A 138,990-nucleotide genomic window follows, 5' to 3' on the forward strand; every position below is an offset into this window, starting at 1 on the left:
CAACTCGAGGGGTATCTTAGAAGGTTTTAGAATGGGTAGTGACATGGTCCACATTTCTCACCTCCAATTTGCTGATGATACTTTGATTTTCTTGGAGCAGAGGTAGGTCAGGTTAGGTGGTTGAGGGGCATTCTTTGTTATTTTGAGGCAGTTTCTAGGCTTCGTGTGAATATTGCCAAGAGTAAGATGTATGGTGTGGGGAGTGTTCCCTTTTTGAGTCGTCTTGCGTTGGTGTTAGATTGTCAAGCGGATTCGTTTCCTTGTACATATTTAGGTCTTCCTCTTGGGGCCGACGTGCGTTCTAAATATATTTGGGATCCTGTTATTGAGAGATTCCAACATAAGATGGCAGGGTGGAAGTGTAGGTATCTCTCGATAGGGGGCCGTTTTGTCTTGATTAAGAGTATTTTGTCCTCTCTTCCAGTATACTTTATGTCTCTTTTTGTCATTCCCAAGAGAGTTACTAATAGGATTGAGAGCATCATTAGAAATTTTTTATGGGATGACTCCGAGGAGCAACATAGGTATCATTTGGTGAGGTGGGAGATTCTTTATTTGGCTAAAAACATTGGTGGTTTGGGTTTGCGTATAATAGTAGCATTCAACCAAGCGCTTTTAGGTAAGTGGTTATGGCGTTTTGGGGAAGAGAGAAATAGTCTTTGGAAGAAGGTTGTTGTGTCTCGATTTGGGGAGAGACATTTTGGGTGGGAGAGTGGTCCGGTTTCCATACCTTATAGGTGTGGAGTGTGGAGGGCAATTCTTAAGGTGCTCCCTTTGTTCTTAAGAGGTATTCAATACAGTTTTGTAACAGGAGATGAGATTCTTTTTTTGGAGGATTATTGGACAGGTGGTGGGGCTTTAGCCTCTGCTTTTCCTTTGTTGTTTGGTCTATCCAGGTTCAAAGGGAAACCCATTTTTGATTGTATGGTTAGATCTGAGGGAGGCATATCTTGGAATCTTGGGCTGCGCAGGGCTTTGAATTATTGGGAAATTGGAGGCCTAGCTTCACTGATGGCAAGGCTTGATGTGACTATCCCGAATGCACAAAATAGTGATAAAAGAGTGTGGTGTCCCAGCAATAAAGGTATCTTCTCGATTAAGTCTTTTTATTTTTCTATCATTTCTTGGTTGTCTAATGCTAATAGTCTTAGCCCCATTCCTGAATTCCCTGGGACTATAATTTGGAAATCCAAAATTCCCTTCAAGATTGCTTTTTTTACATGGTGTGCTTCCTTATAACGCATCCTTACCATTGATAATCTTATGCGTCGGAAAATGTGTTTGGTCAATTATTGTCAGTTGTGTAGAAAAGATGGTGAGTCTGTGAATCATGTACTTCTTTGGTGTCCTTTTTCTTGGAAAATATGGTTTGCTTTTCTTTTAGAGTTTGGAATGACTTGGGTATGCCCGGGCCGGGTATTGGATTTGCTTAAAGGTTGGAGTCATGGTCCTTTCTTTTCTTTTGGAAATCGCATGTGGAGTTTATTACCTTTTGCAATCATATGGGGCATTTGGCTAGAGCGAAACCGTCGTCACTTTGATGACATCTCTATTTCGCGTAAGAAGACAATTCTCTCGATAAAAGCTTTGTTATTTCGGTGGCCTAAAGTCTTCAAAGAGTTTAGAGAATACTTCTTTGAGTATTTTGTTGCTAGATGAGATCGTCTTATGTTTTTAGACATGTAAGGGTTTTTTGTTTTTTTCTTTTTATGTTTTGTTTCATCGCTTGTAAATATTTATTTTTCGGTTGTTCTCTTATAATGTAGGCTTTCTCACCCTATTTTTCTTTTATTAATAGAATATCACTTTTACCGAGAAAAAAATAAAATAAAATCTGTCACACCTAATATCAGTTTTGCATTTTCACGGCAGCATGAATGAACTCTACTCTATTAAGATTTTGTTAAAGAACGCCTTAGCCTGGGAAAAAATGACTATCATTTCTTGTTCGACATTATCTCGACATTATCCGCTGATCCAAACAAGCAATTGGAGGTTACTAAGCAATTACTAATTCTTCACAGAAGCTCACCATGTAGTGAAATTGACTTCTTGTAAGTCCTAAAGCAATCACAATATCGTTGAGCTCATTGATTGCAAGTGCCAGTTGAAACTCTAACCAATGTATTAACTCCAATATCTTTCAATATGTGTCATGTTCTGATCACATTTTTGAGGAAATTTTTATGATGTGATTGGTGACATTTTAATTGGCGTTCATTTCATCCCAAGGTTATATTATATATATGTACATTACTACTTATGCCCCTCACACTTCATAGACTACTACATAAAAGTTCCGAATTCGGAATAGAAGCATAGTCCCATATCACTAACTACCAAACATATTTTCCACTATAAATATGTCCCGTGGAATAAGTAGCTTACTAGCATGTGTCCTGTGCTACGCATCAGTTCGCCAAGTTGTAAATAACTAAAATGAAAATTGTTAAAAAAACTAAAGAGAAACAATTTTTTGTGAATCTCTCACTAAGAAAAGATAAACAATTTTCTAAAAATGGGGAAGATATACAATTCCTATATATAAATTTTAGCTTTTAAATTAAGAAGACTATTCTAAAATTATTGAAGAAGGAGGTGGTTCAATTTTAATAGAGATTAGGGAGCCAATTGTAATTAATAAATAGGAGAGATGTAATTGAAATAAACATAGGGAGGTGGTTCTAAAATCTTAAAATTGAGAGATTAGAAATACACTGTTCGGTTGAGAAGTGTGGTTCCTACAAACCTGGCTATTATAGTGTAGAGAAGCCATGAAGAATTGAGCTAAAGCGAGAGTGGGGTCTCTTTGCACTATCATCCTACACTTCACTGTTTGATCATTATTCTTACTCGTCATATTTTAAAACTCCCATCTAAAACTCTTGCATCCTCTGGAAAAACCCTCTTAAAACCTAGAAGTATCTTTATGCGGAAGTACCTAGCTAGTCTTAATTTTTGCAATCCCATTTTAGAGATCTAACAACAATGCATCAAATAACTGGACTTATACCGGCATCATGTTTGTTCCTGCAGTTCCTAGCTACAATGCTACACTACCAAAGGTTATAGTGACCTCAAGCAAGAGTTGATCCTAATTAGGAGCATAGTCGAGAGTCAAGTCCATGGGGCACTCGATTCCCAACGAACATCTCTTACTCCAATCAGAACATCATCTCACTACACTCTACTTATTGCATCCACTCCGAATACAACATAGTTACAAAATTTGATATCATTGATTGACACCCTCTCGTAACTTATACCCCTCACATGCTCATACTCCATATACATAAAAAGGTGGAATACAAACATAGTCCCATATTGCTAACTACTACATATTTTTTCAACTATAAGTTTGTCCCGTAGAAGGAATAGTTCAAGCAGTGAAGAATTGCGCTAAAGTGAGAGTTGGGTCTCTTCGCACTTGCGTCTTACAAGACGACAGTTTGCGCTTCTGAGCGTTTTTAATGTTTTGACCGACCAATTGTACACGTGGCAAAACAACTTTCTGTCGTTCATTGGAGCAGTAGACAATCCAAGCCCATTTTCGTATCCATGAAGCCCATTTAGGGGTGATAAACCCGGCCTGGCTCTCAAACCATAAAAACAGGTTGGGTCAACCCGCCCCTATTTTGTATTGAGGGCCGGGTCGAGTGGGATCAAATATGAAAACTCAAGCACTCAAGCCCTTAACCCGCCCCTCGACTCTCATTTTTTAGGGCCAAATGAGGGTCAGGTCGGGCCCGGTCTAATTATATTTTACTAATTTATTTTATTTCTGTAATTTTTTATTTATTTTTATCATACTTTAATTATGTATATCAATTTTAACTAAGTATACAAAACTAATTTTTATGTCTTTAGAAAAACAAAAAAAAAGATAGAGATGGTGGAAGAGATGATACTCTTAAAACATTTATATTTTTCATACTTAACTATGTTGTTAGGTTGGATTTGCTTTTATGTATGATTGATATACTTATCATTCAATCAATTACAAAAAACGCATATGTTATGTTATGTTCTAATTTATCCTTTATTGAAAACTAATTTAGCGATTTTTTTTTATACAATTTAGATAATCATAGTATAATACATAAATATTTACTTGAAATTCACACGATGTTCATCAGCAATTCAACATACTAACAAAATGAATAGTTTATTTTTGTCGGGTTTGTTTTCCACTATGTTAGTATTATTTTTTTTTTTTCTTCAATAAATTACAAATTCTATTTACTTTGTTCTTGTTTGATAAGTTAACAATTGTAATTCTTCGAAAAGTTGGAGGAATAAGAATGGATACAATGTTTATGGGGCTAACGAATATTACCCCCCACTAAATGAGCCAATTAGGATTCCCCTCCCCCTCCACTAGATGGGAAATTAGGGTCTCCCCCCAAATACACACAAAAAAAGCATGGTCAACTTAAGTTGACTTTCTTTTTGTGTACTTAGGGGTCTTTAATTTCCCCATCTAGTAAGGGCAAAAAAATCTAATTGGCTCATCTAGGGGGGGATCCTAGTTGGCTAATTGGCTCATCCAAGAATTACTCTCGAAAGTTTGTATCCTAGAGCCCCAGACGCATGCTTAGCTGCTTTATCAGCTACCATATATATTTACTTCCCTCATTGTGTGAGATAAGTGGAGAATAGCTATCTTCTCCTTTGCATATTTCGAATATGCATTTTAGCTTCCAGTGCATAGGCCCTTCTTTTCCCGTTGTGCTTGGGTCAGGTTTGCCTATGGTTGCCCCATCAGTGTTAATCTTAAATTGATCTGGAGCTGGAGGCAGCTAAATACAATTATGAGGAGCTCTGCCAAGTCATATGGAAAGTGTATGTTTTCCCAACACAAAACTATTATGAACAAATAAATATTCTCTAGTATCTTTTCGTGGTAAATTATTTTCTAGTCATCTTTTTTTTTGGTAACTGCAATTTATTTATTCTTATATTTCTAAATGTACATACAACAATTATATCATTAAACAGTAAACTAGAAACAATGAGAGGTGCTCTATTGCACCATAACGATGTATGTCCCAGCAAAAGTTGAGACAAAGCTTCAGGTAATTTGCCCCAAATAAGAATAGGATTTGTCCACCAATTAGCATCAGCCGCCTTATCTGAACCAATTTTCGCAAACTTGTTAGCCACAAAATTGCTCTTTCTATAGCTCCAGTTAAGTTTAAAATTTGTGTTTGATGCTAGTAGCTCATTGATATCTGTGATTACTGATCGAACATCCCAAGAAATGAGTTGAGAATTCATAACAATGCAATTGTACATATATTGTGAGTCCGTTTCAAAGATCACATTCGACATATTTAACTTGTGAGCTGAGTATAAATTGGTTCTCAATACGGTTGTTTCAGCTAGTAGGGTTGATCCCCTACAAATTTGTGTAGCAAAACCAAGTAGAAAAGCACCATCAATATTCCTTAGGACATTGCCTGCACCCGAAGGGCCTGGGTTACCATAAGACAATCCACCCACATTAAATTTTAGGAGCGGAGGAGGGGGTGATTGCCACGATATATCAATAGTTGATATGGCAGGTGCATATGTGGTGGTTGTTGAATGCAACCAAATGAACTCATTTGTAAACTTCTTTGCTCTTTGAATCAGTTCAAGTGGGTTGGGCGGTCAAGACGTGGGTTGGAAACGATATTTGTTTCTCTCTAACCAGATGAACCACAAAGTCGAAGTGAAAAGAGTTTGCAGGTACTCCACCTCATTTGTGTGGCTTACACTTTGGCATATATCAAACAACCAAGACTTAAACTGATCTCTTTGAGCTGAATTGATGGCTTGTGATAAATTTGATCCATACCAAATCACTCGAGTAAAAGGACAATCCGCAAATAAATGGAAAAGTAATTCACCCACCCACCCCCTACTATATTCAGAGAACAAGGAAAAAGACTTTATCCTCCTCAACAAAATCATTAAATCAACAAAATCAACTAAGTATCACATTAGGTAGTAGAAAGCATAGTACAAAATATCCCGATATATCGCGATATTTGGGGATATCTATCCAGATTTCAGAGAAAGATATATAAATATCACGATATGTTTAGAGATATATACGACTGCAAATATCGGTGATATTTTGACGATATTTATGATATTTGTGATATTTGGCGATATTTAGAGATAGTTGGCGATATTTTGTGTATATAACAATTTTATTTAATATTTATCATTATATTTCAAATAAATATAAATAATGTATCATGGTATATCAAGATATATCCACAATATCCACAATATTTATCGATATTTTGGATATATCTACGATATTTGCATGTAAAACAATGTCAAATATCCCCAAAGAGGGGGATATATCCACGATACATATCCAGAAATTGAATATCGATAAATACCCATATCCTGATATTTTGTACTATGGTAGAAAGCATTACAAACACGCAAAATGAGTACATAACCAACCGAATTCATTATTAACTTCCAATGCAAAATTACTAGCGTGCAAACTAAATTTAAAGTAATATGAACTATAGTTCAGGATTTCGGAATTGTTGAAGTACTAATAGTGTCCAAAAACTGGAATTTCAAATCCTATATTCCTATATGTTCCGATTCAATTTCAAAATTTACATTTTTCAGCCTATCCCGTTTCGTTATTTTTTTCAAAGACCAAAATATTTGACGAAATTCTGAGATTCAGTTCGAAATCACAAACAATGTATAAAGGATAAACAAACTAAGTTTTTTGAGGATATTAAAGAAAAACCCACGAGTCTTAAATTTAATCCAGGCCCAAAGTTTTCTTTTAGCAAGGCCTACCTCGAGTCTACTGTGCCTCATCTTCTTTATTGGCAGGTTTAGACGGGCTTTCAACTGTCGGGTAGGACTCATCTTCTTTATTAGCCTTCTATTGTGCCTTATGCCTTCTAATAACTTTTATAGCAGAGCCTAATTATCAATTATCATCTCTACTACTTATAAACGGCTACTACTTATAAACGGCATGGGCAAGTTAGCCGAATAAGCTGTCTATTAGTTATGCGGTTCTGTCTTTGCATAATTTCGTGACATGTGTTCATTTGAGCCGGTTTTGTTGTTGTTGTTTTTTTCTTTTGTTGTTGGCCCACTAGAAAATAAAGTATGAGAGAGAGAGAGCTGTCTATTGGTTCTGCAGTTCTGTCTTTGCATAATTTCGTGACACGTGTTCATTTGAGCTGGTTTTGTTGTTGTTGTTTTTTTGTCTTCTGTTGTTGGCCCACTAGAAAATAAAGTATGAGAGAGAGAGAGAGAGAGAGTTATCTATTGGTTGTTCTACAGTTCTATCTTTGCATAATTTAGTGACACGTGTTCATTTGAGCCGGTTTTTTTTTTTTTTTTTTTTTGTTGGCCCACTAGAAAATAAAGTATGAGAGAGAGAGAGGCGACGTGGTAGGAACCACATGCCCAAGACTTATGTTTAAAGATGATTAAAGTGTAAGTGTGTGTGTGGGGTGTGGGTGTGGGGTGTGAGAGGCGACGTGTTCATTTATAAATTGGCATGCATGTCTAAAAAACCCAAACCTGTTTAACACTTCAATTTAGTCTCCAAGATAGGTAGATGCAACCATAGTACAAAATATCCCGATATATCACGATATTTGGGGATATCTATTTAGATTTCAGAAAAAGATATATAAATATCACGATATGTTTAGAGATATATACGACTGCAAATATCATTGATATTTCAACGATATTTGTGATATTTGGCGATATTTTGTGTATATAATAATTTTATTTAATATTTACCATTATATTTCAAATAAATATAAATAATGTATCATGATATATCAAGAAATATCCATAATATCTACGATATTTATCGATATTTTGAATATATCCACGATATTTGCATGTAAAACAATGTCAAATATCCCCAAAGAGGGGGATATATCCACGATATATATCCATAAATTGGATATCGATAAATACCCATATCCTGATATTTTATACTATGGATGCAACCATAGTTTGTGATTTCGATAAAATTATTGGAATTCCGCCCAATATTTCGGTTTTTCAGAAATTTAGAATTCCGGATCAAGAGTTGAAAAAATATGAATTTCAGAATGTACTCGAAATATAGTAGAATATGGGCTAGAATTCCGATTTTTGAATTTGTCGAAATTCTAGAGATTCCAAAATCTTGAACTATGGATGCAACACAGTTTTTCACATCCTCTTTGACTCTTTGTAGATTGAGATTATGTTCCTTTCAAGTTTCCACATGCTCAAAACATGTTTGCCTAGATGCATTATGTTATAGTGCTATACAAAGTTTCTCTGACTAGTACATATAAAGTTGGCAATACTGTAACAAATTCACAAGTACCCAGCAATTCTTGTTCATGTTGAAATTTTCTGTTCAGTATTCAATTTCCTCATAAAAAAATTTAGTCAAACTCCATATAATGACTCTTTAAGGCTGAGTCCAATGGCTCTTTATCTTCATAAAAGTGGAGTAAAAAATGGAGGTTTTCACTCTTTTTGCAATTTATATTAAGATACATAGTATATTTGGTGCCAATTTAAGTGGAATAATATGACTTATTTTTCCATTTGGTTCCAATTCAAATGGAGTAATATGATTTTTATTTATTTGCATTCTGTGCTAGATGAAGTGGAGTAGTTTGTTGAGGTTTTCATTCTGTATCTATAAAACCATTGGACCATTTTCCTCATCAATATCTATAAAACACTATTAAGAGTGTGTTTGCTATGATGGAAACACTATGAAAAGGAAAGGAAAATAAGAGTGGTCCACCTTTTCCATAGTTTTTAAGGTGTTTGTTTACCCATGGAAAGGAAATGGGTCTTTCCATAGGGAAACAAAATCATGGAAATGGAAAAGGTTTTGTGTCCTTAGCTAACCCCAAAAAATTTTGTGGAAAAGAAAGGAAATAGATAGTTAGAGACTTACTACTAGCACACCCAACAATACAATTATTCCTTTACATAGTTTTTGCAAACAAACATGATTATTCTTTTCCCTAGTTTTTAGTTTCCTTTCCCTAGTTTACCAAACATATACCATTTAGAATTATTTCCTTTCCATTCCATTCCATAGTGGACCTTTCCAGGAGCTAAAATTTAACAAACACACCCTAAATTGGGGAATAGGGATAAAGAGTCTAAAACCATTGGACTCAGCTCAGCCTAAGGGATTTCGTAAGGGGACTCCTTCAAGGGATTTGCACACCAATTATTTGTATCAAGATTAATGCTCGTATGTATTCCAGCACAATGTTATCCACTTAGGGGTCAACTTAAAGAGTCGGAGTGGAATCTTTCTTTCCTCATTAATAGATTGCCATCGATCTTTGAATATGGTTCAGACTCGAAAATTGTCATGTCTTACCTTGTTGTGAATATAACATTGCAGAAACAAAGTTACCCACTACAATAGATCAATCCTTCTTACTAGACAAGACTTCAACACCCTCCAAGCAATATCCCAACACTTCTCAATATCAAATAACAAGCATATAAAGTAAAACAATTAATGTAAAAGAAGAACAAACCACAAGATATAGATATATTGTGGTTCGGGTAATTTGCCTACTTCCACATCAAGCGAAGTTCTAAGCTTTACTAGATGTCCGAGTAACAAATTACAAATTACAATCCACTCACAAAAAATGAACACTCAACTCACAAAGAATTGCTCTCTTATAATCTTTCTCTTTCTTGGTTTTGGAAAAGTTAGGTTTCTACAGAAAAAACTTATATTTATCCTATTTCAGAAAACTTCCGAAAAAGGGCAAATTCGTGCTGAAATAACTCATGAGCGCGGGTCGCGCCCTCTACTAGGCAAAGTGGAGCGTGGGTCGCGCTTAAATCACTAGATGTCAAAACCTCATGAGCGGGGTCGCGCCTTGCCCAAGTGGAAACTGAGCGCGGGTCGCGCCCTTCACACCAGATAGAAAAAAACATTGTTTTCTCTACAATTCTCCACCTCGGTGAGGTTTTAACACATAAAACCAAGCCGAACACATCCATCCAAAAACTCGCAGTCCATCCGCCCCTAAGGGCCATGCCCACAAAGGGCTCTATCAAGCATGTAGGATTTGGAGCAAGTCCAAACAGTGTTGGAACTTAACTCCGGTGACAACCTTAGTCAGCATATCAGCAGGATTGTCATGGGTGTCCACTTTCTCAAGTGCAACATCACCATCCTCAACGACATCCCGTATAAAGTGATAACGGACATCAATATGCTTGGTCCGAGCATGATGAACCTGGTTTTTCACCAAATGAATAGCACTCTGACGATCACAATGCAAAGCAACATTGTTCTGCTCAATACTCACATCATCCAGAAGACCTCGAAGCCATAATACCTCTTTCACTACCTCTACCACTGTCATATACTCTGCCTCAATAGTAGATAGAGCAACTGTAGCCTGTAGCATAAACCTCCAACTAACCGGTGCACCATGCATCAGAAATACATAACCAGTAGTCGATCGTTGTCTATCTAGATCACCTACATAATCTGAATCCACATATCCACTGACATAACAAGTGCCTCTACCATAAACTAATCCCACATCTAAGGTACCCTTCAAGTACCTTAGTACCCATTTCACTGCCTCCCAATGCTGCTTCCTAGGATTAACCATATACCTGCTTACAACACTAACGGCTTGTGAAATGTCTGGGCGTGTGCACACCATAGCATACATCAAACTACCCACTGCATTAGCATAAGGAACATGTGTCATATGTTTTTGTTCCTCCACCGAACTAGGAGAGAACTTAGCTGAAAGCCTAAAATGCCCAACCAAAGGCGTAGAAACCGACTTTGCATTCTCCATACCAAAACGCGAAAGGACTTTCTAAAGGTATTTCTTCTGAGATACAACTATCCGTCGATTCTGCCTGTCTTTGTCAATCTACATGCCCAGTATCTTCTTGGCTCCACCTAAGTCTTTCATCTCAAACTCAGAGCTAAGTTGAGATTTCAACTTGTCTATCTCCACCATGTTTTTGGAAGCAATAAGCATGTCATACACATAAAATAGGAGATAGATGAAGTCATTACTACGAAGCCTACGAAAGTAAACACAACAATCATACTTACTTCGGGTGTACTCATGTTGCATCATGAATGTGTCAAAGCGCTTGTACCATTACCTAGGCGATTGCTTTAACCCGTACAGTGACCGATTCAATTTGCATACATGATCTTCTTTCTCAGCAACGACAAACCCTTCAGGTTGTCTCATATAGATCTCTTCCTCTAAGTTCCCATGCAAGAAAGCAGTTTTCACATCAAGTTGCTCTAACTCCAAGTCGAAGTGAGCAACTAAACTCAATAACACACGAATGGACATATGTTTGACCACCAGGGAAAATACATCATTGTAGTTGACTCCTTCCTTCTGTGAAAAATCCTTTGCAACAACTCTTGCCTTGTACCTAGTACTGTCGGACTCAGGAAGGACCTCTTTCTTTCTGAACACCCATTTACTGCTGATAGTCATTTTGCCCTTTGGCAATAAAACTAGGTATTATGTGTGATTTTTATCAAGAGATTCCATCTCTGCTTGCATAGCTACCAACCAATCTCTGTAATGAGCATCTCTGACAACTTCCTTGAAGCTATCTGGCTTATCATCTTCGATATTCAGGGCATATGCCACTAAATCTACCTGACTATAGTGTTTCACCGGCTTCTCGTGCCCATACTTGTACACTTCTTTAACTTGTCTCTTTGCCCTAGGGTCGGCCACTACAAGTTCGCGGATGCTCTTGCTCTACTTCTGTTCTTTGTGGTGGTTTACATGATTTGGTACCTCATCATGATCTAACCGGTCATCTGGCTGTCGGATCGACGACTCAAGCTCGGTTTGAACTTCTATGGACTCATCATTCTTACGCCCACTTCCCAAACTTCTTCAACGATAACACGGAAGTCTCATCAAAGGTAACATCTCTGGCGACTAGGAACTTGTGGTCTTCTAGACACCACAATCAGTATCCTTTTACCCCATTTGCGGCTAAGAATATGGCCTTCTTAGCTCACAGGATCTAGCTTGCTTTCTCTCACATGGTAGTAAGTCATCGATCCAAACACTTCGCAAAATACTATAATTAGTTGGGTTACGACCACACCTCATAAGGTGTCCCGCAATCTATAAATGTAATGCGGTGACCTATTGTGCGTAACAACACGTCATGGACACGTGATCGCGCCAATACTCTTTGCCTGGGACCGCATTAGACAACAAAAATCTCGCTCTTTCAAGCAAGGTTCTATTCATCCTCTCTGCCATTCCATTCTGCTGTGGCGTGCCCCGACGATCCGATTAATCCGGCAATTCCCTCATTACAGATAAAACTCTTGGAAAGGTCCATAGGTATACTCAGTACCATTGTCAGACCGTAATGTCTTTACCTTCCTATCTGTGCGATTCTCAACCCTTGCCTTCCACTTCTTAAATGTCTCAAACACTTCATCTTTCAATTTCATCATATACACCCACACATAGCAAGTATGATCATCAATGAATGAGACATAATAGCGGTTACCTCCTTTTGAAGCCACCCTAGAAGGTCCCCAAACATCAGTATGCACATAGTCAAGGATGTCAGTTGTCGTGTGCTTGCTTGACTTGAGCTTGACTCTGCACTGCTTCCCATAGACGCAATGCTCACAGAACCCCATACTTGGCTTCTTCAAATTCTTCAAGAACCCTCGCTTGCACAACTCAGACAAACCCTTTTCACTCATATGCCCTAAACGCATATGTCATATCTTAGTGCACTCATAATCATTACTACATGCACCCAGTGCTACATCGCCTATCACCGTACTACCTATAAGAGTATACAAGGTTCCATGTTTTTTACCCTTCATAACAACTAAAGAGCCATTAACAATATTTAGGACTCCACCTTCGCCCACAAACTTGTGTCCTTTGGAATCCAAGGTACCAAGAGAAATAAGACTTTTCTTTAGCTCAGGAACATGTCTCACATCGGTTAAAGTCCTCACTACACCATCATACATCTTGACCCATATAGTTCCAATTCCTACCGTCTTACAAGCAACGTCATTACCCATCAAAACGGAGCCACCATCAATGCTCTCATAAGAAATAAACCACTTTCTATTCGGGCACATATGATAGGAACATCCGGAATCAAGAATCCACCTTTCGGTCATATAGTCTTGTGTGGACACACAGAGACTGAACTCATCCTCTTCAGAGCCTAAAGCATAACTTGCCTCAATTTTTGCCTTACCTTTCTTCTGACCATCTCTCTTATTCTCTTTCTTCGGGTGAGGACAATTACTTGCGTAATGTCCCTTTTCATTGCAATTGTAGCACTGTATATGTTTTAAAGGCTTCTTTGACTTGGACCTAGAATTCTCATTACTTGTAGAATTCTGTTCATACGAATTTCCTCTTGCCACTAGCCCCTGACCTGCATCAATGCTATTATCTACACGTGTCTTCTTCATTAACTCATAAGAAAGAAGTGCACTCTGAACTTCATCAAGATCGATGACTTCTGTGTTCATAAATGTAGTCATTAGATGGTCATAGCTTTCTGGCAAGGAGAATATCAAACATGTCACTTGATCCTCATCATCCATCTTCATACTAACATTCAAATAATCCACAAGACGTCGACGGAACTCACTAACGTGCTTTTGCATCGTTGAACCATCGACCATTATGTACCGATAAAGACGCTTCTTAAGGTACATCTTGTTTGTCATGCTCTTGGTCATATACATAAACTCTAGTTTGAGCCAAATACCGGCAGTGGTATTTTCTCCCATCACACTATACATGACCTCATTAGCAAGACATAACCGGATTGATGAACAAGCCTAAAGATCGAACTCTTCCCAATTATCATTACTCATATTTGCTGCCTTAGATTTAATCCACTTTAAAGCATTGTGCAAACCTTGTTGGATGAGGATGTCCTTTACTTGGACTTGCCAAATCCCAAAGTTATTCTTCCCATTAAACTTCTCTACTTCAAACCTTGCGTTTGACATCTTGGGAGCCATCTTTCAAGTTACACACAATAACCCAAAAATAATTTCACTTCAAAATTTAATCGAACACCTTGTCTACACAAATTTCGAGCACTAAACTCAAAATCCTAGGTTGTAAACCTACGCTCCGATACCAATTGTTGCGAATATAATACTGCGGAAACAACGTTATCCACTACAATAGATCAATCCTACACAAGGATCAATCCTTCTTACTAGACAAGACTTCAACACCCTCCAAGCAATATCCCAACACTTCTCAATATCAAATAACAAGCATATAAAGTAAAACAATTAATGTAAAAGAAGAACAAACCACAAGACGAGATATATCGTGGTTCGGCAATTTGCCTACTTCCACACTGCGAGTTCCAAGCTTTACTAGATGTCTGGAGTAATAGATTACAAGTCTCTCAATCCACTCACAAAGAATGAACACTCAACTCACAAAGAATTGCTCTCTTATAATCTTTCTCTTTCTTGGTTTTGGAAAAGTTAGGTTTCTACAGAAAAAACCTATATTTATACTATTTCAGAAAACTTTCGAAAAATGGCAAATTCGTGCTGAAATAACTCATGAGTGCGAGTCGCACCCTCGACTAGGCAAAATGGAGCGGGTCACGCTTAAATCACTGGAGGTGAAAACCTCATGAGCGCGAGTCGCGCCTTGCCCAAGTGGAAATTGAGTCGCGGGTCACGCCCTTCACACCAGATAGAAAAAAACATCGTTTTCTCACATACCTTCCACTGAAGTGGTTGTAGATCTCAGTGTAATACAAGACAGCAACCAACAAAATACTTGGTTTTGATTTGAGAAACTTATATGTCTTTGCCATCATATACTTTACCTGGTGGCATAGGAATGATTGCAAATTGGGAAGGAAAATTCCCTGTATGCAATGGATCTTGGATAGAGCCGCAGAAAGCTGGACTAATTGCCTCTCCAGCTTGAATTTTGTTGAAGACACTCTGTTTTTGGATCACTTAACTCCTTATGAGGAATGGATCCTTCCACCACCAGGGTGGATTAAAATTAACTTTGGTATTTTATATAACAAGGTTATGACCGATATTATTTGTGTTGTGGTTGCTAGGAATGATAATGGAGCAGTTTTGGGAGCAACTACCCATGCTAAACGTGTTACTTTAAAGGATCAGGCAAAGTTGATGGCAGCTGTCACACCCCGAATTTCGACAGAATTCGGAAAAACAGTTTGTCCCCGACTCTTCGATCTCCGAAGTGTGACGCACTCTCCACTCCTAAAAACCCATAAACAGTTTTAAAATATGCGGATAATTAAAACCAATAAAAATTTTAACTTAAACAACAGTCATCTTCATTACCAAAAACAATTTACAAATGAAAATGCAAATAACCTTATCTCAACTGAAAATCTATATCACCTCAAGGGAAAACAAAACTTATCCCGAGATGCAATGCTAACGCAAAACCACAAGCGGCAACCAATCTTCTTCATCACTAAACCCACATCAAGACTTATCAACTATGTTCATTTATCGAACACACCCGATAAGCAAACATGCAAATCGGTCAACATTATAAACAATGCCGGTGTGAGTAGCCCTAAAAACAACATATAATATACATATATATATACAAAAATCCATACGGCAGCTTAGTTCCTCCACCGAGGCTTTAACTTTCAACGACTAAAACAACATCCTTAAGTACAATAATTTAGGCAAGTAGTTCCTCCACCGATCGCCTTTAACTTCCCACTAACCACACAACAAACTATAATGCATCATAAATAAGGCATGTAGTTCCTCCATCGAGGCTTTAGGTTTTAACTAAACAAATAACCAACTAAACATATTACCATAATTAGATTATTTCAGGGGCTTTCTTTTGGTGTCCCTAAAATTCACGCTCGCACCTATGTCTTACCTAGTTTCCCCTAGCTACCACAATCGCTACCCAACGCTGAACATGTACATCCACATGCCTCCCCCCTTACATAATGAACCACTCCGTGCGTAACCACCTCGAAATGGATGCCGCGACACCGTAAATCCTCACACGGAAGCAATTATGTAAGTAATGCCACTATTCGCATAAAATATCGCTACGTCATCGTTCTATATTTTGCGAACGGAATAATCAAGCCACTATTCGGGTTACGCCGGGAGGGCCATTCAAATTTTAACCGAACGCCGTAGGGCGCCTCGGCCATTCAGATTAACTGAAACGCCAGAAGGGCCAATCACATGAGTTGTGGTAGTCAGGTTCTAGGATTTTCGTTACGTAATTTATTCAAGTGTCATACATTAATGACTCATAATAAAATTCCACTATATCACGTGCAGGTCAATTACCTTATTGCACTCAACCACAATATTTAGAAACATCTCAATTATATCTCATAACCACTTTCATATTTTCACGTGCCAATATATTATTGCACTACACCACACTCCCGTGGGCAAATATTCACCAATACTATACTACTTCATAGTAGCATCTCACATATATAATAATGGAGCGTTTATATAAAACTATGTCTCCCAAACTATTGCATTCAATATATATATATCCCAACCTATTATATAATGTTACCATGCTTCAACGTATCGCATACATTTTTATTATAACGTATTAGGAATATAATGTCTCCTAACATCTCAATATCGTCACGTGTCAAAAATACACAACATCAATGTCAAATCTTAATTAGATAATGACCACCAAATTTATACAAGCTTCCACATCATTTTAGCATTTGATTGTTCATACAATATACACATAAAACGTAGCACAAATAAACAGTCCACAGTCCACAATCAAAGCCCAATATATATATGATTTACACACTACTCACGTCAAATCTAAATTAGATAATGACAAACCAAGTTATACAATCTCAACAATATTTTATTACTATATTTATCCATATAATCAAATATGTGAAAAACTAGAAAAGTCAACATTCCCAGTCAACGGTCAAAGTCAAAGGTCAAAGGTCAACACATCATGGTCAAGGTCAAACTCAACATGTCATAGTCAAAGTCAAAGTCAACATGTCCTGGTCAAAGTCAAAATGTCCTGGTCAAAGTCAACAGGTCCTGGTCAAAGTCAATTCATCATTGTCAAAGTCAAACCGGCTGCTTCCGTGTTCGACGGGTTCAGTCATCATAGCCATGGTTCATGGCTAAGGTCAAAGGTGCATGGCTCATGGGCTCATGACCAAGGTCATAGTCCGGACCCAACTGGCCAAGCCCAAACCTTAGAACCCGAAAGTTTAAACATTTAGAGATCCACTTAGATCTATTTTAAGTCCCATGGGTGACCCAAGCAATATTAGAAACGAGCCCAAAACTTATAATTTGATGCAGCCCAAAACACAACTAAGTTCAAATTCAAACTAAACTTAATTAAACCGGTCCAAAGATAACTTAAAATCGGGCCCAACCAAATAAATAGAACTGACCCATAAAATTAGAGCTTTTGGCCCAACCAAAACAAATAAGGCCCAAGCCCAAGAGAAAGTATTGTTCATCATCTCCCTCCACCCACAGCAGCCCAAATCCGGCCACCACAAATCCGATCGCCACCCCTCCAAACATACCCGAAAATGCTCAGGGGAAAAACCCCCACAACATTAACAAAGCCGAAAATCCCAACTCTTAAATCCACCATCTTCTCCAAATCTAGATCTAAAATTTTCGGCTGCCATTAAAGGTTCTTCCACCTCCACTCGACAGCCCCAACCATCCCCACTACCACCAAACATTATCAAACAACCCACAATCATATCAAATAATCAACAAAACCATCAAAAACATAAAAAAAAACGATTTACTGGAGGACGTCTGGGCGTGCCGCCATTAATGGCTTCCACCACCATTCAACAGCCCCCCACGCACTCAAACACTCTACACTAGCTACCCATCACCTACAACCTCATCCAACCACAAATTTCATCTGTCTCCAGCCAACCAAGCAATCAACACAATAAAAACGGTACTAGAGTTTGAGCTGCCATTAACGAAGCTTCGACAGAGCTTCGACAGCTCCCATTACAACCCACACACACACACTACGATCACTATGAACCCATCGATTTTTTTATCTAGATGAAAGCACTACAGTTTTAATTAAACTAAAACAACCCAACTGAGTTTTCCCAAAACTCAAAAATGGACGCCTTCTTCCACCTGCAACAGCACCCACCTACACACCCCTTCAGCATACCCAACACTCAATCGACCAAACATTAACCCTTTATCAACCAACACAACAATATAAATAACAAACGTTGGTTTGGCTCATGGCATTGATTGACTTCTCCGAAGCTTCGGCGGTTTAAGGCCGCGTTTCAACAAGTTTTTCTAAAGACGGTTTAAACACATTTTTTAACAACTACGAGAACTACCGGACGATTAACACTAACCTAATAAATTAACGGTAAAATCTAGTGAAAACATTGACAAGAAAAAAACGGTTTTACGTATTCGGTGAAATAGCAAAATAGCTAGTCACCAGTATGAACGAATTCCTACTTAATTTCTCCGAGTCCGAGCCGTCGGCTCCACCCTCCGTAAATCCAAAAATTCTCTACCTCCCATTTTCATTATTTTATTTTTCTCTGAACCCTATTTTCCAGAACAATGTGTTTATATACTTGGGTCCGAAACCCAAGCCCAACACAGACTCGGGCCCAAAACCAGGCCCACGTATCCCGAGTCCAATCCAACGAATTTTGAAAATAAATAAATAATTAATTAATAAATATAAAAATACGTATTTAAAAATACAGGTGTTACAGCAGCTGAACTTAGGTTACTTTCGGGAGACAGAAAGGCTTCACCAATGTTATTTTGGAGGGAGACTCAAAAATGGTTAGTGATATCTTATGTTTTGTTGTTACTATTGTTAGGAATATACAACTTAATTGTACTTACTCTTTACCAATTATCAAACTATATAAACCTTTTGTCTTGTAAGTGTCTTGTACTTCTTAATTAAATCCGAGCCTAGTGTAGATACACTATGTCCTTAAGCAGATTTTTCCCCTCACGGTGCTTGAAGGTTGATGGGAAACTATCTCCCAAGATAGAACGGATTTTCTTCTATAAAAAGCTAGCACTTCAATTCTATAGACTCAGCGAACACAACATAGTATTTGACTAAGAACAGAGGGAGAAGAGAAAGATCAGAACTCATGTGATCCGGTGTATCTTTTTTTCTCTCCAAATTCATCCACTATTTATAGGTGAGTGGTGCCTTTTCAAACAACACAAATGACTCTTGGGGAAAAGTAAGCAACTCTTTGAAAAGTCACATGTTTGAAAGGACACACCATTTCGATATAGCATCAAGCTTTGAACCGGTGCCTATTTCAAAGGTTGCACCTTTTCGGCATGATGCACCGTTTCAAACCAAAGGCACATTTCGAAGGTCGCACCTTTTCGCATAATGCAATCGTTTCAAACAAATGCATCATTTTGAAAAGGTTTTTCTCACATTACGCATTATTTCAAGAAAAACCCATTTCATCTTAAGTGGGGTAACTTGGGAGACAAACTACTCATTCATATTTAAATGGATTTGAGCAAATCATTTTTCTAACAATCCCCCATGAATGAAAATTTGGCTTCTTCTATCATAAACATCGGATTTCGTTCTTTTACAAATGAAAAGATACCGCGACGTCAAGTAGCATGGGAGGCCTTGAACTTGCCTTAGTGAAAGACGATCGGATTTAATTGGACAATCAGTAGACTTCAATTAATGTCCTTGAACTGTCAGCCGTTTGAATAAACCTAGACAATCATCTTCACGCCAGCATCGCCTCGAATCTTCGTTGGTTCTCACGCGTTTGTGTTCATTTTGGCCTTGAACAATTCTTGGTTTCAGATAGTGCTTTTGAGACATTTTTGTCTTTAAAATTCTCATAGAAGCGGCCCCACTTCGCACTAACATAGGTGATTTCTATAAAGAGTATCCTGCAATACTCCACTTGGATAACATAACTTTCCAAGATATAGTAAATCATTAAAAGCTTGACTTATCCTAGTTCTCGCGGGCGGATATGCACTGCCTTATATAGGAATGGGTTAGAGTATAATATTACTCCCTGTGCTAATCGAGTCACAAACATAATTCAGTTGGCCCATTGAACCTAGATCTTGGGATCTCCAAATAACTAGGTTGGTTTTTCCATTATGATGACTCTTGGTTGATTATCTCAAAAGCTTTAAGCCCATTCCCTTGATAATCTTTCTACTTGCTCTCTTGTTAAACCTTTTGTAAGCGATCCAATGTTATCTTTTGACCTTACATAGTCGATTGAGATAACTCCATTTGAGAGCAATTGTCTAATCGGTATTATGTCTACGGCGTATATGTTGAGACTTCCGTTATACATGCTACTCATGGCTCTACCAATAGCAAATTGGTCGTCACGGTGTATACACACCGCTTGGGCACGTTTTAGCCCATTTGGAATATCCTCTAAGAAATTTCAAGTCAAGTCACTTCACCGTCTACAGCCCTCGTCAACGCTATGAATTCTGATTCCATATATAGTGGACCTTGCTATGCACGTTTGCTTTGAGGATTTCCAAGAAATTTATGCATCTCTCTTAGAGTAAAACACCACATTTGATGTCTTTTGAGTAATGCTTCAACAAATTTTCAATTTTGAATTGATTAATTCAAGAAGATACATAATCCCCCACATTTTTCCAATTTCTCATGACAAAGTCAATAAATTCGAAAACCATGTAGATATATGTTTTTCAAGTGAGGCTTCTTCTTAAAGAATGTCACATATCATTCATATAGTGTCGAAAACACTTCTAAGACCTCAATTTTGCTTACAATTATGTTTATAAAACAATATCTTAAGCAATCTTCTTTATTGACACTCTTTGGCGCAATAGTAAAACACATATATCTTACAAATAATACAATATTTTTAGAACCCTTTTAGCACCAGCCATTCCTAACATCTGGAATGAAGCAAGGATTCTCGGAATCTTGGATCATAATTCCCTCCAAGTGTGGCATTACCACCACCTTGTTTGCTTTCAAGAAGTCCATTCCAAGAATGACTTGAAAATGGTCTAAGCGAGCTACCATCAGGTCTACCTTTCCTCGCCACAGGCATCTTAATGTCAACTTCCAAAGCGAAGTCCTTTCACCTGGTTCGGCTTCTTGGTTCAAGCCTCTCATAGAGCCTGTACATTCTCGCTAGTTTCAATCCAATAGTCTCAGATACATACTTTCGAGAGATTAGCGTTATGAGTTGAACCAAGTATCTACCATTGCTAGTATACACCCGTAGTTATTGAGTTCCACTTCTACTTAACATAAGGTCGCCATCGGGGACCAAAATGTTCATACCATTCAACGAACTAGTAGGTCTAACAAATGAAATAGGAACGGATGAATAGGAGAACCTGGTGGTGTTGTCATTTCTATTCTAAAATAGAAACACACCTTCGTTATTTCCTTAAACCAAAGAAAAAAAACGTAAAACAAATTACAAATTGCGGTAAAAGAAGAAGAAAAAAAAAAAATCTGTCTTAAGTTGTTAGGAATATACAACTTAATTGTACTTACTCTTTACCAATTACCAAACTATACAAACCTTTTGTCTTGTAAGTGTCTTGTACTTCTTAATTAAATCCGAGCCTAGTGTAGATACACTATATCCTTAAGACAGATTTTACCCCTCACGGTGCTTGAAGGTTGATGGGAAACTATCTCCCAAGATAGAACGAATTTTCTTCTATAGAAAGCTAGCACTTCAATTCTATAGACTCAAATAAACACAACATAGTATTTGACTAAGAACGGAGGAGAAGAGAAAGATCGAACTCGTGTGATCCGGTGTATCTTTTTCTCTCCAAATTCATCCACTATTTATAGGTGAGTGGTGCCTTTTCAAACAACACAAATGACTCTTGGGAAAAAGTAAGCAACTCTTTGAAAAATCACATATTTCGAAAAGGACACACCATTTCGCATATAGCAGATCGTTTTCAACCGGTGCCTATTTTCGAAAAGTTGCACCTTTTCGGCATGATGCATTGTTTCAAACCCGAAGCACATTTCGAAAAGGTCGCACATTTTCGACATAATGCAATCGCTTTTCAAACAAATGCATCATTTTGAAAAGGTTTTCTCACATTACGTCTTGTTTTGAAAAAAACCCATTTCATCTTAAGTGGGGTAACTTGGGAGACAAACTACTCATTCATATTTAAATGGATTTGAGCAAATCATTTTTCTAACAACTATAACTGAGCTATAGTGGAGATCTTTGGTGGAGAACATCAACATGATGACTTTGGGTTTTGTTTCATGCTTATTTAGATGTACTTATGCTATTTGTAATAGTAATGGTAATGGGCTCGCCATATGGTGGTCAAAATAACAAGGTCTGAGTAAATTATGTATATTTGATGGGTACCCAACACTGGGTGTTAAAAGGGTCGTGCCGGGCCAGGCTATCCCGACCCTCAAACTTTAGAAAGTAGTGTTCTAAAAACACTAGGCGGGCTTTCTAAGCAGTGCCTAGACGAGCTAGGCGCTAGGCGGTTTTTTTTTCCTAATATATCTTATAATATATATAGTAATACACACATATACTACAATAAATGAAGAAAATCATTTACCATAATTCAAAAAATAAACACAAACAAAGATACTTATTACAAAAATACATAACAATTGAAGAATATTGACTTCATATAAAAACATATCATTTTTTATAGTGGCATATAATTTACATTAGACTTTAGTCTTTTAAACTCATTCAAATCTTAAGCTTATACAGGTTTTTAATTTTTGATATTTAATTATTCAAAAAAAACCCTTGACTGGACCACCTAGCATCCGCCTACGGTCAACCGAATTTTTAGGCCTAGGCGAGTCAGTTAGGCAACGCTTAGGTGGCCATTTAGACCGATTTTTAGAACAGTATTAGGTCTTATGACTGAGGGTTGGGCTAGCCTGTCTCTAATGTGTGTTGAGATCCAGGTTGAGTAGGGTCATGACATAAATACGCACCCCCTCAATTTTGAAGGTCGGGCCGGGCCCGATCAAATTATACACTACTATTTTACTTTTTTTTTTTTTTTTTCTTGGTGGTTTAAATTTTTTTTATTATACTTTTAATTATGTATATCAATTTCAACTAAGAATATAAAACTTATTCTTATACTTTTTAGAAAATGAGATGGCCAGCCCCATTTGTTTTAGATTAATGAACTGAAGAAATTATCAAAAAACAAATATAAGACAGCAACCAACTCTACGAAAGTCGATGCCCATTTTGGTTAAGTACGACTTGGGGTTTTGGTCGAGCTGTAGACATTAGCTATGAGAATCATAGAAACCAAAAGTGAGTTTCCATAGCTAATTGCCAGAAATTATTTTACACAAACGTAGTTTTTAACCACAGAATCAAGCCTTTATAGAGCAAACATCGGTTGAGCAAAAGGAATCACCGAGGCAAGATTTTGGCATCAGCACATCACACCGCACAAAAAAGAGAGCTACTATGATTGTGGAAGAAACAATTTGAAGCACAAGCAGACCCCTATTCATCACCAATATAGAATGTCTTCACAGGACCTACTAGAGATTTGATTAGGTTGTTTGTAGTCAGCTTAACCTGACATGTAAATATGTAATGCTCTCTCTTGTTGTTACATTCTTTAATTATTATTAATAATATCCGTACTCGTGTGTAAAAAAAAAAAAGAGAAAACATTACTATTTGGCAGTGTTAACAAATCCCAGCGGAATGTCAAAATTTCACCGGATATTTCAGTTTTCCAAAAAAAAATTCAAAATTAGTCAGAATCAAAATATGACATGGGTTAAAATATTGTGAATTTCAGTTTTCCAAATTTCTAAAATTCCTATGCTATTTGGCAGAAACAGTAATAACTAAGAACCCATGCACATACACTGATACACATACAAACAGAACATGAGTATTATAGGCTTATAGCACCATCAGTCATATGGCAACATACAAACATGCAAGGTGGTCTTTCTTTCCACTTTCACGCAATTATATAACGAAACAAAAAGCTAAAGACAAACATTGACTACACTCGTGAACACAGCTTGGATTCGAAAAGAAAGAGGACATTAACTATACATCCTCCATCCTCTCACGTGAATACAGTCAAGTGTCAATCACTGCTTTCTTCAGTGCCCCCTTTTGTGGCCCCTTTATTCACCCACAATGAACCTTCTCACTCCTATCTCTTTCAATCCGCGTGTTAATCATACCCACTTCTCTGATTCTCTCCTTTCATCACCCTGGATTTTCTCTTGGTGTGCACAAAGTCTTAAAGAAAAAGACACCAGGCAAGTTTTTTTCTTATGAAAAAATAATGAAAAGTGGCGAGATTTGTTTACTTTGGGGCCCGAATTCACCAAACGCGCATGCACTCTTTGGTTCTGGGTCGCTCCACCATCCAACCAACCAATAGACGGAGACCATCTAAAAGCTCAACTTCAACACAAGCTTAGGTTACTTTCATGAACACAATTAACATGAAAAGATAATAACTTTCCAGTCAACAAACAACACCATTTCAAGACTGTTCAAACCATTGGACCCCCTTTAGCTGAAAGTAACGGATTTCAAACTCAAAATCATGAACCTTAAAAGACTTCTTCAGATCAGCCTGTAAGGCTGTAACATACTTCTCTTTGTTGTAAAATACTCACAGGTTCAAAGCCTCCTTATCCTTCAATACCACACCAGTCCCCACATAACCACCATGATGGTCCAACTTTTATTCGAGTAATAACACAAACAGAAGCATACCCTAACTGGCTAATGTACATACTGTAACATATAACCACAAACCACGTACATAATACTAATAGTACTACACCTTGGGCTGCTGCGCCTATTACTACAGACTTTCCCCCAACGATTTGGCTTTGAGCTTTAGGGACCTCAGGTATTGGATGGCTTCATCCAACACAAGGATAGCATCCATGTCTTTTCCACCTGGAATTATGTTCTGCAGAATGTTCACGGTCTCGCGAATTTTCTCCCTTTTCAATCGCTTATTGGTTGGTAATGAACTGAATTCTTCTCCATGAATCTTGCTTTCTCCACAGCAGGACTCTGCATCGTCCTCATACTCTGAGGATCCATTTGGTTTACCGGAACTTGCTGTGTCCATCAGTGAGGATGCACTGTACACATCATCAAGTAATCTCTTTCTCTTACAATTGCCACCACCTGAGCTTGCAACTTCTTCTGCACTTGCAACTTCTTGCTTCATGTGGCCGGTCATTTTGCTTGGGGAATGACCAGTACTTATTTCTTCTTCACAAGAACATTCATGATCATCGGATGAGTCTTCATCCGAGTATAACAATGCATTAAGTTCCTCTGTGTCTTCATGCATTTCACTCTCCTCCCCAGTTTCTTGATCCTCCGGCTTCTCAACAAGTCCATCAAAAAAAATTTGACAGTCTTTATAGAAATGCCTTGTCTTGGTTTTCCACTCTATCCCTAATCCTCCATTGTCAACTTCACTTGGGTTTCCAAATCTAGGACATTGAATTGGATAACCAGTAGCAGGACTAAAAATCAATCTAGTCTGATTGCCAGAATGATCAAATACAATATATTTCTTTTCAACAGGCCTTGATACTGCATTAAGAGTGGCATTCCTCTTATATCCATCCGCATTAGTGTCGGGATCTTTGGGAGAATGTACATGAATGGGCGTTAAGGCCTGTCGATAACAAGGTAAACCATAGAACCATCCCCGAGGTACATTAGCTAGCCCTGCCTTGAAATGAGGTGGGTTGGAACTGACACACCCCGGTATAGTTTCATTTGCAGAAACCAAACCAGTGCAAGGGCGGGCACAAGCAGGGAAAGCATTTGGCCATCCTGAGTCTGGCGCAAAGCTTTTGCATTTCAAGTTGGGTGCTTGATGAGGTGGGCATTGCTGGTGGTGCCAAGAACCAGTGTCCTTTCCCATCCAACCACAATAATAACCTAAAAAACAAACACACAATGTTCATCATTGATTTGATCAATCAGCTATAGGGCAATAATCTGAAGTACACAAACACTAGAGTGTGCAGTGAAATGTACCAGAAGATCTTTAAGCTGGGTTTGTATGTAGTTGCTGCCTTCTTCAAAGTAACAAGGAAAATCGAAAGAAACAACGGACTTCAACTTGGTTTGTACAAACAAACAAACAACAACTAGCAATCTACGTTACAGGTTTTAGCAAATGGCGAAAGTATTCTGCCTGATAAACAAGATAACAAAAATATGAATCAACAATCAACGCAATCATCCGAAAAATTAAGGGATCAAAGATTCACAGTATCATACATTCAATTTCACATAAATAGCACACTAATCAGACATATTAGAGCAGCAAAACATTCTATTATATTTCAAGCATTCCCAAACATAAACAAGTTAGCAAATATATACACAATCTACATGAAACAAATTTGAACCAAGTAGTAACAGTTACCTGGCAATCCTGTAATGGCTGAAAGCATGCTATGACTCTAACTACAATGGTTGCACTTCCCGCGACTCCACTTTCATGTTTCAATGCCCGGAATTTCGTCTGGCTTGCTGCTTGGCTTACCATAACTTCTTTTTACCCTTTCACAAACCCAAAATCTACCCGAGAAACAAACAAAAAAACTAGAAAGGCAAAAAAGGATTCGACTCTTTTTTAATAATAAGTAGATTAATTCAGCTAATCCTACGTACACAGAATGGTGAGAAAACAAAGATGTTGGATCCCATGGAGTTAATGAAGAGAAGATTTTGAGGAAGGTGAATACACGACGAAGAGAATGTCGATGAGAATGAATTACAAGATAACTCTACAATACAAGTTCAAAGATATAACTTTTCGGTATACATCAACTGATAGACTCAACCACCGCATGCTGTTCTTTCTCAAAAATTAAACAACACTCCACTTTTACTCTTTCTTTCTTTCTTTCTTCTGCTTTAAAATCAAAGTCCTGCAAAACGATATATTCAATCGATCAGGCAGATTAAAAAAAAAAAAAAAAAATCAAAACTCAATAAAACATATTTTCAAATAAAAGTGACAATTGTTTGTTAATGTTAAATAAGAAATTTTTAATACATTTCACATATTTTAAAACTTATACAAACAAAAAGCCGGAAGTAATGATATTGAAGTCATTAAACTAGATCTCCCTCAATATTTCAAGAAAGTCAACACAACATTAAACCAGATCTCAGTAATAACTTTTAATATACGACACCCATAAACTGGCTTAACACAGTACATATGTTTTAGATAATCAATACAGACTCAATATTATGAAGATCTGTCAACTTACAGCGAATATGTATGGACTAGAAATATGTCTGGTTTCTTCTTACTTCCAAGTAATGAATCAAGAAATGGAGAGATGGAAAAGAGGATAGAGCTTGAGTTTATTGAGTGAGAGAAATAATAGGAGTGAAAATAAAGGGGAGGGAGATGATTATATAGAAACTCAAAAGACAATAATGCCCCTCATTGTTGTGAGGATTATTATTATTATATATATATATATATTATAGTGCTCGTGTACATTATAATAATAATAATATTCTACATGGAAATAATGTTAACTTAACCTGGGTGGAGTGAGTGAGGGGGGGGGGTTTGGTTAAATAATGATGACACCTCTCGTGTTTGACCATTTGATTTAAGAGTACTGTACTACTGAAGTGTTTTGATGACACCCGAATCTTCTCTCCTGCAAATTTAATCATGCTCTCAATGTTATTTTCCAGTTATACCCTCCTCACTCGTTTTCCAGGTGTTCAACTATGAAATTTCGGTATATATCGAAATGTTGACACTATGAAACTTGACTCGATTACAAGCCTGCAATGCAAGTCTACCGACTACCATCATAGCCTCTCGTTTTTGTAATTGAAATGAAAGCGGGGGGAGGGAGGAGAGTCACAGTCTATGAATTTGAAAAGATGTTTGCAACCTGAAGTCCCGAATACCTGATAATGTGCAATGTCCAAAATCATTTACACACTCAAACACCAATATGATTCGATCACTCACGTCCTTCAAACCGTAAATCAATTGATACATGGGGCACGGGACCTTGCAAAGTTGCAAGAATGATGTTAGTCTGATTTTTTTTTTTCCTTGTATGAGATCTGGTGAATGACGTTACAATGTTGCATAATAATTGCCACCACTCCCTATTGAAATTATAATATGAAGCGAATCATATTTTCGTATCATAAAAAGAAAAATAACTGATGGATCATGGATGAGATTGTTTTTTCATGAGATGCCAATTGATAATGCACGCAATTTAGGCAGACCTACCTTAAGAATAAATTCGATCGAGAGATTAAAAGGCATGATTTCTGGGATGCTTTACACTTCATGGTGCATCTTTACATACACTACGAACTATTTGCATTTAGATTTAGGGCAGGGAATGGGTTGGGTTCGGGTTGGATATGGCTATATTCGAATCCAAATCCAAATAGTTTGACAATATTCAAAATCGAAATTTATCCACCCGCCCGGTCGGATAACAATAAAAATTTAAAAAAAAACTAACAAATTATATCTGAATCCGAATCCAAACCCGACCCGAATAAATAAACAGATATAAAAATTATATCTGAATCCGAATCCAAACCCGACCCGAATAAATAAACAGATATAAAAATGCACCTGAAGTCCCGACAGAACCTGATGTATTTGGTAATCGGGTCAGATCGAATTTGGGTCTACCCAACCTGATTCCCTGCCCTATTTGCACTTGATATTCATCCTCATGCTTAATAATGATTATTACCTCTACCATATCAAAGTTTATAATCTTTCAAATGTTCCTTATGCTATAACAAATTCATTCAATAGTAAACTCCATTAGCTTTGTATGTTTCTTAAATGACCACGCATATACATGCATAACCGAAAAAGTAATTAATTAAACTAACAAATACCCAGGATTCCATAACCACCGGGATCTCATACACAGTATGAAGATCTACCACCAATAATTTATGTATTTTATAATAAATAAGGGAAATAAATATGTTAAATGTCATCCACTCTTGTTTAGAGTGGAGGGAACAAGGACCACGCCCAATCAAGTTCTTTCTTTGGCAAAGTCGAAACTTTTGAAGAAAAACACTAGCTAAAAATTTGGCTCGGGAGTAAACTAATGTGTTTATCCTTAACTTATGGAACACGTATATGAAAGTGTTGGAAATAGAGTTAAATTAGAGTGCTGAATTATGGCAAACCATATTTTATGGGACATGTTTTTAGCATAATTGGAAGTTTGGAACTATTGGTTGTGCATTGCTACCTTAACCAGGCCAAACTTTTTATTTAGCACCTATTATATCAGGTATTCGTATATACTGTGGAACAGCAAACAAAAATAAGCAGGATTATTTAACTTGCTCATATACCAAAAAAACACCTGAATGATTATAGCCGAGGTTTTAAGAATCCAGCGCTTATTGTAGCTATCACCACCAAATGGGCGTACGTATAACTCGTATTCAATTCGATGTACTGCCGCAGAAATTGAATTGGTGCTTGTGTTTATGTGTGTGTGTTTTGTTTTTTTGGTAAAGGTGTTTGTCTATGTGTTGACACTAAATGCCTAACATATTTTTTTTTTATCACACTGGCGCACGCAGGGGCGGATGCAGGATTCTCTACCGGAGGGGCTTGTATGCACAGTTTCTGTAAGGGTCTAAGGGACATCCTATTTCATACACATTTCCATATTGTTCTTCTAATAAGCTGGAAATAGGGAAGTTTGATGCAATCCTTCAACTGTCGTGACCTTGTTCTTACACGTGAAGTTTCATTGTCGAATAATGTAGTATCATTACTTATTTCTCATAGTGTAAGTGATCCAATCTGTTGAAATTTTAAAAGCATACACATGTCGAATGATTCGTGAAACATTCAAATTAAAACATGGTTTATTTTAGGTCATCAGCGCGTAGAACCTGAGACCATGGAGCCATTTGGTTGTGGATTCTCCAACAAAAACACGCACGCTTGGAAAGCCAAACAATACTCTCTCACCACCAACAGCACTATGGGATTAGACGTTGTGCTCTTAAAATACCCAAAAGAAAAAGAAGTAAAAGGAGGGTATCCATGCTCCAAATATTATATGTTACACATTTCACGAATACCCACTTTCTTAGTCTTTAATCCCCATTTTTTCAACTTTAGACTATACACACATCCATAAAATAAACAAAGATATATAAAGCTCAATGGAAAGTGTCAACCCCCACTCACTTTTTTCTTTTTCTTTCTGTCTGGAAGTTGTTCAAGTGGCCGGCTTTAGTTGAACAGAGTCTACCATTACAGCACACGAGTGATGTGCACGCTTAAAATGATGCACTAGTATTACCATTAAATCCATTAATGGAAGCAGTGTACATGGAAAGATGAATTTGAATAGTGATTAGGGAAAATCAAATGTTTATGTAATAAATTTCAAGTGTTTTGAGGACGAGGATATCAACTCAGGCCAGAGACACTTAATTAGTTTGGACGAAAATCATTTAGGACTTCTTGTTGTACCTTAAATTTCCTTAGAGTGTAAGAAACCAAACTATTATGTGTAACAACTGTGATTTCAAAGTCAGTTTCATGCTTTATTTCGTAAGTGATGTGGCATAATTAACTCGTGCAAACACTACTCATTGTGGTTTTTCAGCTTTGAGCGTCAAATAAATTGTATAATATAAAGTCTGTTTTGCAAATTCCGTATTGTGAATAATGTTTGAAAAAAAAAACCAAAAAAATGACTTGTTGATAAGGGTGGAATTTGAGCCGAGGGTTTGGAACTCGCTCGTTTAACTATATGAACCGAGCTAAAGCTAAAATTAAAACTCGTGTAACAAATGAGCTTGATAAAGCTCGGCTCGTTTAACTCAAATAGCATATTTATAATATAAAATAACCGAGTGGCTTGGACTTGGCTTGTTTAAGTTTGACTCGAGCTCACTCGTTTAACTATATGAGCCGAGCTCGAACTCAATTTAAAACTCGTGTAATTAGCGAGCCGAGCTTGAACATAATAAAACTCGGCTTGTTTAGTTCGAATTCCATCTTTACTTGTTGAATTCATAATTTCAGCAGAACTGATATTTTGGGACTTGGAACTGTCTGAAAGTTTACCTGTAAGTAAGAATAATAAGGTCAATTTAGTCCATTTGAAATACGAAGGCAAGGCTGCACGAAGAAAATCTTGTGATTCCCGACAAGAAAATCTCCTAAAAACAGTAATAAAACTGCAGACTTTGAAGAAAGTAAACTCACCGGTTCATACGGCTCACGCTCACGCTCACACGCCTACACCCTCCTCAATACCCACGCCGTTAAGTACAACACCCCATGTCCCCATTGTAATCTTTGTAAGGCTAAAAGTTCAAAAAAATGTCAGACTACTCGTGAGTCTATAATCAGATACGTCCACATCTCAAACAGTTATTACTTTCCATTGGCAATCACTCAACGGCAGTATTATACTATAGCATGTACGGGTGCATTGGAAGAGTTAATAATAGTGAACCATGCGTTGAAGTGGACTTATCGTAGATATCTGATGGTGAGAGAGAGATGAGTGAAACAATGATGAGCGCGAAAAGAGGATTATAAACACACACCCCCAAAAATCGCCAGTTAAAAAAGTAATTCTCAAAGGGCTTCTTCGGGATCTCTTAACGTGGCGCATGCGTTGGCTCGTTTAACGATGTAAAAGAAGAGAGAGAATGTGGTGATTTGAGTCAAAGTATAGTTAAATTGTTTCAGCAAGCACGCGAAGTGTGAGTTTTTGTCAGGCGTACGATTTGGTAAGGATTTTCAATGAACGCGGGCTTTGATCGGTAGCAGGATGACACGTGTTTTGTTAGGACAGTGTCTTTTTTTGGGGGTGGCTCCGAGTCTTTGGTATAATCAACAGAAAGCCGCCAAGTGAGTTGGGATTATTAGGGCTGCCAATTGGTTGATGTTCCGGATTACCGGATAAATGAAAATTCAAAACCGTTCCGTTTTTCAACCATATCGATCCAAAATCGGACCGGATCTAATTGGACGTTTGAGTTAGATAATCAAAACTGAACCGAAATTTTTTTCTTGATTCTAAATCTGTTCTGAACTAATAATATTAATTTGGACTGGATTTTTTGTAATTGGATCCTAATTTTTATTATATAAATATAATTTTTTTTTAATATATAAATTAGGTACATAAATAAAAAAAGCATGACAGATTAATTACACATAAGTTAAAGAAGAAAAGTTTCATACTTTAATCAAAACTCATTACAGAAGTTTACAACCTTGTGTTCTATAAGCACTTGTGTAGTATTTTTTGTGAAAAACAAATGTTAATGGGAACGGCAAACATTCTTTATTTATTTGTTGAATTTTTATATGGTGGAAGGAAAATTAGGATTTTAGAATAATAAAATTCAAAATTTCAACCAAATCAGACCCATAACAGTTCCATACATATTTAATCCAAAACCAATTCAATAAAAATCCAGTTCTAATTTTCAAGAACCAGAACTAGTTCAAAATGCTAACTACCTATTACATACCCGTTTTTACTGGTTTGGAACCCATCGGATTATAGTTAAAAATTGGACATATCGTAAACTGTTTTTTTTTATTGGATTTCATATTTTACGAGATGTTTCAGTGTGTTTTTTTTTTTTTTTGGGAAGATGTTTCGGTGTTAATTGCTGTGAAACTCTTTAATTCCGAGTTTTGAGTGCATGTAATTTAGCCCAATCCAACGCAAATGGGTTTTTAGTTAGAGAAACCACGACCAGACTCAATCACTCAACAACAGTCAACACAATCCGGGATCATATAATTGGACGAATCAAGAAATGTTAGAGCCTGCCCTGAAGCGGAACTGTTTGGCTCCTTGCAGACTTGCTGTTTTAACTTACACCAGCTGAACAAGGGATGATTTACTACAGCGGGATCCAGTAAACGATGGGATTACGTCCATGGGCTGTTTACTACAAAACCACGAAAGACCTAGTACGAGAGAGAGAGGGGTACAAAGTTGTATACCACAGAATACACAGGCCTATCCAGGTTTTAGCTACCGTTTACTTGTGATTTAAGTGACTTCTTCTATCGGTAGCTTTGTAAATCCATAAATTAGGAATTAGGAATTAGGAAGTACACTAGTTTAGGGTGCAATGATTTATATAGGTACTATAAAGAGTAAAACCATCTAATCCACCTAAGACCTATAAAGGTTGGAAACACTATGGATGCTCTTCATAGTAAAACCATAAAACACGTTTTGCACAACTGAGGTTACTGTGGGACAAACTCATTCATCCATAGTTGGCCGATTGAAACAGAATATATATGCATAAAATCAGCTTACTGTGCTCACTCTACTCAACACAGTCTAACATGGTCGTACTATATGTGCCGAACCATTGATGCTGTGCCCGCAAATTTTCAATCCCCTTTGATGAATATTATATTCTTAGAAATACTTGTCAAAACCCTGGCCCTTGCCTTCACTCTTCAAACCCTTCCTCATTATTGAACTACACAAGAAACTTGTCATCTTCTTCAACTCTCTCACACATTCATAGGAAGCAAAGCAATGGCAAGAACCCCTTTTTGGAGGTAAAATCTGGAATGTGTTTATTTAGGTTTCTATTATTAGCCAAAAAGTGATTATTCAAGTAAATGTTTTAGGTTCTGTAAATCTGTAATGTACCAAATACACGTACATGTGGTGAGAAGTTTGTGTCAAATGTTTGAAATGACGGGTAACCCCCTTCCCCTTTTCTTTAATATAAGCGTGAATTATCAGTTTAATACGTGGCCTAGTCAGAGTTCAAATCACTCCCGGTACTTCTTCTCCCAATGAATACCGTGCCCTCTCTAATGACTGACAACATCTCAATACAAGAACCTCACAAATTCACATACAAGCCTTAGTCCTACTTTTAGTACTAAGATGCTTAGAACAAGACGAGCATCCAGCAGTCTTCAACAGCCTCCTCCTCCCCCCTTGCTCACCTAACTACCCCCTTTCCTCTTCAGAATAATACAAGGTTCCCACTGACCCACACAAACAGCTTGCAATTTCAACATATAGAGACATTATGCAGTAGCATCTCAAACTTACCAAACAGCAAAACACGGCTCGTTACCCAATCTAGGGTGAATGGAGAGTTAAAACAATTGAGTTATGGTTGCTGCAGACCTCTGCAATACACTTCATAACTCCCCCCAACTGATATGTCATCATCTCACATATGAGTTGCAGTAGACTTCAGAACTCTCTTCAAGCGATATGTCATCATCTTTAAAATGAGTTGATTTTATAAGTGGAACTAGTAACAAGTAAATGCAGCACATACAGATTCTGAGTAAAGATGTTTTCAAAGAGGGGCGCCAGGGTAACTAAGAAAAATTTATGATATTAAAAACTAACAAAGAAAAACCTAGATATCCGTTGGTCCACCAAATTCTTTCATTTTCCTAACACCATTTAAGTGATTAAACTTTAGTTATCATTTTCCTTCTTTAAAAACAAAAACGGAGAAATAGATGACAAATGAATGTCCTCCAAAATGTATACCTCTTTCCCAGCCCCTTCACCCACCCACCCACCCCCATATAAAATACAACAAATAATATTCCCAAACCAATACGTAGTTTCAGTTCCCCCCCTCCCTCTCCTCACCATGCTGTGGACACATTAGCATCAGCCTGGTAGGTTTCCTATTCATGCTAGAAAAGCAGTAGAATATACTAGTTCATTTCCCAACTCCACTAACTCTCTCAAGTATTTTCTTATTACCCTTTAGCTTACCACATCCCCTCATTCAGCTAGTTTTGCAAGAGGTCATCTCAATTCAAAGCAGTAAAACTTACATTCCCCCAGCAAAAGTTTATTTGACAGAGAATGCAAGGTGCAAACTAAGCTTCACATTACTTCAAGTCCAATTCAGATGTATCGTTAAGCTTCCTCCGTTTAGCATCTGGACATGCACAAGAAGATATTGGACCTGACCCAGCAGTTAACTCCTCACTTTTATAGCTCAAACAAGAAGCATCTAGCACTCCAATTGGGCTCTGAGGGGTAGATGGATGGAAAGCACATGCAACATAAACAGACCCACTTATCGGTGAAAAACCTTGGACTAATTTGAGGCACTTTAGCACCCTCTCCTGCAGACGATAACAGTAAACATAATTCACAAGTTGATCCATGTATTTCATGAACAGAAAACTGTACGGAGACAAAATAGTCACATTTTCCGTTGCCAAACTTACCTTTTGCACAAGTTGGATGAAACAAGACACAGCCTTGTCAAAGTTCACAATTTGAGATTCTCCTAATACAGAAAGTGTCACTGCTGCAGCAACCTCAGAAGGCTTATACTCCAAGAACTCAATCCCTGGAGTCAAAATCCACCTAATAAGATTAAACCAGACCCTCCCTCAATTTGCCTTCTTGATCTTAAGTGAATAATGAGAACAAAAGGCATACCATTAGCTAAACATAAAGTTAATTCTGCAGATTGAGAGATGAACAGTTTCAAAGGAGGACGATCATCATTAATCTTGTGAAGGAAGTAGTCTATGAAGGAGAAAGGTGTCACCGCTTGCATTCTCCACTTCAAAGTGCTCAGCACCACAAGCTCCATTCTTTGTATGGTCCTGGCTTCAAAGACGAATCTGGGTTCACCAACCTGGAAAAGATCCTCAAACGGAAAATTATATCAAGAATAAAACGCTTCAGCACATTGAAGCTGGTTCTCCCATCAATACCATATGACCAATGTACATTTGTATCACCTGTAAATCTAGAGATAGAGGCATTACAGCCTCCTCCATTTTGGCTGCTAACGATAAACAAGCTACAGCCAGCAACTGTACTACCCAAGCTCTACCACTCTATTAACAACAAAAACAATCACATGGCATTATGAGAAAAATCAATAAACAAGAAAATGCAACAAAAAGAATTGTATTAAGGAAAACACCGTTACTCACGGGGAGTTCATAGTTTGAGAGAAATCGATCGAAGTAACTAATTGATAAGTAGGCAGTCAAAGGTCCAAAGCTGTAATAGGAATGAACCTGTTAAACCCAAGTGAACAACATTAACCACACATAGTTGCCTACATTTATGAGACTTGCCTACAGGGCTACATTACTACTTACATATCAACAAAGACTACATCTACAAGACTACAACTTACAAGAAGAACAAACCTTTGAACAAACAAACAGAACATAACATTATCACATTAATGATATTAGAAAAGTAGCACTTTTAAATAGAAATCAATTCATATAAGATACCCAAGCTCAAAATTTACTAGAGAACACAATAACATTCAACAACAATTTACAAATGAAGATTAACATGAAAACATCCCAATATAAAAAACTGACCTTTTTCATCCAATCAAGAGCATCCTTTCTAACCATCAAGTCCAAGTCCCCATTTTGCAACCTTTTCAAGTAATCACTTCTAGGCAAGAAATCACATTCTTTCTCAACTATTAAACTCATACACTCCTCACTTTGCAGTGGTAAGTTCCCAAGTTGAAAAAAATCCCCACTATGAAAAAAGTTGATTTTTTTATCAAGCTTATGAGGATTCCATTGTTCCTCCAGAAACCCATTCCCAATCTCATCATCAAAACATACATTGCTATTTTCTGGACAGAGAAGGCTTGGAGACATTAAAGGATCTTATTATTAGAGTGTCTCTCTTTCTCTCTCTGCCCTGTATGGGAAACTCTCATAAATGATAGAGAAGAAGACTGAGATTGTACAGATTGTAAATTAAATAAAGAATGAATTTTAAATTTTTAGACCAAAAATCTTAAATACTGTACGTAGTGAATAGTTTCATCTGTTCATTTCTCAGTGGCAATATCCCTATTAAGACTTGCCACGTGGGGTGGTCACATTGGAATTCTCTCCCAAACAGAAAAATTATTCTATATCATTCTCGTGATAATAAGAAGTGTGAGGTTTCTAGTTCTAGCTTGAGGGTTTAGTGATAAAAGGTCTTCGTGCAATCGTACCTAAATAGAACCGTTAAATATTCGTATCCCACGTGAAAATATTATCTTCTTTTAAGCGTTATGTTCAGTATCCAATCAGTCGTGATATGCTCTCTCACAAAAACGCAATTTGACCATAAAAGTTTTTACCTTCGATAACTTTTGACCCAACGTTTCACAAACAACAAATTCAGTCTCAAATTCCAGCGCAAAATGTACTCAATCCACTTATATAGGTTAAAATTGCAACCAAGTATCCCAAGTCCAAAACTTGCGTTCCTACCAGAGTCCCATGGCTGTTATTAAACTCACAGACACTGAGTTTGCATTGTTTGGCTTTAAATTTCTATACAGCACCACTGACTATCTTGTGTTTGGCTGTTTGCGGAGGGCTTTTTGGAGGCAAGCCTTGTATTTGATGTTGTTACTATATTATGCAGAGACTACTCTTATGCAAAACAGAGTATTCAAAAAACAAAAGAAGACAGCAAAATTACATCAATCTATCTCTTCACGGCAATGTCACCACATAATTCATTTTACAGCTAGATAAAACCAGGAGGTGTTTATCTTTTAATCAAACAAGGGCATATCTATCAACTAATAGTATATAAGTTGCCAACCTTACATTTCAGTTCAACAGTAATATGATAATCTATTCCATTCGGAGTAATTGTAAAAAACACCAAGGGCATTTTATCCTAGAAAGTGAACAGTTCGGATTCACGCAGATGAGGCAACCAGCGTCACCAAGCGTCACCAGTGGAACGTATTGTTCACTGAAGATCTGGGTTCCGGGCCAGACAAAAAATCATCAGATTTCACATTAATGTGCCACTGCTTCCAAAAGTTATGTACATGATCATGATTTCATTCATCGGCAAAACTGATTCACCAAAAAAATACAAAAACAAAAAAGGGCAGCTAGAAGTCTAGGACAAAGGTCTAAGTAGATCCGAAGTTCTTAAACTCAATTTAAGAGGTGTTTGAACTGGGAAGAACAATATCCGGAAAATTAATGCACCTAAGGAGACTGCATTTTCAAATGTCATTCCAGCAATATTTATCCATCAATCAAACACACCAGTAATTTCAATCTGGAAGATATTTCTAGCCAAGCAACATACAAATTCAGAAAGGAAAATAAAGAAACACCTACGAAACTGAGATGTTCTTGAAAATATGAAACAAGGTACAGTTTCAATACTGCAGCAGCAGTGATTTACTATATGCGAAGAGAAATTGCATTCATTCGAAACCCAGCAACGTCTACGCCTCATCCAATGAATCCTGCACAAACAAAATGCACTCTATGAGATCTCAAATCTATTGCACTAACTTAGGTATAAACTATAGAATAACGGTGGGCATATACACTCAAAGAAAACAAATCCAATGGTGGCAGATATCGAAGATGTGCAAAGAGCACCATACATTATGGCAATGAGCTACAATGTTCGGAAACTAATCCAGGAAAAAATGAAAACCGGTTATATCTCAAACAACTGAGATATAATAGTACGAACCTGCATATCAGACGTCCAAAGAGTAAGGTTATCCCTGAGGAGTTGCATGATGAGAGTGCTGTCCTTGTAAGACTCTTCACCTAATGTGTCAAGCTCAGCAATGGCTTCCTCAAATGCCTGTATGGTTATGATAATGTGAGTATGAAGAATAAGATCGAATATATATGAAAATAATACTAAAATTATAATCTGCAAACCAGACACCAGCGTAAGGAATAGTTGATGTCTGACCAAACCAACAAATTCTTTTTCATATTTATTGTCCTTCTCCTTCGATTTAATATGGTTTGACTTTGCCGACCAACTAAAAATGAAAATGTGTCAACTCTCCGAACACACAACAGAAAAAACAACAAAGACAGAAAGCAGTAGCACTCTTTCTCTCTGCTTCTATAGTGGTCTCCAACTAAACCCTAAACCTACTCATGTTATCAATCTAAACCCCATCCAACATTTTACTTCCTTAGCATTACCCTCCCCAATATTCCTACAACTTCTCTATTTCTACATCTATCCTGCAAGAACTTGATACGGGAACAGCTACTTTTTCCAGGTATAGGAAACAGGGGTACATCGAGGAATTACTATTAGGTGGCCGGTAATGTCATACTAAGCTAGTACATAATTTCATAGACAACAATATATCTACTCTGGCAACTTTAGTATTTACAATTCACAAAATGGTTGTCCATGTTTGCAAGTTGTGACATCATATGATATATTGCAACCTTTATTAATTAAAAATACAAACAGTATCTCTAATTATCATGATATGTAATCTAATAACTCGTAATTGGGTTTGATCTTCGTGATTTTCTATGATTTTGGAGAATATTTAGACAATTTGAGATATTTGTGCCAATTTTAAAATTTTGAAAATTTGTAAGATTCCATCTATATATCCTCCCTTGAAAGAAGCTGTGGGATGGTATTCTTGTACAACCACATTGGGCAAACACGGGATGCAGCCCATCTTAAATTCTGCACCAAATTCTGACATTGAAAACTCTACACCTTACACTCTATTTACTAGCCTACTCTTCATCAGTCACGTTAAGGTTCTCCTTCACGAAAGAAACAATATCATCTAAGGAAGAATTGACAAAATTAACAGAAATTCATTTTTATTTTTCTTTTATACGTTCAATTTAATTGACTAAAGAAATGGCACAATTACATACTTTTACAAACAGAAATATCAATTTTCTTGTAAAACATAAACCTTGATCCTTAACACCCGTTCACCTGAGTACTACTACTAGCTTCCCAACTTCCAACACCGCATAGCCAACTATCTCCAGACATAATTCTTGAGCAAGTTCATCAAGAAGACATACATAATGAAAATCATTTCCCAACTGATTCAATACCAAGTCGTTATAATAGCTGGCAATTCTGTTTTTCTTTTCCTTCTACTTTTTGGCAAGTCTTTTTATAAGGACACAGTGCTACAACACTTCCCCTTTCCCTGGTGAAAGGCGGAATTTGGTCTCAACACCTTAGTTTTAACCACAATAATGAATTTACACAATAAATCCTTCGTGGAAGGAAATGTATAAATCTAGACGTCAAACAAGTAAGGAATTAATTTCATTCATTACCGAGCAAAGAAAAAAAGTAAAGAATTAAATGTTGTGTTAGTTGGCTGACTAAGCATGTTTTCATTACAATCCAATTACTTCATTTAATTATATTACCTACAAATTATGTTACCACAAATGACATATGACATACCAAATCCATAAAAATGCTAAAAACCCTAGTATATTAGAACCAATCAATATCCTGAATCCAAAAAAGTAAGCAAACCTGTTTTGCCATGCTACAAGCTTTCTCAGAAGAATTGAGTATCTCATAGTAAAACACAGAGTAATTCAGTGCTAGCCCCAATCGAATAGGATGCGTTGGAGGCAGGTCAGCAACCGCAATATCCTAAACCCCAAAAACAAAACAAATAAACCGTCAATCATACTATCTTCAACAAAATTCCAATTCAACTTGACTCCAAACAATAACCAGTTCGAATCTCAAATTTTCTTCCTTGAATGAATTGGCAATAAAAACACTTCAATCCAAACATTGATAAACAAATCAAAAAATCAAAAAAATACCTGAGCAGCTTTGTAAGCGAGCATAGTATCTTCGGCAGCTTCTTTTCTCTCATTCCCAATCAAAAACTCGGCAAGATACCTATGATAATCCCCCTTCATCTTATAATAAAACACTTTACTCTCACTACTCGAAGCCGACGGTATCAAAAACCCGTCCAACAATTTCAAAACACCGTTACAAACACCAGTCAGTTCCGATTCAACTTTAGATCTGTAATCTTTAACCAGAACCACATGCTCCTCGTTCTTCCTCCCTTCCTCCTTCTGCTCGATCGACGATACTATGCGCCACGCGGCGCGTAGAGATCCGATCACGTTTTTATACGCGACGGATAAAAGGTTACGCTCTTCGACGGATAGTTCGGCTACGGATGTCGACCCGGTCACGAGTTTTTCCATAAAGGATACCATTTCTTCATAACGTTCGGCTTGTTCCGCTAGTTTTGCTAGGTACACGTATTGTTCACGGTTTAGATTTTCGGAAGTCATTTTTTTTTTTTTTTTTTTTTTGAGAGATTTGGGATTATGAGGTGAGAGCTTGGTGGACTGATTTTTTTTGTGTGAGGGAGGAGAGAGAAAAAAATGGGGTATTTATATAGTGGTGGGGTTAAGGGGGAAGGTGTAATTGGGATTTGAGCGGTTGGATGAGAAAGTATTAGAGGGTGGAGATTTATGGGAGGAGGGTGAGTCAGTGGATTGAATTATTTGAGGTTTTGACTTTTGATCCATGGATTAATATTGGACTGGGTTTAGACTTTAAATTGCGGGATTTTTGACAAAAGTCACTCCTCAACTTGTCCTCATCACCAATTATATCCCTAAATTTTTTTATAAGCGAAAAAAACTTTGGAGTTGCTAATGCTAAACGCAACTGTTTGTTTGTTTAATGCCGCTAGCAACATATGACGTATTTCGTTTTTTAGATGACGTTATATATAATTTTTTGGATTTTTAACAAAACTCACTCCTAAACTTGCCCCTGATAATCAGTTACACCCCTAAATTTTGTTCTAAGCGAAAAAAAACCCTTAAGTTACTAATGCCAAACGCAACTGTTAGTTTTTAAGTTGCTAATGCCAAACCCATGCCCGTACACCCGAAATTAACAACCAAAAATTCAATAAAGTTTAAGTTCATTTCTTACATTTTGCATGGTGTACGTGATCTCAAAATGACCAAAACCAAACAACCCAATAAGAACAAAAAGTGGATTAGATGTCAATTTTAAAATCTTTCAATAATACAAATGATATTTATGGGTAACCCCGATTCATTACCACTGAAACAACTTAATAGAGTATAAAACGATACACATCCATAATCCATTTATTGCAAGTTTCAACCAAAAAACAACAACGTTGAAAAGTAATACATAACTATTTATTGGTAAACAACAAACTAAACAATGAATAATTATAAAATGATTCATATATAAACGTTCATTTTAGTTGGAGCGGCATAGGTAACCTATCTGGGAGGCTCTTTTGGTAGAAGTTGAGAATTTGTCTGATGGTGGCGGTGTAATCATTAGAGAAAATCGCATTGTTAACGAATCCTATGAAAAAGGCAGAGCATAGGCACGATGCTGCATAAAAATCACTCAAATTACTTAAAAACAACAAACTAAACAAAAAATAATTATAAAATGAACTTAAAAACTAACAGTTGTGTTTGGCATTAGCAACTTTAGGGCTTTTTTCGCTAAAAAAAAATTTAGGAGTGTAACTGGTTATCGGGGGCAAGTTCCGAGGTGACTTTTGTTAAAAATCCTTATAGCAATTATATATGATGTCATCTACAAATTGAAATACGTCATATGTTGCTAACGACGTCAAACAATCTAACAATTGCGTTTGGCATTAGCAACTTCAAAGGTTTTTTCGCTTATTTCGGGGTTTTTTTCGCTTAGAAAAAAATTTAGGAGTGTAACTGGTTATCGGGAACAAGTTCACAAGTGACTTTTGTCAAAAATCCATTGTTTGTGTATTGTTAATTTGTTAGTAATAACCAAATTATCTTTTTGTGAACTGTCATTCATTTGTTTCTAGCTGTAGAATATAAACATATTATTCATGTGGTAAGCTAAGTATGCGGCTACGAATTCAAACAAAATTGAAAGGGTATAAATATATCATCAGGTTAATGAATAAGTCTAAGTCTACCGAATTTACTTGGTTCAAAATTATGTATTATTCATTCTATCTATTGGAGAGCATGAATTATTCCAATGTATTTAGCATTCGTACTAGTTGTAGAGATGAAACGCCAAATTTGGTTAAAGAAGATATAACACTGATTTGGGATTTTGAGATATTGGTGTATACCAAAGAACAAGTCAGTTTTAGGATTTAAAAGAATGAAAGGAACAATTTTCTCTGTACTCTTTTGGGGATGCAGCTAGAAGTACCCAACTAAATTGAATTAGTGATTCTCTATTAACCAGAGAATGATCAAATCAATTGGAAATAGCTCGGACTAGCATTGTTTTGATCGAAATCTCGAAAGTTTGAAACTGTAAATATATTTTTGTTGTGCTTTAAAAACCATCAAGATTTGGATATTTTTTAGCTCCACAATTTTGATAATTTTAGCTATTATGATTTATGAAAATGTGAAATGGCTATATTTTCAAATATATTTTATTAAAATTTTCTAGTTTGTTTAGAATGTTCTTTTGAGTTTGTACTCCACAAGGAGTGATGCCCCAATTTGGAGATTATCATACACAAAAAATGTTTTTTAGACCTGCACCTCCATTTGAAAAAAGAATTAGACTTGTCTATTTTTTCAACAGTGAGGGTTCAGAATCCCAACTCATCTACTTTTTCAAGCGACACTCGCCCTCCTCGCTCTGTACTCTTGTAGCAATGGAACTGTGCACTTCTCCCGCCATCTCAAGTATTCCCCGTCTCAGATTCTTACCTGCACGATGCCATCTCTACTCTTCTAACTCATCTTTCCCACTCAGAAAAGCATCTTTTTCTCACAGAGGTTCGTTTCTATGTTATCCTATTTTTCCTGCTTACTTTATGATCTGCCTAGCAGTGTATTGATTTCTTAGTAGTAGATCACTCGATGGAATCTTACACAGTTACACATCAGTCTATTACCTGACGACACTGAGAAAACATTTGTCTTACCCTATATGCTTGAATTCGGCTTAATGTTGGAAATCTAGTCAAAATATTTGTCTTACAAGTAATGATGATGTAAGTAGTTTTCACAGTATCTCTTATTTTAGCCTGTTACGTTATAATTATGCTTGTGCTTTGGAAACCACATGTTTTCAAAGTAGTAAGAAATGTTTATCTAGTGCTGGATATTTTCGTAGTGACCTTTCTACAGTCCTTATATTTTCATCTTTCCTTAAATGTGGATCTCATGGTATTTGTCAGGATTGTTGAATCTTACTATCCCTTTGCTGAGGGCAACAAGTTCTGAAGAGAACTCCACTGGAGTAAATGTGTACTTTGAAGATGTACCTAGTGTAGCAGTAACTAAGGAAGAATCCTCTGATGACCAAAATGCACAAAGTGAGACAACATCCGTGGTGGTACCAAAAGATGAATCTTACTCGACTGAAGTGAATGGGCAAGTTGAAGATGCAAACGGTGTAGTATCTTCTGATGAGCAAACTACACCAGGCGACACACCTGAGGTAGTACCGAAAGATCCTTACTCTACTGAAGTAGATGGGCAACTTGAAAATATAAGTGGTGTAGTGGTAACCATGGAAGGACCTGACGAACAAAATGCACCCGGTGAGACAACCTCTGTAGTAGTACAGAAAGAAGAATCTCCTGCTGGCGAACAATTTCAGATTTCTGAATTCCTTGAAAAGCTCAATTTAAAGGTAAAGGAATCATGAGAATCATCCAAACCAAAGTGTTTAGGATAAGATTACATAGTTGCTGATGTCTAGACGTTAGAATTCCTCTATATATGTTTTATTTTCATATCAGTGTAGTATGCTTTGATCAATGAAATCCCAACCAACTTTATTAGTTCCAGTTCAGTGTTAAGCATGACCTGAAAATTTGTTAGCATTGAGCATACTTTCCTGGTGCTGTGAGTGATGCTCAATTTCATGGAGTATGAATTGCATCTTCGTAAGAATTGATTGAGGAAAATAGATGATTGTGAGGTAAAAAACGAGGAGGGACTACCTAATTTTTGTAATGAGTAGTATCTATCTATAAATCATATCAGTGAAAAGATGGCCATTGGTTTTTTTGTATTGTGTTGTTTAGTAAACTTCAATCTCATATTTCCTGCTGTTTTCTAGCATGAACTGAAATGTATGTTGGCGTTGAGCATGCTAACATGAGTTGTGAGTTGTGGTCAGTGTCATTGTCTCAACATAATGTTTATAGAATAGAAACAGGATATTAAAAGATGATGCTGACATGGTGTAGTGATAAGAATGCGATGCCACTATTAGTACTACTAAATATCTATGGTACTTAGAACTACTAAAACTTAGAACATATATTTCTTCTGTAGTAGTAGGGGTTCGGAAGATAAACTTGGTTGTTCATTTACTAATATCTATGGTGTATGTGTATCTGTCACTATTTTCAGCTGGACTCAGAAGATACATATTCAGTTCTCATTTATGGAACTGGTGCTCTTGTTGCTCTGTGGCTAGCATCAGCTGTTATAGGTGCAATCGACTCTATCCCACTGGTAATATCTTCAGTTTTATACTTTTATTTGGAGAAGTAAATTTAATAAACTTATGAGAAGACCACATGTTTTCTTGATTAACAACATAAGTTATTTGCTTTTGAATCTGCAATCAGGTCCCCAAGGTGTTGGAAATCGTGGGGCTTTCGTACACAATTTGGTTTACCTCTCGTTATCTGATATTCAAGGTAGACTCGGTTGAACTTCAGAAGACTGGTGGTATCTTTTAATTTAGGTCCCAAGGAGTCATACTAATTGGTTCATGTTTATTTTTGCAGAAAAATAGGGACGAGTTGTTAACCAAAATTGAAGAGGTTAAGCACCAAATTACTGGATCAACTTCTGAATGATATATTTTTTTTTCGTTAAATTTCTGAATGATATCTAGGAACATGTATCGTGTGCACATTTTTTCTTGTTCGATTAGAAGGAATCTACAACAGATATGCAGCATTGCCTCCTTGGAAAATTTTGTAGAATGCCAGTTGGTACAATTTATACTATATATTATAGTTTCTATTTTCCCGATCCCCAAAGGGTGTGATTTGTTGTATCTTAATGAAGTCTTTTGGTTTGTTAAAAAAAAAAAGTGTGATTTGTTACTTCCTTTAGCTTTCATGAACACACATATACTACTAGGTGGTGTGTGGGTAATTAAATAAAAGGATAAGGATGCGCTAATGAGGTCTGGAACTGAAGCTATTTAAGAAGGTTAGTTTGATCTACTGATTGACCATGGAAATTGTGTGCGTGACTGCACATAATACTGAAAGTCTGTTTGCTTTTAAGTTACAGTTTAAGTTTTAGACTTTTAGTTCAGTTTGTACGAGTTCTGTACACCTCACTACAATTTTGGTATCATTTCACCGGAAAGCAGGAACCAAAATCCTCACAGGAGACTGGGCTTATTACGAAATCAATTTGGTCCTGCACCTAAATTTATTGAGGCGAGTAAATTTGGTTCTGCACTCGACGAATCTCTACTTCATGTCTGTAGTAGAATTTGTGTAAGTGTATGTGGCTAGTTTTATGAATCTACATTAACAACTTCAGGAGTCAGGACTCGCTAATAATCAAGAACGGCCTCAAGACATAATAATTCTAACTCATAAGCTGCATTTAAGAACTCGTGAAATTCCGGCACTGAAAAAAAACCGAAATATGTACCGAAAACTTTTCATACTTTCCTGTACGTGTATTAGCAAGCTCAAAAGTGAAGAGTGAAGAGACGCATTTCTTCGATTAGTTGGCGCGCAACATTAACGGCTTCAGAGATCAGACACCACTTGTAAGTTTCAATGAAAGTTAATTTCAATCCCCACCGCCACTTCTCCTCCTCTCCACTTCCATGGATCTCTCCACTACAATATCAAAAACCCAAACCCGACCCACCACCCGAACCCTCATTTCCTCTCGACCATAAAAAACCCAAATTCATCACTCACGACTCCGCAATCACTCTAATCAAACGTGAAAAAGAGCCACAACGTGCATTAGACATTTTCAATATGGTTTCAAACCAACGTGGTTTTAACCACAATCATTCCACGTACTCAATTATCTTACATAAACTAGCCCAATCTAAAAAATTCAAAGCAGTTGACGCAATTCTTCGACAAATGTCATTCGAGACTTGTAAATTTCACGAAGGCTTGTTTATAAACCTTATGACACATTTTTCTAAATCTTGTTTACATGAAAGAATAGTAGAAATGTTATTTGCTATACAACCTATTGTTCGTGAAAGACCTTCGCTTAAAGCTATTAGTACTTGTCTTAATTTACTTATTGAAGCTAGGGAAATTGACTTAGCTAGAAATGTTTTGTTGGAGTTGAAGGAGAGAAGTGATTTTAAGCCTAATACTTGTGTTTTTAATATATTGGTTAAGTACCATTGTAAGAAAGGTGATCTTGATTCTGCATTTGAGGTTGTGAATGAGATGAAGAAAGGGGAAAAGTCTTATCCTAATTTGATAACTTATTCTACTCTAATGGGCGGTCTCTGTGACGCTGGGAGATTACAAGAAGCGATTCAAGTGTTTGAGGAAATGGTATCGAAGGATGAGATATTACCGGATACATTGACTTATAATATTTTGATTAATGGTTTTTGTCGAGGAGGGAAGGTGGATCGAGCTAGGAAGATAATGGACTTCATGAGAAAGAATGAATGTCAGCCTAATATTTTCAACTACTCCTCTTTGATGAACGGGTATTGTAAAGAGGATAGGTACGAGGAGGCTAAGGAGGTTTTTGATGAGATGAGGAGGTCAAGGTTGGAAATCGATGCGGTTTGTTATACCACGTTGATTAGCTGTCTTTGTAAAGGTGGGAGAATTGATGAAGCTATTAACATGCTCAAGGAGATGGAAAAGGTATGCAAAGTTGATCTTGTAACCTTTAATGTGTTATTCAAAGGTTTGTGTTTTGATAAGAGGTTCGATGAGGCAATAGGTATGCTAGAGAGGTTGCCCTATGAGGGTGTGTATCTGAACAAGGCAAGTTATAGAGTTGTGTTGAATTTCTTGTTGAAGGAGAAGGAGATTGAGAGAGCTGTTTATGTGCTGGGATTGATGCTAGGTAGGGGATTTGTGCCTCATTTCGCGACTTCAAATGAAGTGTTGATCAGTTTCTGTGAGGCTGGAAAGGTGGAAGATGCGACTATTGCTTTATACAGTTTGGTGGAGAAGGGGTTCAAGCCAGAGTATGAAACTTGGTTTCAGTTGGTTAAGTCAATATGCAGAGAAAGGAAGTTAGTGAAGACATTCAGTTTGCTTGACGAGTTAGTCGCTGCACAGAAATGAATTATGAGATTTTAATATTGACGAGAAGAATCTAGCAAACAACGGTTGGACCTGTACTCGCATGAAGAGAAACATTTGAGCAGCCATGAGAGGAACAACGAATGGTTGAGCAGAGATGATATGATAAGAACGATACTGGATGGAGGCATGGAAGAGCCAACACATTTGAATTTTGCTTGTGAACTCCTTCGTGTGAGCTTCATTTCTACGTTTAGAAAGAGGATCTCGTCACTCTGAACCATTGCTCAGTCACTCAAATATGCGGAACTGGAGGTCCCTGTTCTCTAGAGTTCTCCCTAGCCGCAAAGATTTCTATCTTTGTATCTTTTGTTATTTATATGTGGCAATTTAACCTATTTGGCCCAACGCTTTAGCCGCATTGTTTTGGTTTAGAAAGCACTGTTGTCAAATAACAGAGAAGCACGAAAACAATTACTGTTGTTCTTTTCAAGTCACAGATGATTGCCATAGACAAGGATCATCTAGAATTTTTCGGTTTGCTTGTTGCCACAACTTATGAGCGTAATGCATCTCGTTGACAAGGATTATTCGCTATTCATAGATGCAAGGATTTGCATCTAGACGATTGAATTTTTACAAAAGGTTTACAAATGTAATTTGTTGCCTTACATGGCGTGGGCTAACTTTCTATAGAGTTGTCGGACGATTCTGTCCCTATTATGCATCTTCAATTACAAAATAATTGTTTTATATTATTTTAATATTTATTATGACAAAATGTATTAAGAATTTTTGAAAAAAAATTGGTCGGTGCAAATTATTCCACGTAAAACTTATTTTAAAGTTCAAAACCTATGGGACATAAGAACAAGGTTTGTTCAAGAGTACAGATTTCAGGGTGAAGACCCTAAGCTGTTTCAGTGATGCTATCCTCCTATCTTTTGCTGAATTTAAGAATCTTCATAAGGAACTTTAACTAGCAAAAATGAATAGTTGGAACAACTAAGGGCAGAACTTGTTTGCAATCACTCCCCCATTCCCGTGTTTAATGCATGATTTTTTATGCCATTCCTAGAACAAATTATACATCTGCAGAGAATCCTGAACAATACTTTTGTTCCGTTTTTGAAATAGCTAAAGTTTTTAATCATATCAAAATTCTTCCTACCTTCATTATATTCCTTCCTTTTCCTCTTATACTCTTATATATCCATTTCCTCTTATATTCTTATATATCAGTTTCATCTCTGGTTTGTGAATACCTGATGTATACTTATTTATACTAGAAACTCTTAGTAGGAACTAGGAAACACGTCTGTGCTTCCTTCTTGTAAGGTTTGCCGTGCATAGCTTGTGTTCCTAGGTCATTCGTTATCTTCAAAAATAATTATTGGCTTCTTCTTCGCAGATTGGTTGAAGAACACCATTTATGCTAAAACATGTGAAAAATGATGCCACGCTGTGTGTGGATGGTGGATGGTTCGCTTGTTCTCCCATAATTTACAAGTACCTGCCTCTGGGCTCAAACAAGGTCAAAATTGCACAATAATGTCCCACTCCCACAAGGAAAGCAATACCACTTGTACTATATATCTGCAACATTGATGGTAAACTTTAACTGGAAGCATATGAATGAAGAGAAAGAATTGATTTGTTTGGCTAGATTCTGCGAAAATTTTCAATAACTATTCCAACAAGCAGAAATACAAAACTGACAAACCAAATTATGCCAACAAACGACACAGAAAAAACTGATTCCAATTAGTCTATCTTAGCAACTCCTAGAGCCTTCATGGTCTGAAGTAATGTTCCAACACATTTCATCAGCACTGATAGAAACACGCTCAAACTTCTCCTTACTGTACCCTGATATAGATTTCAAGGATTGTAGATGGTCGTCCTGTGTGTTTCATTCATACTGATTTCTGGGGTAAAATTAGACCTAAGCTCCAGAGGTATTCACAACTTCTTAAACAACTACAACAGCAAGGGTGAACAAATCCTCCAAGAAGAAAGCAATTCAAATCCCTGCTTGGAAAGTACATAAAGGGATGTATACATTTGTTCTACGTTTTCTTTTTCTACATCAGATGTGGGCACTTCTAACCCTATTACACCCATAAGCTCACTCCCCTCTTTGTTCTGTTGAACTAATGGTATGCTTGCTCTACATAATTGTTTTACATGCCTTGGCAAATCACTAATCTATCATGCCGTGCCAATGTCTCCTCATGCGACTCTAATTCACCAAATTGAATGTTTGATGCCTAGTCCATTGCATGTTAAGATGAGGCTCTTGTGCTTGTCAAGGTACTCCTGCAAATTACAAGAACGAATTAAGCTAAAGTGACAAATTTAAAACTAAAAAAAGGTGTCACAAAATGCACTTACAGCGAGATTGCAATCATAGATGTAGAGCATCCCTTTTCTGTCATATTCTCTCCTTTTGATAGGATCGCTAAGAACTGGTGAAAGAAAAAGAAAAAGATAAAACGTTTGAAATTATTGTTACAATGTTTTCCCTAATTTCGCAACCCTTCTTCTTCCACTAAGGGATGTTGCAATTGGATCAAAAGTTAAAATTATGAGTTGACAACAATGAAGGAACCTGGAATCAGAATGCATATATTCCAAGTAAAATTTCCTTAGCAACAGTTTCTGGAAACGATAACTAACCTGTGTAAGCCTCATTTATCTCTTGAAATATTGGAGTTGCACCGTCCTGATCTTTCCGCTTGTCCGGATGCCATTTCTACAAAAAAGATGACTGAAAGGCATTAACAAGAGATTTCAACTAAAACTTTAACCGCATTGCATCCTCATACTCAACTTGAGAAGAAACATTTCATTTAAAAAGAAAGGAAAAGAAAAGGAGCAGCAGGCGCATTTATGCCCTGCTGAAAAAGACTTCTCTCTATATGTACATCACTCTAATGTCTTGTAAACGCACATAATGATATAAACACTTAAACAAACCAGTGCAAGACGGATATAATTTGACCGGATAGTGTCCTCGGTAGCATCGTAATCCACTTGCAGTATTTTATAGTAATCCTAACACCCAAGTAACACAAATCATCATTAGAAGCCAAGTAGAAAATGATGCTCTACTCCAAAGTATAAAATTCAAAACACAATATAAAGGCTGCTGTTAGTGTAAATTTTAAATTTTAAAATAAAAATTGCCCTTAGCCAGACCAAAAAAAAACCCGGAAATGGATTGAGATAGAGTACCTTGGGTTTAGATAAGAGGGAAAGTAAGTCAAAATGAGCCTCTTGCTCTTCTGCTTCTTGATATTCTTCTTCTTCTTCTTGGAATTCGTTAATCCAGTCTTCCCATATCATTTTTCTTCCAACGCAACACCCGGATATTGTGTGAGAAGATAGTTTTGTGGGGTTGGTGGACTGGTGAGACAAGAAAGTTCTAGATTTTTATTAAGTTTGTTTGTCACGGACTTTATATACGGATCTGACCCCATATCTAATGGACTTCTAGGCCTTTCCCGATACCCATTATTCAATTTGAGACACCACCCAATTAGACAACCCTCAAATTGGTTTGATATACCCATACCCATACCCAGTATTAATGACAGGGCTAAAACTTTCTTAGCTGCTTATAGGAAGAAATGGTTTGATATAAAACCAGACCCTCCTAGGGCTTTTTGGTTCTGGAAAGAAATCTATAGAACTGTCAAGAATATTCTTCCATAAATCATTTGGAGCATTGGAAAGGGGGACAAGTTATGGTAAATATTATGAAACATACTTGGATCCTCCTTAATGATGCCCCTGTTACTTTGGGAGAGGTGTTACCTAGCAGACCAGACTTTGAGAACCTTAGTGTGAGCAGTGGCGGAGCCCAGGGTACGCCCTGGCTCACCCTGAGTTTTGGTAGAAAAAGCAGTTATTATTAGTAACTCTGTAAATTTTCACTGTCCTTAAGGGCTTCAGCATACCCATTATGCTTTGAATTGTCAATTATGCCTACAAAGAGTAAAATACAATAAGTGTCTCTAGTTAGATAGGCTAAGATTTTAAAAGTAATTTTGAAATTTATTAGTTGTTTGGCTTGAACCTAACGCATTTGAAACACAAGTGCACATGAGTTTCACACTTTCACGTACACACTAGTGCTATTGTAAGTTTGTCATATGAATGTTTGCATGCTCCTCTAACCATCATAGGCCATGTGGCATTATATTTTGATAAAAGAACAACAAAAAATGAGAGCAAAAAAATTGAGTAAAATAGTATAGATATTTAAATGCACCTTATCAATTAACAAAACAAACAATCTGATGAACTAACCTATGCAATTAATGATTTTGTTTACTCCTTAGGAAGTATATTAGGTGTGAGTTACGATTGTTCTTTCAAATTAAAAAAATTTATTATGTAAACTTTAATATGATTTTGAATTTGAAAATTGACAAACTAAACTATCAGTACAATTGTTTTTTTGCATAAGAAAAAAACTAAAAAAAAAATCTGACAAATATTAAACTAGAGAAAAAAAGTAAAAAAAGATACGTGTACACTAATTGAATTGTGTTGAAAATTTGTAGTGCTAATTGGCTCACCTTATAATAAATTCCTGGCTTCGCCACTGAGTGTGATGGACTTGATGATAAGAGATGACACTGGGTGAGACTACCACTAGGTCGAAAGGTTGTTCCCACCTGAAATAGCACACCTTATTAAGCAAGTGGTGATGAGACCCTCCAGTCCCTCCAGTCTGGCAAGTGACACAGTCAGATGGGGGGCACCAGGAATGGTAGACTCACTGTTAAGTCTGTTTATCAATTTTTGAAAAACATTTAGTAGCAAGAGGGCACATCCTTTTTTAACCTTAAGAGCATTAAAACTCTCTGGGAACAACTTTGCCAGCTAGCAATTAGCTTTTTCTCTGGAAATTGTATATGCACATCCTCCCTACAGGCGATGTGTTGCCCATACACAACCTGAAAGGAGACTATACTTGTCCTCTCTGCTGGACTAAACCATAAAATCCCAATAACTTATTTTTCCAATGTGAATGGATAAAGTTGGTCTGGTTTGCCTCTGAGCTGGGAGCAAGAATGAAGGCAAGGGGTAGCCATGACAATTAGAGATTGGTTGGATGAGTTCCTAGAGTGGAGCTGTAAAACCCCATTTTTTTTTTTTTATATAATTAAGTGTGGTATTATTATTTATTGATATAATTTTTGAAATTTTTGAGAATATAGAAAATAGAAATTTTGGTTTAGCAAAACTAGGACTCTATGAGAGAAATGTAGGATAGTTATCAAGGATAACTCACATAGCTAACTTTTTATTTCTCTCCCACGTTTTCAAAACAAAAGAAAAACTCTACTGAAAAGAAGAAGAAAATAAAAGAGAAGAAGAAAAGAGAAAAGGGGAATGCAAAGTATTGGGCTCACCGCACTATTGATATTTATAGTTGTTTACATCTTGTAGATTTAATAAGGTGAGTTATATTTTTTTTTTTTTTTTTGTTTCCATAGAAATAAGATATGTTGTTTGTTATGTATGATCATATGGATTGTATATTAGGAGTATAAAACCATTAATGAACTGTATAGAGTTTTGTGAAGAAGATGAACAGTTAACAGTAAACATCATTCCAAAACAAAACTTGTATGCGCAGTATTTTAATTCTTTTCCGATGGAGATTGTCCCGTACTCGGATGTCTCTCAAATTTAATCCTTAGTTACCTTATACATTAAAATATGACATATATAAATGTTAGACAGATCCAACGGTGGAGTTTCTGTCGAGGCACGCATAAACGTGACTGGTCGTAGTATATACTACGCCAGAAAACTGCACTGCGCAGTCATAGGTTTAGGCATAGATTAAGGATGACCACATGTTGGATCTTCCTCAAATTGGATCTGCATATTTAAAACACACAGTAGTCATACCCATTAATATTGGAGGGAAATCCGACGGTGGGATGTCAGTCGAGGCATTGAAATACGAGACTATTGATTTTGGATAAAGTTGTGAATGAATGGAAAATGGTTGATTTATTGAATGGATTGTTGTTTATGATCATTGTGCATGATTTGCTACTGCCTGAAATTAGTATATTTACATAAAAAGTGTAACCTTGGTTTATTTGAATATAAACATGATAATTGATTGAGCTTGTGCAAACTGTCACTCTTGGGAGTGTATTATAAGAAATATTGCCTGGAAAGTATTGTTGATCGTGGAAATTTATTTTGTTTTGTATAACATATATACTATATGGATGTGAAATCATTAAAAAAATTATGACACTATTAAAATAAGATGGACATTTTCCATACTCATGATATGATGATTACGCATTCCATCTCTAGGAGATGTGACGTGAATGCGGGTGGATGCATTTGATGTCTTGACGCATTCCATCCTTGTGAGATGTGATGTAAATGTGGGTTTGGATATATTTTATGACGCATTCCATCGTTGTGAGATGTGACGTAAATGCGGATTTAGATATATTTTATGATGCATTCCATCCTTGTGAGATGTGACGTAAATGCGGGATTAAAATTTATAGCAAGGTTCCGTCTTTTAGGGGAGGAACTAAAAGTCTTTTGCCTCACTAAGAGATGTGACGTAAACCTTGGATATGTGGATTCATATGATATTTTATGACGCATTCCATCATTGTGAGATGTGACGTAAATGCGGGATTAAAATTTATGGCAATGTTCCATCTTTTAGGGGAGGAACTAAATGTCATTTTCCTTACTAAGAGATGTGACGTAAACACCTTGGTTATGTGAATTTACATGATATTGGTATTTCATGAGTTCAAAGTGCGGAAATGGGAAATGGTCCTTTAGGAAATATAAAAGATGCCTAAGATAATTTAATAAATCATGGGAAATGGTCTTAATTAAAAAGTGTATTAGTAATTTATATAATACTTGAGACATTGTTTTTATATTTTATTAATTGTTATTATTGAATTAACTCTATTTTTGTAGAAGGGTGGGCTACCTAATCCTTATTGCAGGGATGAAGCCCACTACTCTAGACTGTTAGGCGCTAAGGTAATGTACTATATACTTTTTAAAATTATTATTTAGATAGTTGGTTACAATGTTATATTAAATTTTATGTATTATATTGGTATGTGCTACATGGATTGCACGTTAAGAGAAACTAGGTTTTTCTTGTCAGTTGATGACAAAGGATCGATGTCTTTAACGTAGCCGAATGATGTAGACGTGGTATACGTAACTTCATGGCGATAATGTATATTGTTATGAACTATCATGAGTATTGCATTTAGGGCACTCACACCAGTATTTTTAATGCTGACCCCAGTTTGCTTTGCATTCGGGGGTATGTTCCTTATGGAACCTAGACCCTTCGCAGGAACCGCAGCAGTAGTAGCTGTTTGAGTTGGAAAACCGTGGAGCTACAGTTGGAGTAGTTGGTTTTGCTTAGGAGCTGTTTTTCTTTAGAGATTATACCTTTTTTATTGTATGTTGGATTTTGAGTTAATAAGTTGAGACATTCTTGTTTATCTTTATTTCGGTTTGACGTTCCTCGACATATCATGATGATTGTAATTTGGAGGTTATTAATTTTGGATTTATGCAAGTATTCTTATTATAATATTTGTTTTTTTTGTTGGATTTAAATGCATGTTTATCATAAAGGTATGATCTCGGTTCACGCCTCGGGATTTGTAGGATTTGGATGACGTGGAAATAGAGTAAATATCTATTTGTTGTCGATTCGAATTCTACGAAAAATCGGGGTGTGACAGGAGCAAGGCCAAATATCTTGGTATTGCATAAAAAATGATGCTAGCAGCTATCCTCTTATAAGAGATATGGGAGATGAGGAACAAAACAAAGTTTGAGGGCAAAACACCAAACAGGGATAGCCTCTTGAGGAGGGCTTATACTAAGGGGAATAGATGTATCCAAGCTTTTAGTGATACTCAGGGAGTGACCTCTTCTAACTCAACACCCTCTGATTTATGCCATTATGTGAATTACACATCACTATTCATGTTGATTGAAGTAAACACTATTGTAATTAGGTTTGATGTTGCTTTTTGCAGGGAAACAAGGGTTGCTGTTGCTAGAGCCTTGGCATGGAATGGGGAAGGCAAGCTGGTGGGCACAGCAGCCACTTGGAGGTTTGAAACTGGCGGTGTTGAGGAGGCAGAGATGGTGGCTCTGGAAGTTGCTACCAAGTTAGCCAAGACTATAGGGGGAACATATTTTCTTTTTGAGGGAGATTGTAAACAAATTGTTCATAGTTTATAGAACTCTCGTGATATCTCATAATTGGAAACTGAAACCAAATAGGTGCATGATTATGGGCTTATGTCAGCCTTTCTCCCTTTGTAAAATTAACTGGTCCAATATCGAAGCTCACAACCTTGCAAATTGGCCTTCCAAAACTCACGACGTGAGCCTTCTGTTTAGACATCTTTTGGAATGTAGCACTGTACCTTTGATATTATACTGAATATGACATGTTTCTATCCAAGAAAAAAAAAACCCTCAAATTGGTTTGACTGGTCGGTAGTGGGTTGACTTTGAGTGTATTAGTTAAGGGTGGGCAATGGGCCGGGTCGGGCTAGTCCAGCCATAAAACATTTAAAAGCCCTTTAGATATTAAGGTTGGGTCGGCCCGACCCTAAAGTCAGCATAGGGTCGGGTCGGGTCGGGTCACAAGTCTAAATCTCAAGCCCTGACCCTATCTTAAGCCATCTTTAAAGGTTTTAGGGCCGAGTTTTAGGGTCGGGTTTTAGGGTCGACCTATATATTTTATTTGTTTTACAAATGCCATTTTTCAGACAAAGGTTATTTTGTTGGTTTCTGTGTTACAAATGTCTGTTATGTATTTCGCTTTAATGGTATGGACGGAAACCTTTAGTTCTAAACTTGGCTTGGATGTGAATAAAAATATAATTTATAAGAAGTAAGTGGAAAAATAAATTGAGAATAATAAGTTATAGACTTTGATTTGATAATCAAAGGAATAAAGTCTTATTTTTTTATTAGGCTAGTGCTTCATTGTTCTTCATGGCTGCTAGATAGGTTGACAAATTTTTGTTATATAAGACAAGTTATTGGAAGTACCATTGGGTGTAAGTGATAAATTACAAATGACAATGTTATTTTAATTTAAAATATTTAACAAATAGTTGGACAATTATGGTACATGTATTTATAGTGAAAAATGTGAAACTATAACTAGGGCTTGGTTAGGGCTAAATTAGGGTCGGGCCTATGTTTTAGAATCTTAGCCCTAGCCCTGCCCTAGAAGGCCTTAGGGTCGGGTCGGTCATGTCCTAAATTCTGTGAGGGCTTTAGCTAGTGAGAACTTTATAGGGATTGGCCGGATTAGGGTAGGTTAGGGCCAAATTCCCACCCCTAGTATCAGTCATGAGCCTGTATAGTTGTGAGTTTGGTCTGTATAGTTGTGAGTTTGGTTTGAAGTTGAGGGGTTTATTCAGAATGGAAAGCATTGTTTCGGGATTAGCAAATTCGGTGCCTTAAAATAAACAAAAGTGAAGCAATTAAGAAAGAAAAGAAAAACCGTGTACAGCTTTCCTTCCAAAATGACAACTAGATGTCTAGATGACGTCTTACTTACTTAGTTGCGAAGGAAATGCTGTTTTTGGCAATTGAACTAATTGTTAATAGGAGATAGGCAGATAAGCACATTGGATCCCGTATAGCTGCATTCAAAAACCTACAAGTCTACAACTAGACAAGAAAATTTTCTGTGTGCAGCGCGCGTTCTCACCTTAGACAAAATATGTAACCATGTGGTCCAACCCCTAATGGATGGACCGATACATGTCTCTGCGACGCGAGTATGGGTGATTTTGAACATTAATCTCACTTGCACGTCGAGATAGTAAATCAACTTGTATCACTTTTTATTTTTCATAGGAATACTAGCACGCGCTCCAACACTATTAAACCATTGGCAATAAATGAAATATTATTTATCATGAGATTGTGAAAATATTTACCGATGTTTTCATAGTCTTGGTGCGTGATGGCATTCCTAAGATTTTGTCTAGCTTTTTATTTTTCTCGATAATTTAAGATTTTGTCTAGCACTTAATCACTTATGACATTGACATATCATTGTAGGCGCCGATCTTAAACAAGTTGCCCCATAAGTCAAATCAAAACAATGTGAGTTAATTACGTAAGTTAAGTTTTTGTGTTTAGAACCAAATTGATGTAATTTCAAGATCATGTTTTCAGTGTGCATCTCGACGAAGTTACATACGTTTGTACCAAAGATTTTGGGTGTGTTACTGAGGTTGTTAGTGGGACCAACCAGTTTAACAAACAACCCACGACAAGTGATGTGACTGTGTTCCACTTACAAACCGGAGGACACGAGTTCGAAGTGCAGCAACAACTATCCAACCCAACCCAACAACGTTAAACACTCCACACTCTAATAACCTACGACCGTTACATAAACCCACTTTTCCGCTCGCCACGTCACTTTCCCGTTACTTTCACTTGTTACGAGTTACGTGCCCCCTTCTTTTCGCAATTTTCCTTTTAAAAAAATTTAACTTCCAAGGACTTATTTAAGTCCTTGTCATGTAATTAAACAAAAAATATTATTCAAAGCAATTAATGCAAAAACAGCAAAGTAGAAATAAAGAGAATCTACAGAGACAGTGAATGCAGAAGAGAGAGTGTGAAGTAGGAGAAGTGGAAAAGGGATTTTGGGGAAAAGCAATGAGATCTCATTAAAACTTTTCTTCTCTCTCAAATTATTGTCATATATTTCTCTTCTTAGAAAACAAAAAAAAAAAAAAAGAATGTTCACTCAAGGACTTGATCCTAATGCTCTTAAATGGGTCAGAGAGGTACACATTTTTCTTGTACAGTTTTCTTGAATTATATTATTTTTATGATACGTTTTGTTGAATTGTAGGGGTCAGGTGGGAAGCAGAGAGAAGGAGAACAGTTTAATATAACAAATCAACGGACAGAATTCAGTTCATTACGAAATGGAAGTGGACGTGGTTTTGGATTACCGCCTACTTCGAAATATAGAAGTGGCCATTTACCTTCAGGATTAATTCCAACATCGAGGACGATACCGGTTAGTAAAGTTGAGAGTGAATTTGGGTCTGATATGGATACATCAGACTCAGAAGATGATGTTTATGGTGGGAGGTATTCACTCGAATCGTCTCCACAAGATCATCTACATCATAGAGTGCCTGAAAGATCGGTTGGTGTGCAGTATTCAGCTGGGTCATTAAGACATGATCATATCGAGGATGAGTCGTCGGATAGTTCGGAATACGCGTCTACACAAGTGGAAAGTAATACTTCGTCTTTGCGATATAGAGGAACTTATGTTTCTGATAGTTATTCGTCGTCCAATGTTCATTCGCGACCCAATGTTGTGGTTTCCAATAAAAAGGTATACTAGAAATTTATGTATGTATTTTAAAATTTTCTCAGCATAAATGTAGTAATTATATTTCATGAGGATCTAAGGTGTTGGTTATAGTGTTCCATTCATTTGTACGTATGTATAGTTTGAACTGTGTTTTGATTTAAGGCTAGGGAAGATTTGTCTTCTCGATTACTCAAAATTAGAGACATTGATTTTTAGCGTTTGTTTAATGAACATGTCTAGGCTACACTCTTCTTGTTTAAGTTTTGAATATTTCTGGTGATTTTTGTATGGTTGATAGATTTACTTAGTTGCTAATTTGCTATAGTAGAAATGCCATTAATCAGGTTACTATGTTCGGGTATATTTACTTTTGTGATTAGTTCTGATTTTAGAACGATTATAATGATTTTAGATTTATGGCCATTGAATAATGGACCACTGTTTAAATAAAGTGGATGCTGGTTGGTCGCTATACAAGCAAATATTTCAAAAGGATATGATAATTTAGAAGCATGGTTCTTCTCTTAATATTATATATGTGCGTGCCGTAAGACGTTCTAGCTAGCACATATCCCTGGAATTTGTTTTGTTTGATTCATGTCACTGTTATGATCGATGGATGTGGACAGTTGGATAATCTTGAAATCTATGTTTTTGCTCCTTTCATTTTCACTCGTTGGTCCAGATGTATTTCTGAGATGCTTACTAGGCTAGATCGTTTGCAGGACATCAATGTGACAAATTTGCAGCATAAGAAGCCATCTGATAATGAGGTCCCTAGTGCACCTCCGTTTTCTGGCTGTAATAACAAACTGAACCAAGGGGCAAAACAATTTCCAGACACTAGAGTATGCACCATGGAAGATTCAAAGGGTTCATCAGTTCGGAGGGTGACAAACATGTCAAAGACAACTGCTTCTGGGGTCGACTCTCAGGACCATTCCATAAGGTGTGAATATTTATTTTTTATTATCATCAGAATTTTCGTAGTGCACACAGACGATTTGCGATAGACACGCATATCCATCAACTTTTGGTTTTGTTGCCTTCTGTATCTGACATCATAATCTTTACAGAACTGCTACTGGTGCAGAAGCTGCTGCATCTTCCATCTCATTACCAGCTCGTGTCCCCACTTTTCATGCAAGGTACATTTAGATGAACCATGTAGCTGCAGTGCAGTTTAGTTATTGAGATCTACCATTTGCAATAGATAGCTAATGGGACTGAAACAAAATATCTGTTCTGATGTTCTTATGCGTGAATGAATGGAATCCAGTTCACTAGGGCCGTGGTATGGTGTCCTTTCATATGATGCGTGTGTTCGGCTCTGTCTGCATTCATGGGCGAGAGGCTGCACGGAAGCTCCTGTCTTTTTGGAGAACGAATGTGCACTGTTGCGGAATGCATTTGGGTGAGTCTTTGACATTTTCCACTTTTAATTATATGCTTGCACTAGCATAGATGTATGGAACAATGATTCTCTTAGATACTGCATTGGAGAAAATTTGGTTTTCATTGCCTACATATATCAGATCCTGCTGAGTTATGAGTTATGCTTGCCATCCACATAATTCACTGTTTAATCCTTTTGCATTTTACATATTGCTAGTTATGTTGTTTATTTGATGATGATAAGATATCCTCAAGTGATAGTTTGTGTGAATATTTTGATTTCTCTTTCGTTATTATATTTATTATTTTTGTGTTGCTTGCATATTGGCTCTCTAATAGTAATTTGAGACCATTACATTACTACTAGATTTACTGCTATGCAGAGAGAGAGAGACCATTACACTACTACTATATTTACTGCTATGCAGAGAGAGAGAGAGAGAGAGACCCACCTCAAGAGTTCGCTAACGCTCATGGATTAAGCTATATCTTTCTCTTATGCGAACAACTTCAACCATTTGTATAAAGTATTCAAATGTTATTCAGGATGCTTTATGTTTTGCTCACACCCAAGCTGTCCAACACTGTACAGTTTGAACCTGTGTTATAATGAATATCCCCTCCAGTGCTATCTGTACACCGTTCAACACTCCAGACCCATTCAGCATATGAGATGGTCTGACCATAGGCTTTAATGATTCTTTACAAGTGTAACGCTGAATAGAGGATTATTATAAATAATGTGTAAATGAGTCAGTCTGTTTCACACTCATACATGAACAAACGACATGAGGTTGTCATTGGATTGGATGACATTTCTTCAAACCCTTTATAGGAGGGATACGGTAAGCTGAAAGAAACAATTTAGGGTGAGACGGGCTTAGAGAAGGAGCTTTATATTCAAAGTTCTTTCACCAGGGCGAATTCAAAGATTAGAGTCTGGAACATGTAAATATGAAAAATGTCCTAATAAGGATTCAATTTAGTTATCAAACTTAGATGTAAGAAAAACTGTGAAGCAGCTCAGATAACAATCAAGGATCCATCTACTTACTGCACAGACATGCGTGTCAGTGGCGTTATATCATATGTTTGTATTGGCAGGACTTCCTAAATTAAAATTTGAGTTTTCAAGTTGCATAACGTGAAAAATTATCTGAGATCACAAGCTGGCAGGACTTCAGAAAAATAAAATTAACAGATTCTCATGTTGTTACGTAATAATTCTAATGAAGTAAATTTTGGATAGGAGTTATCAAACATTAGGTTTTACTGTACTTTAGGGTGATCGATTCACATTGGTTGCTGCCATCATATTGGCGCTATAGTTTAAGTGCTAAATCATGTAGCCTTTGGTGTTTCCAATTTGTATTCTAATCTCTCTTTCCAATCGTCTCATTTTTATCTTCATGTTTGCACTATAGTTTACAGAAAACATTGCTACAATCAGAAGAAGAACTACTGGCAAACCGTTCTTCAGAGCTTGTTAGTGAAGGAGCTGCACCAAAAGTAAAGAAAATAATTGGAAAAATGAAAGTGCAAGGTATGACGGTATATTAAGAATAAAAGTTCTCATATCTTCAGTGGTTATTCAAAGTTTCTGTTTAGACTTTTATCCTTAATCGTTTTGTTCATTATGCAGTTCGTAAAGTGAAAATGGGTTTGGATCCGCCAGTTGGCTGTAGTTTCTCCTCTCTGAAACCAACAATGGTTAAAATGGAGTCATTTCGATATCGCCTTTTAAATTTACAGTCAACAATGTCGTCTGGATGTGTAGCACTCAGTAGAGTTCGTGTGGCACCTCGAGTACCTGCCAATGGTTCTTTTTCACAGCATAGCTTGGCTTTTATGCATGCCGGCACTCAGTACTTAAAGCAGGTTTCTGAACTTTTGAAAGTTGGTGTAACGACCCTTCGTAGCAGTTCATCTTATGAAGTAGTGTCAGGTAGTTTTGACTCTGTTTTCTGCACACTATTTTTAAGTGATATTGAATGATCAAATGATAATGAGCGTTTTTGCAACATTGTGCTTTTTATTAGCTGTTATGCATTTAATGTGTAGATATGTGATACTCAACTACCGGGCTATTGCTTATAGGAAAGACCAAATGCTTTTGGTTCTGGCCATCTGGTCTGTTGTAGTTAAAGTAATGGGTGATGCTTATGTGCTTAGTTCATTTGTGAGCTATAAAAGCGTTCTATGATCTTGCATATTATTTAAATTGGTTTACTTGTGGGCATTTTGGTGTATCGGTATAAAGTCAATGCAGTATGTATTTGGCTCAAGTATGTAACTCAGATGGTTGTCCATTCAAGTCTAGCTCCCCTACTCGAAAATTACAGTACTTGCTTTGGTTTAGGATGCCTTGTGTTTTATCGTTACATTTAGAAAATTAAGAGTTACTCTTCTGGTTGAATGTTACCAGAGCCGTACACCTGTCTCTTGAGATTGAAAAGTTTGGTTGAGGAGGACACAGTTCGAATGCAGCCAGGATCGGTGAAGCGCATGTATTGTATGTGCTTGTATACCATTTGTTTTATTATGTTTCACTTTCTCTATGTGATACATTAAGGAATGCCAACATATCTTGCAATGGCAATGCAAAACTCCCCGATCTTGGAGATGATTTAATAATTGAAGTTCAGGATACAAAGGGAAAATATTATGGCCGTGTCGTAGCTCAGGTGGCTACTATTGCTGAGGACCCGGTAAGATTCATATTACATTCAAATTTCTGAAGGTAGCTTTCTTTACTATGAGCTTATGTACCATTTTGATGGCAGGCTGATAAGGTTCGTTGGTGGTCTATTTATCACGAGCCGGAGCATGAGCTTGTTGGCAGAATACAACTCTACATAAACTATTCAACAAGTCAAGATGAAAATTGTCAGCCTAAGGTATTGAACTCTTTGATGTAATACGATCGCTGTGGGTTAATAATAGTTAATAAGGGAATAAGGGAAAAGTGGATAAAATTTGAAATCTTCATCTTTTCAAACTTAAAAATTCGAAAAATACTAATGTGTATTTTTTTTTCTTTGTAATAACTATTATCTGTGCTATGGTATGGTGTTTGCATTTTCTAATTGGTTTAGCTAATAGTATTACTAACATAAAAATTTCTTTGTGACTAGAGAAGTGCTATTCTTTTTCTCTTAAAACTAGGAGTAATATTATTTGTCCATACATGTTGATGTCCATTTGATTTGTTTAACCGCACATAGACATTGAAGTGGTTTAGGAGGATTGAGTTGAAAGAATGACCAGAAAAATGAATTCTCTAGATGTTGAAGTGACCCATGCTTAAGGATTGATGGGTCAAGAGATATTGATTAGGATGATACTATGCATTATTCATGTTAGCTCAAAATACTCTGTTTCAGTGTTTTGACAGGCTTGGGGAAGTTATTACCATATAATACAGATAAATATTCCAATTTTAATTTTTCAGTTTTCTTTCTCTCTTTTTGTTCGTAGTGTGGCTCTGTTGCAGAAACTGTAGCGTATGACTTTGTTTTCGAAGTTGCAATGAAAATTCAGCATTTTCAGCAACGAAATTTGTTTTTGCATGGCCCATGGAAATGGTTGTTGACTGAATTTGCGTCTTATTATGGGGTTTCAGATGCTTATACAAAACTGAGGTATTGAAGGCACATCTTGAGACCTTTTATTTGTTGAAACTCATAACTTTTAGTTTGTTGGTTAACTTCTCCATTGTGAATGTGCTTTAAACTTCTATCTTACAGGTATCTCTCTTATGTTATGGATGTCGCCACACCCACAGCAGACTGTCTAGTCTTGGTGCAGGATTTGCTATTTCCTGTAGTAATGAAGGGCCATGCAAAGAGCACATTAAGTCATCAAGAGGTATGTGCTTTGTGAGTTTGTGTTACAATAGTCTGCTAGATTATCGGTTGAATATTTGGTGTGGGATGATCTGTATAGTTTAGTACTAAAGTATAATTGTGGCATTCTAGAATTTGTAGATGAATGTCTATAGCCCATAGTTTACGATGTTGTTATCTGTTCTTTTTAAGTGGATATATTCCTAAAACATTTATATGGTAATCAGAGCTGTATAAAACATCTTAACAGTGAAAAATAGCACTTGTGTAAGTATTCGATATTGTTTCGGATGCTAATTGGTTGAAGTTTTCCAAGTTATTAGATTTGCATTTCTCAAAATTTTTATATGGAGTAGCTCCTCTTTAGATGGAGTACGGGGTTGTACGATGTTTAAGAATTGTTATCCTTTTTATCTTTCTGTTAGGTTATGTCCATGTGTCCCTTTTCTTAGTGATTAATGATAGAACTCAGTCATGATATTTCTCTCTCTTTGTGTTTATCTATTATAATGCTTATGACTGGCCACTGCTACTTCCAGAATCGCATTTTAGGAGAAGTTGAGGATCAAATTGAGCAGATTCTTTCCTTAGTATTTGAGAACTATAAGTCATTGGATGAAGCATCACCATCTGGATTGATGGATGTTTTTCGGCCTGCAACCGGATCTCCTGCTCCTGCTTTGGCTCCTGCTGTAATGTTATACAGTCACCATCATGACGTATTATCTCCCGAGGCACAGTTGAAACTATGCAGCTATTTCCAGGTCAGGAAACCTTTTCTTTTTTGTTCTGTTTTATTTAGTTCCTGTTTATTCTTTTTATTTAATATGAAGTCAATTCGAAGGTTTCCCTGAGATGAGGTGGCAAGGTTATTGTATGGGATTGAACTATGAACTGGGAAAAAAGGGAAAAAAAGTTCTGCTTTCACATATATGTTCTGTTTTCTTCTTTGTGCAGGCAGCTGCAAAAAAGAGATCAAGAAGACATTTGGCTGAGACAGATGAGTTCGTTGCTGCCAATAGCGAAGGTGCATTGATGGATTCTGTGGCCTTTTCTACTGCTTATCAGAAAATGAAATCTCTTTGCTGGAACATAAGAAATGAAGTTTTCACTGATATAGAGATCCATAATCGCCATGTGCTTCCTAGGTATGTTTTTTCCCTTGTGTATTATATTTCTGTTGTAAATCTATGCAGTTGAAGGAGCAGTGTCTAGGCGTAAGCCTCCTAAAAGCTTGGTGCCTAGTCACCGATCACTCAAGGGGTGAGCCTAGAGCCTAGGCGCGTTTCTAATCATAGACTTGAAGTAGAAGCTCAATTTGAGCTTTATTTTGTTTGATGTGGGGCACCTATTGTAACCAACACCTAGAGCAGCGGGCTTGGATCACACCACACCTCAAGGGAGGTCTAATGTTCGAGTCTATTTTGGTACCCCATATGATTGGGGAATGCTGGCGTGGCTAGATGGTTGTGGTCGCTTAGCCTCAAGATTATGGCTCGGTTCAAGCACCCGGGGTTCATGTCCGCTCACAGTGTATATGTATTGTATGGATATTCTGAAAAGTTGCAGGACGAGGTATCCTAAATTCATCAAGAGAAAGAAGAAAAGCAAAACAACTGAGAAAAAAGTAACGGGGCACATCAAATGCCACATGATAAAGGCTCAAAAGAGTCCCCGGATAAACACAAAACTACCAAAAGGCGTATCCCTTCACTCCTTTTAAACCATTTCCCAATGAGCCTCCAATCCTTTTAATCGAAATGAGACTATATTCCACTGATTTAGGCATATTCAGTGTTTGGCCCCGACTTTCTTGTTTATTTGTTTTTGGCCCCACTTCCATAAGTTGACTCGGTCAAGCTTGGGTTGATTGTGAGTGTCCTTCACACATTGTGAGTCAACTTTGTGTTGACCATGAATCAACTGACAAAAGTAGGGCCTAAAACAAATAAACAAAAAAGTTGGGGCCAAACGCTGGATACGCCTAAATCAGTGAGGCCAAAAGCTAAATAACCCTAACACATACATGTGTTTACAACGCCTTTCTCCAGTTGCATTGTATTTTTTCTAGAGGGTGGTTTAGCTATGCATTGTCTGATGTGCATTATTTTAAGATTGTACCATTAAGGAGAATATTGTTGTCTTTCATGGGCAGTTTTATAGATCTACCAAATATCACATCAGCCGTGTACAGTGTAGAGCTATGCACCAGATTGCGTACTTTCCTGGTTGCATGCCCTCCTACAGGCCCCTCACCCCCCGTAGCAGATCTTCTAATTGCAACGGCAGATCTTCAGAGTGACTTTGCCAGTTGGAATATCAAGTAAGTTCATTCATACTTAATATTGGGCTTCAGAACATTTTACAAATTATTATCTTGTCTGTAAGTGGCTCACATTTCTTAAAATCTTTCCCAGACCCATCAAAGGAGGAGTTGATGCGAAAGAGTTGTTCCACTTGTACATCAATGTATGGATTCAAGATAAACGCCTTTCTTTGCTAGAATCTTGCAAGTTGGATAAGGTGAACGTTTTATGCCTCTTGTCTATTTATTGTCATATGCTTCTCTCTTGAAGCTGTCCTGTAGCCAGCTAGGCTTTTGCATTATTGACAATTTGGACTGGCTTCTAATCTTGGACCGAAATTTTCTAAGAGTGTTAGGATTACTGTGAGGTTTGAACTTCTCCATCTTATTATCGATTTTTCGTTTTGAAACTCAATACCTCAAGTAATATGGAGGTATGTATGCATGGCCTACTCGCAATTTTTGTAACTTGAATGTGCAGTGATCATGTGCTAATCAATGTGGACAGAATATATTTAGTTATCTGGTACATCTAATCATGCTACATTGGGAGAAAATGAGTAATGTTTTTTTTAGGAGTATCGGATGAATGGGCATGGACATTGTTGATAAACAAGCACGTTAAGAGCTTTCTGTTTGATTTGTTGTTATTTTTGAACTTCATATTCTGGAACCAACATTAGTATTTTAATTGCAGGTAAAGTGGTCAGGAGTCAGAACGCAGCATTCAACAACTCCGTTTGTGGATGATATGTATGACCGTTTGAATGAAACCTTAAATGAGTATGAGGTCATAATTTGCCGCTGGCCAGAGTACACTTTTGTCCTTGAAAATGTACGTGTGTTTGTAGGTCTCATTATACAAGTTATCATTTTCTTTTCTTTTCATCTTAGATGTACTGAAAGTGTAGTGTAACCTGCACATTAGGATTTCTTGACACAGGGACATTATGCAGGAAGTTATTTGTTGAAATGTCATGCTTAGGAATGACATAGGTCAAGACTTTACTGTTTGGCTCTCATGATTTTCTTGGACAGCTTCTCATGGCTGTCTTCATCTCTTTCATCAACTTTTTCCCCTTGGTAACTTGTAGTGGGACTCGCATATAAGTAGATCTCGCCCATGTACAACTTGTTGGAAGCAGTTTATTAAGGCATGGTACAAACACATTTGAATATACAAACCCTATTAAAGGGTTGGCTTGTGTTTTACAAACGGTTTACACTTTCATCTTTGAGACCATGGGAAAAAAAGAGAATAAGTTATAGAAATTGGAGTTCATGTCACCTAAGTTGAGATTTCATTGATTCTGACCTTAGAAGATCTTTCATGTCTAAAGTAAAATGTTTGTTCTTCATTTATGCTTTAGGCAACTTGAGATAATTTTGTTGAGTGCCCAAGGATGTGGAATTCGAAAGTTCATCTTACTAGGCCGTTCCTTTCAGATCATCTGTAGCTCCAATAAGACATTTTAAACAATTGCGTAACCATTTTTGTAAACTAGGTTTCTTCTCTTCCCAGTCTGAAGTTTGATATGTTTGTCTGGCCTTTCTACTCAAAGGCCATTGCAGATGTAGAGAAGGCTGCAGTAGAGGCTTTGGAAAAGCAGTATGCAGATGTTTTATCACCATTGAAGGAAAATTTGACAACTAAAAAATTTGGGCTCAAGTATGTCCAGAAACTTGCCAAACGCTCTGTATGTACTTACACAGTCCCTGAGGAGGTGAGCTGCTTTTTCATAGACCCATTAAGTTTCTCATATCCTTTGTTCTGATGATAAGGTATTGTTTCAGTTGGGGGTTCTTTTGAACTCCATGAAGAGAATGCTCGATGTTCTGCGACCCAGGATTGAAACCCAGTTGAAATCATGGGGCTCTTGCATCCCTGATGGAGGAAATGCTGTTCCAGGAGAGCGACTGAGTGAAATCACTGTGATGCTGAGAGCTAAGTTCAGAAACTACTTGCAAGCTGTTGTGGAGAAACTCGCAGAAAATGTCGGTACCCTTTTCTGTTGGCACTCTCCTTTTCAAGCATGTCTTATTGGTGGTTTATAATTTTAGACAGATTAAATATTAGTTTTAGGAGAAGGAACTTGATGAATGATTACCATAAAAGTCAACATGAATTATTTTTTTCTTCGATCAGTAAGTCAATCTAAAAACAAAATAAAAAAAATGGAGGGTTGCCTCATATTCCAACTTGGAATGATACAACAAGTTGCCCTTAGTTTCAGTGAGATCAACATAACATTTATTTCTTCGTCTGCTTGTATGCAGTCATCTTACTGCACAGCTATGATAATGTGTTTCAAGTTTCAGATACTTGCCTACTGGTCAAGACTTGGGAGGTTGGGCCCAAGGTCTTGGGTTCAATTCCCACCTTCACTGGGTAAAATGGGAATTTAAGGGTTTAGGAATAAAGTTCTAACTATCCAAAAAAAGAAAAAGTTTCAGATATGCCTGGAAAAATGTCCCCATATCTGTAGGAAAATTTTGAGTACTGGTAGTAGTCAGTTTTACACTTTTACTGAGTTGGCTTTGATTGATGATTATTTAATATTTTTAGTGTTGGCAAGTAGGTGTAATTTATGACGTAGAGACCTATCTTGTTGTGGAGGATATCTTAACACGGATATTTTAATTAAATTGTACATTAACTATAATCTATCATTGGGACATTACAGAAAATTTATAGTCTATCTATTTGACAAATTGAATATTTGGCTGTTTACTGTTGTCATATGACAACTTGGCAAAACCACGTAATATTTGCCCAACCTCCCACATGCTAAGTCCATGTGGTGAAGGTGTCAACCATAATATGATCTTCCTGTAGAGCCTCTTCAGTTTTAATCTTGTAAGTTTAGGTAAGGATTCCTATTTAGCTTAGTTGTTGCATTGTTGGAATTGTTACGACAGACCTGAATTTAAACCCGCAGCACCAAATGAACTTTACCAATCACTAAAAAATTGTTTATGTAAGGCTTTTTGACCTGATTAAACTGATCAATTTATCACTTTCATCTTGTTTATTAGACTAAAGTTCAAAGTGCTACAAAGCTGAAGAAGATTCTCCAGGAGTCAAAGGAGACAGTAGTAGAATCAGATGTACGAAGTAGAATGCAGCTCTTAGTTGACCAACTCAAGAACACAATTGATCATCTCCATTCTGTATTTGAGACACTTGTGTTTATACCTATTTGCAGAGGATATTGGGACCGAATGGGTCAAGTAAGTCTCATATTGTTTTTTCTTATCAAATGTCACTATGGGTTTATATTTGTTTGTCTGAAGTGTTTGTGTCATTTGTTTGGGTGCAGGAGGTGCTGAGTTTTTTGGAGAATAGGAAAGAGAATAGGCTGTGGTACAAAGGTTCGCGAGTTGCAGTATCTGTAAGTAGTTGACCACTTCCGCACTCTTCTATCATAAGGCCAAAATTTATTTACGAAAGCAACTTATTTCTGACTATGACGAGGGATTCATGAGGAACTGCAAGCTATCTTCAATTAAGACGATTCTAAGTATTTAATCCGAACATGGTTTTATTACAGAAGTAACTACTATGATTATCATATGAAGATGAAGCTGTGAGTAGGATTGTATGAATACTTTCATCTTCCATTATATAAAATATATCACACCAAATTCAGATGATCCGATTCCGACCAAAGTCTTTGAAGGCCACATGTCTCGAGGCTTGCCTTGGGATGTTGTTCACCAGAATGGCCTCAAGGCCTTGAGGATAGGCTTTTTGACTGCTATCTGTTTAGCATTCCATTTTAAAATTAGAAGTGTACCTTTATTGTTATGTGCGCCTCAAGTAAACCCTACTCTTCTCTATTAAAAAAGATAAATCTAAATACCACTCTAGATCAAGAAGTTTAGTTTTCTTTCTTTTCTGACTCTCTCATTTCTTTTTCAAGGGCATATTTGTAATAGTGGTTATGATTGAATAATGGTCTTGTGCAACCATTATGATGAATGAACCATCGTTATGCATTGACATACCTTTTTCTGTGTTATTGTGAATTATTTTAAATATGAAGTTGATGTGAACATCCTGTTTTGTATGTCTTTGATTCCTAAAATGGTATTATGCTATTTCAGTCTATTCTCTAGCAAACTCTTATATGCAACACTCTGGTGGATTATTCTGAATTTTGCAGGTATTGGATGATACCTTTGCTTCTGAGATGCAACAGTTACTTGGAAATGCACTACTAGAGAAAGATGTGGAGCCTCCGAGATCAATGATGGAAGTCCGCTCAATGCTCTGTAAAGATGCTGCAAATAAAGATCCCAACTATTATTACTAGTTCTTGTGTACAGAAATGCAAAAAAAAAACCAAGAGTTATCCAGAGTACGAGCTTGAAGAGTTGAGAGAAGCACAGGTTACTATGCAATATGATACTGGTTGTATGAAAATGCTGTGTGATAATTCTTTGGAAAGGTATGGGACTTGAACTGGGTGCATTAGCACATGATTTTGGTTGGCTATGGGGACTTATGTGAGAAGTTCCTTCTATATGCATGTGAGAAATGGGAAGTGACCGTATTTTTGTATAGAAGTATATGGATTCTGGATAGGTTAACCATATGGGACTGACAAGATGGGCATCAGTATGAACGTCCAGGCTTCGAGAAAATCAGCTCAACCAATTTTGTACAGGAAGAGCAATGGGGTTATAGTTCCGTTCCCTAATATATTCCTCAATAGATTGTAAAATAATGAGAAGTTGATTATATCAGCTACAAGTCGGAGTTTCAAAGTTAATTACCTCTTTCTTTCTCATTTGTTATTCTTTCGGATGTGCAGATTGCAAACGCGTACTACGCATAGACAAACTTGAAAGGGCTTACAATGATATACTATTTTAATGATGAAATAGCAAATTACCATTTTGTTGTGCATCTCCAATCTCCGCTGTCAGCCTGCCTGGTGGCTGTCTAACCGCCTTATTTGTTGCCCCCACACGATTGGCAAACTATCACTTATAAGACTCAATTCATACTTGCTAATCATGTAATCATGATTTATGGGTTTAGAAATATAATGGTCTTGGGCTGTTTGTTTGTTTTGATTCGAGAGCTCGTCATTGTCACTTGACAAACTTTGAAACGTTTGCAGTAAGCTGTGTGCTGTGATTCTGATTCTATTTATCTTGGGACGTGGCTAACTCTATCAGAGTTTCCCTACGAAAATTTTCTACATTTCAAAAAACTTAAAAAAAGTCTTATTTTGTGTGCATTAGCTCCCAGGAGCTGTAAATCGTTTTGAAAACCCAGTCATTTCTACTATGTTGATGCTTTGAAGAGCAGTATTGTATAATTCGCTCCTTTACTGTGTCTTTTACAAGATATACTGTCGAACATTGAGAAGTTCCAATTTTTGAATAAGCGCAGAGAAATTTAAGACGAACCACTTCAAGAATTGCAGCTTTTGCAATTCTTCAGGAAGCTATACAAATATTATTTCTTTATGTGGGTGTTTCCACTTCGTCCTGGCTGATATAGTTTGAGCGTCTTCTTTCCTGGCAGAGCAAAAGCCATGGTCCAAGCATGCAAATGACAGTCTGAAGTTAATTAGGGATATAGATGTACGCTTATCTCATGGCTATGGTCAAGCGTACGCTGTGTACGTGCCTTAATTCTCACTCCAACTTCTGCCATTTGGTCGTCCTGATGATAATGGGAAATAGTTGAGCTCATCTGGTTATCTGAACTTAAATAGGCGAGAATATAACTTCTATATCAATGAATTAATTATAAACCAAAAGGAGGAATAAAAGCTTGCAAAGTTGAATTAGTGAATTTTCGTAAATTTTAAATGATTTGACACCGGTATTTACATTTTCCTTTAAAAAGGAAATCAAACACAATGTTGAGTATGCAGTTGATACCATCAGATGATTCTACAAGCATAAGGACATCTTTGGGAGAATGGAGATATATACAAGATGTGGTCAGTGCAATCAATTGATCGTTGCACAGAGATCACAGCAAATGTTACACTCTTTTTACTTTCATACACAGCAACAATTTCACTGCTCCAATCTATTGTGGTATTGACACTGCAGCACGTTCCGAGCATCATTGAATCCTGGAGTAGCACAGTCAGGTTCATAGAAACTTTGATATAACCTGGATAGAATTCCAGAAGGCCATAGAGGCTGCTGTCAACAACGCTGGGTTTTGGTATATACTGTTGACGCGAGAAATAAAAGTTAGAGATCAATATTTAGCAGTCAAATCTTAGGACAAGCTACTATGCATCCATAATCCAATCCATATCAAAGTACAAAAAGAATATTCTATTGCACACCTTTATCAACATTTTTCAGAAGAAACATGAAGACTAACCTAAATTGAAGCTTATAAAATCCGAAGATCTAAAGAAAATTGAAGTATAAAAATTTACCCGATGGCAGTTGCTCCCCAGGAAACGACATTATATACAACTTTACTTCCATCCCACGCCTTTCGAAGTTTCCCTTTTTTCTTTTTCACAGAAAATGTTTTGCTCAGAGCTAAAATGAAGCAGAAATTACGTCAGATATCTCTTTGAACTACTTTAAGTGTACTTGGGAATTACAAATATTTGCATAATGTATTGGAATGCAAAAGATAAATAAGTTCAGCATTCCTCACCTTCTTGAAGTTGATTGGGAGTTAATTCCTGCAGTGAAAAAGCAAGGGGTTAATTTTTCTGTAACATGATAACCATAACATAATTTTGCTGGTACAATGACAAACTGATACTTTGGTAAAAAGAACGCTGCAATTCAGTCAACTAACATATTATAGGATACCAACTTTCCGACACGTTTTTTGCAACAACAACAAAAAAATAAACATTATCACACGTTTAGCCAACTACTTAAAAAATTGATTAAGGTAAATGAGGCAGAAAGCCCGATAAAGAAAGTGAACAAAACAGAGGAAGCTGATTGATTCACACGCTAAGAAAAATGTGTGTTGCCTTGGTCGTTGATTAAACCTAATATTGTGAAGAAGCTGAAGAATTGGTGGGATGAAAATTTCGAAGTGGCTTTGGTTGTCAACAAAACAAAATAAGTTGCCTTGTTAAAAGAAGCAGATTGATGGATGTGCTCATAAATTCTGAGTGGCCTTACTCATCAATACAAACCAAAATAAGTTGCCTTGTTAAAGAAATAAAACAACGAATAATGATTTCAAAGAATCTACAATCAAATTCTCAACCAAAGGGCACAACAATATGCGAGGCCTATCACATGCCTAAGATTCAATAATGATGAAAAGAAAAGGATCTCAGATATATAACACTGATCGGTTTCCTGAAACAAATTTGATTTGCCAATATAATAATGATATAATAAACTGAATATATATTATCGATATAAAGAAAAATGAGCATCACATACTTTAGTCTCTTTTAGTGACAACAAATATGCAGCCATGAAGCATGCAATCCCATCAACAATATCTTCTTGCTTGACAAGAACATAACCATCTTGTTCTGAATCAAGAAGTCCATCAATATTTCCACCATCCCACAAATCATTTTCGTTAACCATGTCCCACGAGCTACCTTCTTCTGCAAAACACTATCGTCAGCCTTTCTTTTGGACTCACAAAATCAGTTCAAAACTGCTGTTTTTTTCCATCTGTTTACAGGATACACTCAAATTCTGCCCATTTCCTAAACAGGATCTTCGTCTATTTTTGGCATACTCACAGGAGAAAAACTCATAAAACTTTTTTAAATGCCTACTACTTGAGAATAAAATTATTTTCTCTAAGTAAGGTATCAATTTTCCGTGTTTTCAAGTGGGCCATCTGACCATAACCCGAATATCCCTAAAAGAAACATACCTCTCCTTTTCTACACCCTACATTTCTCCAGTCAACCAAGCTAGGCTTATTAGGAACATATCAACAAGCAGCTGCAAAACTAAAAACTAGTACAAGGAACATATTTATTTTCGCCACAAACCTGGTATATGTTGCGGAATTGATACATAAACACTCCCAAGCTTTTCAAGAAAGTCCGGTGATTCAACTCGAGACTTCAAAATATGACATAGCTGAACATAAACGGGAAATTAAAAATTAATTAATTAACCAGACAAAACAGAAAAAATATATATATACCTCAGTTGTTTCAGAATCAGCAGACCCATCGTCCAATTCAGCCTCTTGGTCGTTGTTGTCGTCATCGTCGTTAATTAATTCAAGGGCTCTTTGACACTGATCTAAAACAGATTGTAAAGTTTTTCTCTTTAATCGAAGTTCATCTCTTTCCGGATATTTCATTGTCCTATTTTTGGAAACCTTATTAACTTCAGCCTCCATAATAATTAAAATTAACGTCACTAGATCAGTTTCAGAAGGAAGTAACAAGTTCAGCTTTCGTGGCCGTGTTGTGTTTTATTATTATTATATTATTTGGGGGTTATTTTCAGCCGGCTGTGTTTTTGGTTATTATTGTCCATGATTGGATGTGGGCGTAATTGTGGAAGGAGGAGGTGTGTATTTATTGTTTTCTTTTTTAAACTTGTTTTTAACGTTTTGGGTTGTCAACATGTGGCACGTTAGTTCGAATTGCAATAGCCATCGGCCACCGTAGATGTGTTGAACATCTGATATTTTGTTAGAGAAAAAGTTAGGAATGGTGAACCTGAAAAGCAGACCCAGCATGATTTCCACACCAACTCAACCAGTTGAATGTTGAAGTTAGTCGCGGGCACTTATGTTATGAGTCCGGTTCCTCTATAACCGGGTACAGAGATGAATTGTAACTGTGTTATTGCACCGTTGGATAGTCTCAAAATACACACATTTGCCTCAAAATACAGATTTTGATCTCGACATATGTGTGTTGTGTATCTCAGCACAGATCTAATAGTACAATAACACGGTTACAAAGATTCATCTTTGTACCCAGTTATAGAGAAACCAGACTCTTAAGTTATGTAGGCTAGTTGTTGGCCCAAAAGAAGAAATGGTCGTCGTAAATCAAATTACTAAATGATTCTTTCCCCAGCTACACTATAAATGCTAGTGGCTCATCTCTCTACAAGACTACAAAGGATTCAAGATTTTCAATTGCATATATACAACATATTTTCATACTTACTTAATTTTGTTCAATTTGTACATATTATTTTAAACAAGCTAGAAAAACATGTTTTGTGGCGAAGAAAAGAACATTTTATTGAAATATATGTTATCATGATCTTCCCTCTCAATGTGCCTCTCTTAAATGAAAGATGCACAAAATATCCGTCAAATCGCTTTTGTTTTGTCGACTATTCACTTTTTTATGTGATCTATCTAGATGGAATAACGCATTCGTTTATGTAATTTAGATTTTAGAGTTTTATAGGGTGATATTTATGTTATGTAGAGTATTTAATTTGGAATGAGTATAATATACATATATACATATGAGATGGCAAATCATTAACAAATGGACCACCTTATATAATTATATCACATCAAATGGTATGGGCGTGCAAAATCCATCTCTAATATTTTAGCTAGCTCTCAATCCTTTTCAAAACCGTTAAATATTTGAAACAAACTAATCACTTGATAAAACGTTCTCTATATTGTTGTATTATTGTCTTTGCCAAGAATCATAACTTTGTTCTTTGCCATGAACAATACAATATTAGCTGTTTAATTGGGAGCTTTTGTATTTGTTTTGGAAAAGCTATTTGGTTTTAGCAATTAAGGTGTTTCTCATCACTTATTAACCATGTAACAAATTATGTGCCATAACTGCCATAATATTTGGTTTTATTTCGATGTCATATAACACTTATTTTTTAGTTGTTCTTAGACACACCTATAAAAACATTCCCATTAAAACGAAAATGAGAGTTTGTTAGCAATATTAAACAAAGTGTTGTATTTTTTTCTTCTCAGGGCTTTATTTTATTTTTTTGATAAAATTTTACTTTGAGTAGCCCCATCCTATATTCCTATTAGTGTGGGGAAGAAGAAACTAGATTACCAAAAATGAGACCATGTGTTGTTTATTTTTATTTCAAATTAATTTGAAAAATATTATTAGATTGAAGAGGTATATATGGCAAAAACTTTATTATGGGAATGTAATGGGAGTGTATTTATGGGTGTGCCAAAGATCACCCTATTTTTTTCCCCTAGAATTTCGTAGTAAGGTTTTTTCTTTACTTCTCATTTTTGTCATGTATCTGTTTTCTATACAATTCCTTTGCATTGTTCATTCATATTTATCTTCCCTATTTGTCGAATTCTAGAACTTACGAAACAGGCAAACAGCCATGCAAGCAAATGCCACATCTATTTATTTTCCTTTTATTAAACAGTGAAAAATTCAATAGAAAAACCAGAAAACACGGTAAAATTTGTTACAACAGTTTTATCAAACGCATTTCTAACATCAATTCTCCATCTCACATTCATTTTCTACACGGCTTGTACACGACCCCACACCACTACTTTTTCCCCTTCTCCCCTTCCTCACTTTCTCTCATTCCCCATTCCCCAATCCTCATTTCTCATTTCTCTCCTCCTTTGTTGTAAGGTCTTTTCTTCAGACATTTTCTTGATTTCTTCTTTTTGTTAATAATGGTGGGATAAAAGAAAAATCAAGAAAAGAAGTCTATGATAGAGGTTACAAAAATGGAGGCACAGAGAATGAAAGAATTGTTACTTCTATGGTCAAGAATCCGAACCACTCGTGTAGCCCTCGTGGGTGGAAACCACACCGCTTCCAGATTTTGTACCCGCTAAAAATTCACTAATCAATCCCCCTTTGATTATTATTTCTCTTCTTCTTGATTTTTACTAAATCAAAGACCGATAAAAAAAAAATGGATATTCAAGTGAAGAAGCAAAAGTACACACCCAGATCAGTAATGTATGAAAATCAGTTGGTAATCACGATACCCAATTCACGGGTAATGAAAGTTATTGCTAGATCGATTTTACTGGCATTGATAATTGTCACATTTCCTTTTATTGAATCTTTTATTCAAGATTCACGAGATCGATCGTTGGTAGTGGAGAATGGTTTATCATTTAATCCGATCGATTCGGTTTTATTGCCTTTGATATTTCAAGATCTAATTCATGAAGGCTTATTTAAATTGGGCGATAAGGCCCTTTTTGTTAGCAGTGGGTTTTATAATTTGAATGATTACGAAAATCGAAATATTTTGATTGATAATGGGATTGATTTGGTTTCTGAAGCGGATCAAGAACGTTTAAGTTCAATTCCAGATGGTAGTTTCGATTTTGTCATCTCGTCTGCCCTTCACGCCTCTGAGTTTGTGGATCGCAGTCTCAAGATTGGTGGCATTGCTCTTGTTCAGCTGAATACTGACCCTTCTAATGCTTTTGAGAAGCCATCTAATTATAAGATTGTTTATGTCAGGAAATTTGATAGTACCATTGTTGCATTGAGGAAAATTTCCGATTATGAGAAATCGCCAGCAAAGAGGCGTCTTTGTTCGTTCCAGTCAGAAGCTAAGATGGCGGCATTGGATGGCCTTGAAGATGTCATTCTTGAGCCGCCTCGAGGATCTTCATCGGTGTTTAAGAAGTACTCGAGAAAAACCAAGTACCTGCCTGAACTAACTGGCGATTCCCTTGATGGGTACTCACGCCGTGTTTTTATTGATGTCACGCTGCCAGGCAAAAGTGAAGGTAGCATTGAATGGTTCAAGGAGAATTACCCTACGAGGAACCGGGTATTCGATATTTTTAATATAGAGATGGTGCCAGAAGAATCGACGATGCCACAGATTGGAGTTTCGGATTGGTTAAGGAAAAATGTGAAGAAAGAAGAGTATGTGGTGATGAAAGCGGAAGCAGAAGTGGTGGAAGAAATGATTAGTAGCAAGGCTATCTGCTTAGTCGACGAGTTGTTTTTAGAATGCAAGCATCAGTGGCAGAGGGGAAAGAAAACAAGAGCAGAAGGGCTTATTGGGAATGTTTAGCTCTCTATGGAAGATTAAGAGATGAAGGAATTGCAGTTCACCAGTGGTGGGGATGAATGAGGCTCATGTTTATGTTCCAAACTTGGGGAGTAGAATTCTACCATCTGCATTTGTATGTTATGTTCAGGGTGTTGGATGTTTGTTCAAGACGGTTTATCTATGTAGTAGTTGAGTGACTGTATTGCATGGAGTGTGTCCAAGATTTATGATCAATAATATTATTATTACTAGTATTTTATCAGTTGTGAATTAGTGTCTCTTTAATATATTCCATTAATTATAGTATATGTTTTATGCCAGACTGTTACTGAATTCGTATATCATTAAGAATATAAGACTTGCATGATGACAACACGAGGTTTTTTTTCTTCGTTTTTATGTCAAATTAGTAGAAAATGATCTTCTTGTTCAAGTGTCCAATGGAGTCAAACGACAGGATTTTATTTTGCAACTTCTACATTCTACTAAAGATTTGTGACGTAAGTTGTTTGACGCAAGTTGTTTCTCTGTGCCATCTAAATTCTAGTGGGCGAGTCCTGATTGAGATTCGGATTTTTATATTTCGGCCAAGGCATTTTGTAAACTGGCCAAATTCCAACTTGTTTATATGTAACAAATTGCATTGGGTAGCCTCCGGCCCAAACCCGACAACTAAGTTCAACAACAATAGCCCAATACACTCCTCCACCTCAACCTTATTTGCTACCATTTTTTTTCAAACCTTTTTAGCCGGTATCATCTCTCTCGCGAGACTGAACCCCAAAAAAAAAAAAAAAAACTTCAAATTTTCTGTTGTGTTCATATTTCGAGTATTGAAGTGTGAATCAACAATAGGAATTGAAGTTGGCGACTTCATCCAATTCAAGTCGCGTCTTGTTTAAGTATATACTCAAACTTAGTTGGGTTGATTAAACTTGATTATGTTGATTAAATTTGATTGGGTTGATTAAACTTATGATTTCAAACTTGATGATTTTTTGGAGTTTGGGTAGAAGATTGGGTTGATTAAACTTGAGTTCGAGTTTGCTCAAGCTTGATGAAGTCGTTTCGAGTTTGAATTCGAGTTTGGGTTGATTAAGTGGAAGTTGATTTTTAAAATGAACAACGTGACAAACAAACTGAATTTTTTAAGTCCAAATGACCCAGCCATGTCGCCTATGAGAGTCCCCAAACGACCCTGCCATGTTTGTCCTAGCTGGAGACTGCCCAAACGACCCCGCCATATCGTCTACCTAAAAACTAAGAGTTTTGTCTCAAACGGTATACACTGAAACGACATGGCGAGACCATTTGAATGTACACTCAAACGATATGGATAAACCATTTGAGTATATACTCAAACAACATGACGAGACCGTTTGAGTGTACACTCAAACGATATGGATAAACCGTTTGAGTATATACTCAAACGACATGGCGAGACCGTTTGAGTGTATACTCAAACGACCCCAAGGATTTCGTTATGGGGAGACCGGTTGGATTGGTTGTTGAGTATAGACTTTGATAGCAAACTTAAAATATATATATATATATATATATATATTTGAGTCCTATTACTGACGGACTCTATATTGTGTTGGGCAGACCCAAAAAAAAAACAATTATTACAAGTGTGCCATTGGTCCTAAAAACGGCTAGGTTGTTCATTGTGTAAACCAAACGATATGGCCACACCGTTTGGAATAAGTCCCCAACGATGTGGCCACACCGTTTGAGACTTAGTTCAAACGGTGTGGCCACACTGGTCAAGAGGCCAAAAAACAGAACTTTATATTTTTTCAAAGTTCAAATCCCAAACGGTGTGACCATATTGTTGGGAACTTAGTCCAAACAGTGTGGCCATATCGTTGGAGACTTAGTCCAAGCCACACCGTTTGGGATTTGAACTTTGAAAAAATATAAAATTATGTTTCTTGGCCTCTTGACCGGTGTGGGAACATCGTTTGGACTAAGTCCCAAACGGTGTGGCTATATCGTTGGGTTTGCACAATGAACGACCTAGCCGAGTCGTTTAAGCTTGGGGTTTTCGAATTCAACTTTTTGAGACCAATGACACACTTGTAATAATTGTTTTTTTAGACTTTTTGAGACCAATGACACACTTATAATAATTGTTTTTTTTTGGTTTCTGCCCAATACAATATGGGGTCCGTCAATAACAAATACCTTATTTTTTTGGGGTTTAACATTTAATGATTTAGAATGTTAACATTTAAAGTGTCTAAGAGGTTTGTTATGCTCTCAATCGTTTTTTTTTTTGTGAATTTGAAGGACAGGTGTAAGGTCATGATGCAATGTATACGCGATAAGTTGGACGATGAAATAAAGAGGGAAAGTAAAATAATATGTCGTCATAAATTAAGTCAAATAGTGGATGCGGTTGGTTGATATCAGCTCATGGTGGAGATCCGATTTATTAGAAACTAGGGTATACCCATGCCGTACGACACTGATAGAGTCGCCTGCAACGCTAACTCTGTAGAAGCAGCCTGAACTTGAACACACCCCCCTCTCCCGTTTTGATTCTACTATACTGGCTATTGTTCCATTTATGGTCAAGAATGATTATTAGGCTGAGAAACTCGACATCACACTAACTTGAACCACCTGAGGGGTAATTTGGATATAACCTCCCTATTATTTTATGACTTTCCAATGTTTTGGATCATGTTAAAAGGCTGCAAAGACAATTCTCATTCAATAAATCCAGTAGTGATTTGCACAGATGCTCTAGACTCATTCATCTAAATGGACTTAAACATAGAATAACACCAATTAAACCAAATGAAATAAGAACAATATGAGAAACAGATACATAATCAGACTCCCACAAGTGGTTTGAATGAGGACATCAAAACAGTACCAAAAAGAGCACCCACAAAAGTACGCCAAGTACAAAAAAAAATAACGAAAGTACAGATAACACTGTTGACAATCATAACTCTTCCAGAAACCCTATCCCCATTCGCCAATGTCAGGGTCATTATCATAAATCCCAAGCCTTGAGGAAACTTCATCGAAGAAGTATGTAATTATCCGTTTTAAATTCGTTAAATAGAGTGAGTAGGAAATACTATATATACTGAAGGGAAGAAGAAATTGACAATTTAGAAATCAAACAATGAACGATTGTATTCACCTCTAGACTCTTTTCTAGTTTTGGAACAAGCAAATATGTAACGCCCCAAAACTCAAACAATTACAAACCTTACACGTGGTTTTTATAGTAAAATTTCGACAACATCTCCTCTGTATTTTTGACATTTCATAAATATAAACTTGTCATAACCTGAAAATCATAATCATATATTTCTCATTGGTTAATCCAGTTACTTAACCATCTCGACAGATGCCAGAGCAGTCAAATAACTGGCTTACAAAAATGAGACCACTTCAACATTATGACTTCGTACGCCAAAGTATTTGAATGTCTCGACTAATGCCAGATCATCAAAGCATCTCGTACAAAGTCATTACCGAAAACACAAGTAAAATACATACATCCAAGTCCCATAACTATCAAAAGGTCTACACCCTTAACAAATACATACGGCACTGAAGACCCCAACGCACCTTCGGCGCTGCCTAGGGTTTGCCGTGCCGACAAAGATCGACAAACTTGGCTGACGCCGGGCGCTACCTAGAAACAATATTATCTGATTTAGACGTTGATGTTGGTTCAGTGAAAACATTTGATGATTTAGAAGTCGAGGCTGGCCTCTGGAGTTTGAAAGGGATGTGGGCATGTTTCTTCCATGCAACTACTAAACCCATCACCACTAGCTATGACTATATAGATAACACTTTCTCCAGTATTGTCTACTAATAATTAGATTTTTATTAAAACAGACATACCAAGAAACAAATATGAAAATGCAAGGTTCAATGATGGAATATAACTACGTACAATCCGCTCAAGACAAAGGTAATCCCAGCTGCATAAATCCTTCCCCACTTTCTCCTTTATACATAACCAAATGACTTCCATACCAAGCAAGAAAAGCCCATATTGCAAATGAAAGACCAGTGCTCCTAACATCTAGCCCTTTTGCAACCCCTCCTTAATTCCCAAATTCAACTGTTCTATCCAACATCACCGAAAGTACCTCTCCACAATCCTCCTCTCTCTCGGTGAATGAATAGACAGTTTTGATTGAACTTAGCTCTTGTTCGACAATGGTATTTGCTTTACTATATTCTTTGTAGGATTTCTTAGATAAATAGATCAGGTACTTCCCATAGATCAGTCCCAGAATGATTAGTAGAATCATCAAAGGAAGGGCTACTAAGGTAAGTCTCCAAGAAAAGTAAATTGAGAATGCAAGTCCTGACATAAACACAGATGTGTGCATTAAAAATATATGCACCTGCAAGACAAGAAGATCAGATGCTCCATTAGCTTTAATTAATGGGGGAATGTCCTTAAATTATATCATATAGTGAAGTGACTAAAATTACTTATTCATTGTTAATTCCATCATATTGTTATACAGCATGGGTCTGCTGCCATCCCGTAGAACATGATTGATAAAAAAAACAATTAATAGTGTGCAACTATTATCTTGCTATATATAAATCTATAACATAAATGAGGGCTCCAAGAACTTTAACTTTTTCTCTTAGGAAGTGCGTTAATACTGTTTTGTTGCAATCTTTGAATAGCATCCAAAGGTCCCTCTACTTCTCATCATCACAGCAAAGGACTTTTGCTATTATTATTTGCATCAAAGGTAGCATACTGAAGAATCCTTGTTGGCTCTTTACTAAAAAAAAACATCCTAGTGGGCACAATTCGCTAAAACTTTCCAGCGAGTTGAGTGTTTGGATTCAAAAACTGGTTGAATCTTATCAGATTATACTGTTCGAATAACTTCTCAAGCATAGAAACCTTACCATATGAAGAAAGAGAACTTTTTTTTTCTAAGTTATGAGGAAAGAAAGAAAACAATTTCTAATGGACACTATATATAATGGTTAACCATGAACTCAGATTTTAAGAATCTTACACATTCTCTTTATACTCATATGTTGTCTCATTGTGTCGTATTATTGTAATGGACAGACATAGAACAAATTAAATAAATATAATGATGTTGTAGATGAGGATGATTAATAATAACACCTTTTCACTCAGAACCTCTTGTATGAGTGAAGTATCCTTGGATATACTGTTGATGATCTTTGAAGTAGTAGCTTCTTGTGAATCGAAAAACGCAACCTCTTGTCTAAGCACGGCTTCCAAATACTTGTAACAAATCCGAAACACTTGTCTTTCACTTGTCCTACTCCAACAATATCCTTCTGCAAATAATGATCATTGCCATTGCCATTAGCATATAAGCATATATATTTTGAGTTTGACAATGGAATACTAACTGAATTTAAACCTTACCCATGAAAGCCACTACCGTGTGACCAACTTCCACATTTATCAAGTGATTTTTTCTTCCATTAATATGCCAGCTATACGTAGAACTGGCGGATAGAACACCACAATAACAAAATCATCATCCGAGACAGAGGAACTAAATAATTGCAAGAGTCACCTGTGGCAAAGCCAAGAAGCATCTCCTGATCATAATTATTAAGGTCATCGAAAAATATCCCCCCTAGCCCACGCCTCTCACCTCGATCTTTGCGGCAAAAGAGACTTCAACATAAGTAATAGCTTCATCCACGAATCTAATGTACGTGGCTCAGGCAACAGTTGAATGGGGTGATAAGACATTGTCACATTCTTAAGAAGATTAGTGACCATCACCAAAATGCTTAGCTGACAATGCCCGCCACTTCTAAGGTGGATTTAAGAAGTTCACAGTGGAAGTGTGGATCTAAGATTCTATTAAAAGGAGTACACTTTGGAAGCAACCAACAAAAAATGAGATTTAAACTGGGGATAACCAAGATCTAGACACCTTACAAACTAAAAGAAAAAAACCAACAAAACAATTTTAAGTACCAAACTTAGGTTTTTTACTGGGGAAAACAGAAGTACCTTACCTTGGTATATGAGCAACAAATTCATTGACATATCCATGGAAAGTATAAATTGGAGTAATTATATAACAATGCAAATAGAGTACCTTTAGGAGCATCCGTTTCAAAGTAGCGGTAATTAAAATGTAACGTCGGTGCAAAAAGATTCTTCGAATGCAAAACCTGAAAAGTAGATATAAAATGCATATCAGTTGATGCATTTGTTATAATAAAAATCTAGTCCTATCATATTTATTTCAATTCAACTACATTTGCACACAATCATCAGCTGATGCCAGAGAAAAGAAGGGAAGCATCGCCTTTAGCAACTCTATAAGCTTCGTGGAGGCATTTCACCATAAATAATGTAAAACATTAATAACACCAGCTTTCTCCCAAACACTACCCTATTGTAAAACTCTACTAATCCCACCACCTCCACCGGCTCTCGACCAAACATCCTTTCTAAACTTGGCACCACCATCCACCACCTCAATCGCTTAGCAAATTGTATCTTGTGCTTCTCCAATCATCTTCTCAAATCTAGCCATTACAGAAAGTGCTGGGTCATTAGCTTCTCTCAGAAAAGTTTTTGTGCCTTGTTTTGAGAGAAGGGATGAAGGAAAGAGAAATGGGGATAATTTCAACAACTTACAACAATAGTAATAATACCCTCCTTGCCAACTCTCTCCATTGCCTTGGCTAAAGAGTGTAACTTCACTAACTTGTGTTACTTTGATTATCAAGCATCTGAAGATTTGACTCATAGAATGTAGTTTGGTCACGAATTAACTTTAGGCAAGAACTAAATTGTTTGACGGCTTATTAGCCACCAGTCCACCACCATAGTCCACAACTCCACATAGACCAATTCCCTCAGCACTCCAATATAGCCTAACAAAGACAAAATTTCTACTGCCAAATTTTTCCAAATGGTGCAATCAAATTATTTTCATAATACTAATTGTGTTTGAAAAAAATATAGAAAACATTAGGTCATTCGTTTTCTCTTGTATTCGACATTATCCATCCAAACCTTCCAACAAAAAATGATGTATCGAATTCTAATTAACTTAATAAATCACCCTACAGAAGTTACTGCCCACCCTAAAGCAAAGCACATTGGCTGCAAAACCCCATCGTAGTATTGAGCCACTAAATCAAAGTTTGAATATTTCAAAACTTCGGTAAAATTAGTTGTTCTGCTCGGATCATAAGGGATCAAACTTGTTTGAAGTAATTAAAATTACCTCGATATGAAGACGTTACTAATATATCTCCGCACCGACCTCCAAATATTCTAAATGCACCTATAAACACATACGTAAGAGCGTGATTGAGAAACAAAATTTCATATCATCAACTCCAAATATGAACATAATATAATGGCTAAGATCAAATTAAATTTTCAGTCAAACAATTAGAATCAAAGAATGGAGTAGAAAGCCATACCGTCTTAATGAGTTGAGGATCTTTGATCAAGCAGAGAGCACTCCAAAGAGGGTCATTAATAGAAGTGCCATGTTTTTCAAGTTGTGTAGCTTAAACCTCCATCAACAACAAAGACATCCACCACTTTCTCTATAAGTTCCTCCAACAACAATACTTTCTGTGTTTTTATACCCAACCTCATTTCTTCTTCTTGTTTAAGAGTTTAGTTAGATTATCTTCTTTGAGAATGTGAAACGGGAATGTAGAGAAAAAGCTGGGAAGAATATATAGGCAGTTGACAACTAAGAAAGTTAGTTGGACAGTGGTGAGGTTGGCAGACACAATGTGAATGTGGACATTGTTTAGTATTCAGGTTCAAATTCAACTCTAACATTTCAACAAAACAGCAGTGGGTTCATTATCACGTCCATTTGTATTAAAAATGACTCGGAAGCACTCGAGGTGTTCACCTTTACAACTTTACAACTTGGTTGTAGCACTTTGCAACGTCTGTAGCACTTTGCTCAATGTTTTATGTGTTTTACCAATACAAAGAACTCCCAGTGTTTTAGTGTTTTTAAACTAAGGGTGTAAGCTCTATAAGCTCACGTATAAGTTCTTTCAGTGTTCCTAACAACCCATCAAACATCAAACTTTGTCAACGACCTCATCAACCCATCAAACATCAAACTTTACAACTTTTTCAGAGTCAAGGAAAGAACTTTTTCAGTTAACATTTGAGCAAACCACAACAACAAAAACAAAGTGGATGCTCGAGACTTGAACAACAACAAAAACAGTTTGAAGGAATTCTTACCCCAGAAAGTCGCTTGGTTTGTGGAGAGATAAAGGTAGAGAATGGAGCTGGATAGGAAGGAAGCACACGCGGTGAAAATGGAGTCGGAGATGAGATGAGATGAGATCATATGAACCAGCTGGGAGTTAAGAGAGTGATGAAGAGTGGCTATGGAAGTGCTGGAAGGCGAGAGTTTGTTCGAAGAAGAGAAGAGTTTGTTCGAGAGAAAACTGAGCGAAAAGAAGAGAAGAGATCCCACGGGCCGGTTATGAGTTTTTACATTAATAAAAAAATCCAGTTATTCAGCCCCATATTTTAGATTCTGGAAACATGATCTACAGATGAGACCCAATGATGGACATTGAATGAAAACATGAAAAACAAAGACGCAAGACACGGCCATGGCACGTCAAACCATTTTGGAAACACCGGTAATCTTTGGCTATGAAGGAGAAACAAAATATATTATTTACTGCAATGCATGCCTAAGATAAGTTTTAATCATATTTCTAGAATTTGAAGATAATCAGTATTTACAAATGCAATCAAATGCATTTATTTTCCATTAAAAACATGTCAAAGACTTGAAAACAAATTTGAAATTACAGAGGAATGACCACAAGAGTGCATCATGTACAGATTTCAAATGGAGAAGGTTAGAACAGATAATAATATCATCGGTACAAAAGCAAAAGAAGACACAAAAGAAGGCTTGAACAATCACGACCAGGCTACTCTCATTAAAATGACAGCTCAACACTAACCGGACTCCAAAGCCGGCAAAGTTGACAAAAAAGTAAATTGTTTTGCAAGTTAGATTTTAAAAGCTCAATTTTTAGCAAAACAATCGATGAATCAAACACTTAAAAGCAGTAACATCTTCAACATCATCTAAAGTAAATATTTCAAATGTTGTTATATACTTTGCCACAATTAGATACATCATAAAACATTTCGAACATGATTTGATGCTTCGTCAATGTTTTGTAGTGGTGTTAAACAAAACTGAAAAACAATCAGAGTGGATAAATTACCTCGATTCTACAATCGGGGTTTTTATTTTGCTTTTACCTCGATTCCACAATAGCCGTCTCACATTGGTAGGGGACAGTCTTGTTGAAACTGTCGAAAATGATATCTATAAAGATTTTAACAGTTGCTTCTTCTATTGGATGGAAGAGATCCCGCAACACATGATCGTCCTTTTGGGATAAGATCGCGTGATATGGGGATGCAAGGAAGATCAGCATTAAGGTTTCCTAGTCCACAACAAGCCGCTTTCACTTCAACAAATCTGTTAAACGGAAACCCGGAAAAAGTGAGGAAAGACTTCGTTTATGACTCTCTTTTAACTTCTTAACAAAGCGAGCAAAAAGGAAGTTGTACAATAATTAGCGTGCTTTTGAATGAAGTTGAGCATGATATTGTAAGAGTCGAGAAGGCATAGTTAACGCTCTTTGAACTCAGGTTTTCATTGCCCCAACATAGACTTAGCACCCTCATTGTATTTATTAGACCAAGAATTTGATTCCTCTTTGCAACCACCCCCTATTTTGTTTTTGGTTTCTGATAAGAAAACTGGACAACATCCCTTTGTTTCATAGAAGGAAAAAATATATATGGAATACCCACCACGAAATTAACGTGTGCTCCAAGGTTATAGAGCCTTTGAAAAATATAATAATAAAAAAAAAAAAAGTGAGTCTTCTTTCTAATATAAAAATGGTGCAGGATCATTGATCATCATTGAGCATACTATACACCTATGTTATGCTAAAAATTTCGATATGATAAGACACTAAACTGTAAATATTCAAATAATACTTATCCGACAACGCCTTTGTTTCATAGAAGGAAAAATATATATGAATCATATGTCTTTTATTACCTTCAAATATCCAGTCATCATGAGTGTCATAGAGTCTACTAACTCTTGAGGAGTAGTGTTTCTGGGCTGGTTCTGTGAGGTCTTGACTCAAAGAGATAGCGCGATGAAGAGGTTCATCACAGCCAGTTCTCTACAAAATAACTCAAATTAAGTTTCCATAACAAGTTTACAATCAAGAGCATTTCCGAATTAAGACCCTAATTACAAAACCAAGCTAACAAAATTGCACTCTCTCTGTCGATTCCTCAAAAAGAATAAAAAATGACAAAACCCCATAAAAAGTCTTACTTGGTCTAAAGGTTGCACTCTCTTGGCCGATTTATTACAACCAATTATCTGCAAAACATTTCAAAGAAACAAAAACTGACAAATACCACTAATAAACAATGCAAGCTTACTTGATCCATAAAATGGGTATTACTCTTTTGTTCTACGTTCTTTTTTTGCACCAAAACAATTAAGAAAACACCCCATTCACTAATATCATCATTTATCAACTTGGTTTTCAAGAGAATCGATGATTCTCTGCTTTGTTGCAAACCCGCATGGGATCGGAGGAAATCTTTGAGATGAGGTCTTTATTACTATTATTTTTTTGATAATAAAGGATGGGCTTATCTAAAACCGGTTATATAGAGATGGATGGGCCTCATGTTGGTTTATCTTGTAGTGAAAATGTTAATGGGGGATGGTTCCTTGCAAATGTTTATGGGCTTCGATCGACCAATTAAGTGAATCCTTCAAAGGTGTGAGCAATTGTGGTCCAATAGATGAACCACTTGATGTGAACTTTGGAGTATTATATAGATAGTAACAATTAACTTCCGGAAGAACACATCATACCAATTGTCGAATTTCTTTCTTCATTGATTGGTGTGAGATGATGATTGACACCTTTATATGATTTTACTTACCCAGACTTGTGCTTTGTGGTAATTGGATAGTGATTCCACTACTTCAATTTCTTGTTTTGTTTGAATCAGGATAGGGCATACATAGTTTGTTTATATAGCCTTGAAGAATAAGATCCGAGTAGAATTGGTATGAATCAAGATCTTTGAGTAGTTTCCTAATTGGAATCAACTTATTACGTGGATATTTCGATGGGGCGGGCATACTTTTGGGATTGGGGACTTATTTCCTGCTTCCGACTCTCTATTTCAAGTATCGGCTTGTGCTTTGTGGTAATTGGATAGATTTTACACAATTTATAAAAGACAATAAGATTTATAACCATTGGATAGATTTATATAGATTTGAGCCCTGAACTTAGATTAGATTTATATAGCCCCACCTACCAGATATAGATTAATATCAATCAAGATGATTTTATTAAATAGATATTATTTGGGATATAAATCAGCCATGAGGGATGGCATAGATTTATATAGCCTCCAATATAATCCTGTGGATATATATGAGATATAAAGATATGAGATATAATTTAATATATATATTAACTATCTATGAGCCTTGGATTTGCTCCCTATGAGCCAATAGTCACATCCGATGTAGGCTTCACACAATTAGATTTTACGTCGGTCGGATAGATTTATATAGCCTTCCGTGGATATATATGAGATATAATCATATATATCGGAAGATATGAGATATAATTTATATATATATATATATATATATATATATATATATATATATATATATATATATATATATATATATATATATATATATATATATATATATATATATGTTGAGATCAATTCAACATATTTTGAACAATTGCTTCCATATCATCATAAATTAAATTGGTCAATTAGTCATTTTTTTCATAAACAATTCTACCTACAAGACCAGAAATTCTTTACATATGAGATCAGGACCATTTCCCCCACTAACAATAGTATAACAGGATGTGGTTGTTATAGAATAACAATAGTATTACAAGAAGAACCGCAGAAGGAGCAACCAACTGACCGCCTTGGCTTGCATATGGTTGCACTTGGACAAGTTGCATTTACAAGTTCCAAATGGAAACTTTAGAATTCGTTTGAAATTTCAAACACATAGGATTCTTGTGTAATTAGTGCATTTTCATGTACTTAATTAACATGAGGTCCAATATGCTTGATACCATAGTTCGTGATTCCAAATGAAACTTTAGAATTCCGTTTGAAATTTCAGTTTTTCAAAAAATTGAAATTTCAAATATAGAGTTGAAATATTTGAAATTCTGAAATTATTTGAAATTCCAAATATAATCCGTACGACACTGAACAACTCGCCACGCCTTTGGCGCACGCTACCTAGTACCTCTACATACCCATATACATATTTACACCAAAACATCACCTGGTAACTTGATTATTGGAAGAAAAAGAAGAATAAGCAGAGGTGACTTGAGTGATCAGTTCCAAATAGATAAGATGCAATTGCTTTTTGAATAATATGTTTTGGTTTATGTGTTTCATAATACGTTTACATTCAGTTTGATTCTTGTTGTTTGAAACTTTGAATTCTATCTGGACTGTGGATGCTCTTTGCAATCTTATAAAATCATGTTTTTAAGTGATTTGAAGGCTTTGATGTGAGAAGCACCTTTTTGGTTATACATTTTGGTGTCTGCCTTCCTAAGATCAAAACTAAAAATTAAGAAAATGGAACACATCATCTAGAGAGAGAGAGAGTATACAAAAGTATATGTGCTGGATTTTCCACCAAAGTGCAGTTAACTTGCCGAGTGAAAATGTGAAATTGTTAACCAAGTCATACAATAATACAAAAGTTAGAGTGTTGCCAAAATATTGCCAAAATAGAAATTGTCAAGCATTGGACAATGCTTAAGTCAAACTTGGTGAGCTGCTTTCACATTTAATGTCACCCAGTTTAGTAACTTGTTGAGTCTGGGATGAAAAAGGGGTAGTCTTTGAAGCAGCAGAAGAAGTCATCTTTTTCTGGAGAGAAAATCTTATAAGCTTGTATCTTGCTAGCAGCTTGTGATTGGAACTTTTGGTATTGATTCTTACGTTCTAGTTCCGCTTCAACTGCTTGATCTGCTAAGGTTTTTTCCTTCTTTGCTTCAAGTTTTTTTCTTAGTTCATCCAAGGCCTTCTTGTGTGAAATTCGAGTTTGGTCAGCCACCCCTCTTTGAAATTGGATCATACTCTCCAAATCAGCAACTTCTCTCTGTAATGCTTCTTTAGCATCTGTTGTCACCTTCAATTCAGACTCAAGTTTTCCAACTCTCTCTTGGAGGGAAGAGATAGTGTTCCTTGCTTCTGCTTCTTTGATGCCGGCCACTTTCAGTTAATCAAAGGCAAAAAGAGCAAAATAGCCCAACCTAAATTTAATAAACTATTGATTAGCATGTGAAACCAAATTCAAAAGTACAGAAGGAAAGCAGAGAAGTTTATCACCTGTTCAAGAGAAGAACTAAATTGATACTTATTAAAGTTAGTATCTTGTTTCATTGCGAAACGAAGATCACTGTCAAGATGACATGCACTTCTCAAACAAAAGTCCACCTTAATTCAGATCATTCAAGGCAGAAGCAGACGCAGATAATGATTTTCCATCAATGATAAAATCTGGTTTGAATGGGAGAATGGTATCCTCACTTGTGTATTTCTGTTGAGTTTCAGTTCAGTAGTTTTCTCAGCATTCTTGTGTTTTCTAGACGTGTTATTTTCATAAACTTCTGACATTTGAGACTTCGAAATAACTTCGCATTCATTTTCACTGTCTCCTGGAGTGACTATTATATATGAAACACGCTTATTCTTGGAATCCAAATGTATGCTCAAATCACTATCAACACTCATTGGTTCCGACGTTCTAAGAACGGGATAGTCACTTACGTCTCACTCAAGCAAGCAACAAATTCTCCTTCCTTACTTCTTTTCCTTTTTTTTTTTTATAATAGCCCGTGTAAGTTTTCTCTTCGAAACATAAAGAGGATGAAGGAGATTGTTGTCATCAAAATCAGTAGCAACCAGGAAGGGATCTCCCACATAATTCACACCAGTTAAATTCTCCAAGTCATCCCAAGATTCAGAAATAAGGTTGTCAATCAAGGCGGGCGATGTTAATCCTGGGTCACCACCATCGTTATTGACACCTGAAGCCAGAATGGACAATAAAGTTAAATACATGCATATCACTAAAATGCACTTTACATAATTAAAAGTTTCAAATGATTACCTCTAAGCTTTGTGAGTTTATATGTAAGAGGTGGAACAACATTTTCTTCCTCAGATTCCCATTTACCACTAACAATGACTGGAAAATCAGGCAATTGCTTATCCGAACGAATCACGAAGACCCTTTATAAGGGACTTCCTATCTTTCCTCCTATAGAAGTAATAATAAGGAAAAATCTGGCCGTCTGTGTCCTTAGGACTCTTTCTCAAAGTATACTGACTCCGAATATCATAAGTGTAATACAGGGCCCAGTTTCTCTGGCTGACAGAGTTCCCCTGGTTCATGTCTACAATGTCTACATTAATTGTCAATGCTAGTTTCATATTATATGAGTCAGTATCAATCCGGTAAGAAGCTACAGTATGTCTGTTGTACTACTATATCTTCTCATAGATAAACAAAAATTCTCTTGTTTCCATTAATATATTAAGTAGAGTTACTAATAAAAATTAGTGGATTTCAAACGCCTCAAATTCAACGGTATAAATTTTAAGAAATCAGCAATTATTCAATCCATATGATATGTCCCAGTAAATTTTCTGATCAGTAAGAGAGTTCAATCCACATAATTTGTCGGTTGAAGGCTTGGAGAAATCAACAACAATAGGGAAAATAATTGGGGGTGCAAAAAAATAAACCAAATAAAAAAGAAAGGTCTTCATTACTCACCAGAATCGTCTAATGTATCTTACTATGAGGTCGTGGTTGTTGTGGAAAGAAAAACACACTTTAAATAAAAAAAAAAACGAAAAACTTGGAAGGGAGGAGACATGGATGCCTGGTTCTAAATCGCGGATGACTCTCTTCAGTCGCGGGTTCTCGATAAGATGAGAAAAGGGTAGGAGTGATGGCGGCGGTTAGGGCAGATGTTGGAAGGAAATAATTCTTTTTGTTTTTTTACCCTAAATGAGAGAAGAAGAGATATTGTAGAACCACTATTAGCTTAGAAATGCAGCACACCACCTAGATGAATTTGAAAGTGCTATGTCACAACTTGTGAAACACAGTATTGGATGGAGGCCCTGTGGGCCCCACACCATTGCTTTTTATTAGAGATATATTATTTGGGATATAAACAGCCATGAGGGATGGCATAGCCAGTCCGGCCTTGGATTTGCTCCCCAAATAGTCACCGCTCAATTCTGCTCATGGCCTAAAAATATATATATATATGTTGAGATCAATTCAACATATTTTGAACAGTTGCTTCCATATCATCATAAATTAAATTGGTCTATTAGTCATTTTTTTCATAAACAATTCTACCTACAAGACCAGAAATTCTTTACATATGAGATCAGGACCATTTCCCCCACTAACAATAGTATAACAAGATGTGGTTGTTATAGAATAACAATAGTATTACAAGAAGAACCGCAGAAGGAGCAACCAACTGACCGCCTTGGCTTGCATATGGTTGCACTGTGGACAAGTTGGAGGGTTTACAAGTTGACCAAATGGATTTCGTGCTTCTTGACATGTATTGGAAAGAGACTTCTACAAAGGCACACAGGATTCTTGTGTAATTAGTGCATTTTCATGTACTTAATTAACTTGAGGTCCAATATGCTTGATACCATAGTTCGTGATTCCAAACGAAACTTTAGAATTCCGTTTGAAATTTCAGTTTTTCAAAAAATCAAAATTTCAAATATAGAGTTGAAATATTTGAAATTCTGAAATTATTTGAAATTCCAAATATAATAGGGATCGAAATTTAATAAATTTCAGTTTTTGAATTTATCGGAATTCCGAACTATGCTTGATTCACATTTTATATGAGCCATATTCCTGACATGTGTATTGGTTGCAAAAGGAGTTTGCTTCATCAGCAGTTCGATCAGCACACAAAAGTAAGTATTCTTGTCCCTCAAGTCAGAGTAATTTTTGGAAATTGGAGCTCTTTTTTCATCTTGATTAGATTTGGAATTTAAGAGCTGTATTCTTCCATGGACGGAGCCAGGAACCCGTGTGTGTGTTTTTTTAGTAATATAATATGGGGTTAACGACAATTAGATTTTTTTCCTATTAGATGGGAAATTAGGGTCTCCTTCCAAAAAAAAAAAAGGATCAACCAATTTGATTTTTTTTTTTTTTTATATTTAGAGGAGAGACTCTAATTTGAAGAAATCCTAATTGGCTCATCTAGTAGGGGTAATACTCGTTAATCCTATAACAGGATCACCTTTTATTAACTATGAAGCTAACCATAAAACAAACAGCCGGCAGTCTTATTCCTTTGATGATTGAAAGTTAAAATTTAAAACTGTCTACACGTGAATTATCTGGAATTTATTTGCATATTCACCAACTATTAGTGGTTAGCAACTTGTATATGTCTTAGAAAAACTGCATATATCATTGTTTTGGGTGTTTATACACCTTCTTTTGCCGATCAGCTTTCCGCACCGATGTTTTCAGACCAGTACTACCATTCTTCGATAAAGAATTTACAGTTTCGGATGAACCAGAGGGCACTAGGCGAAGGGTGTCAACCGTTGGCCTGGCTCCTTTAACTTCTCCAGACGATGGCTTTTTAGAGCTCATTTTCAGTGAACTCTTACCCGTCAACACCTCTGTCTCCATCTTCACGGGTAGAGCAATTCCACTAGAAGATAATTTGTTCTGCGTGATGATATGGTCTGCATCCTCAGAGAAGTGGTTTTGAGGCTTGACACGTACCTGTTGTGATTGTGATCCAGGAACATCTTGCAGAGACATGTTAACCGGAAGCTTTTGCTGAACAACTTTCCGTACTACTGTTTGCAAACCATTGCTACCATTCTTTGATAGTGAATTCAAAATTTCAGATGAATCAGTGGGAACTGAACAAAGAGTGTCAACCTTTGACCTGGCTCCATTATTGTCCACAGAAAATGCCTCAACAGAGCTCATTCCTAGTGAACTCTTCACCATAGGCACATCAGTAACCATCTTCTCTGATAGAGGACCTCCACAAGAAGGAACTTTGTTCTGTTCGATTATAGGATATGCATCACCAGATAAGTGGTTTTGGGGATTGAAACGTTGTGATTGCTGAGACATGTCACACGGAAACTCTTGTACAACTTCTGCGCCGAAGGTTTCAAACCATTTTTTCCAATCTCCAATAAAGAATTTATAATAATTTTGGATGAACCAGTGGACACTTGGCAAACACTGTCAGCCGTGGATCTTGCTCCTTTATTGTCAAAAGAAGATGGCTTTTCAGAACTCATTGTTGGTGAACTCTTCTCCGTAGACACATCCTCTGACGGAGGAACTCCAGAAGAAGAAAACTTGTTCTGCACAATGATGGTATCATCATCATCAGATAAGTGATTTTGGGGCATGGAATGGTGCGATTGTAAAGGAACATCTTGCTGAGAAATGTTCAATGGAAAAAAAAAATCCAACGTCGAAGTTTTCAAACCATAATCACTTGTCTCGAAGAAAGACTCTTCAAATTCGGACGATCCAGTGGGAACTGAGCGAAGACTGTCAACTGTTGACCTGGCTCTTTGACTGTCCACAGAAGATGGCTTTTCAGAGCTCAGTGTTTGTGAATTCTTTACCATAGACACTTCTGTAGTTAACTTCTCTGTTAGAGGAACTGCAGAAGAACAAAATTTGCTCTGTGCGATGATAGGATCTGCATTACCCGATAAGTGGTGTTGGGGCTTCAAACGTTGTGATTGTGAACCAGAAACATCTTGCTGATACGTGTTAAACGGAAACTGTTCCCGAACGACTTTCTGCACCGCTGTTTTCAAACCATTGTTTTCAGTCTTCCATAAAGATTTTATAATTTTGGAAGAACCAGTAGGCACTGGGCGAAGACTGCCAACTGTCGAGCTGGCTTCTTTATTTTCCACAGAAGATGCCTTTTCAGAGCTCCTTGTTAGTGAACTCTTAACCCTAGACACGTCCCAAACCATTTTCTCTGACAGATGACCTGCACAAGAAGATAGTTTGTTCTGTCTAACGGCAGGATCTGCATCATCAGATAAGCTTTTGGGCTTGAAACCTCTGATTCTGAACCAGGAACCTCATTCCGAGAAATGTTAAACGAAAACAGTAACGAAGAATTTTTATCAGCTAAATCATCCTCACCACCTTTACTGAAACTTGTCCGAGTACAATGATTATGAATGTCATTGCCAACACGATTTGATTCAGCAGTACCCTCCCACTCCCAGGAATCAGAATAAGGGACGAATGATGGCTCAAAAACTTTAGACCCATCACTGTTATTGATGCTTGAGCCAGAAGAACTATCAAGAGAGTCATCTGACAAACTGTAGTCTGGAGGCGGGATTTGGTTAGCTTAGTGTAATTAACATTAGCTTTTGTATCAGACCCATCCCAAGCACTATAGTTAAATAGATGCTCCTCTAGTCTTTTAGGAGTATGTGGAAGAGGCAACTCATCGACAGAATTGGTATCGAAAGAGTCAAATGAAGATGAGGTACTAACTCTATTAGAAGTGACAAATGCAGGACCAACTTCACAATCATCCCGCCAAGAAACAGAGGAATCAGATGACTCAGCTTCATCAGCGAATGTCACAATTGGTTTAGAATTATAACTGTCTTCCCTCTTCATACTATTCCAGCAAATCTCATCTTGATATTCTTTGGACACTGCTTTTTTATCAGTGTTTCTTTCCAGATCATTAAAGTGGTTGTTTGGTAGACAACATTCATCCCTGTGACCTTGTCTCCAGTGAATAATTTGACACTTTCCCGAGCTGCAAAAAGAAAATCCCAATGGGATCGAAAACAAAGCCACATATAAAAACGCAGTTTCAAACAATCAGAAGGCCAAGAAAATTGAACAAGCTCATAGCTCAAAATATTGGTCTTCAAATATTCGATTATATGATATGAACTAGGCATATATATAACAAATGTACAATTGCAGCCAATAAAAAGAACTTCAACTTAAACGATTAAAATGCAACCATTTTATTTCAGCAATCAAATCGCAAAGAACTGTTATGCGTATCTAAGTAGTAAGTGACAAAGCAAGGCATCCGAATTGGGTACAGTAATGTTCAAAGGGTAACTAAAAAGCATTGTATCTGTTAAAGACTTTGGGATTTGTGACAAAGCTAGGTAAACCATAGACAATCAGATCGTCAGCGTATTGGTGATTCGATAATCCGGTGATTTGTTAGTAGTGATTTGCAGACAGTGCAGTCCTTACCTTCCCTGCCTGGTATCCCCAGCCTTAAAATCCAATATCGCATATTAGCCCCTATTATTATATCCCTCGGTTCAAATAAACCTACCACTAGATAAAGGCCAACCATCACTTTGCCCTTGTTCATTAATCATAGTTCCAGATAAATTCTTTTGCATCAAAATCTTTAACATGATACACTCTATAACTAAATTAAACAAAAGTTCAAAAAATCCTCACAGAATAAAAAACTGAAATGGTCAAAATCCAATAAAATGAATTGAGCCAAAAAAGAGAATAATTATATACCAGTAACGAACAGCCTTGCATCTGGAACACCGAGTAGTACATGGGGAATAACAAACAAAACATTCAGAATTATACTTAGCTGAACATTCAAGCTCAGCCCTTGCTGCTTCTTCTGACGCCAAAACCATAAGTCTCATGATCTCCTTCCTCCTTTCTACAGGCTTGTTCCGTTTCCATCGGACTGTAAAAACAACGATCAACCCAAATGCAAAAAATAAGATCAACATCATCGATGCATCGTGGAACAAAAGTCGTTGGTTTTGGTGGGAAGAAGAACAAATGGTGTGTCCTTAGTGACGAGTGAAAGCGTGTAAACCTTTTTTCTATTTGAATATTTTCTGCTGTCAAACGTGTACACGGCGGGAGGATGTTTTTTTTTTTTTTGGTAATTCAACGCTCCCATCAAAGGCACAATAAATACACAGTGCGTTCCAAATCATCCAATGTTTAATTTGCACTGAAATGTAAGATTCTTTACCTGGAATAGGTTACTTGCTTGTACCCATGTTGAAATTTTGAGTGGAAATGCATCACACATTCACACAAGCTAAAACAACTTATTCTTTAAAAAGAATTCGTGCCTAGTCAAATGATTTTAAATTTTTAGTACTTGAGATGTATATTGATATATACAAGTATACGACAAAAAAGGCTTCCGAAAACAGAACATATTCAGTGTATTTTTTTTGGTGCAATCTTCGTATACACTTGATTACTTTAAATTGGCATATGCCCGCATGAGTTGTTCTCCATCTGATTACTGAACATATCTCAAGCCTCAAGTCTCAACTATGCATAAAATGCAACTATATTAGGTTAAATTCTTTATCAGATTGATGACCATTAACTATGCTTAAATTAAATGCAACTATGGCATGAGTTTTGAAATGAATGTAGTGTTTTGAGAGCTTTATGTCGCACGCTCAAATTTGAGAGACCATATGCCCTGAGTACTAGTACTAGTATTCACAATTTTACTCCCTGGTCTGGTTGATATGATAATATATGGAGTCAATAATAAAACTTTTCATCTAAGAATCAAACAACACTTAAGAGAAACATAACGTACTAATCACTGTTCTTTAAATGACAATCACACACATAAAAAGAAAAGAAACCAAATCCCACTACTTCCATTACAAACATCATCATCTATCGTATGGTAACTAAGGAAAAATGACATATAGTATAACTTATTATTGCAGAGGGGCACAATCCACCACTCATTGCGCTGCAATATGAGTCGGAACATTTTGTGCACTAATCACTCAGTAAACTCCTTCAGTTGACATGAACTTTTCTCTTTCAGAGGGATACAATCTGCCATATGAGCTTCCAAAGTATCCACAAGGCGCGATCTATTGATACTTTCGTCGTGATGTGACTTGAAAACCAAGTAGACAGTGATTGTCTGGGAGATGACGAAACCAACTAGGATAATTTTTGAGAGCAACAAGAAGCATATAATTCCAAAACTCACCCTGCTTACGAACCCTAATGACCTATCGAGCACAACCAGCTGACAAAAAGATAGCTCTACGACAAGTATAGAGAGCTGAATAAGAACAACAATGACAATAACAACCCACCTCTTGGTCTCGGTTATTAACGTGGTGCACTTATCTAGGGCCGGATCAACGCATGTCTGTCTTCAAATAATGATATTAAGCATGCTGAATTGTATTCAAAATGGCAGAAAGCGCTATAAAAAAACAGGATGATTGTTACAATAAACGTAATTAGCATGACCACGAACCACATGCTGGATGCCTGCTCCATGATTTTCGTCCAAATGATCTGCGCACAGGGTACCATTAGAACCAAAGTGTGATAAACTACCATCACCCCTGGCTGGCTGTGGGTGGTCATAAATTCTTTCGAGACCCTTGGGACTGCAATGATTAGCCGCTTGAAAGTCAATTCCTTACCAGCATAAATACAAGCCATTGTGAACACAGCTGCAGAAGTTAATAAGAAGGAGAAGACGAAAAGAAAGAGAGCGGTTGCAGCATGGAGTAACAAAAAGGCCATCAACTGCAAAAACAAACAAAGAACAGCCTCATTATATCCACGCAATGCAGCGGCACTAGCAAAAGGGGTGTTATCTATGACGATGAATTGAAGTTGTTATCGAGCTTTGTTGCGAGAATTTGTAAGATTTGTATGTAAGATAGGATAATCAAGGATATGGTGAAGATCAAAGAAAGGGAGATTTGAGCAAAGATCTTTTTCCGTGACCAGATGGTCTTATAGGCCTCCTTGAATAAGCCAAAGAACCCGAAGTTTTGGAGCTCCTCTGGCTTTTTGTCCATATTTCCTTTGGTCTTAAGGCTGTGGGCTGCCGAACAATGGAAGAGGGAATGGAAGAAAAGGTAAAATGAGCTCTGAGGAACAATGTTGTTGAGGGTCAGGACTCTTGATCTAAATATATTGGACAACAGGAATGTACATTTAAACTTAATTTTCGTTGTATTTAACATTTTAACTTCCACAAAGACAGTCACTAGAATACTCCCAGTCTACGTATACCACCAGGGCCTTCTTTTGGTGGAATTGGAAAAAAGAAAAAAAATCATGCATCTCACATTCTCACCTTTGAGGTCCTTGACGCGTTGAAATAATGAATGTTATTCTCTGTAGATACCTTAAAATAGGTCTCTTGCTGGTATTAACTTAAGCTAACTTAAGTATCAGAAAACAACCTATAGCAACTTTGTCTTTAAAGATTTTGAACTTGTTCAAATGAAATTATTACTTCTCCACATATAAGGTATGAACAATAAAGTCAGTGCGACAGTTTCTTAATGAGTTGGTATTTTTGGTGCGTCTTTGCTATAGAGAAATGCAGGTATACATACATGATTACCTTCAACTTCCATCCAATTGCTTGCACTCTTTTGACTAATTTAACGCTAGATGAGGATACAAAAAAGGCCCCCAACAGAAATTCATTCTGATCGTCAATTCTTAGACATTGGATTATTCCGAACTGAAAAACGAATGGCTACACATCGTAGATAACGTAACTCTAAAAATTTATTGGGTCCATGTAAAGGAGGGGGGCATATTTGTAGTTACAAACTAGTAAAAATGTGGTGCATATGGCTTGTTCTGGTATAGGCTTGAGGCATATAGCTTCCCTCGATTGTTGTTTTTTTTGCTAAAGATATGGTATTATCTGGAAATCATTCGTGTAGTACAATCATTCCTGATATCATGATTAATCCAACATCTTAAGAAAGGAGGTGGAGTTACATTTCAAACATAAGAAAACTTAGGGAGCCACTGCCTCCAGCCATCTTGTACTAGATGTCTAGATTCGCTTGATATGTGAACGTTTCCCAGTCCATCGATTCTGCCTGAGGAGCCGCAAAATTCGCCAATGCATCAGCCCCATATAGCTCCCCTCGATTGTTGTAAGTACCTTTTGTTTCTTATATGAAGCCAAAGACCATGTATGTGCGTTGGTTATTGGTGACAATAGGAGTTTGCATTATCATCAATCCTTTATCCTTGCACCAAAAAAATATTATTGGTCTTACTATTCGTAAATCATAACCTAAGTAAAATTGTTTTGTAGAAACTGGGAAACATTAGTGGTAAAAGAGATACAAATTTTCTTGAGATTCCAAGTTCATGATAGTTGAATCCTAAAACCCCAAGAAATACATTTGAGTCATCAGTGTTGATATCTATGGCGTCGCTGCATACTAGCCTTCTTTTAGTTGTAGACGATATTTTCCAGTAGCAAAATTTTAAAACATGTTATTATTGGTGATATATAGATAACTAGGTTAGGTGTGGAACAGTAAAAGGACTGAATTACTTACTATAAACTAATACAAACCAAGGGATAAATTCAATGTGAATAGATAGAATATTCTATTACTACTATGAACGTCTCTGCATACTAGCCTTCTTTTAGTTGTAGACGAAATTTTCCAGTAGCAAAATTTTAAAACATGTTATTATTGGTGATATATAGATAACTAGGTTAGGTGTGGAACAGTAAAAGGACTGAATTACTTACTATAAACCAAGGCCCAAAATATCGATATCGATCAATATATCGGTGTACCCAAAAACCGATATATATCGGATATTTCGGATATATCCATTTTTTTCGGTAACCAGAAACTATTTAAAATATCGAAATATCGGAAATATAATATCTATCGGATATATATTGGAAATATCGGATTTATATTTTAAAATGGTCAAAAAGTCAACCGATATATATCAATTATATCAGAAATATCGATTATATCGGGAATATAAAGTTTCATATCGGAAAAATTCCGATATATATCAGGAAAAAAAAAGAGTTCTATATTCGGTGGATATATGTCGGAAATATCGATGTCGGTGTACCAAAAATACCGATATATATCGGCGATATATCGGATATATCGGCGATATTTTGGTCCATGCTATAAACTAATACAAACCAAGGGATAAATTCAATGTGAATAGATAGAATATTCTATTACTACTATGAACCAGTCGATAAATTCCACTATGTGATTATCGGAATATTGTTTAGCAAGTATTTATCTATCTTGACTCGAGTGAGTGAGAATTCCATGCTAACTGTAAATGTCTATTTTTACCCGAGGGATTAACATGCGTGGGTTCGATTCCTATAGTGGTGCCAAATATAAATGCCTACTTTTATCCCGAGAGATTAACAAGACATTTACACTAACGCACTCAGGAAAAACAACCTATAATTCCTCTCGCAGCATACTTGATCGAGCAATTAAAACTCAAAGAACTCTTGAATGTAAATGAGTCATAGAGTAGTTCCACACAAAATAGAGCAAAATAATTGCATTTTCCTTATTACAGACTTGCAGTAATGTTGGTCATTTGTGTGCCAAAATCTGTTCAAATGTTGTGAGATTAGTTGACAGTGCGCTAAATTTTAGCCACAATTAAGGGTTAACGAGTATTACCCCATACTAGATGAACTAATTAGGATTTTTCCTCCACTAGACGTGAAATTAGAATCTCTCTCTAAATACACACAAAAAAAACACGGTCAATCCAAATTATTATTTTTTTGTGTACTTGGAGAAAGACACTAATTTTTCATTGGAGAAAAATCTTAATTGGCTCATCTAGTAGTAGGTAATACTATCTAACCCCACAATTAGTGTACCAAATTTGTGAGTCCTATTTAATGTTTAGTAAAAAAACCTTTAGTTGTAAGAAGCGCTCAAGACTTGTCTGATAGCGCTTAAAAATGGCAAAAACGCAAATCTCATATTGGCTATCAATTTTGCGCTAGTTCTGAATTTCTGATATAGCATTGGTGCATTTAAAGTGGAGCATTTGGGAGTATATTTTGTTTCAGTCCACTCATTTTGAGCTTTCGATTGAAAATTGGCGATGTTTTGAGTCCAACTCCACAGATAAGACCAACCAACTCCATGACACCAGTACATATATCCTTTATCTAGTAATCAATTTATTCAAGTCTGCCGGACATCAAGACTTTTGTTTTTTTTTTTTTTTTTTTTTTTGAAAAATGGAAGAGAATTTTAATAAACACTGTCCTGACTCCTGAGGCTCTAGTCAATGTGATTAATTGTTGTAAAAATAGTAGATAAGAGGGCAAAAAGAAACAGTCCAAAGGGGACTTGGAGGGTGGAGATGCAAACTGATGTCTAAATGGGCTAGACTTATCTGAGCAAGTAGTGTTCTCTCGAATCGACCGCTTTACTTTATGTCTCTACTCATTATTCCCAAAGGTGTTGCAACAAGAATTGAACGGTTAATTTGTGATTTTATTTGGGGTTTTCAGTGGAGCACAGAAAATACCATTTGGTGTGTTGGGAGAAAGTTTGTTCCTGAAAAGAAATCGGTGGTTTCGGGTTACACAACCTTGCATGTATGAACCAAGCTTTGATCGGACGTTGGTTATAGAGATATCTCATAGGTGAAAGCTCGCCGTGTCGTGACGTAATATGTGCTAAGTATATGTAGGCATGATGAACATAGGTGGTGGCCTAACCAAACAACACGTACAGGCTCATGGATGTAGCCTTTGGAGAAACTTTATGAAAGCTCTACCTTTTTTTCAGGCAAGGGATAAGCTTCACTATGGGTAATGGATGAAAAATTATGTCTTGGTTGGATACTTAGATTGGTGGAAAGCCATTGGCAGAGCAATTCCCAAAGATTTCCCAAGCCTCTACCAACAAAAGTGGCTTTGTATGTGAATATGCTCATACGCACTATAGGGGATTTTATGAGTATCCCACAATCTTCTGCTGATGTCTTTACACCGTGTTCTAGTTCAAAGCGTATCTACCGAAACCAATAGGAGTGTTTAATAATATGGACTGAATCAGGAAGTGGCTGCCTACGTATCCTCTTTTAGGAATCAAGTCTGTCATAGTTCTTTATGGGGCTGAATAGCATACTGAGTGGGGAAGAAGAGATTACCAGAAGTCGGCCTCCAGAGAGCCGCCTATATATCTTAGCCATTAGGGATCTGTCCCCTCTTCTCATATTATTGCTTCCTATATATAGTGACCTGTGGAAAGCCCTAGAATAAGGTTTCCTTGGCAACCAAGAAACCATCTTCTAGCTAGAGTTTCCTCTTTCCTTTTCAAGATAGGATCAACATTAGAATAGAAGTTATCACATAGACGGAGACATAGTTGGACTAGGTTTCCATAATAAGCCTTTAGACCTAAAAGTCTGCTATAAATGGAACACCTATTCTAAACGTCCAAGAGTCCTTATAATATTGAAATACAGCTGTACAAGGTCGTCATCCAGATCTGAACCAATTCCGGAACTGACCTGCCCAGTTCCGGAACTACTTCCCAAAACTGACTAGTCAAACTAAAGGAACTGTCTTGAACTCATAGGAATTGACCAGAACTGACCAAATCAGTTCTAGAGCCATTATCTTATGCTTTATTATCTTTCGATCTAATAATGATGCTTCGGTGTAATATCACTCTACCACGTGTCTTTAGGATACCGACAGAATATTACCCCTACAGATGCCCCCTCTCCTATCAAGAGTCAGCTGACACCACTGAGGTGTGACTCTTGGTAGGAGATCTCATGTGAATTATGTGTTTCATCTCAGAACTTTACTTTGATTAGCTTAGATCCATGTTTAATATATCTTGATCTCCAACAATAACTAGTATGAATTCTGAATGAATAAGTGTTACTAACACCTCTATTGCTCATATGAGGTGAACTCTAATCCACTTGTGGACTGAGCTCAAACTCTTTGAGCAAGAAGTTCTCTGAAGTTGCCCATAACCTAGTGTCTATGCTCAGACTAAACTGTTAAACAACTTATTCTAGGATACACTCACGACTCCACATTTCAATCGGCCGGATATACCGGATTGAGCACTTAAGCTTACTTTATTTTGCTTTTTAGTTCATGTCTATATATACATAGATTGAAACCAATAAATTTTACCAACTTCAAACCCTTGAGTCCAAATGCCTCTGAGCCATAGCTTATTTAGAATAACTAGGAGTTAGTGAAGTGTAATTCTACCTTAGTCGTGTAGAAGCCTCTACCGGATTAGTTCATGAGACCGATAGATCATCAAAAGAGACTAACCATAGGCAAATCTATCTTAGTAATGTAGGTGCGTCTCATGAACTGATTTGACCACCAATTATACTAACCATAGAGTTGAGTGTCATCACAAAACCAGTGTCTTAAACCAAAGGAATTTGTACGCACAACACTTTTTAGAATATTAGTACATCAAAGAAAATAAGAGACCAATAGTCAGTGGTTTTATAATTTTAAACTTTGTAGCTTACTTAAGTTCTGCGTTTATTTATACATGCATTTAAACAATTCCGTTGTTATACGACATAACATGGACTAATATGCATATTCTACCTCTGATGCCCCCAAAGTTTATTTGGAATAATATAGGCAACCCTAAAAGGCTGAACTAGTAAAATAGAGGCATAACCAGAATCTGATCAGGATATCATGAGAGCCATCATGTTTAACCATAGTGGTGTTTAACCATAGTGGAGATCACGATCATAGGAGAGAGAAACAACATCGGATGGGATCTCTATACGATGGTATCTCGGTGCCTTGAGCACGACACTATGTTCAATAACGATAGGTCCTGTTTATTTAAAAAATAAATAGGTTATCGCTAGAACAACAGTGGGGGAGTCTTCCTCAGCACAATCATGTCGACAAAAGTCCATGCCAGTGATCGTGTGCTAGGATTTGGATCCAACCCAAATCTTCTTAGCAACCCCGGTGGTGATGTCATGGGAACGCAAGGAACTGGCATACAACTCAGGTCCCCAGGAACATTATCTCTGGTTCCAAGTCAAACTGACATTAAATTTACTGAACAGATAGTGTGGTTATTTTCCCTAAAGGCTTAACCCATCGAGGATGACACTATTGACTAAGTCAAGAGTGGCATAGTCTTCTTTAGCATAGTTATGTCGACACAGGTCCAGGCCACAACTGCGTGTGCTAGGTTCTAGATCCAACCCGAAACTTCCTAGCAACTCCTTGGGTGATGTATGGAGTACTAATTGAAGTGTCATTACTTCGTTTGCCCAGAAACACTATCTCTAGTTCCAAGTTGAACTGGCATATAATTCACTGAACATATAATGATGGTTGCTTCCCTAAAGGCTCAACCCATCGAGCATTCTAAGTTCTAGGTCAAACTAGCATACAGTTCACAAAACAAATGTTGATGATTACCATTCCTGGAAGTGCAATCCATCAAGAATTTGAGCATCTAGATCTAGGTCGAACTGGTGTATAGTTCACCGATCAAATGCTAGTGAGCATCCAGATCTAGGTCAAACTGGCATGCAATTCACCGATCAAATGCTAGTGAGGATGTTAGATCCAGGTCGAACTAGTATGCAGTTCACCGATCAAATGCTAGTGAGCATGTTAGATCCAGGTCGAACTGGCATGCAGTTCACTGATCGAATGCTAATGAGCATGTTAGATCCAGGTCGAACTGGCATACAATTCACCGATCAAATGCCAGTGAGCATGTTAAATTCAGGTCGAACTAGCATGCAGTTCACCGATCAAATGCTAATGAGCATGTTAGATCCAGGTCGAACTGGTATGTTGTTCACCGATCGAATGCTAATGAGCATCCAGATCCAGGTCGAACTGGCGTACAATTCACTGATCAAATGCTAGTGATCATGTTAGATCCAGTCGAACTGGCATGCAGTTTACCGATCAAATGCTAGTGAGCATGTTAGATCCAGGTCGAACTGGCATGTAGTTCACCGATCAAATGCTAATGAGCATGTTAGATCCAGGTCGAACTGGCATGCAGTTCACCAATCGAATGCTAATGAGCATGTTAGATCCAGGTCAAACTGGCATGCAGTTCACCGATCGAATGCTAGTGAGCATGTTAGATCCAGATCGAACTGGGATGCAGTTCACCAATCGAATGCTAATGAGCATGTTAGATCCAGGTCGAATTGGCATGCAGTTCACCGATCAAATGCTAGTGAGCATGTTAGATCCAGGTCGAACTGACATGAAGTTCACCGATCGAATGCTAATGAGCATATTAGATCCAGGTCGAACTGGCATGTAGTTCACCGATCAAATGCTAGTGAGAATGTTAGATCATATCCAGGTCAAACTGGCATGTAGTTCACCGATCAAATGTTAGTGAGAATGTTAGTTCCAGGTCGAACTGGCATGCAGTTCACCGATCAAAGGCTAGTGAGCATATTAGATCCATGTCGAACTGGCATGCAGTTCACTAATCAAATGCTAATGAGCATGTTAGATCCAGGTGGAACTGGCATGTAGTTCATCGATCGAATACTAGTGAGCATGTTAGAACAAGGTCGAACTGGTATGCAATTCACCGATCAAATGCTAATGAGTATGTTAGATCCAGGTCGAACTAGCATACAGTTCACCGATCGAATGCTAGTGAGCATATTAGATCTAGGTCGAACTGGTATGCAGTTCACCGATCCAATGCTAGTGACCATGGTAGATCTAGGTCGAACTGGCATGCAGTTCACCGATAGAATGCTAGTGAGCATGTTAGATCCATGTCAAACTAGGATGCACTTCACCGATCAAATGCTAGTGAGCATGTTTGATCCAAGTCGAACTGGCATGTAGTTCACCAATCAAATGCTAGCTAGTGAGGATGTTAGATCCAGGTCGAGCTGGCATGCAGTTCACCGATCAAATGGTAATAAGCATATTAGATCCAAGTCGAACTAGCATGCAGTTCACCGATCGAATGTTAATGAGCATGTTAGATCATGTAGTTCACCGATCCAATGCTAGTGAGCACGTTAGACCTAGGTCGAACTGGAATGCAGTTCACCGATCCAATGCTAGTGAGCATGTTAGATCTAGGTCGAATTGGTATGCAGTTCACTGATCAAATACTAGTGAGCATGTTAGATCCAGGTCAAACTAGCATGCAGTTGACCAATCGAATGCTAGTAATTAAGCATGTTAGATTCAGGTCGAACTGGCATGCAGTTTATCGATCGAATGCTAATGAGCATGTTAGATCTAGGTCAAACTAGCATACAGTTCATTGATCCAATGCTAGTGAGCATATTACATGATAAGAGTCTAAAACTGTAGTTTCAACCCCTTAATAGTATTATATTTAGGCTAATTATGTTTATAATAGATAAGAGTTAGTAATGTTTACGTGTTTTTGTGTAATTTAGGTCTTGGAATCAATTATGTAAAGAAATATGTAACTTTTGCAAGAGAAAAGAGTCAAATTATTTACTAGAGAAATTATATGATTAAAGCTCAAGTTTCTAGGAGAAAAAAGCTTTTTAAAGCCTAGACAAAGCTGAAAAGTCAAAGTCAATGCGGGTAGAAAAATAGTATAAAAGTCAATAGAACTTCCACACCCCGTATCTTTAGACTCAGACCTCGGAATTTGGCCTATTATATGTCAAAACGATCGGCACAGAAAGAGATTTCTAATGGTCTAAGTCTTGACCCAATCAAAGTAGTAAAAGTGGACGAAGAGGGTGTTGTAATAAATTATCATATAGAAACCCTTTTTGGACTTAAGTAATTAGGTTTTGGGCTTGATTTAGTAGCCCAAAACATAGCTCCAAAGCCCATACACGAAATTGTAAACCTAACCCTCTCCTATATAAAGAGGGTTAAGGCTAAACAAAACTTGACTACTCCCTTCTTTAGTTTAGTTATAAATTAGAGTTCTCTCTCTCTTTCCCCTTTCTTTAGTTTAATATAGTTTAAGTAATTATGATTTATAATTGTAACCTCCATAAAATCTCCATTAAAATACCTTCAAGTTATTATTATTATTCAATTCAATTGTTTCTCTTTCTATTATGTCTTCTTTTCATTCTTTTGTTCATGATAGTCCCATGAATCAAAGCTAAACTCCCATTATAGAGAGTTTGAATGAAACTTTGAGAGGACTTGATTTGTTAGTATAGATTTGTTGTTTAGGGTTTTAAGTTTAGATTTTTCTTGATTTAGAGATAAGAAGAGTTTAACCTAAACTAGATAATAGTGAGTTTGCTATGAGAATGGGAACACGCTTTCTCTCATGCTAATTAGTTTATGACTAAAGATATATAATATAAAGTATAATTAGAGATCATTAAAGGTCTAGTCTTTACATTTTAACCTTGTGTGAGAATATCTAGACTAGGGTTTTCTATACAAATCTATGCTAGCATGTTAAGAAATTAAAATTTGGATTTCAATCTCTCTCTATTCTTCTACATATTTTATTCAAGTCATATTCAATTGATTTAATTAAATTAGTATAAGTTAAATTCATATATTTAGTTTCGTAGTATAAATTCACATCCATAAATATTGCTCTTACCATTGTTTCCTTGTGTTTGATTAGTTGAATTCGTTTAAGTCTAGAGAGTTAAGAGTGGAACGATTCCGTACTCTATATATTGCATGAATATACATGTGAGAGTAGCAAATAGATAATTGATAACATATTACCTTCCCATGACCCTCCCATTAACCATTATATTAACTCCACACCTTACCTGGATGAAGAAATTCTTAAAGATGACTCTTTAGGACTTGTGTTGGATGACCATGATGCCATTGATGAAACTTATATTGTTTTAGAGGATGAGAGTGAGGAAATAGAAATCAACAATTCTAATCTAAGTCAAGAATAATGTGCAGGAATTAAACGAAGTAACTTTTTTAGCACAATGTAAATCTCAATTTAGTTTGGCAGCTGAGGATCTACTAACTGATGAACCACCAATTGACCACCATCCACCTGAGTTACCACCTCCTAAAATCCAACCATCTACCACAACTAAGCCATCCATTTACCCATCATTTCATAGGAACCTCAAATTTGCACTTGAGCCAATTGCCTCAGAGACCCTATAATTTTTTTCAACCTTCACAGTGAAGAGTGTTTGCCTAGCACACAATCCCATGAATACACCATTCCTGTTGTTGAGAGCCAAGCTTTGACCGAGTGTAGTGAGAAACCTAGTTTGTCTTATTTTTTCTCATCTGAGCCTCATGAAAGACATCAGGATCCATACTTCATTCCTTTAATTTCTCACCTAAAGTATCACTAATTCATCTTTTTGGTCATTCTAACTCTTTAAAACAGCTACAACATGATGGTTTGCATATGTTCTTTGTTGGGTTGCATAAGTTTTAATTCATTCTTCTACAATATTGCTTCTAATTATACAACTTCATTATATTTGGAGGTGCATTTAGTATCATATTTTTATGGCTAGACCCCCAACTCTTTCGACTATTAGTTTATAGTTGACCACACATTATCCATTTTGTGCCACCACAGTTTCTTGCTTGTTTGGCGGTGTGCACAGTCTAGGGGAATCTGACTTAAAACGACCCCACATTAAGTCTAGGGGAATCTGAATTTAAAAGACCCATATAATTTTTTGTAAAATACCACATTAATGGAGTATATATAGGCCACAAATTTTTTCAAACTTATAAAGAGTTTTCAAATTTTGTTTGGGGGTGACGTATTTTGGTATTTCATTTCAAATCTTTTTGCCACCCTTTGCCTGTCATGTTTACTCTAGTAGAATTTGTATTAGTTAGTGCTTAAATAACAGTGTTGTGCTTCATGTTATCATATTATCTTTATAATATTTCTGTTATAGGTACTGCCAATTTTTACCGCGTTTCTATGGTAAATTTTTTCCTTATCTCTTTACACTTTGAGGACAAAGTGTTCGATTGTTTGGGGGTGAGATAGAAACTTTTACAAAAATTAGGCACCGAGTACGATATATATGTATAATATGCACTTTATTTTTTAGTAAAAGAATAAAAATAAAAATAAAAATAAAAAATATTTATATTTTGCACTTAGGAATATTGATATTGTTTCTTTTTCTGTGATGATAGTAGTTTAGAAGTTTCACTTTAGCTCTTAAATTAGAATAGTTTTTAGAAACTTAGGTTAATATGTAAATAATAATCATTGCATCTTTCCATAAATATATTGCATGAGCATCTATGTTTGTATTGGCAATAAGTTTATGAAATCTATGCTAGAGTACTTATTCTACAAATCCTGTGAGAATATAGCCTAAAAACATTATGAGTGAAATATCTGAGTAATGACACAAGGGATAAGTAAATTCCGGATAGAGAAATCACATGTCCACTTGTTTGATCACTATATCATATCCTAAACGAGAATTTAGGCCCTTTTTGGATCGATATAGCAAGAAATTCAAACTTATATGAAATTATTTTCCGCTAGTCACCCCTCTGAGCCTTTCTTTAGCTTTTTCATAAACCACAGATTCTTTACCCTTTTATAAAACAAAATAAAAAAAAATCAGCCTACCCATTTTTCATCGAATGAGTCTGATAATAGAGATGAAATGAAGAAAAGAAAAGATAAATACCTGTGGAAAATAAAGAATTTGTTAGTTGCTTCAAATAAGAAAAAAAAAAGTTTTCATCCAAAGAAAAATAAATAAATAAAATAAAAAGTTAGAACTCCAAAAACAGAATCAAATGAGTCAAAAGCCACAAGCCAAAAGAAAAAGAAAAAAATGGCTAAGGATGGAAACAAAGTATAGAAGCAAAATAAAACAAGGTTTTATCTAGTTACATATTTTGAAGACTCTATTATCTCAGACTTGTCCTTTTGAATATCCATTTTCTTCTTTTTAAACCATCACCTAATCCCCACAACACCTAATAAAGACATCTAGCTTAATTAGGAATAGGTTAGTGTGATAGTAAGTAGCAGATGTGTTTGATCGATTTCGACTTCCTTGTACGTCATTGTGATTGTAAGATAAAGTGTGCCAACTGCAAACTGGAGTGAGCGAAACTTGAGTAGAAAAATCAAAGTGCTTTTGTCTTGACATATATGTGAGGACCTATTTAAGGACGCTATTCCAAAGTTTCAAAAACAGACCTGTTATTGCATTTCATAGCATAGTTCATTATATATATATATATATATATATATATATATATATATATATATATATATATATATCATGGGTCCTTCTTGGATAAAGTAATAAGAATACAAATTTAAGTAGTATCTTTGATTCTATTTCACAGTCCTTAATTTGGGCCATAATTAATGCGCCATTATCTTTGAAAAAGATAATTATTATTATCTTGAGGGATTCTGAAAATTTGCCGTGTAAACCTGAACTTCCTTACTTTTTAAAGGAAGTAGTCTTGGATTCTGTTTTTTTGCCTTAAGGGCTTCTTTGAACTTGGCCCATATGTCCATAGGTTCTTAAGGAAGAGCTTGGATATAAGCTGGGTTATTATACACAATATCAAAATTGTCACCCAATTCTTCTTCTTGGCTGACCTTCTCCGGCTAAGCAAGCAAATTGGTTTGCTTCTTCCTGACTATTAATTGATGTCATGGAAACATCATCATCTTTGAAAGATAGCATTGCATTTTCTGAGGATGAAATTTCCTTAGTACCACAGGATTCCAAAACCGATAACTTAAAGGAATTTACAAAATGATTTTTAAGCTTCTCCATGCATAACTCATTGATTTGGCTATCGAGAAACTGGATTCTGAAATTTGATAAGATTCTTCATCATATCGAAAAGGATTCCTGTATCCACATCTTCTCGTAGGATTAATTAAAGAGTTCGTTCTATGAATGATTTCAAATCATTCTCAATCTTTGATGATGGCTTCATCTCATTGGAAAAGAAATCCACCATCTTGAATAGAATTTTCTCTTCGGGACAGAATTTTAAGGTGATTATATTCACAACTAAAATCCCACTTTGAAAATCCAAGGAATACCATATATGGTAAAAAGGTCAAGGATGATAATCCTCTTGGCATCTTATCATTGCCTTTCAAATTTGAGGATGATTGTCGATCCATTTTAGAAAAATATCTAAAAGATTCTCCGGGAGAATATCCAATTACGGACCAAAATACTCCCACCACTTTGAAAAGATCCAATATGGATAGTCGAGTCTTGATGGATCATGGGCATAGCTTGATAAACCATGAGTGTTTCCTGTGAGAATTCGATAGAAAAACACATTAGTAAAAGCTAAGATATAGTCCCAAAGAGTTATATAGGATATTTGTTTTAACTCGATTTTCGACACTTGTTGGGGGTCCAAACCCACTCATTTGTAAGAGATAATTCTCTTAAAGATTGCTTTTGCTGTAAGAGATCGGACTATATTCCGAATCAGGATGCTGTAACGTATGGTGAATATCCATACTGGAGGTAGCCGAAGCTAAAATTTCTTCATAGATATATCTATGTTTGCCGTCAACAACAGGATACTGTTGTGTGTCAAAATATCTTCTTTGAATTTCCCAAGGGATCGGGCATCCAAAATTCATCACACCGTTGAAGATAAATGATTGTTTGATCGCCCTTTTTATTAGGGACATAAGGAGTCGAGGAGGAGTAAGGACAGACCTCTTTCATTGACTTTCCTTTTTCTTTGTGATAACGGAGGAAATTGCTCCTTATTTTCAAGGAAATTATATTTTCCTTTGCTTTTCCACGACCTCTTGTGGTATAACCCGCGACCTTTGCCTCTCGAGAGGGTGCTCATGATCCCCAAAGAATTCTCTAGTTAGAAAATCTGGCAAAGAATTAGAATCACCTTTGATATATTCAATGTCAAAATCGAAGGCAGAAAAGATCCGCTTGCCATCCCCAAAAAATCTGTTTAGAAGCAATATTCTTGATATCTTTTCGTAATACGTTTAGCGAAGACTACAATCAATAATGCACCAAGAAGAACTTCGATTCAAAAATCATCCCGAATTTATGAATACACTTTACCAAGGACAGAATCTCTTGTTTAATAGTAGAATAATTAATTTGCGCTTTCTTCCAAGTTCCAGAAGTGAAACGGATTAATTCTTCTCTACTAGAGATAGGATTCTTCTGTTTTAAGATGCCACCATAACCAAGGTTAGAAGCATCTGTTTCCACAATTTTTAACCAATTAAAATTAGGCAAAGATAGGCAAGGTAATTGTTTTGCCTTAAGCTTAATTTTCTGTACCGCCTTAGTATGAGCTGTACTCCAAGAGGTTGGAACCTTTGTTAATCTGGAGTATAGAATAGAGGTATCCTGTGAAAGGTTTTTATAATAGTCTGCCAAATAATTCAGACTACCAAGAAATCTTTGTAATTGAGTTTTGTCTAAAATTTCATCATTAAATTTAGAAGCAAACTCAATACTTATCTATAGGAATAATTTTTCCTTGAAATGTTATGCCCAAGAAAACGAAGCGGTTGTTTGAAACAACTTCATTTTTGGAGCCGACACTACTAAACCATTTCGTTTAATAAGCTCTTTAAATATCTTTAAATGCTTAATATGCTGTTCTAGGGATTTAGAATAAATTAGAATATCATCAATATAGACAATTGCAAAATCTGAATAAGGATTGCAAATCTCATTCATAATATTCTGAAATTCCGAGGGAGCATTCTTCAAACCAAAGGGCATTACAGTCCATTCATAATGTCCAAAGGGTACTGTAAAAGCAGTTTTATACCTATCTTCAGGAGTAATTTGGACTTGCCAGTAACCTGACTTAAGGTCAAACTTTGAGAAGATGATCGCTGTAGATAAACGATCTAATAAATCCTTTTTATTAGGAATAGGATATCTAATCCATTGTAAGGCAGTATTAAGAGGTTTAAAATTAATAACCAGTTTGGGAACACCTCTTTCTTTCTCACCGCTTTATTGACATAAAAAGTCGTACAACTCAAGGAGATTTACTTGGAGTAATCAACTTCTTATCCGGAAGACTCGGATCTCTTTACTCGCATAAAGTCAAATATTCTCGATTTCATTTGATTTGGGTCTAGCCTTAGTGGGAATAAACCTGTTCATTAAAGCTAGATTCATAGGGTAAAGAAACCATATGCTTCTTTCTTTCCCAAAAGCATTGGGAATATCACTACTGAACTTCAAATAAATTGATTTTTAATTTGTTCAATTTTATTCTGAAACTCCTTACTGTTGAGTCTTTGCTGTAACTTTAAAGAAGTTATTTCTTCTTTGAGAAAGTTTAATTGACTTTCTTTGGCTACTAGATTTGTATTAATCATAGCAACCTGCTTTTGAACCGGAGGAGTTATGAACTCAAAGATAACTCTATTTTTATCAATAGTTGCATGAATACCTATATTAGTGATACTAGTAATAGGCATGATAGAGTTAAGGAAAGGATTTCCTAAAATAGTATGCTGGGACATATCTTTCACCGTAAGAAAGGTAGTAGATAAACAATGTCCTTCTTTGCGATGAATACATCACATTAATTTGTATGCAACCTGCGTGATAGGTACCACTAATTAGATAGAAAGATTTTGAGTAGATTTCTCAAAATATTTAGTGGGAACTAAACCCTCTTGAATACAATTCAGATCTGCTCCCAATCAATAATAAGGGCAACATGATTAGTGAGAGTATATTCTCCTTTAATAACTAAATTAACATGGACATTCCATCTTTGGAATGTAATGTTATTAGCCTTAGTATAATTCTGAATTTCAAAATTGTCCACCATATTCTTATTGGTTTTTAAGGCTTTTATATCTGTTTTAAGGTTATTAACCTCATACTGTAGATCCTGAATACTAGTAATATGAGAATTTCCTTTATATAAAGTATTAGGAAGTCTCATATGATTATAAGAACCAAGATTCTGTAGGGTCATAAAATTTTGAAGATAATTAAGATTATAAATCTTTTCCTGTGGATTAATCTTAAATTTTCTTATCTTCAAAAGATTGCTATAGTCTTGTGGTCTAGTAGAACACTGACTCGTCTTATGACCATAATGATCACATTTATTGCATAGACGAAGAGCTTTGGCTTTAGGCCTGAGTCTCTTCCAATGCTGCTTCTCTTTAAGACTTTTTGGTTTTTTATAAGTCTTAAAATTATTATTGATTTTAGTAACTAATATGTTACTATCCTTTTCTTTTGGAGGAGGAACAGTTATCATATTCTTGTTCTTAGTAGAATGTTTTGTTTCACATTCTAACACTCCAATGTAATTAGTAATAGGAGTAAAATTACATTTTGTAATAGTAATATCCTCCTTGACTTCAGTAATAACAGGGGGAATAACAATCCTGTCCTGTTCTTTAGAATGAATTACCTTTTCATTAGGTAAATTAATATCCTTTATAATTAAGGTATTTTCCTTAGGTAAATCTATTTTTACCTCGGCCATAAGCCTAGCCTCTTGTTTGGCTTTAAGAAAATCACTGATATCTTTTCTCAGAGTTGCACGCTCAACTCTGCCATTCAGAATTTTATGATTACGATACTCTAAGCAAAAAACCATTTTGTCGAGGAGTACAATTCCTCGATGATAATCATAATAATCATCATAAGGTCCGAGCATAGGTTTCAATTCAGTAGGAGTAAAATATTTACTCAACTCTTCATATTTTAATTTATAAAATTGATAAGTTTCATAAGGTGTATAATCCATCTATAAAACAAAATCCATTTCTGATGCTGTGGGAGATTCCCTAGCTTGCTGTGTATAAATACCATGTGGTATTTGTTGATTAGAGATACGGATCTCTTCTACGCATTATTATATTTGTAGATTCAGATTGAAACCTAATGCCTAGAAGATTGTGGTATAGAGATCTTGTAAGGGGACCTCAAAGACAAACTTCTACCAACAAAAGGTTTCTTAAAGTTCAATATAACTTCACCTTCTGTTGTTTGGACTATCTGGTCTAAATCATTATTAATGATTGGCTGTGGTTGAGCAAATTACGCAAATCCATGTTTCGAAATTGAATCTCACTCCAAGGAATCATCACGGGTGTTGCTACACTAGAGGTTAAAAGATTTGTGTCTATTAACACAGTCTTACCTCGTGTAGTTTTATGCGATACATTAGGTGTTAAAGTCTCCGTAACACCTTGTAGTGAATTCGTAAGTAATTCCTATCACTTGGATCCGGTAAAAGTTATAACCTTTAGCCTCGAATTTGTAATGATCTGAGAATCATAAAGATTTCTATCCGATAAAGCTAAACTTAAATTAGGATAGACATCAAAATAGAAAAAAGTCCATGACAAAGACTAGTCTCTACTGCTCCCATAAGGAATGATGTAAATAGTCGAGACACCTAGCATCTCGAAAGTGTTGCTTGGATACAAGCATTCATACCCAAAAGGGTCAATGGTGCGAAAGCAACCTGTATTAAGCCTATGTGAATAAATTTATAATTCTTCACATGGTGATATAAATCAATTAGGGCTTAAAAGATTTAAATTATTACTCATGGAATTTAAACTAATAGTTTGTTCCATAGTTTTTACCGCAATTTTACTGGTCAATTTTTCAATCCAGTTACCATATCTATATATGGTTTTGGGATCCATATTAGGGATCGTCCATTTATTCATTTTGTCCTGTGTGTCGAGATCATACTCGATTAATTCTGTGTTCTTAATTGAACTCAGATCATCATTATTTGATGATTGTGCCATGGGGGTTGAGGTGTTAGTGCAAAACAGGTAGAGTATAATGAATTATAACTATACCAAATAGTATTAAAACTATTCTTGATGTAATCATTGACACATCGTCTTCTTCTCCAAATATTATAAACAGTATAATCAAAATCAAGTCTTTAGTGCTTATATTAAGTAAAACCACGCCATTAACGCTTTACGGGAGCAAAAGCGGCCTAAACGCTTTCTGCTAAACGGCACAGCATATACCCTATGCGACTTTGGTGACGTCCCAGAGTTACCAATATAAACGTAAAGAAACAATAATGACCTGTTGCTAATGCAAATAGTCTTATTTCAACAAGAATAAAATTAAGTAATCTTAATTTTATCTCTAATAAGATACTATTCATAATACTGGAAAGGAAGAGTCAACAGTATTTTAGGATCCAGGCGGACATTCTTGTGGTCGGAGAACCGAGCCTTTAAGCAAGTAGTCCTAAAGAGTAACCCTCACACCTTTTTCCTTAATCATACTTATATCTCTTACTTACATCTTTTCTTAGAAATAAAACAATTAAATATAATTGTAAAACATTTCCTCACCGTTATGCACTAACCTCAAGTTAAGCTGCCATGGATATATATATATATATATATACGGGATGGTTATATGAACTCCACTCATAATTGTGGACTTACAAGATGAATTGAGATCTAATTTTTTGTGAGGATATACATCACATGATGGAGAACACTCCCACAAAAAATCAGCTCAATCGAATACGTTTAACATTGTCAAAAGTTGTACCAAAATTAAAATAATATGGGCTGTTGGATAACTTCATAACATTATAAACGATTTTTGACGAGATTGTACATCTTCAAATGAATTGATTTTTTGTGAGGATGATCTATATTGTGTGGAGAACATCTACACAAAAAATTAGCTTCTAATTCAATATATTTAGTGGTGGAGTTTTTTTGGAGCCATTTTAAATGGAGTTCATATAACCATCCCATATATATATATATTCGTAGATGATTGATTATTATGCACGTATTAGCTTAGGTTTCCAATTGATTATTCTGTATTAATTGCTAGTGAGATGTATAGATATCTGAAAATAAATAAGGAAATAGTAATTTTTATTTCTTAGTTGTTGTAGTATAGATGAAGTTTGTGAATACCTTCTCTAGAAAACTCTCACGAGGCTATTAATAATATTACATTTAGACCAATTATGTTTATAATAAATAAGAGTTAGTACTATTTACATATTTTTGTGTATTTAAGGTCTTGGAGTCAAATATGTAAAGAAATATGTCACTTTTGCAAGAGAAATGAGCAAAAGTTGGTTGCTAAGAAGTTATATGATTAAAACCCAAGTTTCAAGGAGAAAAAGCCATTTTAAAGCCCAATCAAAGATGAAAAGTCAAAGTCAACGCGGGCAGAAATAGAGCATAAAAGTCAATAGAACTTTCGTAGGTCGTATCTTTGGACTTATACTTTGGAATTAGGCCTACTATATGTCAAAACGACTGGCTCGGAAAGAGATTTCTAATGGTCTAAGCCTTGATCCAATCAGAGAAGTAAAAATAGACGAAAATGCTATTGTAGTAATTCCTAGCAGAAAAACCCTTTTTGGACTTAAGTAATTAGGCTTTGGGCTTGATTTAATGGCCCAAAACATAGCTCTAAAGTCCATGCACGAAATTGTAAACCTAACCCTCTCATATATAAAGAGGGTTAAGGCTAAACAAAACTGAGCTACTCCCCTCTTTAGTTTAGTTGTAAATTAGGGTTCTCTCTCTATATATAACCCATTAGATAATAAATTAGTTTTTCTTCTTTAGTTTTAAACCCTAGTTATTATTTTATTAGCCTAGACACCATTAATTCAATTCAAGTTATCTTTAATAAAGTAGTTCTTCATTATGTCTTCTTCTTTCTATTATTATGTTTATGCTAGTCTCATGATTCATAGCTAAACCTCCATTAGAGGGGTTTGATTGAAGCTTTGATGAAGACTTGATGTGTTAGTATAGAATATAAGATATTCCACTATAGACGGTAGTTACTTCACTATGAGAATGAGTTTCAATTGCCTCACATGCTAATTATTAGTTGGTAGAGATGCCATGAATAATTAAGGATTAAAAGTACATAAGTTTTATGTGAAAACATAAAGATTAGGATTGCAATAAAATCTAGACTAGCATATTAAGAATTAATCAAGGTGGATTTCAAATCTCCCTAATTCCTTCTCATTCATATCTTTGTATTTAATTACCATAGTATAATTTAGAACCTCTAAATTAGTTATTTTCACCATATTAGTATAATTAAACCATTGCTCTCATTGATATTGTAAAATTGTTTAAGTTAGAGAAATTGTTACGTCTAAGCAACTAGGAGTGGAACGAATTCTGACTCCAGTTTTATTATAAGATAATCGAGAGTAGAATTTTGATAACAAATAGTGTTAATTCATGTTTTTACTTCTGTCGAGTTTAATTAGTTAAGTAGGAGTAAAAGCTTGTTTTTTCAATTATCAGCTGCTATGATTGAGAAATTACCACAATCTTGGAAGGATTTTAATAACTAACTTAAGCATAAACGCAAAGATATGAATCTTGAAGAACTGATTATCCGTCTAAGGATAGAGGAAGATAACCGTCTATCTGAGAAGAAGGGCAAGGATCCCATGGTGGTCAAGGCCAATGTTATGGAAAGATCAAGTGCTAAGGAAAATAGGAAGCACCAAGACAAAGCTCAAGGCGAAGAGAGTAGTACGCCTACTAAGTTTAAGGGCAAGTGCTACAACTATGGGAAGGCTGGACATAAGGCAAGTGAATGTCGCAAGCCAAAGAAGTACAAGAAGCAAAAGACTGAAGCAAATGTGACAATGGACACACTTTCTGACAATGTTAATGACATGAACCTATCTACTGTGGTTTCTAAATGTCTCATGATTGGAATTGAAATGGAATGGTGGGTGGATACTGCCATACTGGTGCTACTCGCCATATATGCTCTAACAAGCTAGTCGATGTTCACCACTTATCATGCTGTGGAAAAGGAAGAACAAATCTTTATGGGAAACTCTTCTACGTTCAAGGTTGAAGGCAAAGGAAAGGTGGTGATGAGGTTGACTTATGGGAAGGAACTAACTCTGAATGAGGTGCTCTATGTGCCTGACATTCGCAAGAACTTGGTTTCTGGGTCGTTGCTGAGCAAGAATGGCTTTGAGTTTGTCTTTATTTATGATAAATTTATACTAACTAAGAATGATGTATTCGTAGGTAAGGGCTATCTTCAGGATAGACTATTTAGGATGTCTTGTTTTACTATTGTGCCAAAGAGCGCCAATAAAGTTGAATATTCTGTTTACTTGATTGAGTCTTCATATGTATGGTATGGTAGATTAGGACATGTTAATTATGAAACTTTGCGTAGATTAATTAATTTGGACTATATACCAAAGATAAAAATAGCCCCACACCACAAATGTGAAACTTGTGTAGAATCCAAGTTGACAAGATCATCCTTTCATTCCATTGAAAGAAGTACTAAACATCTAGACTTAATACACACAGATATATGTGATCTTAAATACATGCAAACTAGAGGCCGGTGGTAAAAAGTATTTCATTACTTTTATTGATGATAACACTAGATATAGTTATGTTTATTTGTTGAGAAGTAAAGATGAGGCAATATAAAAATAAAGTTGAAAATCAACTAATTAAAAAGATTAAGGATATAAAGAGTAATAGAGGAGGTGAATATGAATCACATTTTGAAGGTTTATGTTATGAACATGGAATCATTCATGCAAACTACGACTTCTTATTCACCTCAATCAAACGGTATTGCGGAACGCAAAAACTGAACTCTAAAAGAGATGATGAATACTATGTTGTTAAGTTCTGGTTTACCCCAGAATTTGTGGGGGGAAGCTTTGCTTTCCGCCAATTACATTCTCAACAAGATTCCTAACAAGAAGACGCTTAAAACACCATACGAATTGTGGAAATGGCATCTGACTTCCTACGAATTCTTTAAAGTGTGGGGGTGTCTTGCTAAAGTGGAAGTCCCTAAACCTAAGAAGGTGAAAATAGGGCCCAAGACTATTGATTGTGTATTCATTGGATATGCAAACAATAGTAGTGCATATCGTTTGCTGGTTCATAAATCAGATATTCAAGATATACATGTTAATACGATTATTAAGTCAAGGAATGCTTCATTCTTTGAAAATACATTTCCATATAACATGTGTATAGAGCCAAGTTCAACAAAGAGAACTTTAGATGCTACAACTAGCAACCATCTTGCACAAAGCGAAATTGAGGAGGAACCTAGACGTAGCAAAAGGTCAAGGACGTCAACGTCTTTTGGACCTAATTTTCTAACATGTTGGAAAATAATCCTCAAACGGTCAAGAAGGCAATGTCATCTAGATCTCCAGAAGCAACTTATTGGAAAAAACTAATAAATAGCGAGATTAAATCCATAATGCAAAATCATACATGGAAATTGGTGGATTTACCACTAGGTTCCAAGACTTTGGGATATAAGTAGATATTCACAAAGAAATTTAAGATTGATGGATCAATTCGACAAGTATAAAGCTAGACTTGTGGTCAAAGGTTTTAGACAAAAGGAAGGATTAAATTATTTTGACACTTATTCTCCAGTTATAAGAATAACTTTCATAAGGATGCTAATAGCAATAGCAATAACATCAATACATGGATTTGAGATACATTAAATGAATGTAAAGACGACATTCTTGAATAGTGAGTTAGATGAAAAAATATACATGGAACAACCCGAAGGGTTTATTGCTCCTGGACAAGAAAGGAAAGTTTGCAAGCTTGTTAAATCCTTATATGGATTAAAGCAAGCACCTAAGCAATGACATGAGAAATTTGACAATGCAATATTGTCAAACGGTTTCAAAATAAACGAGTATGACAAGTGTGTTTATGTCAAAAGCACTCAAAGGGATGTGTCATTGTTTGTCTCTATGTAGACGATATGCTAATTTTGAGTAGTAATATGGATGTCATAAAATGTACCAAACAAATGTTGTCTAGTAAGTTTGACATGAAAGATTTAGGTGTCGCTGATATTATCCTAGGAATTAAGATTTCTAGGACAGAGGATAGACTTGTTCTATCACAATCTCATTACATTGAGACGATTCTTTAAAAGTTCGAAAATAACATCACACCAAAAAGGTCACCAATTGACGTAAATCTTTATTTAGCCAAAAATACTAGAGATAGCATATCTCAACTAGAGTACTTTTGTATACTTGATAGCTTAATGTATGTCATGAATTGTACAAGGCCTGACATAACATACTCTGTGAGCAAGCTAAGTCGATATACGAGTAATCCTAGCAGAGATCATTGGACTGCCATACTGAGAGTTTTGTGATACTTAAAGTATACTTAGAATTTTGGTCTGCACTATACAAGATATCCAGCCGTTTTAGAAGGGTACTGCGATGCTAATTGGATATCTGACACTAAAGACTCAAAGTCCACAAGTGGATATGTCTTTACACTTGGAGGTGCAGCTGTTTCTTGGAAATCTTCAAAACAAATGTGCATAGTGAGTGAAACGCCCGTATTTTTAAAAGACATATTTAATGATTAATTAATTAATTAAATTATTTATTTTCAAAATTCGTCGGATTGGACTCGGGATACGTGGGCCTGGTTTTGGGCCCGAGTCTGTGTTGGGCTTGGGTTTCGGACCCAAGTATATAAACACATTGTTCTAGAAAATAGGGTTCAGAGAATAATAAAATAATGAAAATGGAGGCAGAGATGAAAATTTGGATTTCGGAGGGTGGAGTAGCGGCGGCTCGGACTCGAGAAAATTAAGTAGGAGCTCGCTCATACAGTGAGTAGATTAGTTTCTATCTCACGAGATATGTTAAAATATTCCGTATTAATATTAATTCCGTCGCTGGTAAAACTATGGTTATTAAAACTGTTTAAAATCTGTTGAACTCCGAATATTTGAGATTGAACTGTCGAAGGTTGATTTGGGCCTGTTAATGGAGCGCGAGCCCTCGCGCCCACACCAAACAATGGTCATGTATATAAACGATGGTTCTGTACCTGTTTTGTAACTGTTTGTATTTTATTTATTTTCGGTTATACACTTGGTGTCGATTGTATTAAACTGTTGAGGCTTGTTGTGGATTGGTTGATTGAATGAGGTTAGGTGGCTGTGGTGGAGTGTTGGACTGATGAGGGTCGAGTTGGGGGCAGTGAAGCTTGAAGGCGTTAATGGCGCCGGCGGTTGGGCTGTTTTTGGGGTTGGTTTCATTTGGTTGAGTGATGATGGGTTGAAGTGGGGTAGTGTAGGGCGTATGAGGCTGTCGAATGGGTGCTGGGAAGCTTGGTGGAAGCTCCCAAGACTCGTCAATGGCGTTACTGCCATTACTGTGATACTGAGAATTTGGTTTTTTATTGTGATTTTCGTGTTTGAACTGTGTTTGTGGTATTGTGGGTTGGTGGTTTGATGTATGGGGGTAGTAGGAGTTTGATGGGGTCATTGGAAGCTTGGGGAATCCATTAATGGCGTCCACGATTTTAGATCTAGATTTGGAGAAGATGGTGGATTTAAGAGTTGGGATTTTTAAACTTTGTTAATGTTGTGGGGTTTTCCCCGAGCATTTTCGGCATGTTTGGAGGGGTGGCGATCGGATTTGTGGTGGCCGGATTTGGGCTCACGTGGGTGGAGGAGATGATGAACAATTATTTCTCTTGGGCTTGGGCCTTAAAATTTGTTTGGTTGGGCCAAAAGCTCTAATTTTATGTGGGCCGGTTCTATTTATTTGGTTGGGCCCGATTTTAAGTTATCTTTGGACCAGTTTAATTAAGTTTAGTTTTCGAGCTGAACTCAGTTGTGTTTTGGGCCAGTTCAGTCTAGAGTTTTTGGGCCCGTTTCTAATATTGTTCGGGGCCAGTCCATAGGACTTAAAATAGATCCAATTGGGTCAGGTAGAATAAATAAGTGGATTTTTAGACTTTCGGGTTCTAAGGTTTGGGTTTGGCCAGTTGGGTCCGAACCATTACTTTAGCCATGAGTCATACACATTGACCTTAGCCATGAACCATGGCTATGACCCTGAACCTGTCGAACATGGAAACGATAGTTTGACTTTGACCTTTGACCAGGACATGTTGACTTTGACTTTGACCATGACATGTTGAGTTTGACCTTGACCGTGATGTGTTGACCTTTGACCTTTGACCGTTGACTTTGACTGTTGACCATTGACTTTGACCGTTGACTGTGGAATGTTGACTTTTCAGTTTTTCACATATTTGATTATATGGATATATATAGTAATACAACGTTATCGGATATTATATAACGTTGTTTGTCAGTATCTAATTTAGATTTGACGTGAGTAGTGTGTAAAGCATATATATTGGGCTTTGATTGTGGACTGTGGACTGTTTAATTATACTACGTTTTATGTTGTATATTATATGGACAACGGTAGTAATAAAATGCTGTGGATGCTTGTATATATTTGGTTGTCATTATCTAAGAAAGATTTGACATTGATGTTGTGTATTTTTGACACGTGACGATATTGATATGTTAGGAGACATTATATTCCTAATACGTTATAATAAAGATGTATGCGATACGTTGAAGCATTGTGACATGATATAATATGTTAGGATATATATATTAATGTAATATTTTTGGAGGAATGTATATAAACGCTCCATTGTTATATATGTGAGATGCTACTATGAGGTAGCATAGTATTGGTGAATATTTGCCACCTGAGTGTGTGGTGTAGTGCAATGATATATTGGCACGTGAAAGTATGAAAGTGGTTAGGTGATATAATTGAGATATTTCTAATTATCGTGGCTTAGTGCAATAAGGTAATTGACCTGCACGTGATATAGTGGAATGTTTATGAGTCATTAACGTATGGCACCTGAATAAATTACGTAACGAAAATCCTAGAACCTGACTACCACAACTCATGTGATTGGCCCTTCCGTTTTCTTTAATCCGAATGGCCTTGGGCCGCCCTTCCGGCGTTTCGCTTAATCTGAATGGCCTTCGGCCCTCCCGGGCGAACCCGAATAGTGACTTGATTATTCCGTTTGCAAAATAGAACGATGATGCGCGATATTTTATGCCGAATAGTGGCATTACTTACATAATTGCTTCCGTGTGAGGATTTACGGTGTGGCGGCATCCCGCTCGGGTGGTTATGCACCGAGTGGTTCATTATGTAAGGGGAGGCATGTGGATGTACATGTTCGGCGTTGGGTAGCGATTGTGGTAGCCGAGGGAAACTAGGTAAGACATAGATACGACGTGATTTTAGGGACACACAAAGAAAGCTTTAATTAATATAATTATGGTAATATGTTGGTAAATGATATATCTCTAGATAGATGATATAATATGCTTGGTTGGTTTTTGTTTAGTTAGAACCTAAAACTCGATGGAGGAACTACCGCCTTTATTTATTATCGCGATATAGGTTGTTGTGTGGTTAGTGGGAAGTTAAAGGCGCTCGATGGAGGAACTACCGCCTAGATTATTATACTTAAGGATCTTGTATTAGTTGTTGAAAGTTACCTCGGTGGAGGAACTAACTGCCCGTATGGATTTTGTATATATATGTATATTATATGTTGTATTTTAGGGCCACTCACACCAAAGATTGTTTATATAATCTTGACCCGATTATGTTTGCTTATCGGTGTGTTCATTAAATGAACATAGTTGATAAGTCTTGACAGTTTAGTGATGAAGAAGATTGGTTCTTTGCTTGTGGTTTTTATGCTTAGCATTGCATCTCGTGGTTGTGTTTTGTTTTCCCTTGAGGTGATATAGATTTTCAGTCTTGACGATGTTTTCACGATTTTTCATTTGTAATTTTAATTAAAGAGTTATTGAAAAGAGATTTGTAACCTAATCTTATTTGTAAATTTTTGTAATGAAGATGACTTTATTTAAGTTAAAATTTTTATTGGTTTTAATTATCCGCATATTTAAAACTGTTTATGGGTTTTTGGAAGTTGAGAGTGCGTCACACTTCGGAGATCGAAGAGTCGGGGACAAATAATGTTTTTCCGAATTCTGTCGAAATTCGGGGTGTGACAGTGAGGTCCACTGTGGAATCAGAATTCATAGCATTAGACAAGGCTGGAGAAGAAACAGAGTGGCTTTGAAATTTTTTAGAGGATATTTCAAACTGGGCTAAATCTGTGCCAACAGTGTGTATACACTGTGACAAGCAATCTGCTATTGGTAGAGCACATAGTAGCATGTATAACGAGAAGTCTCGACATATATGTCGTAGACATAATACCGTTAGACAATTACTCTCAAATAGAGTTATCTCAATCGACTATGTAAGGTCAAAAGATAACATTGTGGATCCGCTTACAAAAGGTTTAACAAGAGAGCAAGTGGAAATATTAACAAGGGGAATGGGCTTAAAGCCTTTGAGCGAGATAATCAACCAAGAGTCCTCATAATGGAAAAACCAATCTAGTTGACTGGAGATCCCAAGATCTATGTTCAAAGGGCCAACTGAATTATGTCTGTGACTCAGTTAGCACTGGAGAGTAATAATATATACTATTATCCATTCCTATATAAGACAATGCATATCTGCTGCGAGACCCAAGATAAGTCAAGCTTTTAATGATTTACTATATCGTGGAAAGTTATGTTATCCAAGTGGAGTATTGCAGGATACTCTTTATAGAAATCACCTATGTGAGTGTGAAGTGGGGTCGCTTCTATGAGAATTTTAAAGCAAATTAAATGTCTCAAAAGCACTCTCTGAAACCAAGAAGGGTTCAAGGCCAAAATAAACACAAACGTGATAACCAATAGTATTCGAGAAGGTACTGCGTGAAGATGATTGTCTAGGTTTATACAAATGGCTGACAGTTCAAGGACATTAATTAACGTCTACTGATCATCCAATTAAATCTGATCGTCTTTCACTAAGGCAAGTTCAATGCCTCCCATGCTACTTGACCTGATGCGGTATATTTTCATTTGTAAAAGAATAGAAATCCGATGTTTATGATAGAAGAAGCCAAATTTTCATTCTGGTAGGGGATTGTTAGAAAAATGGATTTGCACAAATCCATTGAGATATGAATGAGTAATTTGTCTCCCAAGTTACCCCACTTGAGATGAAATGAGTTTCTCTTGAAACAGTACGTAAAGTGAGAAAAACCTTTTCGAAAGAATACACTGGTTCGAAACAGTTTATCATGCCGAAAAGGTGTGACCTTTCAAAATAGGCACTGGTTCGAAACAGTGTTTTATGCTGAAATAGTGTGTCCTTTCGAAACATGTGACTTTTCAAAGAGTTGTTTACTTTTTCCAAGAGTCACTGTGTTGTTTCGAATAAGCACCACTCACCTATAAATAGTGGATGAATTTGGAGAGAAAGACACACCAGATTACACAGAATTCTGATCTTTCTCTTCCTCTATTATTCCTCTATTCTTAGTCAAATACTAGATTTTGGACCCGGGCATACGCCCGGGATCTATTAAATATTTTGTGTGCTGAAAAAGCTTTACAAAATGTCTCACACAAATTTTCGAATCGAGAATATATTTTATTAAAAAAATAAATCAAAATACGTTAATGAGCGCGATTATGGTACATAAGTACTTGGAAACTAAAGGATCAAATTGAGATAGCATATTCACTTTGTGGTTTAGGATATTAATCCGTAATTTTTAAATAGAATTATCTTAAACTCGGTCTAGCTTGTATAATAGTTTTCTTAGATTTATAGTGATTTAGCGGCAAATTTTCGAATCGAAATATATTTTTATTGAAAATAAACCTAAATATGTTAATGAAAGCAAATGATTATGGTGTATAAGTACTTGGAAACTAAGGGATTAAATTGAGATAACCTTTTCACTTTATGGTTTAGAATATTAATCCATAATTTTCAAATAGAATTATCTTAAACTTAATCTAGCTTTTATAATAGTTTTATTAGATTTATGGTGATTTAGCTGTAAATCATCACCATTCAGCTTATGTACTAATGTGTACAAATCACTAAAACAGATTGATTATTTTCATATCATCAAAAAATACACTACTCTCATTTGAAAAGATTTATCACATGAACGTGTCCTATGAACGGGTGTCATTATATTAAATTATTCTAAAAAATATTAGCAACTATGCATAACTATGAAAAAATAAAAATTATATTAATTACTCATTTAAATTTCTTGCACCATTCTCTATAAAAAGGAAGCACCAAACCTTGATAAAACTTATCGACTTCTTTTTATTGTTAGGTTTAATAATATAAGTTTGATTAAAGTTTTGTGAGAATGTCCAATGTGGCCAAAATAATATTGAAGCTGCTTGAATAGCAAGACATTCCCAATCACAATAAAAAAAAAAATATAATAAATACTATTTAAAATGCAAAACTATATTTGTCGAGACATTTATTCTCTCTACATATAATACAAATATGTTTTAGGGTTATTAGTTCAATGCATTTGCATCAAGTTTTTGATTTTCCATTAATTATATACTCTTTGAGATTAGTTTAATGTAGTACGTTGCATCCAATTTCTAATTTTTCATTAATTATTCTTTAAGGCTAGTTCAATGCAGTTGCATCAAGTTTCCAATTTTATGTTAATTATTATTTGAGGTTAGTTCAGTGCAATTGTATTCACTTTATGATTTCCAGTTAGTTATTCATTAAGGTTAATTCAGTACAGTTGCATCCAATTTTCGATGTTTCGTTAATTAGTCTTTGAGATTAGTTCATTGTATTTGCATCCATGTTCCAATCTCCCGTTAATTACTCTTTGAGGTTAGTTTAATACATCTGTATCCAGTTTCTGATTTCCTATTAATTTTTTTTCTAGGTTAGTTCGATAGTTTACAATTTCTATACAGTTTACATATATGTAAGGGTCTGTTTTTATAAATTCACTTTCGTTTTGGGTTCCTAATTACTCGTAATTATTCATGTGAGAAGGCTAAAAAAGTGGACATTTATACTTTGAGGTCAGTGCGATGCAGTTACATCCGACTCCCGATTTCTAGTTAACTATTTTTTGAAGTTATTTCAATGCATTTGCATCCAATTTTTTATTTTCCGTTAGTTAATCTCTGATTTTAGTTTAATGCAATTGCATTCAGTTTTTGGTTTTCCGTTAATTATTCTTTGAGGTTAGTTCAATGCAGTTGCATCCAATTTTCGATTTTATGTTAATTGTTTTTTGAGATTAGTTAAATGCATTTGCATCAAGTTTCCGATTTTATGTTAATTGTTTTTTGAGATTAGTTAAATGCATTTGCATCAAGTTTCCGATTTTCCATTAATTATTTTTTTAGATTAGTTCAATGCAGTTACATCAAATTTATAATTTCCCGTTAATTATTCATTAAGGTTAGTTAAGTACGGTTTCATCCATTTTTCAATGTTTCGTTAATTAGTCTTTGAGATTACTTCATTGCATTTGGATCCAGTTTTCAATTTCCTGTTAATAACTCTTTAAGGTTAGTTCAATGCATCTACATCTAGTTTCTGATTATTTATGCTTTGAGGTTAGTTCGATACAATTATATCCGATTTTTGATTTCCCGTCAACTATTCTTTGAGGTTATTTCAATGCATTTGCATTTAGTTTCCAATTTCCCACCAATTATTCTATGAGGTTAATTCAATGCAGTTGCATTCAGTTTTTTATTTTTTGTTTATTATTTTTTTTGAGTTAAGTTCAATGCATTTGCATCAAGTTTTTGGTTTCCCATTAATTATTATTTTTGAGGTTTGTTTGATGTATTTGCATACTATTTCCGATTTTTGTTAAATATTTTTCAAAGATTTGCATCCAATTTCTAATTTCCCATTAATTATTCTCTCTCTGCGTTAGTTTAATGCAATTTGTATAAAGTTTCTAATTTCCCGTTAATTACTCTTTGAGCTCGGTTATGTATTTGAATCCAGGTTTTCGATTTCCTTATAATTATCTAATGTGGTGTGTAATACCAAGTTCTCATGATCCATCTCAGTAGTGTCATTGCAAACATGACATAAAAAAGTAAATTATGCTTAATTTACTATGTGGGATCATCGAAGATTATTCAGTTTTCGATTTCCAGTTAATTATTCTTTAAATTATGCATTACTCACTATATGTAATCGATCTTCAAAGATTATCTACGAACGGGTGTTGTTATATTAATTATTCTGAAAAATATTTGCAAATATGCAGAACTATTATATATTAATATTATATTTATCACTAAACCAAATTTCTTATAACGTGAAAACCTCACTCTCCATTAAAAAAAAACTTGCATTTGATAAAATCCTTCAACTTCATTTTGTTGTTTAATAATAGAAGTTTGATTGATGTTTTGTGAGATTGCCTAATAAAGCGAAGTTCATATATATTGAAGCTACTTGAATACGAAAAGAGATAAGATAAACACCATTTTAAATACAAAACTATATTTATCGAGACATTCCCACAACATATAACCCAACTATGTTTTGAGGTTAGTTCAATGCATTTGCATCCAGTTTCTGATTTTCCGTTATTTATATTTTGAGGTTAGTTTAATGCAGTTGCATCCAATTTCCAATTCTCGTTATTTATTTTTTGAGATCAATTCAATGCCGTTGCATCCAGTTTCTGATTTATCGTTAATTATTTTTTTTTGTTAGTTTAATACATTTGCATCCAATTTCCAATTTCCTGTTAATTGTTCTTCAAGGTCAGTTCGATGCATTTGCATCCAGTTTTTGATTTCCCGTTAATTATTATGTGAGATTAATTTAATGTATTTGCATCCAGTTTCTGATTTCTCGTTTACTATTTGATAAAGTTGTATTTGCATATAGTTTCCGATTTCCCGTTAATTATTTTTTAAGATTAGTTCCACGCATTTGCATTATGTTCTAATTTATAATTAATTTTTCTTTGAGGTTAGTTCAATGCGGTTTGTATTCAATTTCGATTTCTGTTAATTTAATCTTTGAGGGTTAGCTCAATGTATTTGCATCCAGTTTCGATTTTATGACAATTATTTTTTTTAATGTTAGTTTGATGTATTTGCATCCAAGTTTTGATTTTCATTAATTATTCTTTGAGGTTAGTTTAATGTAGTTGTATCCATATTCGATTTTCTATTAATTAATTTTTAAGATTAGTTTAATGCTTGTATTTGCATCCAGGTTTCGATTTTCCGTTAAATATTATTTGAGGTTAGTTCGATACATTTGCATCCAGTTTTTTGTTCCCCATTAATTGTTTTTTTTTTTTTTTTTTTTTCGTTAGTTTCATTCAATATTATACATATTTTAAAAATATTTGTCATTATTGCTTTGTCGTTATTATTTTTTTTTTTTTCATTTTCTATTATATATTTTGTGATGTTATTTTTAGTATAATTGTTACTGCGTTAAAGATATATTCAAATAAATTCGGTGTTTTATCATAGTCTCATAGACACTAAAATTATATGATTTGTAATATGGAATTAGTTTCTACAAATCACTTATTTTTTAGCATTTTTTTTTTATTTTATCAAATATATAAGAATTGACAATACACTCAAACTCTCCAAATATAAGAATTAGAAATACACTTAAACTCTCCAAATAGCTCCAAATATAAGAATTAGAAATACACTCAAACTCTCCAAAGAGGTTCAATGTAGGTAGGATTGTAGGCTATTAGAAAATACTATCTTTCATATTATAGTGCCACATAGGATAGAGAAAAATCTAACTCTCATATTAGAGTGACACATAAGAGAGAGAGAAAATCCTCCTTTAAAGGTCTCTGTTTTAGTATATAGATAGTAGACTATATTGTATTCGCTGATTTTATAGAATTGAAATGCTAGCTTTCTATAGAAGAAAATCTTGTCTATCTTAGGAGGCAGTTTCCCATCAACCTTCAAGTACCGTGAGGGGGGAAATTTGTCTTAAGGATATAGTGTATCTACAATAGACTCGGATTTAACTAAGAAGTACAAGACACTTACAAGACAAAAGATTTGTATAGTTTGGTAATAATTGGTAAAGAGTAAATACAATTAAATTGTATATTTCTAATAATAATTTCCATAAGAGAAAATATAGCCTGCATGATCGAACGCCCCAGTCGTGGTGCCTCTTCCGGAATGTTCAACTTCCAAATTCCCATGAGACATCCAAGTAAGAAGTTGTGAGCAATGTGATACCCGATCATTGTCAAGTACTGCAGAATAATGGCGTTCATACATCTTTTCCAGCCCTTTGGCACTACACATGACCTTCTTGAATGTAAATCGTTTAGAATAGACACATGCAATTGAGTACACAACCACAAAAGCCGATAACAAGGATAGGATGGTGAGAAAGAATACACATGCATAATTCAACAACTCGAAGGTAATCCATATAGAAAACGAGTGATCAACAACTCCATTCTGTGCAGCAACTGTGCCGCCGGAAATGAAATAATTCAAGGCCTTGTAGGCAATGTAGCTGTTGGAGAGAATTTTCATTACGAGTATATATATTGTATAACATTAATAAGGCTATGAGGAAGATCAAAGCAAGGGTTGGTGTGAAGATCATTTTCCATGAAAATATGGTCTTGTACGCTTCTCTTAAAATACCTAAAAAACTAAGAAACTGGAGCTCTTTTGGGTCGCTATCCATATTTTCTTTGGTTGTAGGGATCAAAAGAAGAGACAAGGCCTATAATCCCTATATAATGTTGTATAAATTGGAGAAGAAAACGTACAACCTATATATAGTCACAAAATTTTAAGGTTTAACACTCACTGTATGACTACTACCGTACTGGGCACATGGAGTTGTTGCTTTCGCGCAGTGTTCATCATTTTCTTATGTGACCGGATCATCTAGGAGACTAGCAGACTACTGCAGGACCGAGGAATTAATTGCACGAGAAAATAGAATTTTACTGTGACATTTGTACACACTGGTGGATTGCAAGTATGCAACACATTGTATTCTTTTTGCAAATTGAAGATCTTAAGGTCCAATTCCAGTGGACACAGAAATGGTCACCCACATAACCAAGAGGAGGAACAAATTATGAAACAATCAAGGGTGTAATCCACGCCTTTCTGGTGTGAAAATGTTCACCCCAAGCCGCCCAAGGGCATGCATAAAGATATTCTAATCATCTGCCAAGGAAAATCAATCCTAATCCTAATCCACGAGACACGAGTGATGGTGATGTTCATGTGTTCACCACAATTGTGCATGAAGAAGCGCATTTTGGGTGGAACAACTGGTATGTCAAAATTAAAAACTATGGTCGCAAGTATTGATTACTACCATGGCCCAATATTTTCGATTTCATCCAGGTTCCAAATGTCCAACAGCCATTTTAATTGTATCAACAAGCTCCGTTGTTGTTAATAGAAGTTTGCATCACCAATACTGGCATCAAATATAGTATTCTTAACCCTCAAGTAAGAGTAATATTTGAATTTGGAATTTAGAATTTGGAATTTGAAATTTATATAAATAACTTATATTGATAAGATTTCAACATCGATAGTTGTATAGTTGCAATCACTAAAACAGCTAAACAACCACAAAATTCACATCTAAGTTCAAAAGTCAATAAAGGCCTAATTGTAGTCTTTGTCTTTCAATTCTTTTCCATATTGAAGAAAACCAAAGTTTTCAGCCATTCGCCTTTGTCCATATTCCAGAATGCACTATTTCCAGGAAAGCCATACAGTGTGCGGATGTGCCATCCACACTATGTTATTTTGTCTCGAGTGTTCACTGCAGTGGCACAATTCCACAAGTCACAAGCTTATGCATGACCGATTGGCCGCCAATGTGCTCTTTAATAGTCTAAAAAAAAAAACCTAAAATTTTAGACGCGTTTATTTTATTTTATTTTATTTTTATTGGCAAGCTTGTTTTAAATAAGATTAGAGTTAAGATATACCCACATCTGTTACATTGAAGGACTCTAGTTCGAAGGCTTACATTCAGCCAAAAAATTAAGTGAGGGTGAGCTACCCAGACAACCAAACATACAAAAAAAAAACTCATTTTTTTAAAACTAATATTTCAAACCCAATCACAAAACAAGTATAAGATAAATATCAAAATTCATATAAAACGATAGCAATAAATGTATTATAAAAAAGAAAAAAGAATGTAGGATGTTTTTGTAGAGTGTAACTATATATGTGTTTGATATTTCTTGGTTTTCAAATATGATGGGAATTTGTTGTTTAATGTTGTTATATGTGATAATTGACGATAATAATGTTAAAAATTTGGAAATTAATCGGAAATCGGATCGGATTTTGAAAACACATCCAATTCTTATTCAATTATTTTTCGGAAAATTCGCATATCAAAATTTCGAAAATCGAAACACAAATATCCTTACCAAATTCGGAAAAATATCATATTGGATTTCAAAAAAATCGGATTATCGGAAAAAAGTGACACCCCTATCAAAAACAATGGTTGAGCAGTCACAAGATATGGTCCAACCAAAACTTTGGGGCATAGCGATCATTACTAGCTAGAAACAACTTTATTACGCTTAGATTATGCAAATATGATGCAGCAAAAAATGGATCTTATTCGGATCAAATCCTCAAGGAATTATCAGTTTGGTTTCGCTATGAGGCAATGCAAGTTCAAATCACAGGGAGATTTAAATTGGATAACCAAAAGAATTAGATTCAATCTTCTGTAAATCGACGTACTCCAACTGAACATGAGCATTATTTTGTATAGATAGAATAAGAATTGAAGTGCTTTCAACTAAGAGTGTTGGTTTGAACCTAGCAAAAAAAAGTGTTGGATCGGAATGAATTTACACTGTAGTAAGCAAAAAACTAGAACCAGTGGAGCGATGGAGCTGAGAGAGAGTACGTGAGGGTTAGTGGATTACTGTTAGCATATGAATAGGATGAATACTGTGGGGTTTTTTTTTTTTTTTCGCGCTCCTCAGTCCATCTATCGTAGTAGGCACCTTCACATAATTACACAATAAATAAATCCCGTACATAACCAATTGAGCTAGAATCTTTTGTATAAAAATGTGTGGGCAAGCCTATTTTTAAAGAGATCAGTAACTCAATTGTGTGTAGCGGGGTTCGAACTCCAGACCTCTGGTATCATCACCCAAATGTTTTACCAACTAAATTAGAAAGCACTTACTAAAATGTGTGGACAAACCTGTTTTAAAAATGTGTAGGCAAGCCTAGTTTAATTTAATTTCCCTTATAACAACATTTATAACTCAACGCCTCAATCTCTGTGTATCATATGCAACTTGAGAACTGTATACGTGCGTATACTTGAGAAAGCGGACGATTGTCAAGGAGCGCAACCTACGAATGTAAGAAATGGAAGAGTTCTAGACATAAATTTGACACCTAAACAAATTGCATGGTCATTACTCATTAGTACATTGGGAAACATTAGATTCGGCTTTTAGATTAAACTATATCATTACCATAAAAATGCCACATCTCTACAGTACATGATAGCCACTTTTCAGTTTCCAGAACCTCATCTCTACTATTGAGTAGGTAATTTGTGATCTCTCTATTTGATCAATTTAGAAATGTCTTCCTCATAAAAATTAGAATAAGCATATCCATTTATTACTAATTTAAAAGAACTTCCCTAATGTCACTCAAATTATATAATTATCTTTCATTTGGCCATTTCCCACACTGATATTAAAACAAACCATCTTTTATTAATAATTTATAAAAGCATTCCTAATGTCACTTAAATAACATAATTATTTCAATTGTTTTTTTTTTTTAAATTAGATGAGCCTTCCTATATAATTACAATTACCAATTAGAATTAGAATCTCAAAACCATACTAACTATCAATCTCGAATGACGAGTTTAAAATTTTAGAAAAAAACCTATGCGTAGAACGGTTACACATCGGTTTGCATACTTGTATTTCAATCAAGATAAAGAAAATGTTACGTTGAGTATATATCTTTGGGTTAGAGAATTACATTTTGTGTAATTTGTATTTTCGATTTTTAGTTTGTATATTTGCTAAAAATCATTTAATCAAACTATGGGGAGATCGATTCTCATTCCACAATCCAACTCCAAACCGATGTACTAACATAAACTGAATAACCAAACTATACTGTCAAACCAAAATTAACGTACATGCAGCCAAATGCATAACTATTATCTCCTCAATCATTTGTCTTTGTGGATTATCTAAAAAAATAAAAAAATCATTTGTCTTTGTAGAAAATGGTAATCGCCAAATGAAAAAAAAAAAAAATAAGAATAATAATAATAAATAAATAAATAATTACTAATAAATTGCTAAATAAATAACAATATCCCTCATCTTGACTTAACAACGAATCGTAATCATTCAAAAATCAAAAATATAAAATAAACGTAAATAGACATGGGCAGGTTCTACCTCAGCATGCATGCTAGAAGCCTCGGTTTCTCTTCGTCACATTTAATAATGAGATTCTTCTTTGTAATTTGTCCTATTTTTCTAAAATATTTAGAGGTGTCTCTTAAAGGCAGATGGGTATGGAAAGGGGCAAAATGTCCGTAAGGACGGTGGAGTGTCAACTGCACTTGCCATTAAAAAAGAAATGCCTGAGTATTTTGTGCTCTATATATTATCAAATACTGAATCTAATTGCAATGAATATATAGTATGAAAAAGGATCTCCAATATATTTAAGTTTTCGAATCAGCCAAATTGAAGTGAGTTTATTTTGTAAGGTTAATGGCTAATCAATTCCTAAACCAAACAAGACGGCAAGATGAATGACAGACTCCGGCTATGGACTTTTGGGCATTGTCGGATTGGTTGAAGTTGAGGGTCGTTTTGGATTCTAACATAATTGGTCCCACCTAGACTCTTGGTCCGTCCGAGTGTCGAGTATGGAATATTTCGTGAACATAGAATTCACGCTTCTCAAAACAAGCCTACCTCCTCAAAATTCCTTCCCTCTTTTCAAAGA

General features: G+C 36.0%; 10 protein-coding genes and 1 long non-coding RNA gene across 11 annotated transcripts; 4 read left to right on the plus strand and 7 right to left on the minus strand.

Annotated features, from left to right (window-relative positions):
* Positions 1–24,015: 24,015 nt before the first annotated feature.
* On the minus strand, positions 24,016–27,562 carry LOC147519427 (transcription factor SAC51-like). The gene is made up of 4 exons (XM_086591020.1): positions 27,426–27,562; positions 26,570–27,077; positions 26,176–26,335; positions 24,016–26,076 (listed from the first exon to the last, which is right to left on the minus strand). Exon 4 carries the CDS (start codon positions 26,057–26,059, stop codon positions 24,971–24,973), a length of 1,089 nt encoding a protein of 362 aa, XP_086447146.1. The 5' UTR covers positions 26,060–26,076; positions 26,176–26,335; positions 26,570–27,077; positions 27,426–27,562; the 3' UTR covers positions 24,016–24,970.
* Positions 27,563–34,902: 7,340 nt separating this feature from the next.
* On the minus strand, positions 34,903–37,119 carry LOC147519428 (cyclin-D4-1-like). Its single transcript, XM_086591021.1, has 6 exons — positions 36,548–37,119; positions 36,143–36,229; positions 35,945–36,043; positions 35,637–35,838; positions 35,420–35,544; positions 34,903–35,314 (listed from the first exon to the last, which is right to left on the minus strand). Exons 1-6 carry the CDS (start codon positions 36,839–36,841, stop codon positions 35,075–35,077), a joined length of 1,047 nt encoding a protein of 348 aa, XP_086447147.1. The 5' UTR covers positions 36,842–37,119; the 3' UTR covers positions 34,903–35,074.
* Positions 37,120–38,173: 1,054 nt separating this feature from the next.
* LOC147519429 (14-3-3-like protein G-BOX factor 14 kappa) lies at positions 38,174–41,388 on the minus strand. The gene is made up of 4 exons (XM_086591023.1): positions 40,805–41,388; positions 40,503–40,625; positions 38,694–38,810; positions 38,174–38,457 (listed from the first exon to the last, which is right to left on the minus strand). The coding sequence occupies exons 1-4, from the start codon at positions 41,291–41,293 to the stop codon at positions 38,437–38,439; spliced, it is 750 nt and encodes a 249-aa protein (XP_086447149.1). The 5' UTR covers positions 41,294–41,388; the 3' UTR covers positions 38,174–38,436.
* Positions 41,389–43,511: 2,123 nt separating this feature from the next.
* Positions 43,512–46,020, plus strand: LOC147519430 (uncharacterized). Its single transcript, XM_086591022.1, has 5 exons — positions 43,512–43,795; positions 44,200–44,657; positions 45,386–45,490; positions 45,607–45,678; positions 45,769–46,020. Exons 1-5 carry the CDS (start codon positions 43,537–43,539, stop codon positions 45,838–45,840), a joined length of 966 nt encoding a protein of 321 aa, XP_086447148.1. The 5' UTR covers positions 43,512–43,536; the 3' UTR covers positions 45,841–46,020.
* A 584-nt stretch (positions 46,021–46,604) lies between these two features.
* Positions 46,605–48,846, plus strand: LOC147519431 (Pentatricopeptide repeat (PPR) superfamily protein). The gene has a single exon (XM_086591024.1). It carries the CDS (start codon positions 46,789–46,791, stop codon positions 48,292–48,294), a length of 1,506 nt encoding a protein of 501 aa, XP_086447150.1. The 5' UTR covers positions 46,605–46,788; the 3' UTR covers positions 48,295–48,846.
* Positions 48,847–49,888: 1,042 nt separating this feature from the next.
* On the minus strand, positions 49,889–51,683 carry LOC147519432 (uncharacterized). The gene is made up of 5 exons (XM_086591025.1): positions 51,490–51,683; positions 51,232–51,309; positions 50,932–51,007; positions 50,647–50,720; positions 49,889–50,571 (listed from the first exon to the last, which is right to left on the minus strand). Exons 1-5 carry the CDS (start codon positions 51,598–51,600, stop codon positions 50,500–50,502), a joined length of 411 nt encoding a protein of 136 aa, XP_086447151.1. The 5' UTR covers positions 51,601–51,683; the 3' UTR covers positions 49,889–50,499.
* Positions 51,684–58,879: 7,196 nt separating this feature from the next.
* Positions 58,880–72,122, plus strand: LOC147519433 (pesticidal crystal cry8Ba protein). The gene is given in 23 exon segments (XM_086591027.1): positions 58,880–59,129; positions 59,198–59,695; positions 60,400–60,623; positions 60,751–60,822; positions 60,954–61,088; positions 62,494–62,612; positions 62,712–63,014; positions 63,495–63,560; positions 63,563–63,583; positions 63,677–63,777; positions 63,853–63,966; positions 64,547–64,710; positions 64,816–64,936; positions 65,454–65,678; positions 65,872–66,062; positions 67,070–67,237; positions 67,332–67,437; positions 67,917–68,054; positions 68,782–68,943; positions 69,014–69,214; positions 70,256–70,450; positions 70,540–70,611; positions 71,386–72,122. Coding segments are annotated over 23 exon segments (3,594 nt in total). The 5' UTR covers positions 58,880–59,081; the 3' UTR covers positions 71,536–72,122.
* On the minus strand, positions 70,847–72,254 carry LOC147519434 (uncharacterized). Its single transcript, XR_015212195.1, has 3 exons — positions 72,118–72,254; positions 71,400–71,503; positions 70,847–70,981 (listed from the first exon to the last, which is right to left on the minus strand). It is a non-coding gene; the product is annotated as an uncharacterized LOC147519434 (long non-coding RNA).
* Positions 72,255–73,023: 769 nt separating this feature from the next.
* On the minus strand, positions 73,024–75,728 carry LOC147519435 (uncharacterized). The gene is made up of 6 exons (XM_086591026.1): positions 75,354–75,728; positions 75,196–75,286; positions 74,624–74,796; positions 73,869–73,896; positions 73,639–73,747; positions 73,024–73,422 (listed from the first exon to the last, which is right to left on the minus strand). The coding sequence occupies exons 1-6, from the start codon at positions 75,552–75,554 to the stop codon at positions 73,341–73,343; spliced, it is 684 nt and encodes a 227-aa protein (XP_086447152.1). The 5' UTR covers positions 75,555–75,728; the 3' UTR covers positions 73,024–73,340.
* Positions 75,729–77,648: 1,920 nt separating this feature from the next.
* LOC147519436 (uncharacterized) lies at positions 77,649–79,425 on the plus strand. Its single transcript, XM_086591028.1, is given in 2 exon segments — positions 77,649–79,139; positions 79,142–79,425. Coding segments are annotated over 2 exon segments (1,182 nt in total). The 5' UTR covers positions 77,649–78,064; the 3' UTR covers positions 79,249–79,425.
* A 16,229-nt stretch (positions 79,426–95,654) lies between these two features.
* On the minus strand, positions 95,655–99,245 carry LOC147519437 (uncharacterized). The gene is made up of 2 exons (XM_086591029.1): positions 98,917–99,245; positions 95,655–98,173 (listed from the first exon to the last, which is right to left on the minus strand). The coding sequence occupies exons 1-2, from the start codon at positions 99,144–99,146 to the stop codon at positions 97,522–97,524; spliced, it is 882 nt and encodes a 293-aa protein (XP_086447155.1). The 5' UTR covers positions 99,147–99,245; the 3' UTR covers positions 95,655–97,521.
* Positions 99,246–138,990: the final 39,745 nt, after the last annotated feature.

The sequence above is a fragment of the Coptis chinensis genome, chromosome 2, assembly GCF_015680905.1.
Source record: "Coptis chinensis isolate HL-2020 chromosome 2, ASM1568090v1, whole genome shotgun sequence".
NCBI lineage: Eukaryota > Viridiplantae > Streptophyta > Magnoliopsida > Ranunculales > Ranunculaceae > Coptis > Coptis chinensis.

Excerpts from the sequence above, each read along its gene's own strand:
- LOC147519437 (XM_086591029.1), bottom strand. The coding sequence starts at position 99,146 with ATGATGTTGATCTTATTTTTTGCATTTGGGTTGATCGTTGTTTTTACA. Across the intron at positions 98,174-98,916 it reads TGCAAGGCTGTTCGTTACTG|CTCGGGAAAGTGTCAAATTA; the intron begins GTATATAATTAT and ends TTCTTTTTGCAG.
- LOC147519428 (XM_086591021.1), bottom strand. The coding sequence starts at position 36,841 with ATGTCTCCAAGCCTTCTCTGTCCAGAAAATAGCAATGTATGTTTTGAT. Across the intron at positions 36,230-36,547 it reads CTCTTGATTGGATGAAAAAG|GTTCATTCCTATTACAGCTT; the intron begins GTCAGTTTTTTA and ends TGGGTTTAACAG. Across the intron at positions 35,839-35,944 it reads CTCTATCTCTAGATTTACAG|GTTGGTGAACCCAGATTCGT; the intron begins GTGATACAAATG and ends GATCTTTTCCAG.
- LOC147519430 (XM_086591022.1), top strand. The coding sequence starts at position 43,537 with ATGTTTTTTAGACCTGCACCTCCATTTGAAAAAAGAATTAGACTTGTC. Across the intron at positions 43,796-44,199 it reads AGCATCTTTTTCTCACAGAG|GATTGTTGAATCTTACTATC; the intron begins GTTCGTTTCTAT and ends GGTATTTGTCAG. Across the intron at positions 45,491-45,606 it reads CAATCGACTCTATCCCACTG|GTCCCCAAGGTGTTGGAAAT; the intron begins GTAATATCTTCA and ends ATCTGCAATCAG.
- LOC147519427 (XM_086591020.1), bottom strand. The coding sequence starts at position 26,059 with ATGGGAAAGGACACTGGTTCTTGGCACCACCAGCAATGCCCACCTCAT.
- LOC147519429 (XM_086591023.1), bottom strand. The coding sequence starts at position 41,293 with ATGACTTCCGAAAATCTAAACCGTGAACAATACGTGTACCTAGCAAAA. Across the intron at positions 40,626-40,804 it reads TCGCTTACAAAGCTGCTCAG|GATATTGCGGTTGCTGACCT; the intron begins GTATTTTTTTGA and ends TTTGGGGTTTAG. Across the intron at positions 38,811-40,502 it reads CTTGTAGCATGGCAAAACAG|GCATTTGAGGAAGCCATTGC; the intron begins GTTTGCTTACTT and ends ATAACCATACAG.
- LOC147519435 (XM_086591026.1), bottom strand. The coding sequence starts at position 75,554 with ATGGAGGCTGAAGTTAATAAGGTTTCCAAAAATAGGACAATGAAATAT. Across the intron at positions 74,797-75,195 it reads AATTCCGCAACATATACCAG|AAGAAGGTAGCTCGTGGGAC; the intron begins GTTTGTGGCGAA and ends AGTGTTTTGCAG. Across the intron at positions 73,748-73,868 it reads TCCCAATCAACTTCAAGAAG|CTCTGAGCAAAACATTTTCT; the intron begins GTGAGGAATGCT and ends GCTTCATTTTAG.
- LOC147519431 (XM_086591024.1), top strand. The coding sequence starts at position 46,789 with ATGAAAGTTAATTTCAATCCCCACCGCCACTTCTCCTCCTCTCCACTT.
- LOC147519432 (XM_086591025.1), bottom strand. The coding sequence starts at position 51,600 with ATGATATGGGAAGACTGGATTAACGAATTCCAAGAAGAAGAAGAAGAA. Across the intron at positions 51,008-51,231 it reads ATTATATCCGTCTTGCACTG|AAATGGCATCCGGACAAGCG; the intron begins GTTTGTTTAAGT and ends TCTTTTTTGTAG. Across the intron at positions 50,572-50,646 it reads TCTATGATTGCAATCTCGCT|GAGTACCTTGACAAGCACAA; the intron begins GTAAGTGCATTT and ends TGTAATTTGCAG.